Genomic DNA, 141,163 nt, shown 5'->3' on the forward strand with positions numbered 1-141,163 from the left:
CACGGCGACACACTGGGTCGGTTCCGGCAGTAATAAAAATACCGACGCGGGCATCTTTGTGTCAGACAGTATAACCAACACAGCGGCAAGATCCAACAAACTGAGAAGTCCAGCCTCTCTGTAATACACACACAACATCTCAGTGTTTGCTTTTGGCAGAAAAACATTTTGTCTCATCGCGCGATCAATCAATCTCTCGTAGCTCGCACACAATCTCTTCAACACACGTTTTCTTTTTCTTTTTTTCTTCCCTTTCACACTCGTACTAACTTTGCCAGGAGAACTAAAAGAGAGAGAGCCTCCCTCGCTGCCAACAGTAAACATTTCCTTTCATAAGCTCATGGTATATACAGTAAAACAGCTGCAAATGTTATAAATTATCTTCACAGAATGTACAAGGAACAGTACAATAGTGTGTGTTTCATGTCGTGTGTATGTGTGTGTGTGTGTGTGTGTAACACTGATGTGGAGTGTGTGTGTACTGTGCAGTTTTAGTGCTACAGTGTATAAGCACATAGTCGAGTTTACGATGAGAACGCCAACGCCCCCCCCCCGTGTGTGTCGTCAATGCTACATTTAGAGAAAAGTAATCACCTGGGACTTCAATGCAACTCCATACCGTCACAACAACAATACAACAGATAGCACACAGTAACACAAGCTGGAGAGGTGACTGATCTTTGGCTCAAAAATGTACGTTCCCATTCCATGTCCACACGTCTTTATGTATGGAAATTGTGTCGGGGTGAATGTGTCTTTGCTCTTGATTGTTCTTCCTCCACTTCTTCATATTTTCTTCCAAGGTTATCAACCAAAGAAGTTTATGTGTTTGGGAGACAGATGATTAAAAAAAAACCAAAAAAAAAACCACAGGAATCAAGGAGCTGGGTCTTTTCAAGAAAATAAAAATACTGTCAGCCTTTGAAAGATTTAACAAAGCGGACACACTTTGTCTCAAATGCTCCAAGAGTTGCTCAGCACAATTTGTGCAAGTGAGTCCGTCAAAAGTCTCCCTGTGTGGCCAGCACTGGTCTTTTTGAGTCAGTGGTTTCATCCCCCACGGACTGTCTTCATTGTAGTCCCTGAAATAAAAAATCATCTGCCAGCAGCAGTTGTTTATGAGTTCTCAGTGCAGCAACAGCAGTAACGAAAATGGGACAAGCAATGAGAGGATTGAGAGGGATGTAGTGGCCACTGCAGAGCTCGCCCGTACACTCTTCTGGACATCTGGTAGGATTACCACTGGGTCATCTGCTTGAAGATGGGAGATAAAGAAGACACATTATTACCACACATTTTACACCCTGACATAATCCCGATTTGCTCAGAGGTCAGGTGTAATTATCAAAGGAGGCAGAGCTTGGTCAACATACCTGCAGGCAATCTGTTGGACGGGTTGTGAACCCCACCCCCAGCTCCTACTCCAGCCCCACCTGTGCCTCCTTTAGCCACTCTGGCCTCTTGAGAGCCTGAGAGAAAAGAAAAGGTCATCAGTTAGTCTGCTTGGGTTGCTTGCAATAGCCTTACACAACAATTAGAGGTGACGGTGTTTACAGTCGGGTGGGTGGCTCTACTTACCGTCGGCGGCTACAACGTCCACCCTGAGCCTGAGGCACTCTTTTCCATGGTGGTGCAAAGGTTTGGCTGCAGGGAAGGAGGAACAAACAACACAAGTGTTAACATCCTAACTTGTGCACTTATCCTCCCCTGGCCTCTTAATCCACATGCATCCTTCATGCATGCGCACATACACACACATACACAGCAACACTTGGCAACAGACACAGGCAAAAAGCTTTAGGAAGCCATCTGTGACCAGACGGAGTGTGTCTCGTCCTGCCGTTTAGCTAATTACACTCGTGGTCAGGGTGAGAGCACGGCTTTCTCTTTGTTGTCACATTCTAGCAGGATCAGTATTTGTACATACCACCCTCCTTTATGTCAAAGTAAAGCTTCAGAGAAATGACCCAAAAAGTATAAATCAGTATACAAAACTAGTCCAATTAGTTCTGAAGACAAATATTTGTCGTGGCAATGATCAGTCAAACACACATTCAAAGTTATTGACTGAAATATCGTACAGTTTGGTACAGGCCCTTTTCCAAATCATAACTGATGTTCCTCTTTTTCCCTCTAGTGCCACAATGAGGTTGAGGTTTTGTGTGAAATGTCTTGGTGACTATTGCATGGACTGCCATGTCATTTTTGCACACAGACATTCAGACGGAGAGAAAGGGCAGAGTGACACTTACAGATATAATAGTAGCTTTCTCCTTGGCGAAACTCCTTTCCCAGAGTAAACGGAGTGAAGCGCTGGAACTTCTCGGAGAATTTCTCGGGGGCGTGGGGGGCAAACGGGTGCCCGCATTCCCAGCGCATCTGGTCATACGACTGGGGTTTGCAGGCGTCGTAGTCCTCGCGCTCCACCATGTAGAGCACATATCGCTCGGCATCCAGCAACGGCACCTCCCCCTCGGGGTAATGGGGGCAGACGATGTCCAGGTAGTCATTAAGCTTCACTTCCACAGCGTAGTCATTCCATAGGAACCTGCGTGGAGAAGGCAGAGAACAAGTTACGCCAGCGGCAGGAGACGGATGAGTGTGGTTATAGCATCGGAGCGGTAATAAATATAAGCCTCAAAACCTGTGATTATATATTGATCGGCTACACGCCAGAGTACAACAGGGAAATCAGAGGAAAGACTTAGACGTCTGAGAGTGAGATATAGAGAGAGAGTTTGTGTGAGAGGGATACATGTGTGTCAGAGAGAAAAATGAAGAGGGAAAACACAATAAGGGGAAGGGTGAGCAGGAGAAAACATGTGCATAAATATAGATGAGCGAGAGACCAGCGTAGCTGCTCTGTGTTGTGGTGAGTTAGCACTGAGCGCACATTGATCCATATGTCCCACAGGAGCTGAATGATGTTTACAGAGAAACATTAGCAGTCAGTTTGCCCCGTCAAGACGGCAGATGAGTATCGACATCTGCAGGGCTGCACACACACAGAGTGGGTGAGAGAGAGAGAGAGAGAGAGAGAGACAGGGGGCAGAATGCAGACGACAAACTCACCTCAGCAGGAGTAGAAACACAGCTGAGTTTCGTCCAGACAGACACACACACAGGTCACACACGCTTTAGCCCATTCATTAGGGTCAGAGACAAATACAACACGGGTCTGGTGACGACCTACAACTGTCTCCTACCAAACTCCCTTTCATTACAAATACAGAGAGACAGTCAGTCTGCCTCTCCTCTATTCCTCCCTGCATCCCTCCCTTCCCTCCTCCACCCTCTTTACGATGGTCTTTAAGTAAACCAGACACCCTCCCTGTTGCCTCTTGACCCAAGTAAAAGAGCACAGACAGAAAACATTCTGCCATCGACACCAGCCGCACTTGGGGCAGGTCAAATTGGCCTCGGCCCAACTGTCCATAATTCCTGAACCCTCCTTTCAGACAGTTTATCTCCGGGGAATCATTACTACAGGTATTCCAGCTTTGTCCCCTTCCCTCCTGACGGAGTGACTGCTCCAGGGGCGGCTCACATCTAATGCTCCCTTCTCAGCCAAAGCCATCTATCAGAAGCCTTGAGCGGTAGCAGGCCACCAACAAATCACACAAACACACACACACTTCCCAGTAATTCCCATCTATCAACAACCTAAAGCAGCAGCTACCTACTATTTACACCCACTGACGCCTTCAAACCCCCCACACACACACACACACACACACACCTCCTCCCCTGGCACTGTGTGCCCGAGTGATGCCTATCAGCTTACTATCTTCTACTGTTTTGGATCAGTGGGGGTTCCCTGAAGTGGATGAAATTTGACAGACCTAAATATTTTCACAACACATGAGAAGAATGTGAGTCTAATAAAGGGCTTGTTGCTTTTGCAATGAATACAAGCGTGGTTCAGCAGGCTCTCAGCAGCTCAAGATAGAGACAGCCACAGTCCCTGTGTTCAGTTACTGACAGCTATTTAATCAGATCTGCAGAGCTGAAGAAGTGAACTCTGTGTTGTGTTAAATCGAAACGCACAAAAAAAAAAAGGCACAAAAAAGGTCTGTCACCACTTGTACACGATGTGAAGAAAAAGGGAATTAGTTAGTCCGACTATAAAATATCTTTAATGTAGAAACTGTAAAATAATGTTGTGCACGTGCGTCACAGTTCCCACCTCTGGGCTTTTACACGCGGGGAGGAGAAGAAAAACACGACGGAATCCAGATGAGTGACTGATAAGAATAAATGGATGATAGAACGACAGAGACTGGCACCTGACATGCTGACGACTACCCGCTAATTAAAGACGTTTTCGCTGTGTGACGTAATCGGTCAACTGGAAAACGCCCCAATACTAAAGAGCAGAAAGGGAGCATATCACCATCTAGTGTTGTGGAGGCAGATACACTTCATTCAATAAAATGATTCCCTATTGTGCTTGTTAACAGGGACAAAGACAGTAGTGCAGTTAAATGTTTTCTCATAAAACCAACTAAATGCAACAGGCAGCATTGGGGGGTGGGGGGGCGGCGGCGGGGGGGTTTGAGCTCGTGTGACAAGGTCCACATGTGCGAGTAACGATCAAAGTGCATGAGCCACTGTTGCTCGTTAGCTGGTGTTGTTGTTTGTTGCCAGGGGTCTGCCTGGTTCCCTCTAGTAAAAGGACAGACGCTGTGGCTCCAAAACCCCGGACCCTGACTCCAGTTCTCCCCTCTGGCTCCCTCCCTCCCTCCCTCCCATCCCTTTACCCCCTCTCCGCCTGAATGCATTCCCTCAATACTGATGACCAGATTAGTTTGGCAACACAATTACAGCAACAACCCCGGTACCATTGGAAAACAAGCACCTTTTTTAAGTATACTGATGAAACCTACATCTCACGGTGCAGATAATAGTGCGCTCCAGCCAACATCTGGGGGGTAGAGAGTGATAATTCTAATTTCGGTGTGGTCTAGACAGCTTAGTGCTTATCTGCATTTTGCCTGCCACGCTCTGTTTACCAGATTGGCGCTAAAGTGTTTTTCCCCCTGCCACTTTCAATTCTAGTCAAATCAACAACACTATTGAACAAACACTGTTGTCTGCTTTCGCCTGACAGAGTTATCATCCCCTGCAAACTCGGAAAACACACACGCAAACACCCAATCCCTCCCTCGGCCAGATTACAAACGGGCTGCGGCATGGTCCCAATGTGTTCATCAAAAGGGGGTTGGGGGTTGGGGGGGGCTGGGACAATTAAAACACAAAAAAGGGTATTAAAGTTGCCCTGGAGGGGGGTAATTATGCCCTCCTGCTCCCCACTTCCCAACCCCTTTTAGCAGAGAGATTGAGGGGGAGACAGAGGGCATGAATAGGCATAGGAGGGGAGAGGTGGGGTTGGGGGAGTCAAAGGGCTTGAGTGGGGGAATGGCTTTTGAAGTTTCTCTCAGCGTTTCTGTTGAAGTGTTACAGTTGCTTCATCAATGCAACCATTTCATACAGTGTCTCTATTCACACAACGTGTCCCGGCTGATGGAATACCTCACTTAGCTGAGAGGACGGTGGTTGAATACTCACCCGAGGAGGCCGAGTAGCCCTTTTTTCATTATTATTATTATTAATGGCAAATAGTTTTAATTATCCTGCTGCCTTTTGTTCCCTGCTAACGCCTCAGCATTGAAAGCCTCCACATCAGCAGGCTAATTAACTGATCGGACTAATGCAGTTCAAAGAGAACTGGGGCCTCAGCGCGAAAAGGTTTAGCTAACAAAGTCAGATCATGCCACCTTCAGTTAAGCAGACAAAATCCGCTCCCCCCCCCAACTCCCCCAGTGTGTGTCCTTTGTCATTTTCCTCTAACAGACTGTTTCTCTGTGTGTGTCAATGGACTGTGTTGATTTATTACCATGGTTTATCCCAGGATGCTCTCTTTTAATGACAGCGATGCTTGGAGTCTCAAAGTTACAGCATTGAGGAGTTAAGGATGATTTGTGCAGCTATGGCAGATATGCAGAGAGGAGTGTGTGTGTGTGTGTGTGTGTGTGTCTGTTTTAGCCACAAATACATAAATGTGTGATTGTTTATGTTTCAGTGTGTGTGTGTGTGTGTGTGTGTGTGTGTCTGTAGAGCACTGAGGAATCTGGGAGTGTGTTTCAGTTGTGATAAGGAAAATAATGAATACAATCATGAAGAGCAATGATAGCAGTGAGGGAATGTCAAGTGGTCAAATGGTACATGCATGTGTGTGTGTGTGTGTGTGAGAGAGAGAGACAGAGACAGAGAGAGCACCATTTGTTGAAATGAAACTACAGACTGTACAAACTCTTTCTCCTCTCCTGGGAAGGAATTCCTGATTTATTGAAGCCTCTTCAGGAGCAAGAGTCTAATCTCTCTTCTTTAATCTCTCTGGCCAAGCATTTTGCTTTCTTCTCCACCTCTGGCCCCTCCTTTCATCCATCCATCACCCTCTCATCTCTGCACTCTATCGCCCTATGGAATGCTGGACCTCAGATGTGAAGAGGCCGTGATGTGGATCAAAGGTCGGACAATCGCCAAGTCAGCAGCACAGGAGAATTCTCTGTCAAAGAAGTGGCCTTGTGCATTTAAGCTTCGACAGACGGATACTCTGATGAGGACAGACTGCACATGTATGACCACTGAGTCAAAGACCAAGAGCCCTCAGAAGCCCACACTGTCGCCCTCCGCACGAAACACCTCTACGCGTGCAATTAACGTGACCCACAAAGGTGACCAGCCAGCATCACAGATGAGGTAAACCGGAATGTGGAGACCACCTAATCTGCACAACCAAGCCTGGATTATTGGTTTGACCAGAGGCTGAGCTTGGGTCCATTCATCAGCACTAGATCCTGCTTAATACAGGGGGCTTAGAGTGGACAGCAAGGCCCAGAGCATGGGCCGAGGGAGAGAGAGGGAGGGTGGAACTTTTTTTTTTCTATTGTTCTCACATAGAGACGGGGTATTACTCCTTTACACTTTTTTTAAAAAGTTAAAAAACAACATACTTTTACATGACAAATGAGTGTGTTTGAAAACACGCTATAGTTAGTTGAACTAAACTAGTTTTACTAAACTGAATTTCTCAAAGTTAGATGGACAGACTGGTCTTTGACCTAGAAGAAAAATACATCAGAGAGGAAACAATGGCAAAATCCAGGCTATTGACTAGCCACCAGCTAAAGTTGTTGTCCTCTGTGATGTAATGAGTCAACTGTTGAACTCTTAATACAAACAAGCTGAAAGGAGGCAGACACACTTAATAAATCAATTCCCCTTTTAGTGTTTGTATACCGAGACAAGGACAGATGACCAATTAAATGGCATGAGTGGCTACGACTGTATCTTTACTTAACCTTGCATGGAAACCTACTGACTACGACTGTCTAGGTGAAAGAGTGTCCACTGTAGCACAGGTGAAAGTGAAATGTGTGGACACAAGAACTAAATGCATCTGGCATCAGAGGCCTGTGTCTTCCACGGTGCATCTGTGAAAGATGCGTGACTCCGTGAGGGCGGTGGCAACCAGAGCACATCTGAGCGGCATCGTGAGTAAAGCGGGACTGTTTTTTGTTTCATCCGTCTGTCTGTTCATCCATCAGCGTCAACCGTCCCCTCCCACTCCCTGTCCACCTTTCATCGCTCAATAAGCAAACCAGATCCTCATGTCAACTCTGTCCCTCCCCCCCATCCCATGACTGGCTCAACCAATCACAACCTGACCTGGTGGCATTCCAAATATGCAAGTTTTCCGACCCACTGTTTGCGGATCCCTGCACAATGCGACGTGGGCACGCTGGGGTCGTCATAGAAACTAATATGGTCCAACTCTTTCAGCGCCTCCTTTTTTTTACATAATATTCCAGCTTCCATTCTTAGCACCGTGTGACTTTTTGTCATCCATCTCAATCAGCTTTCTCTCATGTGCCATTCAACCTTTGTCTGTGCGGATCATTGGTCATTCTGCCAGCGTTCCTGGCTGAACTCACTGGGCTCCCTTTGCCACCCAGCAAAATGACAAAGCTTTAAGTCCAGCAGAGAAATAATTGGCTGACTCCTCTGCACTGAGGAAGCTTAGATGAATACATATGCTCTTTCCAACTGTCCCACGCTGTCCCCTGAGCCATTTGTATCTTATAAAGGGGCCAGAGCAGAAAGGTCATCAATGACATCACATTTCTCCCAATGCAAAGATCTGTGCAGGGAAATCAATTTCTTCCGGATTCTGCTGTTGCGCTCGGTGTTCTGTTCTTTCTGCAAACATGGTCGAAACTCGTCGCGCTTAACGAACCCCGCGGGAAATTCACTCGGTGCGAGAAAAGGCCATAGCCATTAAATTGATCTCTAGAAGTGGCGGCGGCAGTTCTTGCTTACAGATATGTGGCCGTAAAAGAACACTATAAAACTGACCTCGAGCTGTGGCAGTATTTGCTCAATCCAGACTTTCAACAAACACCACAGAAAAAGGGAAAAACAAGGAGTTACACAATGACCCTCCATTAAACAACAATGGTTCATTTACAGAGATAGTATCTGACTCTTTCGTGGGCTAATTCTTCCTCGTCCAAACACACGAGCACTGTCGGGTTTACTGAGCGTCACTAAAACTTGATAAACAAGTCTGAAGGACAAACACAAACTCCGTCTATCTCCCTCTCTCACACACAACAGGAAAAAGAAAGTGAAGGCTCCCCTCACAATATCACCGTGATTATAAATCTGTGCACTCATGGAGCTTTTTCTTCCTCTCCTGATTTTTGTGTGGGAATAAGACAGCGGAGAGACGGAGAGGCCGAGAGGGAAGGAGCTGAGGAAGTCTGCGGCGTAGATAAGGACAAGCCGTGGGGATGGGTCGGACAAACTGCGGTGGGGTTGACTCGGGTGACACTGATCAGAGGAGAATCCAACACAGAGCCACAGTTCTGAAAAATGATTCTCACACTCCAGCACATCCTTCATAAAAAACAACTACTCACAAATGAATCACTTCCAATGTGCGTATCCCTCGAGTTCAAATGTACTTGTTTCTAAACTGAGGCTGGGAAATTGAATCAATGAGCCCCAAGACTTGTACGGTCTCGCGTGTGTTGCTGTGTGAGAACGGTATTGTTTATTGTGCAGACAGGATACGCAGTTTTCCCGGGAAAAGACGTGGCCCGGAAGAGCAGCACTTCACAGGGAAACACACAGCAGACAGTGTGCAGACTTTGCTAACACCAACAGCAGGCCTTCAGGAAGCTAAAACCTTTGGCCTGATTCACTATCTAGTGCAGTCCATAAAACAAGCTCTTTTCCCCGAGACACTGGAACAATATGCAGAAATATTGAAAAGGATGGAAATCCATGTTTCCAGGGAAAAAAAACAAAAACAAAAAACTTTTTTGTCAGCAATGAGGCAGACTTCTCACAGACATAAGAAAGATCATAAAGGTCAACCTACTTTAGTCATCATTAAGCCTATAAGAAAGGATTACCACCCGTTTGAAAATCTCTCCGAGTATTTTCTCCAGATTGAATTCACCAGACAGATTATAAAACCAGATTAAGAGTGTTGGGAGGAAAGAGGGGCAGATGATGCAAAAGAAACATGGACACAGACTCAGGAATTTACTGAAGAGAATGTTCGACAAGAAAGGGGGGAAGGGTCTGTGGTGGGTTTAGAGCAAAGGGTGGATTAGGAAGTGAAGAAGGAAACCTGGATATTTTTTCCAAGGAAAGTGGCGCCGGTTCAGATTACTTGGAAATGGAAGAAATCCTTTATCTATTGCAGCGACCTAATCATACTCACTGATGTGACTATCTAATCTTTCTTTCCCCCTCAAACTTACATAAGTACAAATCCTTGAAATTAAAAGAAACACTTTAACTTACTCCTGTGTGTGTGTGTGTGTGTGTATGTGTGTTTTTTTCCCTCTGAATTTCATTGCAGTCTTTTCATGCCCCGGGTTGTTTCACTGGGTGAACCTCCTCCATCGCTCCAGCAGAACACGTTCAAGAGTGCAGACGCACACTTGGACAACGGGCGGACAAGTGAAAAGACCATGAAGAGGGGAAAAGGTTTGCTGAGAACTAGAGTGGCCTTTCATATGAAGGAAGCTTAAGAGGAGAACGCTGAGCGGGAAGGAAAGCGTGAAGGAGAGGGCAAAGTGCCTTGTGACAGACTGCCATGGGTGCCAAGGAAGATAAAAAAAAAATCCACACCTCTTAGCATGTTTCTCTCCTTCCCCCTTTCCCCCCGAGAGCCCGAGTCGGAGGTAAAGAAATAATAGAGTGAAAAGGGACAGCTTGTAAAGTTGAGATAAAAAGCTGGTGCAGGAGTGAAGGCGACTGAAAAGACAGGAGGGTGAAGAAGGAGAGTTTCCCAGAGGCAAAGCCACGGCTGTGTGAAGAGGGAATGGTCTGAGTGGCAGCCAGTATTCAGGGACCACTGCTGTGACAGAATGACTGACAGATTGATAGAGGCTGTGCCACTTCATCACAGAGTGAACTCTGACCCCCCCAATCGGTCACACCAGTTACTATTCTCTTTCTCTAGCTCACTGCGAAGACCCTTCCCCAATTTGTATAGGAAGTGTCCTAAAACAGCCACACAGGCTGGATAAAAACATACCTTAAATAACTCTCTTGTTAGAGAACACAGCGTTAAAAAAAAGCATATTCACTCAAATTAAACTGCTGATTCAGGCACGGCGAGCTCAAACAACCTGGAAGGGAATTTTGCAGTTCTATCAAAATCTAAGAACTCATTAAAAGTCTTCAGACTTGAAAGTGTTATGATAACAGAGAGGGTGATCATGAAAGTGTTGTGGATGATGGTGTTATAATAAACTACAGGTTCAAACAGATGTGTGTGTGTGTGTGTGTGTGTGTGTGAGAGAGAGAGAGAGCCATGAAGCAGTTAATAGACTCACACAACGAGAGACCACAGAACCAAGTCGAAAAGGGAACCTGGCCAAGAAGAGGGGGAGGAGGGAGTTGGAGAGAGGGAGAGACAGGTACAAAGCAGAGGAGGAGGTGGTGGTGGTCGACTCATGCTCAGTCAGCAAGAAAGAAAAAAAGGAAAAGGGAGCGAGAAGGAGTGAAAGAGCAGATTATTGCCTCACATTAGAGTCCATAGGGCTCCTGGGACAATGTTAACATCAGTCTCAAGTGTGAGGCACATGTGTGTGTGTGTGTGTGTGTGTGTGTGTGAGAGCGACACCGGGTTAATGTGTATCAGGGCGAGTGAGTCACCAGAATCTGGTGATGTTGTACATGTGAGCGAGCCTCGGCGCGGACACTCCCTTCAGGAGAGACACGTACACACACTGGCACGCCGGGACCCCGGCTGACTGGGCACAGTGTCAGCCTCTTTCTGGGAACCGACCTGCACTGAGGTGTTAGCTAATGCTACTCACACACAAACAATGTGAGAGGTCAGAAAGTGCTGAAACACACACACACACACACACACTGTCATGTCAGGAATAGATTTCAGTCAGGCTGAAACAAAGCAGTCGTTAAAGTACAGGGAGATACGACCTTCGAAGTCTGCAGGCCCCGAGGCGTTCCTTACTCTCATGCTGAAATTAGTGGTGAGCTGGGGCAACTGTGCATGGATGTGCACGAGTGTGTATGTATGTGCTGCTAAATCCCTAAACCAACACAGGGAGAGAAAGGAAAGGAGTCTGCACCACATGGACCAAAGTGATCAATCGGAGATCAATGTGATGAACGACAGCTTCTTCTTTTGTTTGCGACCAGTGGGATGGAAGAACACACTGAGGCCATAAAAGAGGAATATCAGTAGGCAGCTCCTGAGGGGAAAAGATCGACATCAACACGGTGTGTCAAGGAACAGGTCAGAGGGGAGCACAGAGTGCTGAGGAAGATGAAAACAAGCACCAAATTACAGAAAAAGAAATCTCGGTGCTTTTTCTGAGAAGACGGGATTAAGAGGAGCCACAGGAGAGATTGAGCACAGTCATGTGGACAAAAAATAGCAAGTGCAAAAGACCGGATTACAAATATATATATACAGGAATGATTACTGTCCTTCTACAGAAGGGACACAAAACAACGCCTCTCCATCTGGGACTTCATTCTGATTTTCAGTGAAAGGCTTTGCTGCTGTAATTATGGCTTTTCTGAGAACAGTAAAGGCTGTCGCTCTAACTACAGGAAAGAACAGGAGGCTGGAATGGAATGGTGTTTGCATGTAAAAGCAAATCAAGAAGGAACATTTGAATAACTGGCTGTTTCAAACCAACACCAGACGTGTGTTTGTGCACGAGGGAGAGTGTGTGTGTGAGCACGGCACTCATTGATTTGGATGGTGTCAGTTTGTGTGATTGAGCGTCCTGGTTTGGGAGTGAGTGGTTGTCTGCCAGACATTTCTGTTTGTGCTTGCCCATCTTTGTGTTGGAGGGTGTGTTTATGTGGAAGTGCACATACTCGTTCATCTGTGGTGTGTAAATCTAACCCCTTTCCTCCCCCAAGACATCTCGCCCCAGCCATCATCAACCATAATTCTAATTGACCCCTACTTATACCGAATGGCCCCCTAACCCCAACAATTTCAGCTCCGATTTCTCCTCACTGAGCAATCCATCTCTCTCCCACAGCGTGACCTACTGGGCAGATCTCAAGTTACCTCCTCTGTCTCTGTCATGCACCATTATTGCTCGTCGTACTACCTGAAATATGAACGCCACTACGTCTCCCTGACAGCAATGCAAACCTCAAGAGGTATCGCTTGATTTAGGGGATACAGCAACCTCCCACTCCCACACTGAGGTTAAGACTCTCTGTCAGATGGAGAGGATATTGCAACAGATATTTCAACATGCTGCGGTGTGTGTGTGTGTGTGATTCAGGTGTGTAAAATCAACCCTTGCCAGGGGAAACATTTTAAATCCAATCCCTGTTGAATTTGATGAATAATAAGACAGCAGCAGCAGAATGAAGCAAGATGCAACACATTCAAAACAAACAAAGACTATTTCACGTCTAAGAGTCACTTACAAGGTACAAAACAAGCAAATAATGACTGCAGGAGTAAAGTGTCCACAGATCAATGCGGCTTCAAATGAAACAGTGGTCTCCACAGTAAAGTCCCTGCAAAATGAGCTGTTTCTCTCTCCTCACCGGGATAAACAGGTCACATGACCCCGTGTAAGTCATCCTGAGTGCACAGGTACACAGATTGCGAAACAGATCAAATCTGAACAGGTTAGACAAAGAATTACAGGTAAACTGCACCATAATAACAGGTTCCAGTCCTGAACTGAGGGAGGGAGGGGGAGAGAGAGAGAGACTTTAACTATCCTGCATTATCACAACAACAGCAGCCAGTTGCCTATGTCACAAAGTCATTGCTAAAAGACGCCTGAATATGCATGAACTGCGCGATTCCTTTGCACCTGAATATGCATGACAGGGATCTAATGTGCGCTGAGAACAAGTTCCAAAGTTGATCCATCTTGGTTTTGCAACGACAAATAAAGAAGAGCTCAAGAAAGATGTGTGAGAGCAACAGGGTTCGAATTCAAAATGTGAACGCAGACACTCACTTTGGATTCGTGCTGTTCCAGTAGACGCTGTGTCGCTCCGCTGACGCGAACCAGGCGCAGAAGTGCACAACGAAGCCCACAATCCAAACCAAATCCATGGTGGAGAGGAGTGCAGGCGCGCGGAGAGGAATCACAACTCAGGTAGGTTGTTAAAAAAACAAACAAAAAAAAAAACAGAATCAACAAAAAAGTGTTTAAATGAGAGAGAGAGAGAGAGATTATCCGCGCAGAAAAACAAAGTCTTTACGCATGCAGTGGATCAAGGTAAACCAAACGTGTGTGTTCGCAGAGAGTAAACTGCAGACAGCTCGTGTGATCTCCCCAAATCCGTAGTAGTGAGTGGAAGCCTGTGCTTGGACTGTGGTTTTGTGAAACGCCCACAGCAGTAAGCCCCGCCCCCGCGGCCTGAAGGAGACCAATCAGAGCGCTGTCCGTGAGACGCGAGCTCCACAGGTTTCTCCGGATAATCACATTTATTTCTTTGTTATTGTGCACATTGTAAATGAGTTCACAGCACATTTAAAATAAATTGTCTTGTTGTTTTTTTTCCAAATAAATCCATCCACAGTGACGACAATAATGAGATAATGTCAAATAAATAATCACACACATACCATAAATAATAATTGCATACATATCTATGTATACACACACACCTTGCTATGTTTATTGTTGTCATAATGATAAATTAATGATTAAGAAGGAAAAACAATTAAGTATAGTAAACACATACATCAACTAATATATACACATACAATAACAATAACAACAATAAAGATAATAATAATAATGAAAGAATAAAGGCACCAGCAGAGAGACCGTATCAACCACAGAGGAATATTATTGCGACAGTTTAATTGCCATAAATGTACTTTTTCTATAAATGGTAGGTTTTTATGGGAGAAAAAGAAAACATTTTGCCGTTTTCTCCTATCCTATGGATAAACCTATACTTTGTAAATGGATTTAATAAAGGCAGTAATTGTGCTTAAGTCATAAAACAATGAAACTACTCATCATTTATTCATGACATCATTGCTGTTTAATGTTATTTGCCCTTATACATACATACAAGACCCATACAGGAGATACAAACATGAGCAGAATCTCAAAACACACACGATACAAACAGCTAAAAAATACAGCTCACTGATGCATGACATGAACATTACACCTACAAGCTGACAAATATTTATATATATGTATATATATATATATATATATATATATATATATAATATCTGCAAGGTTGACATTATCCTGCAGTTCCAGTTTTTTTTTTCTGTCCACTTTTGCGTGAGTTTGCACTGTTAAGTTTTTCTCCACACTCCTTATCTGTCATGTAAGGGCACTGCCCTTGCTTGAGTACTGGTTGGGCAACATCTGGTGTGTTTGCACAGTGATTTCTTGCACTGATGGTAGATGGTGGTATGTGCCGACAGGTTTTCTATGCCACCACTGTCACCATATGCAAGTCTTACATTTATTCTAAGATTATTCATTGGCAACATCGACATGGAAATTTTAATTTCATTTGAAATGAAAGCCTTTGTGCCGCCAACACTGCGGGCCCAGAACCTCCACATGCTGTCCGATGAATTTGAAATCCTCATTTTCTGTTCCACTGACGTGAATAATCTGAACCTGGAGATGCTTGTTCAGCCTCGTGAGCCATGTTGCCGGAGGGGCTTTTCAAGCCGGCTCGTGCTCGACATGGCACCTCATTTGCTGTGCCTGCTTAGCAGCGCATCGACTTTCACAGGTATCGCAGCAAACACAGAGAGAAGAAGGGGAACCAATCTGGACGGTGAATTCAAGCGGGTGATCCCACCTTATCCAGTTCAGTCACATCCACTGATAGGCTTCAGAGATGTGATCAGATAAACTCCATATTTGAGAAATGCACTGTAGCTGTGCTGAATCCCCCCCGTGTAACAACAGTGTAATCTGAGAGGGTTAAGTAGAGTGAAATACAAAGAGCTTCCTGAGAATATATGAGGCTTTATGCAGCTAATGGAATCAATCACTTTAATTTCTGTTTAAATAAAACACGTCAAGATTGGATGATGCGTGGAAAAAAAAGAAAGAAATATTGATGGGATTAAAGTCTCCACAGTAGACGTGATACTTTCTCAGGATAATTAATCTGTCAGGTAGACGGTTGAATACTCATCAGCGGTTTATCTGACAGTTTAATTCTTGCAGTGCTTTGACTCCCACCACGAAGCTCAGAGCAGATAAAGCAACAACTGATATCTGCGTGCATCTCCTGTTAACCCAGGTCTGACTCCGATGTCCTTGTCTTTGACTAATCACTGCTCTTGAGACACCCACACTGCCATTGCATTTATTCAAATGCTTTATTTTCGGTATTTATTTTCTGCGGTGAACGATCTGAGCTCAAGAGCACGTAGCCTCTGATCTGAACCCAGGTGAAGCTGTCAAGAAAAAGGGTAGATTAACAACATTCCCATTACAAGTGGTTGTTCTGCCCTGTGGTGTTTCTATTTCCACCCCTGTGTCACCCGTGCATGAATTATGACATCAACAATGTACAGAAAACAAAATGGGAGAGGAAAAACATCATAGCCCCCAGTGATTTGCATCTCTTTTTTTCCAGTCTCCCTTTTTTAGACGATCTAATGGATGAAATAAACGATATTGAGTGCTGTCCTGAGTTTCAAAAAGTAAGGATCACGATAAACATTAATGCTAGTGGCTATGCCGATGGAGGGAAGATGAATGCATGTCGTAGCGTTGCACCAGAAATGGCTAATCTCTTGCAAATAGTTAATAGCTGCGTGCATCGGAGTCATTTGACCCTGAAGTGGATGCTGATTAATATATTCCCACAGGTTATTATTACAAACAGTGAGGTCTATGCAGTCTGTGTTTAACAAAATCTGTCAAAACTTACCAACCATATCGGTTCTGCCTGTGCAAATACAGGAATGCACAGTGATTAATTGTGTGCTATTCAGTGTCAAGCAGGTCATCCCAAGTGACGTGCTTTGTATTCATGAGGGGTGCTCATCCTGCTGGATTCAATTCTTGTATTGTCTGGTTGTTTTTCTGCCTCAGTGGGACGATAAGAAGAAGGTGACATAATTGCCATTTGCATTGCAATGTGGAAAAGCTTTCACCACGCCACTGACATTTATGTCAGAACTCTAGCAGCGACCGAATGAACGGACCTTTCATTTCTTACCAAACCTGAGACACAGCGCGAGCAAATGGCAAGAGGAAGTGGAACAAAACTGCAGCTCAGCCCTGATGTATTTGTATTTTGTTTGTTTTAAACCAGAGTATGACAGACAGGCACACAGACTCTTCTTTAAAGACACAAATATAGACTCAAACTTAAACACAACTCCATTCGCCTCAACTCCTGATGGAATTTGCAATGAGCCTGTCCTGTGGCATGGAAATAGGATATAGGAAAATGATAGGGAAAACCATCTAATGTAGGCATGGGAACTCGCCTGCCCATAATTTGTTTTCTTCAACCATTGCAACCAGAGTAATTAGATGATGTCATAGTTGCACTTTCTGTGATCCTGAAAAGACAAATCAAAACACAGGATCTTTTTTTTTTTTCTATGAAAATATCTACCTCTCTCTGGTGACAGCCTATATTTTAGTGCTCATGACTTTGTATAACATATTTCTGACCATAATCTGTGCAGGTTTGAACAGATATGCAGCGAGTTGCTTTTTCTTCTGCCCAATCCTGTTGCCACTTTCCCCTGTTTGGCTCTCAAACATGACCGCGAAAGGAGAAGTGTTGCTGCCCAGTGCTGTGAATACAAATACGAGGTTTAATGACTGACATGTCATCATGTTCCCATCCCCACACGAAAATAAATCACAGCGCAGAGCCCAGCAGTCATCCGCACTGTGTGACTCTAACTACATTGACCTCTTTGGTTTGTGTTCTCTTTTGTTAGTCGATGCAGCTCCACTGCAGGACTTTCTCCTCAGTCTATTCCGGCCCGTGGAAGTGAAGTGTTTCCTGTAATGAGCCATGCACGTGTCGTCGTCTTCTTCTTCTTCTTCTTATGAAACATTTTGTAGCCAGAGTTTGTCCGCGGCCTCGTTTTCGCCCGTGCTGGAGCAAATGTTGATTTTTCTTAGACTTTCCTGAGGCGGGAGGAAGCCGTGTTAATTATCAGGTGGAGCGATTTTTAAAGCAAAACAAAGTTAATCAGTGAGTGAGTGTAGCATTGCTGTGAAGAGACCAGGTGGTAAGTGCCGGGTCCTAATTAGCGGTGGTTGATTATCAGTGGTAAACAAAGAGGTGGTTGATTATGTGCAGCCACAGCCAAGGATCATTGTGTCATGTGACCGAGTGGAGGTAAGCTGCAGTGACTTTTATCAGAGAATGGCCTCGGTGATCGTCGAGCAGTCATTGTGCTTATAGACATTTGGGGAAGCACACACCCACACACACAGACACAATACTTACGCCTTCATACCCGCCACACAAGCCACACCGAGAGACAAAGAGCAGCTGAGAAAGAGGCGGATAAGGAAGAGGAGGACTGAGAAGAAATGCAAACACGGTGTTAGATAACAAGAGTGTAAAAAAACTAAGAATGAAAGCAAAAGTGAGGAGGCGTGCGAGAGGAGAGTGAAGAGCAGCGACAATATGCAAATCAAAAAAAAAAAGAAAAGATGCACGGGAAACGAAGCAGAGGTGAGGTACAATAAATCTGTTTCAACAGATTAATGATGCATGAAACCTCTGAGCCAATAATTAGCAAACGTTCTACCTTCACTGACCTGTAACTGTGGGTGAATTGAAATGATGGCGGTATGAAACATCGTTTCCAACCCAGTAAGCGGTGTCACAGATATCGCAGGTGACTCTAACGGGAAAAATGCACTGCACTCTCTGGGGGGGAAAAGTCATTTTGGAAAGGTTGTGTACAGCGCAGGTCCGCCTCATCCATCCCTTTCAGTTTTAAAGCAGTGCAAAATTTACTTGTGGGACAGAAAACCAGAGGAAGTTTAATAATGGAAAGGAGATATGAAGGAAGAAGGTTGGTTTTTTTTAAAGGTGAAAAGAGACACAGAGTCTAAACATGAATAAATTTGAGGCAAAAGTAAGTGTAGAGGATGAGCGGAAGAAGGGACGGGTGCCAAATGAATAGGAGGGGGCCGGTGGGAGAGTGAGAAAGATAGAAATAGACAGGAAATAAACAAGAAGGACTGTTGGAGAGTGGAGAGGCACAAGATGTAATAAGATACTGAGATGAGGCATAACATGCACGATTGGGAAACAGGACACGGTAGAGAGGCTGCAAAGATGGAGCAAAATAATAAAGAGGAAGTGAGAAGTGTGATTGGGGAAACAGAAATAGATTATTACTGCATTTATTGGAGGATCTTTCGAGCAGAGGAGTGACAGTCGAAGGAACATTGATGGGAGATCAGAGAGAAACATTCATTAAAAGATGTTGCTTTACAGACAGTGAGGAAAAACAGAAATACACGGCAATAAATGCTCCGAGTGGGGGGGAGGAGTTAAGGTAGGAAGGGTTTGAGTGATACAAAGAAGAGGGTTTTTTTTTAAACTACAAAACAAAAGCCAAAACAAATGCAGAGGAATATTTGGAGCTAAGTGGTGTGAGAAAGGGAGTGGGTCTGCATCAAAGTGGGCAGGTGGAGGATGGTGAGAGAAAAACAGGGATTGAATAGTGCAGAGGAAAAGTAGTTTGTAGAGAGATACAGACGGATGCGGGGAGAATAAGAGGGAGAGACTGACACTCAAATTTAAATAGTGAGAGGAGGATGAAAAAGCTGCATACTGTTGGATTCCTCAAAAGCCCCTTCAATATGTATGAGGGCAGCTCCATAGAGCAGCCACAAACAAGTGACAGAAGGAGAGGAGAGCAGGAACGCAAGGTTGTGCTGAAAAGAGAGGGGCTCTTCTCCTGTCAGCAGACTTTACAGTGTGTCCGGGGAGTTGGAGTCCAGAAAAAAAAAGGACCACCCAGAGGCTCTGTTTACCAGGACCTGCTTTCCCTGCTTTGACACAACAACACAACAGCCTGGGAGAGTCGAGGAGGGCTCAGTGTGAATAACCTGCCCACCAAAGTACAATGACATCATCACAACACATACAAGAGGGAGACCAAAATCATATCACTGCCCTGTATTATGTATTATAAAAGAGAAACCTCGAACAATGTCATCAAGCCCAGCGGAGCACGTCTCTCCAGGGGAAACGGGTAAAAGGTACACTGAATACTATTGACAGATTTTTTTATGCACCTGATCCCACTGACGACAGTCAACACGGCCGGATTACAAAGACAAACCTCGCTGTCAATCCCAACTAACGCTGAAGCCCTTTCGCATGCGCTCATTACCCACTGAAACATGTTAAACTGAAAGTGACATCCTCTGCGTCTGCCTTCCTATGAAGAACAACAATCTGTCCAAAGTGTCTCGACCTCCCCACCACTCACAGGCCCTGAGGAACACACACACACACACACACACACACAGCATCCAGACTGTCACAGTCACAGCAGCATCAACAACAGATGATAGCTCACATGCACAGTGACAGTGTTTACATTTATTGACTTGTTTATTTTATCCTTTATTTAGCCGGGGAAGGTTCACTTGATCTTGGTCAAGACAGCAACACAGACAGTACAAATAGTTACAGAGACGAGACAATTCCAGACTGAAAACTCACAACAGAAAATAAAAAGTAACTAACAGTGACTAACATGACATCGTGTCACCCACACTTTTAAAATGCATGTTAACGTGTTAGTTCATCTGGAATTGTACTTTGTCAGAATAACACACCAACATAATACAACTGGGTACAGTGCTTTACACATTTGTTAGACCATTAGACATATTTTATTTATTTATATGTTATTTATTTGGCCAATAAACTGAATTCACCAAATTTGAGCCTGTTCACTGGGCTTCTCAGAAATCTCTCTTTCAACCACTAAAACTCACTTTTCTGTTCAGGAATGCAAGTAAATCACTATAATTTGACATTTTAATCAAGAAATAATCATGTGCTTTACTATTTTTCAGAGTTTTTTTTGTGTGAAACAAAAAGCGATAACAATAATAACACTTTACACTTTTTTAAAAAAAATATATATATTTTGATAATAATTTAGGGCAGTTTTTAGTGGCTTTGTTTGGTGGTCTAATACATTTGTTAAGCACTGCAAATATGTTCAGTAGTACCCAAAACTAACCTGGGTGCTTCAGAGTGCCTGGAAAATAACTGGAAATAACTGAAAAAGAAAGCACAAAGTAGAAGAAACAAAAACATGGACTGACAGGGATACTGAATTTATGCTCTCCTTGCTTAAAGAATTGAATATTTTGAAGTACATGGTCAACATGGTGATGACGTAACAGGTCCACTGGGTAAAACCTGCTCACAGTGGGCACATCCCCACCTTGCAGAGACAAACACAGTCAATAAATGAATTCCCACTAGTGTTTGTGTACTAGGACAAGGACAGTAGTCCAATTAAATGATGCAGTCAAGCTAAGTGTGCGTGGAAAGTACTGATTGAGGTAAAACTGATGCAACTTCTCAACTCTGAGCTCGTATTCTGCGGTTTGTTTGACAGAGAGTGTGAACATGCACTGACGTGTGTATATAATTGAACACGGCTCGATCATTTGCAGTGGACGGCGTGAAATATATGCAGCGCAGAGGTCTGGATGTGTGCACACACGGACTGACGGCATGGCAAAGAGATGCCTCGGGGCTTTTCGGGCTAAAACAAAAATAGTGTGGAGAGAAGAAAGCTGCTCTATAGTCTGGAGGAGCACGGAGATAGCGGTGAATCCGCCTGTCACGAATGGCGCGCCCGTGTGCATGAAGATGTGTAAACAGACTAAATGTTTATGAATGAGCACGACTTTGCATGTGTGGTCTCTGCACGGCTCTCTGTGTCCCGTGCTCAAAATCTGCTTAATAGCAATTACTCCACCCTCCATTCAAACAGGCTCATGCTACCACTCTGCCTTATTACACAGGCAATAAGAGAAAGACTTTTACAGCCCCTGACCTGACTTCCTTTTTTCCATATGAACAGCCACGGCACACTCCGCTCTTTCAAACCTCCCTTTCTTAAGAAAGTATATGGAATGAGGACGAAGGAAATGAATTTTATTGCCCCATTTTCCCTCTCTTTGCTTATTGACAAAGGCACGATGCTCACCCTCAATGGCTTCTGCTCTCCCATTACCTAAAGAGAGGAAGGGAAAATGAATTTTACAGCCTTCGGTCCTATCTGTCTCTTCAAACATCCGCCGTCCTTCCATCTGAGGTGGCACACTTTGCCACTCTCCCTCTTTCTCATTACTTAACACAAAGATTGCAAATGAATTTTACAGCCCATGCCCTTTCTTCTCTCCACAGCATCACCCGACAGTTACTCATCTACATTGCCCATATAGTCTCTCTCCTTTGGAGCCTTAAAGAAGGAGAAAATCAATTTTACAGCACCCTCTCCTCCACAAAGTAGCACACTTCAGATTTTTCTTGTCTTCCCTTTTGAAATGTAAGGTCCAAAAATCAATTTTTGCCCTTTGCTTCAATTTTACAGCCCCTGGCTTTCTCCAAAGGAACGACACACTTCATCCTGCTGCGTGCTGAAAGCTCAGTGTTTTAGCATACAGGTGGTGTCTTTTGTCTCCCTGTGAGGCACACTTCTGCTCTGTGTGCTGCCCATGTGTCCAAAGCTCGTGGAGGCATTGTGAAAGGGTTGAGGGTACTAAAAGGTCACTTAAGATAACTGGCCCTTCTGTTGCCACACCTCCTCTGACACCTCCCCTAGATAAGGTGAAGTCATTAGTCTGGTGCTGAGCTGCCCTTTTCCCTGCAGCCTTATTTCTGTGTGCAGAGTTTATCTGGACTTCTAAATCTTGGTAATGCACGACTAAATGTTGGAGCTTAAAGCTACAGCATGTTTCTTTGTTTTGTTGTTGTTGTATGTTGTTATTCTGCCTCATTACATGACATTATTTGTATGCTGAAAATAGGCTCTGTCAAGCAATACTATCAGACCTGACTGAGGCAAAGGCACAGGGGCAGAGATTAATCACATCAAACTCTGGAACTCTGCTTTCTCGAGCAGTGGAAAACAAACCACTTCCTCCGTGGGAATGTTGCCGGGCAACACAAAATCTACTGTGTTTCTCTGCTACTCAGAGAATTGAATTGAATGAATTGAATGACTTTATTCCTCACACATTCACAACAGCTCAGTTAAGAAAATGAGAATAGAATAAAAAAATAAATAAATATAAAATTAAAAATAAAATAAAATAAAATAAAATAAAATAAAATAAAAATACAATACAATACAATACAATAGTAAGAAAATTTCAAAAAATAAAAAGTAAAAAAGATAAAATTACACTCTAATATAGAGTAGTATCAGGGGTAAGTAGGAAAGTGAGTGGACATTTACGAAGAGTTAAATATCCGAGAAATGTTTGTGAAACATGCCAGAAAAAACGAGAAAAAACAAGAAAAAGTAAGAAAGAAGGGAGAGTCGTTGTAAGCAGCAGCTGCTCGGGCAGCGGCATCTTGAAACACGGAGTTGTGTGGAGATGACAGGCGTAATCAACAATCAGCGTATTTACATACTAAGACAATCATTTGGTTTTCTTAATGTCACGCGAACACATTAGTCCGACTAAAATCGGGCCTTAGTCGGACTAACATACCTGGATAATGTGAGTCATAGTCCAATTACTCCTGCTTGTATCAGCTTAGTCGGACTAGAGTCAGACTTGTTGCAAGAAGTAGAAGGAGACGACGTATAAGATGCGGTACTGTTGCCGGAGACATACAGAAAGGTCAACTGATTCAATACACACTGGCTTATAGAGCGATACAGCGCCACCTACAGAGGCGGAGTCGGCCAATAAATGGATTTTCTTCTCCCCATGTATACTCGGATTCGGCAAGTTGTCCGATTGCCCGTCTTCGTCAGACTACGGCCTTAGCTCGATTAAACTGTTTGAATTCATCATAACACAATAGAATCTTTTACACATCCAGCAGGAAGGTCACACACAGCACTGGCTTCAAAACAGATCTTTTGATTCCTCCCCCAGAATGTGTATCCATACCACAACTTCTTTTACATGACTACACACATATCTGCTGCCCAGATGCTATCCACCCCCCTGTTCTCCCTTCCTCCACTACTCCTCCCTCCTCCCCGCTCCACTTGTGGCTGCTGCAGCAGCACCCTATTCATTAACAGCTTCTTAATGCTCCCAGATGGGATGGCTGTAATTTACGGTGGCCTCACTGCATTCACATTTGTGTGTATGCGTACATACGCGCTGGTAGGTGTGTTTATCCATAAAATCTATGCATAGCAAGCTGGTGTGTTTGTATGTGTTAGTGATTAGAACCAGTGGGGGAGAAAAAAAAAGTGTTATCTTAATTGGACTGCACCTACGATTATTTGTGTCTGTTTTCCATAAAACATTTGCACTTGCTCATGAGTAAACTGTTAGCATATGCAAATATGTTTGTGCTGATTTCCCTCTGTGTCCTTTATTTGACTCAGACAGGAGCACGTATCAGTGGAGAGCAGAGCAAGGATAGCGATTAAGGCACATATTTCAGGTTTTTACTTGCTCAAAATGGATTTTGTCTTCAAAAACTGACCTCAGCTGGAGCAAGACAGTTTTTCCACTCAGCTTTTTTTCCCCCTCCACTCTGTACCACTTTGCACTCGGTCTTGTTGAATTAAGATGTCATGAGCCTGTGTGGGAAGTCCCCACATCCACGCAAACTTTAACACGTGTGCGCGTGCACGTGCGTCGGTTTACATGGAACTGTTTGTGCGCTAGTGTGCGTGTGCGTCTCACTGCTGTTGCTTTGCCCAAACCTCAGTGTATGGATGCTGGCTCGCTCACTCTGTCAGATTGTGGAGTATCGATTCCCCGCTTCTCTCCTGGAGGGTGAGGGAGGGCAGAGATGGAGGTGGTGGTAGTGGCGGTGGTAGTGGGTGGGGGTTACAGGGGTTATAGCAGATTTGCTGGCGGCTGAGCCTCTTTCCTATAAACGGGGAGATAAACACCCACAATACTCATACAAGGACACAGATCTCTTGTGTTGCAGTGTCTGCATGAACCGTATAGCTACACATACACATTCAGCTTGTATACAGACATGACAAAGTGCTGTGTTAAGAGGGAAGTTTCCCTTCCTTGACTCTTTGACCATCGCATTTCCTCTCCTCTCTGCCAGTCCAAAGGAACTACACACATGGTTGAAACAATCCCTTTCGAGGGCCAGTCAGCACTCACTGGGGCCTGCTCTGAAAACACAGGGTGCCCACATCGCCTGTTAGCGGCACCATTTCTATTTACGGACACGTACGCATTGGGCAACCGTCGGGCTCCAGCAGTGGGAAAGACGGCCTCACAATGCGGCAAAGGATTGTGGGAAGAGATCTTTGGGAGGTTTTTCGGGGTCTAACAGTTGCACCTTTGAGCACTTATTCATAATTACTCCGTTTGTGCTCGATGCTGCTAATGGCTCGCAGACGTGACACACATGTCGGGACAGGGTGAGGAGGCTCAGATGATGGAGTGCTACACGGAGACACACTGCAAACCTATATGTGGAGCTGCAGGAGCTGCTGAGCAAGAAAAACAGATGGAAATGAGCACCAGCACACTCCAGCAGATATGTAAATACACACACACACACACACACAGACACACAGACATGTGCATACAGGTTCATGGACGTGATCACAAAGGCACAAAGGCTGGAAGATAAACAAACAGACTGGATTTTTGGTAGCATTCACACACTCTTCAGCACATTTCGTGGGGCCTGTCACATTCAAACAAGCTCAAACACACACACACACACACGCACACAAGCCAAGTATGTCCTCATCGCCAGCATGCGTCGATAAGTATATGTGAGCGCGAGTGTGTCCTCTCTGAGTTGACCACAACGCAAAGCTGGCAAGGAGTGAGAGACCTGAGTGTGTCAGTGTGGTCAGGTCAGGGGCCCCGTCTCTCCCTGCCCTCTCTTCCTCTGGTCCGTCTCTTGTTTTTAACGTCGCCTTCCTTTTCTCTCTGTCACACTTTGGCATGTTCGTCCGTCTGTCAGCTCCGTCTGTCCAGACGCAGGGCCCAGGTCCCAGGCTGCTTCCAAAGCAAATACGCAAACACGCGCAGATGGAAACGGAACAGTGAAAGCGAGAGAGAGCGAGTAAATCACATTCCCAGAACTGCGTGGACACATGCATTTAAACGCCTGAACACAAAATGCCGATATTTTTAATGCAGTATCTGCACAGTCGCACTCACGTGCTGACACACACAACCACGCACTAAGCATGTCTCTCGTGTGAGCGCTGACCACATAAGAAATGCTCAAACAAAACATTCACTGTGTAATACCAAACACAAAAGACCACAAACGGCTGAAAACCATCTTATTTAAATTCAGTCATGGGTCAGGACTAAATAGCTCATTTTATCTTTAACAACACTGAAGCCTTGGGGGTAAGTAAGTAAGAGGCAAACATCGACATCCACAAACATCGCTGCAGAGTCCATGTTCGGTTTCTTACTAAAAAAAAACTGCATGAAATAAAATCCTTCCCCCGCACAATCACAATCTATTGTTTTTCCACTTAGGCGACGCCAGGGTATGATTTGTACTTTGAACCCATTTTTTAAAACTTTATTGTGATGACAGAATATACAAATGACATCAAAACTACTCAGCACAGAGTCAGCGAAAGATAAATCATTGGAAAGTAGAGTCTGGGGGGGAAAAAACAACTGGCCCCATTCATCAATTCATTTGTCAATTTGGATTTAGTCTGAGTGTGTTGCGTGTGTTAGTTTGTGTGTGAGGTTGTGTGTGTGAGGTTGAGTGTGTGAGGTTGTGGTTGTGTGTGTGTGAGGTTGAGTGTGTGAGGTTGTGTGTGTGTGAGGTTGAGTGTGTGTAGGTTGTGTGTGTTAGGTTGTGTGTGTGAGGTTGAGTGTGTTAGGTTGTGTGTGTAGGTTGAGTGTGTTAGGTTGTGTGTGTAGGTTGTGTGTGAGGTTTTGTGTTTGTGTGTGTGAGGTGTGTGTGAGGTGAGTGTGTGAGGTTGTGTGTGTGAGGTTGTGTGTGAGGTTGAGTGTGTGGTGTGTGTGTGAGGTTGTGTGTGTCAGGTTGAGTGTGTTAGGTTGTGTGTGTGAGGTTGAGTGTGTTAGGTTGTGTGTGTGAGGTTGTGTGTGTCAGGTTGTGTGTGAGGTTGTGTGTGTGTGAGGTTGTGTGTGAGGTGTGTGAGGTTGTGTGTGTGAGGTTGTGTGTGTGTGAGGTTGAGTGTGTCAGGTTGTGTGTGTGAGGTTGAGTGTGTGAGGTGTGTGTGTGTCAGGTTGTGTGTGTGGTTGTGTGTGAGGTTGTGTGTGTCAGGTTGTGTGTGTGAGGTTGAGTGTGTGAGGTTGTGTGAGGTTGTGTGTGAGGTTGAGTGTGTCAGGGTTGTGTGTGAGGTGAGTGTGTCAGGTTGTGTGTGAGGTTGGAGTGTGTCAGGTTGTGTGTGAGGTTGTGTGAGGTTGTGTGTGAGGTTGTGTGTGAGGTTGTGTGTGTGAGGTTGTGTGTCAAGGTGTGTGTGTGTGCAGGTGTCAGGTTGTGTGTGTGTGTGTTGAGTGTGTGTGTGTGTGTGTGTGTGTGTGTGTGTGAGGTGTGTGTGTGTGTCAGGTTGTGTGTGTGAGGTTGTGTGTGTCAGGTTTAGTTTGAGGTGGTGGCTGCTGTCAGCAATCATGTGCTGCAGGATTTTTTTGGATGGTCTGAAAAGACAGACGTTTGTTTCATATATGACACATGACCCGCAGCAGCCTGCCTCTGCACATATTTACATGTGCTTTTTGTCTCAATCCTTTTTAGACTCCTTCATTTGGTTTTCTTTGCAGTTCAGGCAGTTGAGTCGCAATCTTTCAACCAAAAAGGAACCTGTGAGCACCAGCAGCTTTGTAGTTCAGTGCCCACAGTCTCTGTGAACTATAAACAGAGGAGGTGCAGTCGCCCGTTATTACTATTATTATTATAGACTAGAATCTATGTAGCACAATATGAAAATATACAAAAGGATTTAAAACTGTGTGTATTTGAAGAGGAGTGTCCCTGGATACAGTGTGCAGTGCAGCATTGGATTGACATTTCACTAAAAGGTTATTTTGGATCATTGCGAGTATCTTGTCTACCCCGGGGCGATGGTGGTTATACAGTTCAGCCAGTCAAGCAGTTTGTGGCAGAAGTGTCATCTGAACCTGTAAAGTAAATCTATTGATTAGTGTTTTGTTTTGTTTTTAAAAAGGCGTGGGAGGAGGGACAGATAATAAATCATGTGCCCATCTGTAATGAAGACAAAGAGTGATTGTGTACAGCAGTTTGTATGAATGAGAGCACATATCGTGTGATTAAATGCTACTTTGTCTGCACGCCAGCGTGTTTGATGGGTGTGTTAATGGCCCACGGCAACTTTACAGGCAGAATAAACACACCTGAGCACGTTTAGCTCGGCGATAACGATCTCACATTAAGACCTATTCTCAGTTTCTTTAAGGAGCAGAGGAAAAAGTTGTGATCAGGAGATTCCTATAGCTCAAATACAATTATCCCGCATGTTGACTGTCAGTGAGCACAAAAATACAAAAATGATTTATTCCCACCCAGGCGCGGTTAAGGCCTCGCCATAATGTCTTCATATCTGGACTTACAGGGGATAAGGACTTGGTGTGCTAAAATAATTGTTTGTGTATGGAGGATTGTATTAAGTGAAGTAGAAAATGTCACTGTGTCCATACACAGTAAAATGATGTGGTCAAATCTGCATGAAGAGGGGAAAAATGTTCCACATGGAAACAAAGAGGTTTCAGTGACAGTGTGGGCAGATGTCACCCCAATCAAATGTATAATTTGGTCTAAATGACAAACAGAAGGCCAACACAGGATTGAGCTTACCCACTTCACTGCATCCCGTTACCAGTCTTGGCATCGCGGCAAACGAGCAATCACCATAGAAATTCAGAACCAAACAAAGAGAAAAAAAATAACCACATATTGTGTTTTTTTGGTTTTTTTTCTTGGCAACATTTGGCCTGATGATGCCCAGAGCATCGAGCAAAACAATGCCATCAAACCCATCTCCATGACGTGTCATGACAACCGACGCGTTTTTTGTTTTTTTCTGCTTTTCCCCAGATGTCAAGTGTGCCCTCCAGCTTGTTTACAGCTCATAAGAAATTCAATCTCAAATCAAATCAAACCAAACAAGTAAAGCCATATCTGGCTCATCTGTGCGGTTTTGCCCCGACGCTCTATTGTTGCTTTATTTGCTTTACCTAATGAGCAATGAAAATCACAGATGTGTTCGATGCCTTTCAAAATGTGGAAACACCACGCGGACAGCTGCGGAGCTGCGACTGGGAACTTCAGGGACATTATAATGACACATGGTTGGTGGTGGTACTGGTTTTTCTCTGATGGGCTGACTCATTTCAACAGTGACTATCGCTCCCGAGGCTGTTTTTACACAAACCATAGAGAAGGAGAACATTGTGGTAATAACACACATTCAGAACCAGTAAAATCACAAATGCATTTAAGTGAGAGAATACTGTCCCACAGGAAGGACGGTTTTCCTCAGTGGTTGGATTATTTAAATGAGGACCTCGAGAACCTGTATAATACTGAGAAAATATTAAACTATTAGTGACATCAGAGACATAATATATCGTGTTGTATAATATCACAGCTTCATATGCATTATGTCATCCAAAAAGGGGGAGAAAAGTGTTGTTTGGACCTAATTTCACGAGCCACATGATCCTTGTTCGTGAAGTAGAATCAGAGGAGTGAAAAATATTGTCCATTAATGAGGGCGGTGTACACTTAAATGCCCTCGCTGCGTGACCCACTTCTAATCAACAGCTGACCTACTTCTGCTTGACCTGCTGAGGCAGAATGCCGAGCAGAGGGCCGACGGCATCGCCGCGGCGGTTTTTCTTCCGCGTCCAAACGAGCGCTTCGCCGATAATTAGAACACAATGAGGGAGACAAAGTGGAAATAAATAAAAAAAAGGTTGTTCTGGTAAAAGCACAGCAGGGTCTGTGTAAATATTGTGTTTTTGCCACGAGGCATGCGACGCCAACACATACAGGGACTATAGATAAGCAGGGTTTATTTAAATAACTGTGGTTTATGACATTTGTGGTATAAATGTGGAGATCGCAATCAAAAACACATTACTTTTCAGGGAAACTGCACTTTACTGTTACTATAACTGAATGTTTTGCAGAGATGAAGAGAAATATTTATGTGATGTAGAAAATGAACTGTATTTTTTTTAACAGGCGCTCAGAGAGTGTCATCCTGATTGTCCAGCATTAAAATGAAATAAAATGGGATTTGTTTAAACAGTGAATTCCTTTAGGTTAGTAAATACCAGCGTCTTCTTTTCTTGATGTTATTTTAGTTTCCACTCTAACCAGGACTTCTTGAATGTGTCTTCTGGAACAGATTCTTAGCACTACAATGACGATTTAAGGTTGTCACACATTTGTAAGTGGCTTTATTTAAAAAAGTATGTGCAAGTGTAAATGCAAATGTTCTTTGCTCTTATATATGCCTTTCATTTCTTGTATTTACCAATTACTGAAATAAAGTGAAACAAACTGGGCGACAAAAGCCTCTTTCCACTTACTTCTCCCTGCAGTTTGTCCACATTAAAAAAAAGACTTTCACTCTTTTAACAAAACTTGCCTCCTTTGAAACATGCAGCTGTGTTATTTACCCCAAACACGCCATCGTTAAAAGAATAATACTTTGCCCAACAGCACTTTCGCAGCAGCAGTTACTGAATTTACAGTGAGCTGTGTTTTTTTTATTTTTTTTTATTTAACAGATTATGTTCTTTGCTGTTATATTCTTCCAAGCAGGGTCAGAATTGAAACCAGCTATTTTCCAGTCCGGACGGTGCAATCATAATCTCCTCTTCCTACATGATAATCAAGTTAAGCTGCACGTAAAACAGATATTGAAAGGCTTTATGTATTAGAACAGATTTTTTTAAAGTTTCGCCAGCGCCCTGTGATGACTGACACTTTGTTTATACTGCTCTGCAATCCATACTGCTGTCGTTTTAGACAACATGTCAGATCCTGCCGCGCGCTCACAACATCTGTGTCCAGTTATGCCGAATGCATGTATATTTAAAACGATCGGCACGTTTGACAGACAGCACGTCTGCGCAGCTGAAAGCGTTTTGACAAGGACATAACCTCTGCAGAGATGGATATCGCGAGCTCACAGTGTGTGGTGCGTTGCAGGCCCCGTGAAGAAAGTGTGAAATGCAACGTCATAAATCTGCGGTGACATTACTGATACTGATGAGAATATTGGTTTCAGATGGTTTTTTAAAAGATGCACCGGAGGGATTCTCTTGCTCGCAGAAACAGATTTGTGTCCGTGTCACAAAAGAAAGAGAAAAAGTGGAAAATAAAAGCAAAGTCAAGAACGTATCAAGTGTGTTGTTAGCATTAAAACAGCGGGCGGTGGGAAGACTGAGGCGGGAATTATTGTTCTCTGAAAAAAAACATGTGATGCTGCGTAAACATGAGGCTGCCAAAGAAACATGAAACAACGCACCTAATATGTAAGGAATTTACATATGTAATGTTTATTTGTTGTCTTGATAGGAGCCTCATGTCTATCTCTTAACAAAGAAGCAAATACACATTTGTGTAATTATTATACAATGCAATAATTATCTTTTTTGTAGAATACATAACTAAGAGAAAACTAAATCGACCAACATCTTAAAAGGAAATTAGCGCATTAATTACTACAATTATAATAAATACTGAAATGTAAAAATTTTAATTTGAAGCGTTTTCATTGAATCAAGATGCTGCAAAATGGCTTTATTTATGCAGGGGATTAACTATATCCATCCATTTTATACTATACTTCCAATCTCAGCTGACACAGGGCGATAGGTGGGGTCACACCTTGGACACAGGGCCACACCTTGGACACAGGGTCACACCTGGACACAGGGTCAGGACACAGGGTCACACCTTGGACACAGGGTCACACATTGGACACAGGGCCACACACTTGGACACAGGACACACACCTTGGACACACACAGGGGTCACACATTGGACGGACACAGGGTCACACATTGGACACAGGGCCACACCTTGGACACAGGGTCACACACACCTTGGACACAGGGTCACACCTTGGACACAGGGCCACACCTTGGACACACAGACACAGGGCCACACCTTGGACACAGGGGCCACACCTTGGACACAGGGCCACACCTTGGACACAGGGCCACGTAGAGACAAACAACCACTGACTCTCACTTTCACACCTACAGAGAATTTACCTAATCCCCACATTGCATGTTTTTGGACTGTGGGAGGAAACTTGAGAACCCGGAGAAAACCCACATGCACAAACCTGTGTCTTCTTGCTGCAAAGGCAGCTAGTGCTAACTAATACACCGACTGTGTGGCCCCTTATTTAGAGTATTTATGTAACACTCAAATACTGTACTTTTGCACAGATTAATAAGGTCAGTGCATTCAGTGGATGATGACATTGTCAGGCTCGGTTTCATCTCTATGCTGCACTGCTAACCAACTAATGACTGATGCTTTATACTGTATGTCACACATATAAACACAAGAGTCGTATTGATCTTTAAATCAAACACTGCAAGAAAAAAAAGGCACGTTTTCTATAAACAATCTAAAAAGGTGAAGTATTTCTTTCAATCTTCAGCACATTAGTGTCGTGTTTTACCCTCCACACAAAAATGCTCGACAAACTTAAAGAAAAGTATTGAAATGAACACAGTATATGACTGAGCTCATTATTTTATAATCACTTTTTCTAAGTTTGTCATGTTTTTTTTCCCACATGCACCGTTTTGTTTCCGCTCACACACACGTGACTCTGTAATGCATGTTAGTGAGAGTGTATTTACAGGTACGGTGGTGCATTTGCAGCTGATGCCTCATATGTGTGTGTGTGTGTGTGTGTGTGTGTGTGTGTAGTAGGAGATATGAAGACCGTCTCGGGTAGTGTGTTGTTGTGTGTGTGTGTGTGTGTGTGTGTTGCGTGCTGCTAAAGAGTTTATGTTATTCTGTCCCTCCTCTCTCCCTCGTTTACTGGCTATTCTGGGAAAATCCAAATTACAGTCTTTCACCGTGTGGTTGGCTTGTGTGGTTCCAAATTTGTACTTAACCTAACCCTCCTTCTCCCTCCCTTTCCCTCAGCCTTCCTTCACTTCCCCCATCTTCCTATACGTCCCGTACTTGAATGACACTAATCTCTGTGCTTCTCACTCTTTTTTTCTGTATGTTTTTAAAATAATCTCAACTTACTGCTGAATATACACTTCAAACATATGGAATCCTAAATGTCAGAACGATACACCTCTTCCATGCTCTCCTCTTTCCCCCATCACACTCTATTTACTCTTGATTTTCTCTTCCCTCCACATATCTTGTCTTTTCCCCTTGTTGTTTTGTCACGGTGCCTGTTGCTGTGCGGACACAAGTCCTGAAAAACCTCCATGTCTCCTCTAAAAACATATCCTCCCTGCGGCTTTACGCACCACTCAGTTGCACCCCACCCCTATAATTACCACTTTAACCTATGGATCTGCACCCCCGCCCTCCCTCCTCCATTCACAAAACGCATATTTTTATCTCAGCGACAAGAGTTTTTCTTTTTTTTTTATGCAAATGCTCATTTTGTGGCTCTCTTTGCTTACACAATTGCACAGCTCTATTCCTGATACCTGTTAAATCTAGTCTGATCTAAGTCTGTGCCTTTGAATGACCCTGCTCGCGCACATGGGTCTGTGAAATATCAGACATGTAAAATGACAGAGTAGTGAATCAAACTCCGACACTGCACCTCTGAAATGGCTCGTCGCTCTGGTTTAATGTGCCCTCAGAGGCCTTTGACAGTACTTAAAATCATATCTGTGTATTTTTAACGTTTTAGTGAGTTCTGTTTTTATTTTGACCCTAAATGGTATGACATACAAGGCTGCCTCGAGCTGCCGCTAATGAGGAACTGCAAAGCCATTCGTTTCGTGTATTCTTACAGATGTGGTCAAACAGTCGAGCTTTAGAAAGCGCCGGAGTCGTCAAAGTGAGTCACCGCCGCGATCGCGTCTTCATCTCCTGTGTCAACACACAGCAGCTTCCCCCTCAGCAGACTCCCCCCACTTGCCCTTCCACCTATTTTACAGGTCACATAAAGTGTGTGTGTGTGTGTGTGTATGTTTTCGCGGCGTATGCATTAATGCATGATGACCCAGTTCAAGCCACTGCACTTTGATATGGAGCATCAGACTCTGTTATGATCACGTCAAGACACATAATCCAAAGATAGCACACAGAATCCGTATGACTCGTTCTCATGGTTCGGGGGCAACTACACAAGAGAGGTTATTATGTTTCAGGACAGATTAGTGAACTTTTTTTAGTAGGAAAACCTTGATGTGTGAAAGATTAAAGCTCAGGGACAAATCTGCTTTAATGTCTCTCTCGGCTCAAGTCTGTCATTTCCAGTCTCCTGCTTTTTCGGTCGGAGTAAAAGGCGACTGGATCATTAACCATCCGAAGCGACCAGCTGCCTCACTCGTCCCTTGTCCTTCCATGGCCCCGGTCCATGTCTTCCGGGTTGTGCTTGGCTACTGTTCACCACTTTTGTCTGCTTTCTGCTTGTGCATTCAGCCTGTGTATGCTCATGTTGCAGGCTGGCGGAGAACGCATGACTCCTGCTCACCGCTCACCCCTCTAATCCAGTGGAGGAGAAAAAGGGGAGAGGCTGCTTCAAGGCCAAGCCCTGTTGGTATGACCAAACGCTGTGTGACATTCTCAGCAGCATCTCTTCTGGCTCTGCATGACAACAACAGCGGTCAGTTTTTTTTTTTTCCCTTTCTTTTCTTCCCTTCCTCCTTTCCTTCCTTTCTGGGCAGAAAAATGACAAGTTTGGTTTCCGTCGCATGGTTACACACGATAAATAAATAACACACAATAAATAAAATCTGCATATTTACGTAAGCAGTGTTTTACTCCACAGCAGTGGGCAGAGTGGTGATGTGAGCTCTCATCAATGGTGGCACAGAGCTCGTCACAATAAGAAAAAGTGTGTCATCGTCAACTTCTATTTTTTCAGGCAATGCTGGGAAAAACATTTAGGGTCATGCATTGCACATTACAGTAGACGTGAGATGCACGGTTTCAACCGCACTGTGTGTGTTCAGCATGGAAACAACTGAAACAAGAGCTTCTGTTGGCTTGATGGATAATCTCAGATCAGGAAGTGAAACCCTGAAATGGTCAAATCCAGTCGTTCTTTTGTTCTTTTCTCTCTCTGATATTTTTTTAAACTAAAATTTCTACAACGCTCACTCGTTTTGCTTCCAGAAGTCTGTCTTCCATCTCAAGCCCCCCCCCACATACCTTTAACCCTGTCTGCTTCTTGTTAAAATTTGTCCATCCCATCCCCTTTGCCTTTCCACACTTCCATCACTGCCTTTCTCTCCCATTTCTCCCTCTCCTTCCCCTGCTTTGCTTTGGTGAATAGGGGCTTTATCAGCCGGCCTGAATGGTGCAGGTCCACTGGAAGCATGGACAATGGCTCCATCATCAGAGGGAAGCAGAGCCCATGAAAGAGGAACAAAGACCCCCAGCCCAAGAGGGGCCCAGCTCTGCACCTCACACCACCGCACTGAGAGACTCCACTGGCCCTGCATACTGTGTGTGTGTGTGTGAGTGCTGAGAGATGTGTGTATTCTTGTCTGTATAAGAAGGCAGGTGCTGCTCCTCAAGATTTCTGCATTATAGAAAGGACTTGGCTTTCAGGCTTCGTTTTCCTTCTGGAACTATGCATCCATTATCTTTCCAAATCTGTGTCTGCACGGCCTCCCGTGCGTTCACACCGCGGCGTATCAAGCACATGTGTTTGCTCGCATGTAAACGTCCTCACGTATTCATCCAGAGCACATGCCTGCTTGTCTTGCGTTTGTAACGTGATAATACATGCCCGTCATGAATATGCATGCACACTTATACGTACCGTCTCCTCGGGGAGAGTTGGAGTCTCTTTAAAAAACATGTTTGTACAGGGAACTCTGTTGTTGTGAGCGTGAGTGCAAGGCGAGTCCTATCTGCTGAGCAGGTTTTTCTCTTTAGAGCGACTGGACATGACAGACTTGATAAAGATCTCGTTTGATTCTTGATTTGTCTTCATGGTTGAAGTCGTGAATACGGTGAACTCTTACTCAGGATCTAATCATGATCTGAAAAAGTCAGTCTGATGGGAATGTTATTAGTTTTGCAGGTTTGGGCCAAAAACCAATGCATTGATGCTCGTTTTTTTAACCCAGTGCTTCCAGCTATAGAACATGATCCCACTATCTCAGGCAGGGCTCTGAATGATGGATGTATTTTTGTCAAAAATGAACTTTGATAGTTGAGCTGGGAGCCAACTTCAAATCATTATAAACACTGAGCATGAGCAAGCACGTCAACAAATATACCATTTTTACAAATAGATAAACTCCATTAGGATCGAGGAGCTACATTTAATAAGTTGACCTTTTTGGGAAGATATAATTTGACTCCACGGAGCACAGTAAAGATGTCCAATAAACAAACAAATGGCTGAATATTAATCAACAGGACATGTGTGGGCCAAGGCTTGTATTACATTGATGAACAGTTTGAACCAGTACAGGGGATTGAACATGATTCAACATGAATCAGTTAAGTTGTGGGATTATGAATGGTTATGTGATCTTTAATGACTGCGCCGGGCTTGACAAAAGTGATATCTGTCCGTGGACGCTGTGTGTTTAGATTCAGTCTTTCAATCTCACATCTATTTTGTTATGTTTTTTTTGTTATCGCCTTACATTCAGCTATGTTTGTGCCGCCATCTCCTTCAGTCTCATGGTCGGCTTGAGTACTTTGAGTTTCTTTCCCTTCACATCGCAGTTTATCCAGGCCACAATAGCATAGGTTCCATTTGTGTGAGTTGTGGTGCTGCACAACAGAAATCCTTGACAATAACATTTAAAATGTTCTGCTAACACTGAGACAACACTGAGATGATGTTGCAGCCAAGACAGCTTGAAATTAGATTGCACATTACACAATCTGCATTTACAGGGTTAGCATCTAACGTGCTTTGGGCCGTATGGTTTATTATGTCCAAGTCTATTATTGTGACATAGGTTGTGTCAGTCAAGCAGGACATGTCTTTCCCTGTGACAAATTCCTGCTTTCCAACATCAGCGATTGCTGTAGCCCTTTATGGCTTTAAAGTCCAAAGGTACATTATAGCTCTTTATGGATTTCTCTGCACTCATAAAAGAGGAATTTTACTATATATATCCAATAACTACAGCCCCTGCTGTTGCTGCAGTGAGGGATTATTCTTCCTGGTCTGTTGATACTATGCAATCATATTTAATATTTGAGGGGAGTTGAGGTCGTATTCATTAGCTGACCTTAATGGGCTGAGCACTACTCGTATATTGGAGCACATTAATGTCTATTATGCAACTAAAGACCTCTTGTGACCTTGTGTGAATTATACACTTTATTCAGAGGTTTAGAGGTCACTCAAGGCTTCTCCCTCGCTCGTATCATAACAGTAAAAGGTGCACATTATGTGCAGCATATTGCATATACAGAGTTACTTGTGCATGTGTTCTGCACCATAAATATTAAGTTGTTTTTTGGTTTCTTTTCATTTCTCTGCTCCCAAAATGTGCATTTGAGCCTAGACGTTGTGGTGTGGTGGAAAATGTTTGGGCACCAGCTCCAGCCAGAGGTCTTTCTATTTCTGAAGACAGACAGGATATTGGGCATATTATGCCGCCCACAGAACAGGACAGATGCAATCGACCTCTGACCTCAGGACATTTCGAGTCATTATCCCAGAGCTTAAGAGCAGGAGCTAATCCGTGCTGTGTTTACCTCACAACTGGAACAACAGCTGGATGGTCTGTTTGCAGCCTCTCCTGAACCTCTCTGTGGGCTCATACATATGGATACTATCTGGGATCATGTGCCCTCATTTGGTTTTCCACCAATAGGCTTCCAGCAGGCATTAGTGCACATATAGTGAGCTATGTTCATCTCAAGGGATATGGAGGGGCTCAGCCCAGACTCCTGCTCTAAATCATCCCGTTGCTATTGGCAAATTTCAGTATCCAGGGGAAAATACGTATTAGTGAAGGATTATTCGGCATCCATGTCAGCCACTGGGGGAGTGGACACTCCTGGTGCTGGTGATCTGCTATTAATGGGCTGCTGATCTTTGGACAGCAGAGGGTGTTACCTGAAGCAGTGGGTTACAGGCACGTAGAGAGCAGAGTAAAAACCATATGATGTTTCAAACTTCATTCACACATGATTCACAACAAAGTTAATGGTTAGCTAGTGGTAATGGTTAGTGGTGGTAATGTCCTGATTACTTAAAACATTTCTTAGACACTTCATCCCCTCTTTAGCGCGCATGATCAATGATACGTACACTATGTGTTGTTGGGTTAGATAAGGTTGACTCTCATCTGTATGCTAAAGCTAAAACTATTAGCTTTAGCATACAGCTACATTCAAACCATTGTCAAATGACTTCTCTGTGTTTCTTAGTATAACAGTGTTAAGGGGGGCCAATCTTAGCTGATATAAGGCGAGAGGCGGGGGTACACCCTGGACAGACATACATAGACAAACAACCACCCACTCCCACACACAGTGTCCAGTTTACCTAATCCCCATATTGCATGTTTTTGGACTGTGGGAGGAAGCCGGAGAACCCAGAGAAATCCCACACACACACGGGGAGAACATGATCCCGGGTCTTCTTGCTGCAAAGGCAAGCATACTAACCACAACACCACTGTATGGCCAGTTATTTTGGTGCTTACCTACTGAACCGTTCCACTTGGTGGAAACACATCAAAATGCTCCCTCAGTCAGGTCTGGTCTGATAGTATTGCTTGACAGAGGCAATTTTCATATGAAGAACGCAGCACACACAATAATCCATTCCATTGTTTCTGTTTATATAGACCAAACATAATAAAGCAGAATAAGAACATTGACAACCAAGTTCACCAAAAGTAGCACACTGCAGCTTTGAGTCAATCATTGTACACCTACGATCACCTGGACTCAAGCCACAATGTCAGTCTGCCTCCTGTGACACTGATGAGAGCGACAGTTTTGCAGACAAACCTGTACGTTCAGCCTTCAAACTCATCGGCGTGAACTAAGTAAGTTTAGTTTTTTTGCTCTGCTCTCGTGGAGTTCAAGACATAAACAGTGAGCAGTCGTAGAATTGTTTTGGAAGTCCTGCTTAACGCCGGTTTATCGTTTAAAATGTCTGTTGTGAGCCTGAGGATATTGGAAAATTTCCATTTAGCAAATTGTAAATGCGCGATGGTGAGTCACTGACATGCGAGTGAGTCCTCTCATATACACAATAAACACATGATCATGAGCTGCTCCCTCTGTGGGTGGGGGAAATCAGTATGACAAATTCACCTCAAAAACACAGTCGATGACACAGTGCAGGGCGAGGAGGGATGCTTTGAGATGTAAATCGAAGACACAGCGTTATTTTCCTTTCTTTGCCAAAACTAACTCTAATTAAGTGATAAAAATAAAAGTAAGAGGACTCATAAGTTGAGCGGTTGGGGGTTTATTTTTTGTTCCGTTTCACTGAGGTCTGACTTCAGCTGAGCGGGGATTGCGTAACATCTCGGCTACGACAGGTGAACCATGCAGCTCTGTTGCAACTTGTTTTTCGTTCTGTTGAATAACTACTGCCCTCAGCATGTATCCACATGTGCACACAGACACACACACACACACGCACTTACACAACTGCACTCAACAAATGAGTCCTCAGACCACATGTGTCACTTTTACTCATCCCGAGTCTTCTTCATTTAAAATTCCACTCACAGTTTTTCCACTTCACACATCACAAAGTGCAGCAGATGTAAGTTTCAGCTCCACTCGACATAATCACTGCTGTTGCATAATCATAACATATCGTGTTGGCCTTAGAGGGCGTTTTGTTACGAATATATATACATATATAACATACATGTATACGTATATGGGCAGAGATCACAACAGGAAATGTCCTTCTTACATTTGTAGTGGACAAAAGGCCAGCAAAGGTCTTTTTATGGCTCTCTACATCGAGGTTTACACTTGAACAATGTGCTCAAATTCTCGTTAATTGGGTGTGTCTGTGGATATGAGCATCAGTGTCATGGGGATAAACTGAGGCTATGCCTCCAGGTCATTAGTGTCCGTCTGCGCTGACTGTTATGTTCATTCTGGGACCTTGATGCCACAGCGGGAGTGAGCTTTGTTCTGGGTCATTTGAAGGGTAATGAACAAAATAGCCCCATGTTTTCTCTGAACGCTGTCTTTTGTTTAAATCACATTAGACAAATAATGAATGGGAAATACTTAAAGATCCTTGTCGAGCCTCACAAAAGTGAAATAAACTATGATGGGGTTAAAAGAGAAAAAAAGAGAGATGCATTAGAGATTGCCAGTTTCTTTTTAAGATCAATTCATCTTTAAAATGACTTTCTGAGAAGCCACTTTTTCCAGTATAATAGTTGCTTATGCTTTCAAGATGGAAAAACCAAAAAAACTTAATTGTTTTCAGTGAGATTAAAAATACCTGCATGCACAAATGACTGGATTTTCACATTCATTTTCTAAATGAAACCCTCGCTGTTCCTCATGAAATATGATTTGGGTTCTCCATCGCCTTATTTCCAGAACTGTTGCCATTGTTCTTTTGTACATTTACATTTCTGAAGTCATGAGGAAGGGGTTGGTGGTCAAGTGGTCAAGTGACAGACGACAGTTTAAGACCAAAAGTCTGAGGGTTTGTTTTTTAGGATTGTGGACGTGCTCTGATGACATTCTGGTGACTTTTTATGGAGAGTATACTGGGACACCAGGAAAACCTGGACCCAACATCAAGGCACTCTTGACAACTTCCAGGAAAACCACCCACATACACAACACAAACGATTGTAAAGGATTCCTAAACAACACAAAACAAAACAGGATATCTGTTGGCAGTGTGGCTGTGCATGACTCAAAAGCTATCATCGGAGCTGGTCAAAATCTGGCCTCTTATACTGGAACCTCCTGTACTGGACCAATCAGCTCCCAGGATCCACATGCACACACACACACACACACACAGTCAATCAAATAATCAGGCACACCTGCAATCCATCATACAATCACAAAAGCAGAGAGAGAGAGAGAGAGAGAGAGAGAGGTAGAAGGAGAGGAGAAGTAAGACTCTGGGGCAATAACAGACACTATGAAGGCAAACTGTGATCTGATTGTAGTTTTCTAACCAGGCTACTTTTTGTGTCTAAACCTTAGCGTTATCATCACCCTCATTTCTACTAAAAGTACTACAAGCATGAAAACACTATCATGTTGATATGCACATCTGTACACGTGAAAAAACAGTTACACTTTTGGTTAAAGGTGAGGCTGGAGATCCTGAAAAACCTCTTTGAGCAGGCTAAATTTTGAATTTAAAAGTCCACGCCCCTTTTTTTCAGACTTCCCTGCAAAGCGAGTAACATTCGGTACTTTTCGGTCACGCTAGGCTTTTTGGATACTTCAAAATGACAAAAAAAAGAGTTCAAATCACACCCTGATGATAAAAAACGAAAAAAACAAATAAAGCATAAAGTTAACATACCCGGTGTCCATGTGCCACCATGTCCTTTCTGCTTCTTTCAGTTGTCGCCACCGTTGAGGTCTTGGACCGCTCTGCATCAGATCAGCCTTTTTCTTGGCAGTAGCTTTCCCAAAAAAAACAAAACAAACGTCTTTCATTTGAAACCAACATCTGTTGTTGGCACCTTTTCTGCCATAACGTTGCCCCAACTGTCTGGTTGGATTTAGCAAGCTAGCATAGGCTCTGGCGTCGTCTTCTGAGCATGTGCGATTAGTGCACGTTCCATATGACTGGGTGGTGTTTTTACAATGCACTAATGAATCAGTGAAAAAGGATCTCCCAACCAACCTTTAATTAACATCTACCCCATCACACACAGAGAAAAAACAACCATTCACTCTCACACCTTTGGCAAGTGGGTGGTTATATTGCTGAAGCAGCTACTGTGTTCTGTTGGCAGGACATGTACAATAAAGATTTGTAACATACAGCATATACGTATACGTATTGAAAGAAAGGGTGAGGAAATATCTGACGCAGTTGTATCAATGCTCAGTGGAGAGGATTGGGGTTACAATGTCCTTTAATGGGTATTAATATGGATATGACACATAAAACATGCTGTGACTTGCAGCCAAGCAGAGAAACCAGGCCAAGAAAGCCACAGGCAGCCTTTACTGATAAGCTGGGTTGATCAGTGTTTGTGGAGCGTTTAATGTACCAAATGATGCCTGCGTCGCACACTCCAGTGAACATACTGTACACTGTGATGTGAGGCAGCAACCTACAACAGCACGTTGTTTTGCTTTAAAGGCCTGCAACCCACTGCATGCTATGTGCCCAGCTGCCCGAACACAATGGAGCGTTAAGCAGATGCAGAACCAGATATTCCCCCCACAAGAGTTAGTGGAGACGCCAAGCAAAGTCACTCGTATTTCTGGAGGAATTAGTGTTGTAGTGTTTGACCTGCCTGCATGAAACGAACATACTGCGTTCTAGGTTCACACGTCTTTGTTGTTATTCATAATTCAATGATTCTCAAGATAAAGAAGAAGAGGGAGAAGCAGTAAAGTACAAGACATCAGTGCCACCCACAGAAAAATGACTGGACAGATCAATAATGAAATCATTTGTGAAACTTACCACTGAAAAGTGAAACATTGGAGTTGATCCGTGATCAGAAAGTGCAGGTTTCTGGTTCACTGTGGCTCTGGTTCGGTTGTTTTTTTACCAGAAAAGTTTCTTTCAGTCCTTGTCTGACGCTGACTCTCACACACATGAAGGCGGGAGTTTGATTAGACACAGGTGCGGCTCTGCTGCTTTCCTCCCAACAGTCACACTGTGTTCACATCATACTGAATTCTCTGGAAATACAAGCAGCCAGTCAGGGAGCAAATATTCAATATTGAAATAATTGACACATGTAAAGAGTGCACACTCTGCAAATATATGCATATATACAGTAGCCACCAGATGTTGCCAGTCCACCTTTATACCCACTGTAAAAAACAACGAGTATTAACATCATTGTTTGTTATGTAATGTGCCGTGAGAAGACACTTGGCTGATTGTGATATTCATGCTCCAGAAGTATAAATAGATGTGTGTTATCAGTGGGAAAAACAATAGAGATACTGATAAGATATGAACACAGAAGTCATGAATACTCTTGAAACCGGTTTCAGTGTTTCCGTGTGTTCTCACGTGTCCTCCTGACTTTGCATCAAAGTCTGAAACCGAAACCTGGAAAAAAGACCAAGAAAAGATTTGTCGGCATTTATAAAAATGAAGACTTTGTCGATATGACATTTGAGGAAATATTCCCCCGGGTGAGTCATGATACCTGGTGACATCTGAAGTTAAGTGGATCTGGCACATGCTCACTCAAGGTACAAGATTGCAAACTTAACCTTAAAAAAAAAGAAAAGCAATAATAATAATAATAACAATAATAATACCCCGTCAGTTTAGCAGCTAAAATGTCCACGACTGCGTATGACACAACCAACGCGTGCATGACACATATTAGTCAACTTGTCTAACATCATATTACAGACAGACATTTTGAGTAATGCTAGCAACACAGATTTACAGGGATGACTCAGCACTTCTCATCAGATATTAAATGTATTGTCATAAATGTTTGGTCTCAGATGCCCAGAGTCTGTCTTATTCCACCATATGGCTCAAAAACGATTCATTGGCATGAAATTTGGCTCCGACATAAGTGTTTTTTTATGGCGACACTTTCATTTCCACCACCATCGTCAGGTTTATCAGATATCTGCAAAATAAATGGCATTTCAATCACTTCCTCACAGAATCCAAGCTGCACACTCTTATTCTACTTAGTATTTATTTGATGCTCACCTCCATTTGTTTGTGCATCAACATCAAAACAGAAAAACCAGACAAGACACCATGTCTCTGTAGCTTTCTAGTAAACTCTTAATACGGCTTTGATTCATGTTAGTCTGAAACATCCCGACTCGTCTAACCCGACAGAAATACTCCTGTCACAAGGTCTTTTTTTGGAGACAAGCATCAGCTATTCCTGGGCTTAAGTTTGACCAGATGCAGAAAATGTGGGCACATGTACACACACACACACACACACACACACACATGCCTGCTTGTATGTGTGTCCCCCAGCTGTTGAGTGCTGTGCAGATGTAGTTACCAGAAATGAGGGATTACAGCTAAATCTAGAGGAAAGGGTGGAAGAGGCGGAGGAGGAGGAGGAGGGAAGGGGGCGTGTGACTGGGCAACAGTGCAGAGACTGCAGGGATGGTGCGACGGTCTAACATGAAGACAAAGGTTAAGAGGCGATGGAGGAAATGCAGCCCGATGATAGGAAGACATCGATGATGAGAGGCCACGGGAACATGAGAGAACACGGGAGAAAGTAAAACAGAAACAAATTCACTGATTTCTTCGACTTCTTCTCAGGCCGAAGGAGGAGACACATTGGAAAGAGTCAGGAGGCGTTTGTGCACAGGAACAGTGAAGCTTACAGCAGGGTTTAAATGTAGAAGAATATTAAAGACTTAGAGCAGATTTGTTTACATTGCTGCAAAAAAAAAGGTAACCTGAGCGTATATTTGCTGATCTGTTTATGTAAATACCTCAACGAGGGAAATAAAAGCCGTGCCCTTTTGCATACTGATCCCTCCAGCCAAGTGTTACAGTCAAATCCTGCCCTCTTTAATACTGGAAATATTTCACACACACACACACACACTGTTGCTGCTATAGAGCGGAGCTGGTACAGATGGCAAATGTGGCCTGTTTGATATTCTGTGATAAGTTTCCTCCACATGTCAACACATTAGCCAACTGATCTGGAGAGGATTGGCAAGAGCCCAAATTAATGTGCGCAAAAGCAAAGCCCTCTCGGAAGCTTAACACTGTTCTAATTAAAATGCACATTCACATTTCCCTGCCTCTCTTAACAACATGTCCAAGAAAGTCCGTCTCATAAAACCTTGAATTAGTGGGCCGTCATTGTGAAACTCCAAGTTTTTATTCCATTTACGGCCATTATGAATATTCAGCATTTACAAGTTTCTGCCTATTTCAAGACAGCATTAGTGTTCTCGCTCTCAGACTCACATTTAGATTTTCAGACTACTTCTGTTGCTCTGAGGGTCAATTATCAGCACAAAGGAACTGTTAATGAGTTTGCAACGCCGACCTCCCTGATCCATCTCACCCCGAGTGCTGCACGAATCACATCAGCGACGCTGGAACGCAATAAACTACAAGCAGACGAATCACACTTCCTACCTCCCCTGATAGCTTGCTCGTTGGACCATCGTGTCATGATCTCCTGCCATGTCAGTGTCCTCCTGTTGCAGGAGCTGGCATCATAGGTGTCCTGGAGGATTATATGATTCCACAGCATCTCCTTCATTTCATCTCAGAGGAAAAACTCCACCACCTGGTTCAGTTTCCGACTGCAGAGGAGGAGAGCGAAGTCGCTGTGATATGAAAGCGGAGGGAAAACCAAGTCAAATGAAGAGGATGCTGTTAGGATGCATTCACAACAAGAGACAACTGAGGTCACGAGGGTTTACTTTGTTTGACTCAATCAACACACACACGTTTGTATAGCATTCGTAGTGAGGATATTCATAGACATAATAAATTCTCTAGTCCCTTACCATAACCTAAACCATCCTAACCTTTAACCTAATTCCAACCCTAACCCTAAAACCAGGTCCTAACCCTGAAAAAGCCCTACATTTTAGGGGCGTGAGAATGTGAGGATCAGCCAAATTGTCCTCACTGTCCCAAAATGTCCTCACTTCCTTTGGTATATAAGTTGTTTGGTCCTCACAAAGATACCCATACAAGAAGACACACACACACACACACACATGCACACACATTCTGCAGGCACTGCACCTCATGTACATATTTTGGGTTTGTGTAACTGTAATGTTTTTATATCTTTTTCTCTCATTTTATTCTTAAATGCAACGACACACACACATGCCTTGTATGTGTAAATGTACTTGTATAAATTCTGATTCTTATTCTTAACGTGTCAATTATTTAGTGTGACCTACTCATATACTTGAACAATAGCACGGCCCTGACTCTCTTAAACCTGGAGTGGAACCCAAATGAATGTTAGTGGCTTACTTGTGACTTATGCATACAAATCTCATATTTGTCTGTTTTATGTGAAACTTCGCCCACTAAAGCCTAATTTGTTAACTTATAGCCACTGACAGGCAGCAGATCTCACTATTGAACTCCTGCATTGATATATTTCATATACAAATCACATGCATTTAAAGCAGTGCAGTAAATACAGCAGGTGCAGTAGAGAAAAAACAACATTCTCTCTGAGCTCAGAGCCCAGGAGAGCAAACACATTAGCAAGCTGTTCACAGGTTAACACAGGAATAAACTCCACTTTTTATGTAAAACAGAAATAGTTTTTTTAATACAGTCATCAGCCCTGGACCAATAATCCTGAAAAGCCTGGAAAAAACGTTGGTACAGTAGGTCAGCTTATCCTTTCAAGCGTTACATAAGGCACAATATTCTATTTTTATGTGGCTCCTCGTGGCCTTAGATGCCTGTTGCCTCGTTGTTGTTATTAGTGACTGTCCCTGTGCTGCCTCACTGCTGCCGTTAAGCATGAATCAAACAAGGATGGCAACAATGCCTTGCTTAACTCCCCGAGAGGGCAGATATTACATGTTAGTCCTGTGGCACTTCAGCAGATTAAGCCACAATCAGTCCTGCGTAGACGAAACAAAATCGATATGAACCACATATGACATAAATCTTATATCTATCTTATATGCCGGCTTACTTACTTTGTACAAGTATTCATTTGTCTTTTTCACCAGCAAAGTCCCACAGTGAGCAAAAGCTTTGGCGACACCTATGGGTGGAAAAGAGACAGTGTTTGTACTGCAGATGTTTCCCATGCTGCCATGGTTTTGTCTTGAAAGAGTGAATAGAAAACTCTGTGAACACATCTGAAAACTGAAGCCTCACCTCTTTACACGTGACTCCATCTCCTGCGTGATTGCTCCTAATATAATAAGATATGCTGAGTCCTGGGACGCCTGGGAAGAGAGGACAGCGTGTGGAGAGAGGCTTCCAAAACATGCCAGCAGATAATACCGAGGAAAAACAAAGGGGAGATGTGGAATGCAGATAAGACATAATAAATATTAGAATTTTTAACTTTAAACAAAGCGAGCACAGATAGAGGCGGTGTGTGGATAAAGTAAAGACAGTCTCTGCACCAGTGGAAATGGATTGTGAAATAAGCCTTTGTGTGACAACAGCTGTGACACTATTTCAAATGTGGTTGTCATACTTCATGTTGCTCAGGTTGGCCATTAATCATATGGGTGGTGTTCCAATCCCTGTCTGTACGTCTGGGAAAATGGTTAAATTGCTTTGGTGATAAAAAAAATCTCTTTCGGATTACGCAAATTAGACACTTTTTAAATTGTTGGTATGAGTGTGAGTGGTTGTTTGTCTCTATGTGACCCTGGGATTGGCACCAGCGCCCCTGTGACCCTCATGTGGAGGATAAAGTGGTAGAAGATGGACAGATTGATGCACAAATTTGCTTTAATTCAAAGTAAAATATGAAGGAAGAAATGACTAAATGCACAATGATTATGAGATTGTTTCCTGGTCAGAGGCATTTTAATAAGGCACAAGTCATTTTTATGACTCCCAACCTGGTGTTGGGGATTTCCAAGGAACACTTGAAGGCAGCACTTGTCTCAGTGATTGTCTCGCTGATGTTGTGAGCTTTAACAAGTTCTCCAAGGAGGAAGCATCTGTTTTATTGTGCGGGCCAGACGGTGCAGCCTGTCAGGGGAATTCTTCTCGACGACACAGGCGTCCTCGTGCTACAGATGGCTTATCTCACAGTAAATGATTCAGAAAATCATAATTTGTCTCCAACCACAGAAGAGGTCATCTGCTTTGGTTAATGGAACGTCTTCCTTGGTTGCAGACCGGACTGAGCACTCGTTAGTTATCACTCCCCCCCCCCGGTAGCAACATGTGACACAGTGTCAGCGGCTCAGGAAGGAAGCCATGTCTAATCCACAAGCAACGTCGCTGCTGAGCTGCTCATTTAAATAGTAAACAGACCAATTAATGTTTCATTCAGGAACATAAGCCTTTCCAGGCAGGAATTTAATGTATAAAGCTGTTAATTCTCTTGCATGACGAAGCAGAGATGTCCTCCCTGCTGAAAAAGCTAAAAAAGAAAGCGGGCCCATTTCCTGCAAAATGATGGTTTAAGTTGTCAGCTCAGGCCTGGGAGCAGAAGTTAAAACCCCTCCACTGTTCCCTGGTGTCAAAACGCTTGAAACGTTTATGTGCAAGTCCAAACCTATAAGCAGGCAAGGCACTTTAAGCCAAGACCTAATGTAATGCTCAGCAATTATCTGTCAGTCAGCTTAACGCACAAATGTCAGCCCAAATCAGGAGCCGCTGCCTCAACAGCTGTGAAACACACATTAATGCACCTGATCACTTCATTGGCTGAGTGCAACTCACATTATGTCGAGGAAGTCGTCAGTCACGTCAAATGTATTTTATTCACTTTCAACATGTCTCTCCACACACACACACGCTATCTTTTTACTTTCTCAGACAATTTCACGTGTGACACCAAAGACAGGACCTCCTCTGCCCCGTCTGTCTCTCTCGACACAGAGGTTGGCGCATCAGAGACGCGTCCCTTCCCGTTGTCGGCCCCTTTCTGTGCTGCGTACGGAGATTAGCAAGAGGCTGACGGGGCAAAGGGGAAGGAGAGGGACGTGGAGAGACCGAGGCAGACAGATCAGACAGATTTGTGGAGACACGAATGGCTTGCAGGTGTTTTTTATGCCTCTTCTGTGGAGGGAAAGTGAGACGGATAGAGTGTGAGATGTGCAGCCGTGACTTTACCCCCATGCTGTCATTATGTTTTATAGCAGGAGGAGTGTTAGTGAATCCGCAGCGAAATGGTGATAGTTTTACACAAAGAATATGTGTATCATGATTACTGTCGACCTTTCTGCGCATGGGAGGGGTTTTCTCCAGGTTCACGGTCCAATCACAAGCAGATTTGGGGGATTAGGTCAACTGGAGACTCTAAATTGACCGTAGGTGTGAGAGTGAATGGTTGTTTGTGGCCCCACATTTACATTTACACTACATTTTCATTTAAGCATTTAGCAGACGCTTTTATCCAAAGTGACTTACAGAAGAGGAATAAGCGACATGGGAGAAGTCTTGGAAAGAAAACCACTCGAGAGTGCAGAAGTGGATCCAAGTGCAGAAGGAGATCGTGCAGGGCCGGTAAGTGCTAGGACAGAAGATGCTCTTGTTGAAGATAGACCGCTGTTCTGGTTTCGCTCGGTTGGTCAAAAAGAGTCTGGATTGTCTTGAGCAGGGTGTTCTTTGATCCTTTGATGACCGGAGTAGTCGAGGGGGTAACATGAGCCTTTATGAGAGCGTTTAAGTAGGTGGGAGCAGACCCATGAAGCACTTTGTAGGCTATCTTCAATGATCTGAACCTGACATGTGCCCTTTAAGGCTGACTGAAGACCAGACGTGCCGCCGCATCCAGGACCATCTGTAGTGGTTTCACAGCACAGGTCGGGGGGGCCTGTTAGCGGGAGATGACCACGCTCTATGTCAGCTGCGATTAACACCAGCGACCCTCATATGGAGGATACAGCGGTAGAAGATGCAAATGTAAAAGAACACACAAAAGTAAATTTGAAAAAAAGTTTTTAATCATTCTTGGATCAATTTACAGGTGTTGTCTTTTCTTTTCTTTTTTAAATCACTATTGTTCTTTCTAGTCAAAGGTAAACACATTTCTTGTGGTTGTCTTCAACGTCAGTAAATGCTTTTCATCCACTTCCCAAGAATTCCATAAGGTAAACTAACATTACAATATAGCACATTCTCTCAGACACACTTGCATATTCAGATCCTACAAACGACTCCTTTATGGGTCCAAAAATGTCTAAATGCCACATACTTGAAAAGCGCGGACAAACACATTCTACATACATACGCGCACAAATGTGCACACATATGTTTTATTCTCTCGCTCTCTGTCTCTCTCTCTCTCTCACACACACACTCACACACATACGTGCACACACACACACGCACATTCCATAAATGGCATGTATCATAAATATACATTACAAACGCCTTCATTTCACAAGTGCAGCGCTTCCATCGCCATCGCCTCTGCCTGCCTGTCTGCCTGCCTGTCTGTCTGTCTGTGCATTCACAGTTGGGTTATGACATGGTCGTCTGGTCAGCGGTATCCGCTTACATGAGCGCAGGGTAACCGAGCACATGTCCCCCACTGATTAGTCATAACCGATGACCCTCTCTCTTTGTCACGCTGACTCACATCTGAATATTTATCTACATAAGCAAGAATGCCGCAGTAAAAATCCCACTGTTAAAAAAAAAAAAGAATAAAAAATGGCACGACAGCTTTATTGAGCAAAGGCCTACAAATGCACACGGATAAATGAAGTAAATAAATATTTGAATTCCTTTTTAAAATAAATACATCTTATAAAGTAAACACATTTAAAAAGCACAACATTGTTAAATGATTAATGCCAGCCTACATTGTCCTGTATTACAATATAAAAAAAGTGAACTTGTCTTTATTTGCACATTCACACGTGTGGTGTTGTATTTCTTTTTTTGTATTTTTTTTTTTTTTTTTTTACCATTTCATTTTTATTTTAATAACCATTTTTTTTTTTTTTTCTTTTTTTTTTTTTTTTTTTTTTTTTTTTTCCCCTTTCATTTTTATTTTAATAACAAAATGGTGGCAGCGTTACTTTGAGACTCAAAGCTTTATTTCTCCTCAGGCACCTGCCGCACGCTGGCGACTGTATGGGGTCATTAACATCGTGACTGCAACTGCTGTAATGGCCGACAGCGATGACTGGCTGGGTGAAAAAAGGAAAAGTCTGGAATTAAAAGGGGTCTCGTTACCTCGGAGGTTTTTAACAATTGTGCCTACAATGACTGGTGACTGCTGCAAGGAGAGAAAGAGTTGACATCTGGAAAATCTATGTCATCAAGTGTTGAATGTAAATGCCTCAGAACGAATCACACTTCTACCACATCTATCACATCGAAGTGCCATCGAATTACCAGTCCAGGGTCAGTCCCTTGCTGGATGTTTGTGACGGCAAGAAGCGCAGACAAAGGACTCGTTCTCGGATGGCACTCGCTATCTTCTACGAAACACAGGCTTTGCATCTGCACCTATCACAAAGCCAGGGGTTACTTTTGATGTCTGGAGAAAATGGATTCTTGAAAGGCCTGTGGATATCTTCACAAAGTCTTTTTCTCTTTGCTTTAGAAACCACACCGGGCTCCCACGACCAACACCTCCATCGCTCTGACATGAAAACATTCCTCGGTGTCAAGGACGGCGACGGCAGTTTGTGTCGCTCACTGATTAAACGAACATCACGTATAGTCCTGGTGAGATCGTCAGTTCCAGGTTGTTCTTTTACTACATTATAGCTAAGTTTGAATCCATCAGCATTCAAGGCTTAAAAATCCATCCTTTTACGTCTTCACCTTCTGAGCCTCTTTGAGTGATTTAATATGAATGCTACGGAACAGTATGTAGTCTTTATCCAACTCAAAGTTCACTCTCTCTTGAGGCACAGCAGCAGCGTTGGAGTCTGTTTCTGAATATTGGTTGTGGCAAACGCACTTGCATGAAATGCTGTGCTATTCATATGATAACGATGTCCAACAACACACGGGTGTAAATATGACAGCAAGAAAGGCCTCTCCCTTTTTAAGGTCCATAAGTTGAATTCAAGGATTTTTTTGTTTGTTTGTTATTTATTTAAAGTTATGTTCCTTCTCTTGTGGTTGTGTTGTTGCTCTGCTTGATTCTCCTCCATGTTTCCTCCCACTTTCACACCAACACCAAAAAACTCGCATCGGGTGCATACAAAGCCCTTTGCACAAGGCGGTCCAGCTCTGCATGAAGTGTCACAGTGTCTGACCGTCGCTAGGACAAGAGCACAGCAGACATGAGCAGCATTGCCACTGTGAGAAGAAGGCGGTCGCGTGATGGGCTGCTGCCACTGACGCTTTTCTCCAGTTTGGGAGCTTCAGGGTTAAATTCATCTGAAGAGGAAGGAAGAGAGCGAAGTAAATACGAAAAGTGAGAAAACAAGAGAGCGTGAGTGAGTGAGTGAGTGAGTGTGAAAAAAGCCACAGAGACAGAAGGAAGTGAACCATTACTACATTATTAATTCATCAATCTAAAGGCTGTGCATGCAAATGGTGTTTTAACATATGCAGAGAAAGAGACATGATGCAATTATCAACAATCCACACGGCTGCATATGGCTACTTCCCCTGTGGGAGGCAAAATTAAAAACCCTTTTTTTTGGTTTCTGATGCGTCTCTTTTGTTGCACATGTATTCCTCTTATCGCGCTAACGATGTTTTCATCCTAGAGGGATTTCAATCAAACCAAATTACTGTGGCCGTACCATTGATTAGACACAACAGAGCGTTAGCTGCAGGGGAAAGATTGAGAAAAGGCTGGGGGAACACATTGTGTAATTTTCACTAAAAACTGGATTACACTGAGTCATTAGGCCTCGTCTGCACATAATGCTTCCCATTATTTCTAGAGCACTGTTACAAGCCAACATAAAGCAAAAAAAAACAAAAAAACAACCCAAACAGAGACGTGTTGCTTACAAATCCATCACAATTGTTTAGGGCCAGTCTGGGCAAGCTGCAGTGAGATGATGGTAGAACCTGTTTTCTGTTTTGTTTCCTATCAGGTAATCTTACTGAGTGCAGAAGAAAGACACAACTTCTTACTGATGCCAGTCACTGATGCCCACATAAGACGGGAGGGATTAAGAGCCTAAGATGGGACATGCTGATGTTGAATTATGGAAATATTTTGTTTTTTAAGTCTTAAAAAACTGCCAAAAATCCTATCATAGCTATGTTTTTGATCAATTATGATAAAGTATGTAAAATGTCTGGCCCACGTATCCCCTTTGTTTGTCTGTTCGCGCATTTTTTTGCAGTGACAGATAAAAAGGACATAAGGGAGAGAAAAGGGGAGGCAATGGCACGCAGTAAGTGGTCCAGACAGCCCGGAGTCAAACCAGGGACCTGCTGCTCACAGAACACCAGCCCACGTGGTGTCTGTCGCACCAGGCAGCCGTCAGGTCGCCCTAACCTCTTGCGATTTAATGGGAACAACACCCATAAAATGATATTCCATGCCTTGTCTGGTATTTACTGAATATTATAGAGAATAATTGGTAGTTGGAAGGTGATAAGAGATAACAGAGACGTGACCGCCTCGCAGCAAACCATCCAGTCAGTCTGGTTTCTCCTGTTCATGCGTCCTAAGACCCACGCGGCGCCTGTCAGTGACGATGACACAGCACAGACATCCACACCAGGTTGTCTGTGAAGGCGGGAGGGCCGCCCCACATTGGGCCTGCAAGTCACGGCGTCGCCGCCATCGCTTTTGTGTCTCCAAAAGGTTACATCGGCCATTACGGAGGTAAAATGTATAGTCCCTGACCCTCCTCGTCTTTACGTGAACAAATCTCTGCGGCAAAGACTTTGTGAACAGATTCTCTGCCAGTCACAGAGCTGCAGAATATGCACCTTTCCTAAGCCCTTGTTATTCAGAGAGGCCGCCCTTGGAAGATGAATACGGAGGACGCTGGGAGCCAGAGGCAATAACAAGTTACCAAGAGGTCCCCCTGTACAACCGTTAAAATCACAGCACAATTGCGGGATACAAGCAATCAATTTTCAAGTGCACAACTGGGTGCAGTCTTGTCTGTATGGCGTATAACTACAGACAAGCATGCTTGGGCAGCTCTCCTGTCCACGATAAACTGCCCCCGGCATTTACAGTGAGATAAAAAAGCCTCCGCACTAGACTCTCAATGAGGGGAAATGTGTTGTCTGCTCTGATAAAACCTTGCGACCCAATAATGGCAGACTTGCAGCAAGGGTGTAAACAACACAGGGGCGATGGAGCCATCATGTGTGATTACAGCCGCGCAGGTCAGCGAGAGCGGTGCAACAGTTTAGAGGACATTAGTACACTCTCTGCCCACTGCTCTGTAGATTGATGGCTTAATGCCCGAGCCCGCCTTTATAGTGCAGCAGCATGTTCATCCAATCATGACCGTCATCGAGCACCACTAAGATAAGACGTTTCTGCATCACGTTGTTCAAACTCTTTGTGAAATAGTGTAAGGAACATTAAGGGGAAATCATAATGCCCTGATATTGCAACCATGGGAATAAAAAGCGCTGAAAGGAGCATCCACTCATCAACCGCTGGTGATGTCTGATTATGTTGTAGCTTAAAGCTGCAGTGCATAACTTTGAATTGACCATTTTTGTTGTTATTTTGCTGCCTCTGGTTTTTCTGAACAGAAAACAATGCAACATTATATTTACGCTGCGTCCTTTTGTCAAGCAATACTATCAGACCTGACTATGAGAGCGTTTGTGTGTGTACAGCAGCAGCACAGCGGTGGGAGGGGCTAAGAAGCATTTATCTCATTCACCTGCTGAATGTCTGCGTTTTCTATTTCGACATTTGAAACGGTTAACAGCCGCCTTACTTTACTCGCACAGTGTTGCCGTTGCCTCCGTCTGTCTTGACATGAACCAGTCACTTCCTGTGTGCAGCGTGGAAATGACAGGAGAGCTAAATCCTGCTAAACTGAGAGCTGCGCAGCATTTTGTGATCTCCTCTGGTAACGGTTTGAACGGTTTACGGTTTAAAACTTTATGCACTCCAGTTTTAAACAATGGGGCCGACTAGGAATCAACAGACATCTGGTGTGTTCAGCCGTTTACAGATCTCATATCATGCTCATTGGTGAGGAGCAGCTGACCAATTCAAAATGTGTAAGTGTGTTGTAAAATCAGGATTTGGAATCCTTTTTTAGCATAAAAAATGTGATAGAACCTGTTGGCTCTATGATAATCTGATATTTTGTGGCTTCCCATGTATCCAGGCCAGAACTTTTCTATAAAATGTTCTACTCTGTTTATCTGACGAGCAACAGGAGACACAAGGCTGGAGGTTAAAAGACAGCAACTCAGATTTGTTTTCTTAAAACCTTTTTTGCTCTCCACAAATACTGTTTGCCTACATGAAACCAACCGTTTGAATAGAAGTCTATGGGAAAATGAGGCGTTCCTGCACTGGACACCAGTGTGACTGACAGCCTGGTGCCTGGTTGAATCCTGAGGCTTCCAAATGGGAGTTCAGACTTTTAAGGCTGATGTCACCACCAGTTGCCACCTGGTCAAAACCTGAAAGTAACCAGGAAGGTTCTGGCCCAATTATTTTGTCCCTCACCTACAGATTGTGCATATCCACAAGCAGAATCTGTTTATCGAGGTTACAGATGGACATTTTATAATAAGTCACACTAAAAACATGATTCAAGGACGTAAATGTACATCGCCGCATCCTGTTTCAAGCTGTATTTTCTGCTCCATGAGGGAAATAAGAGGGAAATGTTTCAGGGTAAATATGTCACAGATGGAAAAAAAAAACCACACACACAGTATACTAAGCTTTGCTGCAGGACTCTATGAAGTGATTATGTATTCAATCGAGAATTCGTCAATTCACACCTAAACACCAACAAACCTTTTTTTTTCCGAGTTTTATAAAAGTCACCAGCAATGCTCCTGTATCTAAGCCATGAACGTGATGAGTCCAACCATCATGTGGACCAGGAGATATTATTATGTGACGAGCGATGGAAACAAAGCCAGTAATAAAATCAACACGGATGACAGGAAGTCCAACCATGTGCAGTGGGGAAGAATGCTCTGTCTGTGGGCTGGTCTGGTCCTGGAGGTGAGTCATGAGTGGGTGTCCAGCGGTCAGCAGGGCCATCGGGGGTATGGATTGTTTTCAAGTGTGTGTGTGTAGATCTGTGTGTCCTGATTTTGTTATTCCACCAAATGTATTCAGCAAAATGCATCACAACGCCGGAGGCTATGTTTTTTTATGATGCTCTGCCAGTTTGTGTTTTTTTTATATTAAATTCCACATAAGCCCGAGCCAGAGTTAGTGCTGAGCAATTCGCCCACCACCGAGCTTTTCCTTTCTCCTCTGCCCCCTCTCTCTCCCCTTTTCTCTGCCTCCTTTCTAGTTTTCATGAGTTTCTCTCGCTCTCTTATCTGTCCCTGAACTTCTCTTTCACTGCATTTTTTTATCTGTCTGACTTCATCTCTCCCCCTCTTTCCTGCCACACACTGCCTACCTCTCTCCCCTCTGTCCCTCTCTTCTACTTCTCTCACCTTTCTGTATTCTCTCTCTCTCTCTCTGTGAAGCTACTTGTGGCTGATGGCTCGAGAGCTCTTGTCACTCTTACTCAGCTGGACTCGGTTCCCATCTTAGGCAGGTCACACTCTCTTAGCCCTGGTCACACGCTTCCTACAGCTCCCAGAAACAACCGTGCTAAATGATTCCCAGCGAGGGGCTTTTGTTTGAGAGGAGAACGAAATAAAGGGAAAGAAAAAATAGAGGCTTTATGTAACCAGTCAGCTGCACAATCGAGTCGCTCGCTGACAAGCTTTTTCCTTAAGTAAACACGCAGCTTTCATTCCGTACAAGACCTCTGCTGACCCTGCGGAGTTTGTGCAGAAGAAAAAAGTAAGACTTTCTCTGTGTGTGTGTGTGTGTGTGTGCACCTGAGGTACACTTTGTGGGTTATTGTATTTCAAAACATTAAGGGATAATTCTGCTTTGTTACGACTTAGTTTTGGCCATCCTTCTTATTGGCAACAATAAAACTTTACTCGCCTCACGTTAATAGCTGAGCTCCAGGAACGTGTCTGATGGGCTAATAAAAGCCATTTGATATACAGCAGCTCTTAAACACACCCACAGGTTCGCCAAACTCATTTGTAAGACAAACATTACATTTTTTCCCCAGACTGTCCTCGTATTTTTAGAGATCATCATCATCATCATCATCATCATCATCCAAGTATGTGCAACTCATGAAACAGTGACAGTGGATATTAATGTCTGTTTGTGTAACTATTAAGATCTAAATGGTGATAAAAATGTTGCATGACTGAATGTCATAGGAAGATGAATTTATATACACACATGGGTTTCTTTCTTACAATAATACTAATAATAAAAATAATAAATAAATAATCTTGGCATTTAATAAGGAGGTTTTTTTGGACCTGGTGGGGACTCCAACCCTCCGGTTACAAGCCAACTTCCCTTCCCACTTGGCCACAGGCTGCCCTCAGTTCTGTCTTACACTAATCCAGCACTGCTGAATCCCTGTATCTGCAGTGATCATGGTTTTCCCTCCTGTTGCAAAACTCTCATCAGCAAAAAATAAAGGTTCTGCTAATCAATCAGCTATGACCTGCTATGGATTTTCTTTTCTCTGCAACATATACATAATAATAATAATAACACAGTTTGTTCCCTGTAATGATTGCCTGACAAATCAAGCTCTGCAACCACGGCCAAATATTGACTATCGACTCTCGACTGGCTGCAACACAGAAACTAACGTCGAATCACTCACCAAGGTTGTGTATTTTGATGTTTGGCCTAACTGTGTAGTCGGTAGAAGTCTGACTGGAGTCGTCATCTGTCTGGGAAACTGAGAAACACACGACGACAGAGAGAGAGAGAGAGAGAGAGAGAGAAGAACAGGCAGAGCATAAATTCATCGAAAAAAGTGAAGAGTCAGACAGAGACAAAGAGAAAAGAGAAAACGTCCAATTAAAATGACAACACTTGGTAAAACGTACATTTCAGGCCTCATTAAATTGTGTACAGATACAGTGGAAAACAAAGAAGTAAGTACACGGGGGAAACCATGGAGAAATCCTGGACTGTGGACTGAATCCAGGCTTCCATCTGAAGATTGAAATCATTACTCCATTTGCTGTTCGTCTAGACACAGAATTACTTTCCGTCTGCCAAATTATCCATGAATAAATGATGTGTGGGTTCGCTGAAGGGCAAGACGTGTATACATCTCTGTGCTTTTTAAAAAACAAAATAAACCGGGCGACCGTGTGTGACTGTTGGCAGGAAGTTGGCCGCATGTGACGTGAACGTTGGCGTAAACGGCTGAGGAGGAAAATGGCGTGGAAGCAGCAGCGGTTTCTGATGGCACGCCGTAAAAGTGACCCTCGCTGAGCAGAGGTTGCGACGGACCAGATGCGCACGTAGCCATGCGTGCACACGCACACGCTCATTTTATGGCTAACAAACTACTACACTGTTGAGCTTGGACACGCGCGGCGCACACAAACACACACACACACACACACACAGAAAAGCAAATGGAGGCGTGGTGGATGCTTCGATAGATTAGTCGTGACACTGGCATGGGGGTGTTAAGGTGATGTGTACACAGGGGCTGACACTAGTTTAAGTGTGGGATGTATTAGTGCTGACAAGGTTAGAGGAGTGGGGGAGGCTTTCAGCACCGGGCTCTCTGATCAAAGGCCTGCAGGGGAGAGAGCAGGCTACCAGGGTAAAAATAACACACACACACACACACGATACAGAACAGCAGGCATCAAGAGGCAGAACGACAGAAGAGATAGACAGTGAGGGAGATGGAGGGAGACGTGGTCAAGATAGTGGAGGAAGACAAAGATGGAGAGTGACAGAGAGAGAGAGAGAGAGTCAGAGCTTTCAGCTTAATCTGTTTCTTTCTTTCGATCTTTTGTGTGCTCGCACAAGAGCGTGTCATTCACAGACAGAGATGGAGCTTTACTGTAATAGCAGTGAGACAGGGAATAACATTAAGCCATCACACTCAAAGCGCTGCTTCGAGGGAAAAAGACGCTATCATCAAACCCTTGCCAAGACAGCACGAGGCAGAAAATCCTCTCTCTGAGACACCACTGTCAGATCTTGTTTTGTTTTTTTTTTCCTTTCTTTCTTTCTCTTTGTCTGTATTTTTCTCCGTGTTTGTGTGCTTAGATGATACACAGAGATAGCAGAGGACAGTGGAGACAAAGTGACACAGAAATAGGAGAAATTGTATCAAATGAGTGTGTGTGTGTGTGTGTGTGTGTGTGGGTTATTAGGTCTCACCCGTGGAGCAGCAGACGTAAACCCTCAGTCTCAGGCAGCTGTGACCGTGGTGGTGGGTGGGTGTGGCTGAAACAGACAGACGCAGCCAACATGTTAACCTTGTGCCCTCTGCAGGCAACATCGCCCTAAACAGTTTAAGAGAACATGCAGAAGATCCAGTGTGCATCATTTATCTGCAGAGTAAACTGAAATGTTTAACCGCCTGATGTTTTTTTTTTGCAAATTTAGAATTAGCACTTTCACTCTCTCTACACCAGGAGTGAGATTGAACCCTTGTCACACTCGGAAAGGGGAGAGGGGAGAGCTGAGTGATAATCACTTAATCACTGCGATATACAAATTCACCACTGGATACCATATATAAATCCTTCACATTGATTTTTTATAAACTATTACATTTACTCTACCCTCAGGCTTTTTCTAATCCATCACAGTAAGTGGCCTTACTTACAGATGTAATAGTACTCCTGGCCCACGTTGAACTCGTAGCCCAGTGAGAAGGCGCTGTAGCGCTGGAACTTCTCAGAGAACTTGATGGGCGCGTGAGGTGCGTGGGGCCGGTTGCACTCCCAGCGTTTGAAGCCATGCTGAGGATCGCAGGTGCGGTAGCCGCGGTAGCTGACCATGTAGAGGACGTACTGCTCGGCCACGACGCGCTCTAGTGTCCCTCGCTGGCTGGTGTTGTAGTGTGGGCAGTAGATGTCCAGGTAGTCGTTGACGCTGACCTGCACCGTGTAGCCCTCCCTTCGTAGCCTAAAATAAAAACACAGGAAGAGCAGGAGGGATGAAATTAGAGGTGGGTTAAGAAAAAAGGTCCTACAATTTTTACAAGTTTATAGGTCACATATTGAGGCTTTAAAAAAAACGTGTATTTGTAGTATTTCATCATATTGCCTTTAGGTTATACTGAAAAAAAGGACATTCTCATACTCTCTGTACATACTGTATGTTTATACATAGTAATGGGAAAAAGCAGCCAAAATGCTCTGTGTTCTAAGAGTTAATATGATAACAAATGAACTTCAGTGACGCTCATACTCAAAGGTGGATTTCTGTACCTTTTTCATGCCGTGACAGCTGTTTTCCTTCTATTTTCATCTTTTGTTTGACTTGTAATTATGTTTAACACATCAAATTCATCATTGTATAATTAGTAATGCACGTGATAATCCAACACAATATAATACAATGATTCACACTGACCATAACAATTGACACCGGTGTTTGTATCGCGACCAAAGTCAATATCACCAGCTTCATATCAAACACCACAGCAACACTTCTTTGCCCTCTCTCAGAAGCACACAGTCTCACACATGCCTGCAATGTCCGGGATGATAATCTGCACCTTTGTCTTTCTCGTCTTTGAGTCAGCTACAGGCTCAAAGAAGGCTCGGTCACTGAGGCGGGAGGAGAGCCTGTCATTGGCGATGTATGCTCTGGCCACAGGGGAAGTGGCCTGCACGGGCTGCAGCATATGAAAGACCACGCTCCCTTGGAAACACACACCACTCTGAGTGTCAGCAGGTAAACTACTGCTGTGTGTGTGTGTGTGTGTGTGTGTGTGTGTGTGTGTACATGATGGCACTTCCAAAACTCTGCAGCTATGATGTATTTTGCATTCCGCCACCATGCTGTGAACTTGACTGTTTTTAATACTTAAGTACATTTATTGTGTTAATTACACCATATGTAATTAGGCAAAGTGTAAGTCATTAGAGGTGAGCTGATGAGGTGGGAATTGTCCATGGCTGCATTGAGGCGTAACCTGCACTAACTAGCTGTAAGGACACATTTGCACCAGTAGGTGGAAACATTGCGCTGCATTGTATTTAAACACCAAACCTCCCGTCTTTCTTGTCTGCACCCATTTATTTTCCCCTTCCCTGCGTGTCTCCTCTTTCTCCTACACACACACACACACACACACACACACCTGCCTCTCACTATACACACATTGTGCCAGCACATACTCAGAGCTGTGGACACGCTCTAACACACACACCTATACGTTACAATGCGTTACTAGGTCAGGCCTCCAGAGGGATTATTATTCAATTACAAAATGAGGATCAGAAATGTCATAACACTGCTCTCTCTTCCGCACTCTCCGTCGTTATCGCCGTGGTGTTAAAACTGTTCTCTCTCATCCTTTACTCCCATCCTCCCTTTCATCTCCACCTCCTCTCTTCATTTACACACGCTGAGGCAGATGAATATCACTTCTCTTAACCGAGATTCTTTTCGGGCCACCGGTCTTATCTATGCTTTCTATCCCCGCTGCTCAGATGTGGGATGACAAGACTTTTTGTCTCGCAGTGTTGCGAGAAGAGACAACACATGCAATGCTTCAAAGGGACTATATTTATAGGAAGGGGTAGGAAGTTTGGAATGGGGAGAGAGGTGAGGTAGAGCTGAGATAAAGAGGTACAATGCATGTGGAATAAAGAGAACAGTAAGGAGAAGATGAAGGTGCAGAAAAAAGAATATAAAACGTGAAAGAAATACAGCTGGGATGATGTGTGTGTGTGTGTGATGGGGGGGTTACAATGTGCAAGCTGGTGTGTTTAACATTTTGTCTAATTAATACAACCATAAAATGTCAGTTTAAGTGGGAAACAAAATGACCGCTTCAATCTCTCACAGAGCCAGTGCTAACGTTTGGACCTCTAAGAAACCGAACTACCATTTTCAAGCCTCCAGAATCCCATTTGGTCCGGCGCTGTGTCGCCGCGCCTGCAATCAGGCTCCTATTCGACGAAACCGGCCCATCAGTCCGCTCATACGTGTCATGACATATCACAATTCACAAAATCCACATCATGTGCTGGTGAAGGAAACCTGAAACTAGTGACGCAGACATTCCCAGAGAGACTTCCAAGATACTTTCACTTCCTGAAAGAATGACTTCATTAAACAGTCTACGGTCCAAACCCCTGTGCAGTACTTAATAAACAATTATATAAAACCAAAAAAAGTACTGTTGGACATAGTATTTTACATCATATACCAGAAAAAAAGAATCATTATATAATAATAATAATGACTGATTACTTTTTAAAAAAAAATGTTAATTCATTTCCTGCTCTTCTAATACTACTGTAGTTTCAGAGCTATTTGAACATGCAGCCCTGTTGTTTCATTGTTTTGGCTATCACTCACACACACTAGATGTTGCGACACAGCAGGGGGACCATTTCTTGCAAACATAATGTCAGCAATAGATGAAGCAGGAGAGTAAAAATAACTGTAGGAAAAGAGAAGAGGCAAGGTGCTGCAGAAGAGGAAAAACAGGGGAGACTAAAAGGGTGGGGTGAGAAGAAGAAGATGGTGGTTGAGAGGAGGCGGGGAGTCCCGCTAGGTGTATGCTGTTATATAAGCAGTCCACTTAGTGGGACAAGACAGAGCGGTTGCAGGGCACATAGGAATGCATGGAGTAGAGGAGAAGAAAAACAGAGGATGGTCGTGTGATGCGATTTAATAAGTTACAGTAGAGGGAAGAGGGGGAAGAAAACAAAGAACGGGACAGGAAGAGAGGCAGAGGCTGAGACAGAGACATAGTGTTCCCCAAGGGTTGAACATGTATGTGGTAAAAGTGCATGAAAAAGACTGATGGCTCTCCTTCTCTCATTGTCTCTCTTTTCCTGCAGCCTCCAACTCTCCTCCTCTCTCTGTGCTCGTGCATTGTCTTTTGCTGTCTCATCATTATTTTTCCTATGAGTGGGAGAGCGTAGCTAGTTAGTAAAGCCTGCACAACGCGGTGAAGGCTGCCAGGGGAGGCAGAAAACACGTGTGGGGTGGGGGAGAGAGAAAGAAAAAACGAGGAGAGACAGAGAGGAAGAAGCAGTGAGGAAGACTGAGACAAAGATAGCACCACTGCACCTTTCACATCTGCACTGAAAAGAGTCGGAATAGTGCCGCTGTCAATAAATAACAATGGTAACATAGCACTACAGCTTTGAATGGACAGAAAAAGCATCGTCTGCTACCATAGAACATCTATGACGCCTAAAACAACACAGTCCAACAAAATAGAAAGAAAGAAAAATATTTCCTCCTATTTGTGCACAGATAGAACCTATGTGGTGCTCATTATGGAACACAGCATTAATTCTCAGTTCCACGTGTGTTATGACGCCCCAAAATAGCCTTAAATTGTGTATGTAACTTTGGTTATTGGAATAAAATAAATCTGTCAGTCAGTAAGATTTGCCTCTATGATGTTCTTTCACAGTTATTATGAGGGATGCCGTTTTCACTTGAGCCGCTAAAATGTCTGTGACTTTGAATAACTATCTGATTGCAATTATTTTGACAGGAAGTGAGAAACGATTCATTCGGAAAAAAAACATACTTCAGATGATTACTGTGTGATATTTGTGCAGAAACAAAGATGTTCTCTTCAGTCTGTACAATAATAATAAGACAATAATTCATCTAAAATGATATTTTGACACAACAAATTGAAAATTTCGATATAGAATTTAGTCAGAAGTGAGTTGTGTTTCTTCTGTTGTGTCTTCACCACACTAAACTACCACAGACTATAAAAAAGAGGACGTTAACGCTCGTGGCAGAATTATCCTTTACAAATCTCTGTATCAGCAACTGTCAGAGTCCCACTTTTGTGGAATAACAAGTTGGAAATTCAAAAAAAATGTTACACTGTTTGCCAGCGTGTGCTTCATTTGTCTTTCCAGATTTAATTTCTTGCAAATAATATGTCCTACGATTCCCTTCCCACCGGCTTCATGTGTTTGAATATCTACAAGGCAATTAAGAACAGAGCTCTTCCGTGTCAGAAATAGCACTGCAGAGTCAGACGGATTCAACTGACAGAATCGACTTCTCCATAAATGCTCTTGTCACTTCTCAGACTTTCGCTCCTTTCAATACGCCCACAGGAAGTAATCCGCGTCTAATTAACAGTACAAGGTTGTTTTGTGTGTGCACCAAAATGCCATAAAAAAAAAGATTCTCTGCTGCTTAGACTTAGAGGGTCACAGGGGAACGAGGAGGAAATCCTAGCTGACCGTGGGCAAGAGGCCGGGTTCACTGTGGACAAGTCAGCAGCCAATCACAGGGTCCACATACAGAGTGGACTCAATGTTAATTTACTCTCCAATCAATATAAACCTTGAGACCATGGACAAAACCCAGGCATGCATGGAGGAAAATGCAAACTCCAGCTCGTGTTGAAGCAGCAATGTAACGTCTTAACCCTTTAACACCAGAGCCTCCAACTGTCCGTCTGGAGTTTTATTCTCATTTAAACCTTAAAAGGGCCAGAAAATGTCCTGTGAGTTATTTTTCCTGATTAACTTTCAATATCTGGCAGTTATTTACAATTTACTGCATTTACTGTTAAAAATAGTGCATTAACAATTTAAAATGGAGAAAAACACTGTCGTTGTCCACAATTTGAACAGTATAAAACATATTTAAAACAACGTTTGTTGGAGGCCAACAAAATGGAAACCAAGTATGACAAAGACACCGATTCTCCGGCTTCCTGCAACAAAACAATGAAATTACTGTAATAACCACATCTCTGGCTTTTGACGCGCAACTTCTCAGCTTTCAGAAACAGTTGGAATTATTCCATTACACTTTTACGTGAACGTAAAACCTTGCTATTTCACTTTCTTTAATTGTAGAAGCTTCTCTCAGTGCAGAAAAGGTCAGTGTGGCGTCGTCCTTAAAGCCGTGACCTTAAAGAAACATTCTCCTCGGGGTAATCAACATCCGGCTCATCAAGAGGTGAAGCCGCCAATCCAGGAATTCCCGCGTTCTAAACGCTATTTAATACCAATCTTCTGTTTACCACCGACAAGACTCATCCAATCAAGTCCCCCAGGCAGCGACAAGCTAAGCTAGGCTGTTTTTCTCTGTACCTCAGCACCAAACCTCAATACTCGTGCACACACACACACACACACCGTCAAACAAGTAGACAAACACACACACACACAATCTCCTGTGAGTCATCACTGATTGAGTTAACGGCGCAATTAACGGCCCAATTTATAACGTTTCGATCCAAAATGGAGGACTGAGGGTGAAACAAGTGCTGAGCCAGTCTGTGGGAGGAGCCAGACACTGCAGCTCTCCACGATGAGACCACTGGGAGTCATCCGCCGCTTCTGCTGCACCACCTCTGTCCTCTCTGGCCTCAGATATATTGAGGACGATTACCGTTTCATATTTACAGATCTCACAGTAAACCTCTCCACGCTTTATCCCTTGACCCTCCACCTTTACTTCCATGATTTAAAAAGTTCGGCCACGTTTCTTTTCTTCGCCTTCACGTATTTGCTGCAAGGTTTTAACTGTAACCCTTTGCACACGTTCCGATGTCGCCTGTAGGTCTATAGCGGCATCAGTTTCCTACAGTGAATAGTATACTGCGGGAGTAATTACACGTCTTGCTTGACAGCAATGGCCTTTTTAAAACCAATCACTGCTAACTGCACTTTATCAATTCAAAGTACTCACAGGTCAGTGCTCTGGTGTCCTCGGCGTAGCTAATGTGAACGCAGCGTGTGTTCAGCGCGGAGTCAACCAAACACACGCACGGCGCTGAGGCTCAACGTCGCCGATTGCGATGATGAGCGTCGAGATTAAATACCGAATAACATACGGACTCCACTCTGCTGCTGAGGAATATTGACACTCTCAGATGCGTTCAGCACTTCACTAATTAAAACATGCGCGTTGACGGTCGTCGTCGTGACATTTACAACGCAGTGAAGCAACTTTAACTCCAAGTGAAACTGTTTTCTGCTCCAAGTCACAACGTGAGTTCATGATTTGTTTCTTTGACTGAGAGCAGCTCAAAAAGTAAAGGATGTATTGATCCAGATTTTCTTCTTTCTTTTTTTTTTTTTAAAGCGACCGTTAACCTTACAAGATAGAGGAAAGTATTGACACTCATTGTGTTTCCATGCACAGGCCAACTTGAGACGTCTGGGTGTGATAGTCTGACTTTACTGAGCTCAATTTAATACAATATCAGCTTTGTTTACTTGTATTTCAGAAACAAGGTTTTAGTATATATTTAGTATATAATATTTTTGTTCTAATGTCATGCAAACATATTAACCCTGTGCCGTGTTACTAGGTCACATATTCAGGCTTTAAAAAATTCTTCTTATTTCCTATTGAGTCAAAGTTACGATTCATTTTATATTGCGTTTTTTGTAGTGATACAAAGTAGCAATAATTGTGCCAAAGTCACAAAATTAGACCGTTTTTCTTTTCTTTTCGTTCATAAAAATGAGCCAAGTGAACTTTGAACTGTGACGTTTTTCCAAATTTTACAATTTCAATCTGATTTTAAAGATTCTGAGTACTTTCTGATCAGATGTGTCTTTTTTTTCCATCAGATTGTCTATAGGTTGTGCTGAAAAAATGATATTAGACACTCTATATTGCACATTCTTATAGACTCTGTATATACTGTATGTTTGAATAAAAACAGACAAAATTCTCTCTGTTCTAAGGGTTAACTGTGAGAAACTGATCTGCCTCTCTCTGAGTGCTTTCTCTTTTTGGAACATGCAGAAAGTGACAAATGTGCGGTTTAAATTCATATTTTTTGACTGATCTTTTAGAATTAAAACGTTCTTGCCAACGCAGAGTTGAGAAATGGATCGCTGACTTAACGGATGGTCTGTGTGCTGTGGCCTACTGTCGTTGTTTGGTGTGTCTGTGTCCCCAGCCTCGCTCCAAGCATGGCTTCAGTGAATTGTCGTACGATGAAGTTGGAGGTAAATGTCCCGATGAGAGAGACAGATTTCAGGTTTCATCCCTGAGTTTCTAATGATCCCAGGGTGAGGAGGACAGAGCAGGCAAAGGAAAAAAAACAAACAATAACAACGCTATCAATGATTTTATGGCTGGTACAAGGGCTACCTGTCAGTTAGCCTGATGAATGCTATTGTTAACAAAACAGCAGAAAATTGTAAAGAGATCCCTATCATAGCCCAAGGGAACATCTTTAAATGGCTTGCTTTGTCTAACCAGCGGCTCAAAAATATTCAATTTATACGACACGGCACAGAAAAACAACACAAAACTCATGGGAAGCAGGGAAACGATAAACGAGTAATTGCTTTTCATTTTTAAAATCCATTTATCGACTTGCTGCCATTATACGTGAAATTAGTTTTTTGTTTGTCAAAAATTGTCTTTGATTTTGTTAAAAATAAATGAATACGTTGTGTAAAGCATTGAAGAAGTAAGCAAAAATAACCTGGGGTGAGATCCTCCTTTGGTGAAAACTGCTCATATATGCAACAATAAACAAACTCTCCAATAACCAATCTTGTTGGTTGTTCAAGTTCTTATTTAAAGTGTGGCAGTGAGGCAAATTAGACTGATCATGATTGACATATTAATGCCAATAATGTCAGCTCCAAATATGATTACATTTCCAGCAAAGCATTATGGGTACCCGCCAGGTTGTTCCGTAAATTTCACTGATTAATCCATGTGACTTAAGCTGCTCTTTACTTTCAAGACATCCACAGAGAATTGTTAAATATCAAACAGAAATATGGATGACAACGTTGAATATTCAACTGTGGCTCTCATCCAGAGACAGTCTTTGCATAAAATAAATATAAGAGAGGCCACCAGCAATCTTTTTTCTGAACTTTTATTACAGTGGTATCTTTCCAAGTGCCACTTGGGAAGGTTTTTCTGGTTATAATTGGCCCCTGGGCTTAAGGCTTTGCAACAGAGTGGCAGCAGTATGACTTACACTTAAGTGAGCACTCAAATCCAGCAATAAAAAGTCCTATTTTAATCACTTGTGCTCAGTTTTGTGCGTCTGAGATTTTGAAAATATCAGTGCTGTGGAGAAGTTGAAACGGTGAGGAAAGAGGCAGAAACTTGAGACGTGAAAACCACACAAACAACGTGAACTGAAGCAAATGAAGCAACAACACTGGGATAATCGAACACAGGTGAAGCACAAGCAGGTGGGACCGACAATCACGAGGGAAGACAGGACAGGAAGTGAAACGTGACAAGGAACGCACAAGGAAAAAAAATACACAACAAAACAGCAAACAAACATCAGAAAATCAGACACAACTAAAATCTATCAATCTTCTACAGGGGGGGGTGACAGGGTCGTTGGTGCCAACCCCAGCTGACATAGGGTGAAAGGTGGGTTACACCCTGGACAAGCAACCATCCACTCACACCTACGGTCAATTTACAGTGTCCAATTTGCCTAATCCCCAAATCTTCATGTATTTGGATGGAAAGAAACAAGAACCCACACACACACACACACACACACACGCACACACACACAACCCAATTTATTACAACCCAAGGTAAAGAGAATAGAAGGAACAACAAAGAGACCAAATGTGTATGAACTTTTGTTCATATTAAAGAGTGAAAATACAGTTTAAAACAAAAAGACAGAAACAGATTAGTGGATCAGACGTATTAAGAGTGAAGTTTAGATGTAGAAAATGACATAAAGATATAATGTGTGGTAGCTGTGAAAGACTGAATACTCGTAAAATACTACACTTTACTGAATTTAATATTGTATAAGTGTCCGTCTGATATCAGATATCATATAATCCAAAACAAGCAAAAAAGCCTACATATTGCATGCTTCAGCACAAATGTGTTGTTTACAGCTTCGTAGTTGATAAATGGTCTAAAATGACTGTATCGGTGGATACTGGAGTTTGTGATACCAGTATCGGACACACAACAGTGGTATCGTCGCATCCATAATTTACTCCACGGTGACTGTGTGACTGTGTGACGATTATATCCTGTGACAATCCTCAGTAACGCGTGTTCATCTCTCTCAAGGTGAGGTTCTAATTGTTTCTCACCATTAGAGGCCTGATCGCCCACATCTGTTCTCCTGCTCTATCCATGAGCCCACGTCTCACTGATGACTCTCAGTGTGTCTCCTCTGCGGACGCAGCTCCTGAGATAATGGAACGCACCGCTCACTCCCCTCGCTCCGTCATGTCGTGAAGCCACGGCTCCCGCAAAGGTCACACGTTAATGCGCGGAGATAAGTGGCCAACTCCTGCGGAAACTAAACGTGTTTGTGTGTTTTTGCTTAGGTAAGGGCACAAACAAGCTTGAAATGAATACGTTGGTTGAATGTGACACTGGGGGCAAATCAAAAGTTTGTGCCTTTCTTTATTTTACCTTTAGTAAACTGGTAGCTCTCCTGAGAAGCACGAGATAAATAAACAATGTGTCTCACACATATACATGAGTGAACGAGATGGCTATCAGAACAAAGTGGAGATTAAATCTGAAATAAAAACAACAAATCCGCTCTGCTGTGCTTGCTTTAAACCACAGAGCATTTGTCATTACTATGTTTAAACACACAGTATATGTATATAGAGTCTATAACAATGTGCAACATAGAGAGTCTTATATTCTTTTTTTCAGCACAAACTATAAGCAATCTGATGAAAAAAACAATTTTCACCAACTATATAAACACACCTGAGCAAAAAAAATTTTTAAAATGAGATTAAATTTGTGAAATTATAAAAAATGTCACAGTTCAAAGTTCTCTCGGCTCATTTTTAGGAACAAAAAAGAAAAGAAAAACTGTCTAATTTTGTGACTTCTGCACAATTACTGCTGCTTTATATCACTACTAAAAATGCAATGTAAAATGAATCATATAGAACAGATAAAACCAATGTTTTTTAAAGCCTGAATATGTGACCTGTAAACACCAGGATGTCCATATAAGGAGTGTATTATCTAGATAAGGTTTAAAGTAACAGATGAGATTGAAAATGCATGTGGTTTGTCTATTTCATTGCTTCCAAACTAAAAAAGACAAAGGCAACAGTTTTCAACAGAAATAAATAAACCACGACAACTTCTTGAAAAAAAGGCACAAAGGTATGGTATTTTTCTGTGAAACATCTGTCAGTTACTGACACAAAAACAAAGGTTGCACCACCGATCTGCTTCTTAAACCTGTGAAAACACATTTCTGGTCGAGCTGCTTCATCTACCCAAAGTGGAAATGATGGTGCCAGAAGTGTCTAAACCGGAGGTGAGGGCATATTGCAGCAATTGTCACAAACCTGAGATATTACCTGTGATGACAGGCCAATTTCGATTCTTCTGCTGTATATGTTACCACTTAACTGTAAAGGGTGCCGGGCTTAAAGGGTGAGCGCGGGGAGATAGCAGAGGGACAAGCTCATCATCAGGATGAATTCTCTACAGTACACATGCTCAGCGCTTATCTCGCCCACAGGCCACGCGCTCTCTGCTCTCACTGGTCAAACAAAATCCAGCTCCCAGTCCATGTTGTGTTTTTATTCGGTTTTGTTAACCACTGGGAATATGTTGAATTGGCATTTACTCCCAGGTCAAATGACTCTGTAATGCTTGAGGGGGTTTTAATCAACTTCTGCCACCGTCAACATCAGTGTTAGGAGAGTCCCGAGTCTCAAAATCCTTGATTCGATTTGATTCTCAAACTTTTTTTTCCTCTCTTTTAGCCCATATGGGTCTATTTTTAAACTTGTTTAGTGTAGGATCATTGGTTTTATGTCATGATAACTCATTGAACTCCCATTTGGATTGTCTACATGGTGCCATGACTGCTATAATGTCCATCATTTGTTTGCAATGAACCACACAAAGGCCTTATTGTCAAATTGAAACCATTCATTAACAGCATCACTAAACCTGCTCTGCTCAGACCTCCAGTGACTTTATCATACATGGAAGGTAACACCGTTGTAGTAAGACGTGAGCTGCTTGGCATTTCACAGCGTGGTTCCAGTAGGTTAATTAAGTGCTTAAATCCAAGGTTTTCCACCACTGAATAAGGTCGCACGTCTGATGCTACAAACACGTCCACAGCGCTAGTGATCACTTTAGCACGAGTTGAACTTTGTGGAGGAGTTACCAGTGTGAACGGAGCTGTTTTTGTAGTTGGGTTCAACCCCCGGTGACTTCAGAGGCGCGACAGGGGGTTCAAGTTTGGTCGATGTGTGGCTCAAATCAGCAGTTGCCGTGGTTACTATTATTTGGGAGCAGCTTCAGGTTAGAGGGAGGAGGTAACATGTAGTTCTGCTATTATGCTACGACCACGCCCCCAGTGTCACGTTGCAGGACGTGCCACTGGGGGCGTGGTAGAATACTTGATCCCAGCTTTGCTTTCGAAGGTTCGAGATTGTGACGTGGTTTCGATCAATGTTCAATTGAAAATGTAGATCGAGACACCGCTAACGCTAAAAACAGGTGAATACCCTCAGTTCCTCCTCATCTGCTTCACTTTTGGCAGAGATGCAAATTCCTGCATCATTTCCTGTGCAATGATGCAGGAAATGCACTCTTCGAGTGGTTAGCGTCGCTGTTTTTGGTCAACCTTACAACAGCTCTCAATATGTTAAATTTTGCCTCTGAGTTTAACCCTTAGTGCTCACACGGCACAGATCTGTGCCCGCAGGTGCACCCATGGTAAATTGCCGTGGGAATAATGCACAAGTCCATATATGGACATCCTGTTTACAGGTCACATATTCGGGGGTTTTTCATCTTCTTATGTGTTGTTGAGTCAAAGTTACATTTTTAGTAGTGATATAACTTTCACAAATTCAATCCGATTTTAAACATTTTGAGTACTTTTTGCGCGGGTATGTTTATATACACCTAGGTTGTCCTGAAAAAAAGGATATAAGACACACGATATAGCACATTCTTATAACCTCTGTATGTTTTAACATAGTAATGGAGAATAATGTATTCTAAGGGTATTATATTTCATGCATGGGTGAAAAAAACACCACAGGTCAGACCAACAACTGACAATGGGAATGGTGTTGAATAATAAATGGTTCATCCAAGTAAAGAAGAAGAAAAAAAATCTTGGGTATACTCAGCGAAAGACACAAGAGGGTTCACACACGTATCATCTTACACATCCTGAATCTTAAAAGTAAAGGGATAAATATGGCGTCCGATTTGCAGGTAAGACAGAAATCCACCTCCTGTAAAAAGAAATGTAAGTAAGAAACCCCAGAGAGGATCATGAACTTTCAGACAAAAGTGCCACTTTTATTATCTTAATAAAGTGCAGTATGCAAGCTTTGAAGCTCAGTATGTGAGGGACTCTCTTTTCTCGCAGGAAGTCAACCACAGTAGGGTGTTCACTTTAAAAAAAAAAAAAAAGCCTCCAGCTTTAAGCCTCTAGTCTGGGCTGGCACACATATCCCTCCCTCTGCAAGCAGGAAGGAGAGGAAGAAGAACAAAGACAGGAGAGAAAGAAAGATGAAGGAAAGTAGTCCTGGGTCAGATTAAGACGGGATGATATTAAGGCAGTGCCAGCCTAATGGATGCCAAGAAGAATGATTTGTTCTTTCATCTCTAAGCCGTGGAAATGGCATTAGTTTCATGAAGGTGTGCATCCAAACAAACTCAAATTCCCTTTTTAAAATCCTAAAAGAAAACCTCTTTGAGCAGCGAACACATCCCTAATTGCTGATGTCACTTACAAATTGTGATATCTCCAGATAAACAACATTTAGAGTCACACGTCCACAAACACTTCCTGGCAGGGACCCCACGATAAATAATTCACCCATTTTTCCTAAAATAACCCACGGACCTTTTAAAATCTATTCTCTTTTCTTTACGCAAACAGACCCCTCCAGCTGGCGCGGCAGAGTGGTCATGGAGTAATTATTTACACGTTCTTCCACAGGGCGCCGATAAGAGTCCGTATGGGACGAGAGAGCAGCGAGAGGCGGGTGAGAGGAGTGTGCTCAGGTAGCGTGTCAATCTGTGTCCCATTAGCAGGTGACGCGAGCAGGCATGTTCAAAGTAACACCCCAGGTACGATAGATGTTTCTCTTCTGAATAATTGACGCCGCTTTTTTTTTCATTCTTCTCCGTCTCCTCTGCATCACCTGCACAGTTCACCTCCTTCTATTATTCGTTTTCTCCCCCACTTCCTATCGCTCTGGTTTTCTTTCATACCTTCCTCGCCTACAGCTCTATCTCGCCTCTTCCCTTCCATCATTTTTTTGCTCCTTGCAAAGGCTATGGATTGTGAAGGATGCTGGTACATATAGGCACTTATGTAACCCGGTAGATAAAGACAGGAAAGCATTTCTGAAAGTGCTTTTTTTTTTTTGTGAGACACCCTTGGAGAGGCGATGCATCGCAGCATGTTTACTGTTTCGAACACCTCAGCTGCTGCTTGGTGATGCCTGCAGACGAGGACGGGTGAGTGAACCTGGGAGGACTGGGTGTAGGGGCCTGAAAATGACAAGTATGGACAGTGCTTCCTGTTAACTCTTAAGCACCTAGCCCTGAAATGTCCATATCCTTATTTTAGCCATAAAAGGGCCAGAAAATATCCTGCGAGTAAGTGCTTTCGCCCATTTTTCAGCTATTTACGATTTACAGCATGTTAAAATAGTGCATTAACCCTTAGAACCATTACTATGTTAAAACATACAGTAAATACAGAGGCTATAAGAATGTGTAATATAGAGTGTCTTATATCCTTTTTCTCATATAGGCAATCCTATAAAAAAAAAATATTATTTTCACCAACTATAAAAACACAGTACTCAAAAGCATTCAAATCGGATTGAGTTTGTGAAATTTGGAAATACGTCACAGTTCAAAGTTCACTAATTTTTATGAACAAAAGAAAAGAAAAACGCTCTAATTTTGTGACTTCTGCACAATTATTACTTTATATCACTACTGAAATTGTGATATGAAATAAATCATAAATTTGACTCCACAACACGTTTTTTTTAAAGCCTGAATATGTGACCTATAAACACACACCGCCAGGATGTCCATATAAGGAGTTGTGTATTATTCCCACAGCAAATTACCATGGGTGCACATGTGAGCACTAAGGGTTACCAATATAAAATAAAAAGAAAAACAAAACGTTTCATTTAGAAAAAAACATTGTAGTTGCACATGAACACCAGATTGTGCGTGTTCAATTTGGAATTTGAACAGTATAACACATACTTAAAATAACAATTGTCCAAAAACAGGCCAAAAAATGGAAACTATGTCCAGGCGTTTTTCCAACTCTCTCCTCTCTGGTGACAAAGACGCTGATTCACTGGCTTCCTGCAACGGCACGAGGGAAATAAACGTAATAACCACATGTTGACCTTGACGTGCAACTTCTCAGCTTAACCGTTGGACGTTTTCTGATAGCACAAGCGCAAACGTGTCGCCTTCGATACGCTCGGTGTTAAAGGGTCGAAACATTTACAGTGGATGGAGAGGTAGGTGGTACATGGTAGAGCCTTGAATACTGAACAGGCTCAGATGTAGAGATAAACACAGAGAGAGCAGTGTTGGATGAAGGTTGACACATGACAACATAACACCTGCTCCCTCAACACTCACAGTAGCCACGGCCGAACATGTAAAACCCCATTTCCAAAACGACCTTATGACGAGGCGCAATGTATTATCCCGGGGGAATCAAATCAGATTCATCCCTTCACTCAACGCCCCCCCATCAGTGTGTGGTGTAGCATCTGGCGTGGGCCTTTAATGAAAGCCACCTCATGAAATCTGCTAATGGAATTGCCTTTGCTTCTTGGAGTTCACTGCTGTGACACCAGCTCTGCAGTGGCACAAAGAAAAGAAAAAGGAAAAGATGGAACAAACCAGATACTTCGTATGACAAGCAACAAGGCCTGGAGATCACACATCAGATAATTGGTGTAAAAGAAGAAAAGAAAATGCCCATTCTCTGTGTTGCTTCTGCCTATTGGAGCAAAGCCTGTGTGGTGCATGTTACTGTCTGTGTAATAATAATAATAATAATAACAACATTGCATTTCTGTACACAGTGATTAACCTAAATCCAGTTGCATTGATAACAATTCTTCATGCAGGTAGATTTGGAAACAACGCAGCATCAACACACACACACACACACACACACACACACGTGCTATCAGTGACAAATTCACACAAAGAAACCACACGCACTTTCTTCTTCACTCCAAAACAAACACTCTCTCACTCCACTACACATGCATGCGTCATCCCCCTCTGTCATTGTTTCAGTTCATCTTTATCTTTTTCCCCCCCCCACTTTGCTTCCCTCCACACTATCTTTCTTTGCTATCGTGTAGTTATCTCTCCCTCTCTTCTTCCTTCTTTCCCTCTCAAGGCGGCCCGACGAAGGGCTTATGCCCTTTCATAATTCATGGAGTTGTTCTTATGGCTCAGGCAGCCATGTCGGATGTGGATCTGGGCGCCTCAAAGGCTCAGTCAGCCCACACCACCACAGCCAGGAGGGTTAGTGCTCGAGCTACTGTGTTCAGGTACCGTACAGCACAGAATCAACACGCTCCAGAACAGCAAACGCAAATCTGCTGCTTTTTGTTGCAACCCTTGCCGACAGCGCCGCCATGTCATAAGAGCAAAAATCAAATATCAGATATGATTTGACTACGTTTGATTATTTACCTTATTATTTTCTGCATGCTTTTTTGCAGAGATGGAAAGTAATGAATTACATTTACTCACGTTACTGTAATTGAGGGGTTTTATTTTTCATAAACTAATTTTAAATAAAAAATGCACATACTGGAAGCAGTGAAGGATGGGGACAGGTGAATTATGAGGACAGGTGAACGATGAGGACATGTGAATTATGAGGACAGGTGAACGATGAGGACATGTGAATTATGAGGACAGGTGAGCGATGAGGACATGTGAATTATGAGAACAGGTGATGAGGACATGTGAATTATGAGGACAGGTGATGAGGACAGGTGAATTATGAGGACATGTGAATTATGAGGACAGGTGAATGATGAGGACAGGTGAATTATGAGAACAGGTGAACGATGAGGACAGGTGAATTATGAGGACAGGTGAATTATGAGGACAGGTGATGAGGAGAGGTGAATTATGAGGACATGTGAATTATGAGGACAGGTGAACGATGAGGACAGGTGAATTATGAGAACAGGTGAACGATGAGGACAGGTGAATGATGGGGACAGGTGAACAATGAGGACAGGTGAACGATGAGGACAGGTGAACAATGAGGACAGGTGAATTGGCGTTAATTGAGGTCCCTGAGTGAGTGAGAAAGTTAAAGCATTTGTGACCTTTGACCCATTTTGACTGACACATTGTGTTTACATATTTTATTTTGTCAGCGCAGATTTATGTCCCCTTGTCCTTTTGGCACGACACAAGAAAGAACCCTAAACTTGTTCAAAAAGAAACTTTTACTCCAAGTACATTTTAAACAAGATACCATTTTACTTAAACTTGAGCACATTTTAGATCAGTACTTTTACTTGTACTTTAAGATAAAATGTAAACAAAAAATGAGAATGATGTAAAAATGTAACCTTATATTAGCATTAAACATGTCATTCATTTGTTCTATGCAAATCAAAATGTAATGTAATGATCTGACATTAGTAAAAAGAACTTTGATTCACACCAAATGCATCATTAAAAAACTAAATTCACTAATCAAACAGCATGACACACACAGTGTGCTATCAGTGTAAAGTGATAGATTTGTTTGGTCATTTGATTGGGAGCTGATTTAAGCTGCGGGACGCTGGGTTCTTATTGCTCGGATGTGTGAGTAATAAGGTCCATGTGGCGAGAAAACAAAGACTGAGAGTCTCTGCTCAACAGGCAGCTGAATTAGTGAGTAGGCAGACACTGCAGACAGACTGTACGCAACACACACACACACACACACACACACACACACACACACAGAGGCTGGTTACCATGGCTTCTGAGGACTTACACTGACTTGGAATAAGTCTGTAACCTTAACCATAACTACTACTGGCCGAACACTAACTCTAACCATACAACATGTTGTCGCCTTAACCCTTTATCACCTAAGCCTCAAAAGGACCAGAGAATGTCCTGAAACTAAATGCTTTTACTCATTTCTCAAGAATAACTCCAATATCTGGAAGTACAATTGACTGCATGTTAAAATGTATTATTTCTATTTATTTATAAATATAAATAATTATTTATATTAGCATTGTTATAAATCATTCATAAAAACACCAGATTCTGGATGTTAAATTTGAAATTTGAACATATTTAAAATAAAAACAATTTGTAGTAGTTTGCATTATGTGGACTTGCTTTTTGTCATGTGACAGTGTTGACAGATTTAAGTCCCCACAACACTAGTAATACCTGGACCACACACACACTCACACAAACACAATGTACAATCTTATTAAATACACAGGTTCCTCCGCTGCTACGCACTCACAGCTGGGCTTTTCTTTTCTCACACACTCAACGCAGATGAGTGACAGCTTTATGAACACATTCTGAACACAAAAACACACACACACACACACACAGAAGTGCATACACTAAACACACACCGTCACACCCACAACGTACGCACCATCACACACACACACAGAGAATAAAAAAGACACTCGTTAGCCACTTTAATCGATGTTAATCACTGCAAACCCGCGTCACTGTCACGGCCGTGACAATGTCTCTCTGACAAAAAAGGGGACTGGAAAGAAAGATGAAGGGAAAAAAGACAGTGGGGGAGAAGAACAGACAGACTGGGTGGAGCAGGGTGGAGAGAGCGCATGAATGCGAAATGGTATCCAAAAATATACACTGCCCATGGAGCGCTGATCCCATTGCAGTTTTGATGTACTTTATCTTGTTTTTCAAGGTCTGCTTCTTCGGTCCGTGCGGCTGAGCCTCAGTGGGAGATGTGGACGGGCCAGGCTCACACCGACAGGGTTTAATTTCAGCCGAGGGGCCCGGAGGATGGAGGCGGAGAGGGCACAGAGACAGAGGATGCAAAAGGTAGCTGGGCAGAAAGATAGAAAACGAGGATAGGAAAAGAGGGAGATGCAGGAATATAGAGCAGAAGATAAGAATTGTGTCGAATGGAGGAAGTGTGCCCCGGCATGCCGATAGTGCAGGGGTGATATCGTTTTAGCAAGAAGAAGAAGAAAGGGATGCAAAACGAGGGCAAGAAGAAGGGGGAATATTGAAAGATGTACGGAGAGATTGTTTGTGATGTGTAATGCATAAATAAGGTGTGGATCTGTTGGAAGCACAGTGAAAAATAACACACACAAATCACTGTTTTGAAGTTGGACCAGTGGACCAGCCGAGGCCAAGGTGAAGAGAGACCAGTGGAAAGAGCAGATTGGGCACAGAGAGTAAGAGACAGCTAGTCTTTATCAATATGTAATAGGCAACAAATGTGGGTGCTATGAAATGGGCTTTGGCCTTCATGGTTTAACCAAAACTTTAGTGCAAAGCTTCGCTGCTGTGCAGGCAGACGGCGGCAACACAGGCTGAATAGTAATGTCCATGCGAGTGGTGATTAGAATTTTAGATAGAGACGGGCGAGCTGCTTTGCCACGATTCCTGGGCCTAATGCTGGCGGCCCGTGTAGCGAGGCAAACAGCGGCTGTGAATGTGACCTTAGGTGTGTAAAGATAGAATACTCGAACAGCTCTATGTATCGAGCTGTCTCTGTGTGGACGTTAACTCTGTAAGACCTTCTCTGGACCAGTAGTCCTCATGCGGACCAAAACCTGGTCCGAACAAGGCACAACCTCGTGGTTAAGCTTAAGGCTAAGATTTGAATGTGGTTAGGTTAAGGTCAGTGTGTGTGTGTGTGTCTACATGACAAGGAAAGACGATGTAAACATACGTTAAATGCATATATCATCCTGTAAACACGCGCTGTTCACGGTGACAAAGCACACGCTGAATTGAACTGCTGACCTGTGCGCAGACTTCACATCACATGAAGCACAAACTCTCACGCTTCACATGCTGTTTCTGCGAAGTGTGTCCGTCTGTCTGAAAACTGACAGCTGTCAGTACGGAGGCATCACCAGCAAGAGGAGAAGGGAGGGAGAGGTGAGTGTTGTCAGGGTAGCAATGACAGGAAGACGCAGATGGAGGGGCAGAGATCAGGAGAGGACGAACAGAGCGCAGGAGAATGAGAGAAAGAGAAAGAAAAGGAGGAGGAGAAAGTGTAAGAGGATAACCTCCTAAGAGGATAACCTCCTCCTTTAGTGTCAGTCTTTATGATCGTCTGCTCCTCGTGTCCTCTCTATCAGTGACTCGGTAACCTTCAACACAAGACCCAGGTAGAGATGATGAATTGAGACAGAGAGCAGAGAAAGGACGGAGATTAGCAAACATGGACGGATGATGAAAAATGACAAACACAGGGACGGATGTGAGCGAGGAAGGGGTGGGAGAAGAGAAGAGAAGGGAGGAGGAGGAGGAGGAGGAGGAGGAGGAGGAGAAAGTAAAAAGTGCAGGTAAGAAAGGTGACATTGGTGGAAGAGTGCAGAGAACAAGCCGCTGGCTTTTAGCTGGAGGGCAGCCACAGGATGACATCGAGGAACGAACTTTGGCTGCTCCTGTGAGGAATGTCACACACACACACACACACACACACACGCAGTCTGGTTTCCATCACTTCAGAGGACATCACATTGACCTACATTCATTTCCTGGAGACTTAACGATAACCACAACTGACCCAACCCTAACCTCATCCTCACCATACGACATGTCTTCACCCTCAAATGTAAGCATTTACATTATGGGGACTTGCCTTTTGTCTCCATAAGGAAGACAAGTGTCAACAACATGAGTGATACCTGGAACACACACACACACACACACACACACACACACACACATAAAAACAAGCACCTGACTGGTGCTGCATACTTATGCTTCCTAACCTGTGGGGATAACCGCTCCACCTCCTTCCACCTCTAGTCTAGTTTGTGCACTGGCCTGATAACCTTCATGGCAACAGGGCTAGCACGCACGCCGCGCACGCACACACACACACACACACGCACACACACGGTGACAACAGCTCTGCAAACCTGCAAAAACAATGATAACTTTGTTTTGGGGGTTTGTGAGGCGGCTGCTGCTGCTGCCAGTTTATTACAATACTGATACGATTATTATATATTGCACCAAAAATGGATGATTTGACTTGTTGGAATTTCAGCCACATTAACACATTATCAGACTTGAAACACAGTTTTATTTTAGTGCTCATTTTATAACCGGGCTTGGAAAGGTAAATCAGTTTGCTAATATGTTTGACTGATACTGGCCTTTAATTAAGTATCAGGCGTCGGCTAGTCGCTATTATAAAATGAAATAGTGGAGCTTCAATCCCAACTCCAGTGACATTTATTTTACTTTCATTTATCCATGTAATATATTTTGTGAATGTATTATTCACTTAAAAAGCAGAGATGTATCGGGGGGGTTTTCCAGTGGTTCTGCAGGATCCTACTGATTCTCAATTCATTTCATTAGCGAGTGATTTTAATTTAGCAGCAGGACTGGAGCCATTGCAATAATTACATTACAGCTATGTGTCACCTTTTGCACACCTGTATTTCTTCTTGTATTTAATTATTACATGAGTAAATGTGTGGTGTACTTTTTCCCCCGCCATGAGATTATAGGCAAAGTTTAAATTGCCTAAAACTATTGAAACTGGATTTGTCGTCACAAATATTGAATGTAAATTTAAATCATCTTTCTTTTCCGTATACCTTAGTGTTTACTTCTGTTGTAGTCAAACTCATAAAGAACAAGACAACAAACAAGCTGAAACAACTGTTGAATAATTGATAAGTCGACTGACAGAAAAGTAATTGACGACAGTTGTGATAATTGGAGTCATTAATCAAGCTGGAATCAGCACATGTTTTATTAAAGATTTGCTTCTTTTGCAGGTTTTTATATAATTGAAAAGTGAATGGACACAGGTTTTGCTATTTGAAGACTTCTCTTCATTACCTCTGACCGTTAGTGGGCTAAAAAAAATGGAATAGATTAATAGAACAATAAATGAAAAAGTACATCATGAATCCAAACCACTGGGTATTCAAACCTCAACTCTGGTTGCCAAACACCAGGAAAAAAGGTAGAATAAAGGACAAGAAGCAATAACACAACCTGGAAGAACAGGGCAAGCGGTCCTAATGAGGCAAGAACACTGGAGGGAAGAGATGGAGAGAAAATGGTGGAGGAGAAAAGAAAGAAAAACAATCTAATGAAAGGAGGGGTGACTCATTCACTGATGAAAAGAGCGTGACACTCTTTTTCTGAATGACCTCCATTTTCACATGAAAAACACACAACTTCTGCTCTGGATGTGTCTGGCGCCCACACTACCCCGTTGTTTTAGAGCCGCCCCGAAAACAGAGACATTTAAAAAGCTGCTGGCTCCGTTTTCATTAGTGTGGACCGAGTGGTAACCGACGGCAACGTCTGCCATGAGATTTTTAACTCGTACGTTAAAGACTTGAGATTTTGCAATTTGAGCGAGCGCTCGTTCACAGACGTCACCTGCAACCAGGCTCCCATCGGATGACACCAGCTGTCAATCACACTGGTGTCCACTCACATGTGCTGTGTTTTACTCCAAATGGGAACACAAGTTACAAAGTTGACATGGTGCGTTATTGAAGACCTGAGACTCGTGATTGAGACCAGTAACTCCTCAGGAAAATGTTTACTGACAAATCTGACAAATCAATTATGTGTGTCGAAGAAGAAGTGTCGCCCCCTGGTGGTTGTTTAACCCTCTGTGCTCACGTAGCACGGATCAGTGCCGCAGGTGCACCCCTGGTAAATTGTTGTGGGAATAATACACAACTCCTTATATGGACATCCAGGGGGTTTGTGTTTATAGGTCACATATTCAGCCTTTAAAAAATGGGTTGTATTTGTTCATCTTCTTATGTGATGTTGAGTCAAAGTCATGATATAAAGGAGCAATAATAAAATTAGACCGTTTTTCATTTCTTTTTGTTCATAAAAACGAGCCAAGTGAACTTTGAACTGTGACCTATATCCAAATTTCACAAATTCAATCCGATTTAAAACATTTTGAGTACTTTTTGCTCAGGTGTGTTTATATAGTTTTTATATAGTTACATTTTTCTTTTTTTCCCATCAGATTGTCTATAAGTTGTACTGAAACAGACATTTTAAAACAGACTCTTATAGTCTCTGTATATACTGTACATTTGAAAAAAGCTTTTAATACTAAAACCAAGTCTTAGTCTGCTTACAAACCTGTATTTCATTCCGATTCAGCTTCATTTATACGTGAAGGTAGATTTGGTTTACAATGAAGTGAGTAGTCTTCCTCCACACACACACACACACACACGATGATAACATAAAGTGACAACAGTGCTTCATACTAAAAGACGGATAAAAAAACCATCAAAGCAAGATCAAAATACATTTGATTAATATGAGGGAGTGAGATTTTTCATTATCAGGTGAGATGACCAACGATGGAACCTCTGGAGTCAGTGATGAGTTATTTTATTGAAGACAGCTCAGATGTGAGGAGAACTGAGACCACGTCTGACATCTGAACAGCCATCACAGATCCAGTATGCCAGGTGTGATACATGTAGGTAGTAAGACTTGAGATAGTGTATCCAGTCCACATGCCTGACACCTCTGTATCTAAGACCGAGTTTGTGTCTTATCCTAAATTACAGCTGTTAATTATTGTGCACCAGGTCTAATTATATCAATATGTAAACACAGACCTCTCAAAGTCCCTTAATCGAAAATGCTTAACCACCAGCGAGTGTGGAGAATAGCATTTATTGTCGTTCTCTGGATGTTGATATAAGAACATTTTCAATCTGAGCGAGCGACTAGGCTACGCCAAGAAAACAATGCCATATATCTGACGGTGATAAGAAGACAGTGCGTCTTCTGCTGCGTCCAGACACGTCTGAAGGAGGAAGACGTGTCCTGGATGCGTAGATTGACCTGTTCACCCGACAGCTTGTGTCCGGAAGACGCATCAGATCATGGTCAGCTGTCTGGTTATGTAGCTTGGTTTGTGGGTAAATTATGTACACACTGCAGACGGCGCACCAGCGATCTCGGGGTGGAAACGCCGCCGGGTTTCAGAACAACACGAGCTACGAAAGCACCCTTAACCCTGAAATGGCCTTTTGACAATGTGTCACAAAGTCAGGACGGGTGATAGCGTCTTCACCCTGAAGCTTTAAATGTAAATACACACACACACACACACACACAAAACAACTGAGCGCCCTTTACCTCTCCCTAGGAGCGAAGCATAAATGAGCAGAGTGACAGACACAGAGAGCCGATGGGGCCCCTCCCCAGAGAGAGGGAACGCACTCATCTGTACTGATCTTAAAACAACAACACCCCTCCTCCACCTCCCCTTCCTCGCTCGCTTTTTTTTCCCTCTCCATCTTTCCCTTCATCTCTTTCACCCTGACTTTCAACCTGCCCTCTGGCACCTCTCCTCGCCGCCGCGCATCTCACGACCGCGTCCCCACTTCACCACCGCTCATTCCTTTTCATTTGCCTGCTTCTTCTTTGTTCGGATTTCTTATGATTTCTTGGTTTTCGACATGTTGTTTTCTTTTCACACCAGTCCTCTGCCGCTGCTTCATGTCCCGCTCTCGCTCATTTGATCGCGTTTTAATGTCACATTTATGTCTCATTAATATCCAACAAGCATCTCTGACCCTCCTCTAGTTTCAGTCTTTCCTTTTTCTTTTTTCTACTCCACTCTTCACTGGTGATGAACCAGGCTGATTATAAATTAAACATCAGCTGTGTATCTATGCTTAATGCAGATTCCTAATGTCTATTTGTATTAGGGCTACAACGATTAGTCAATTAATCTATTATTAATTTGGTTTGTGGTTGTTGTTGTGTTTTTTTTCCAAATTTCAACTTGTCGCATGTGAATATTTTCTGGTTTCTTTTTTTTGCTACAACAAAGAAATGATTAAAACTGAGTCATTTTGGTTTGTGGACATAACAAACTTTATTATTTCCAGGTTTGGGGTACACTAATCAACATTTGTCAACATTTTCTGACTTTTTACATGAGTAATCGAAAAAGAAACTGACAGATTCATCAATAAGTTTGTTTTATTTATATTAAACATTATCACCCACTTAGTATTTGTGTTTTGTTACACATTCATGTACTTGCTGTATCATTAAATGCAAATCCTGTCCCTGACAATTGGCATCAATATTTCCGTACAAACGTGATTTATATATGAATGAATTTATAGTATTTATTTAAGTTATTACATTACTATCATATTTGACAGCAATGGAACATGTTCAAATGTTTTAATAACATTTAACGGTGGTCTTATATCTGCTATAGCAGCTACAGTCAGCCAGTTATGTGCTAATATTTTCAAGCATCATAAGTTGGTGGTGATCGTGTTTTGATATGTGACTGACAAGCACTAATGGTGCTTCTGACAGGTCTGCACTGTTGTCGCTACATTAACTTCAGTCTCTGCTTAAAAATAGTCTACATGCTTCTTCTGAACCACTTAGAATAAATGTCGTGATTGCTAAAATATAAATGAGCTGGATCTTGACAGTTGCTATGACGATGCAGGCTCAAATAACAACATACTGTATAGAACAATGTAAACGCACCTCATAAATGGCACTTAGTAAAGCACAGACTAAACATGTCATATCTTTTAATGAACAGCAATCCTGAGAGAGTGATGAAAATGTTGCCTCATAAAATGATTAAAGATTCCTGGATCCAGCTCTTTAACTGGAGCAGTACAGCGTCATTAACCCGTGCCCTTTTCCTTCACCACATTTAGCACAAATCCCTTCTTTTCTCTTTTTTTTTGGTAGAATGTTTATTTCCTTGTATACAATTATGCTTCTTCCACTGCCAAAATGTCAAAAATGGGCCTTTAAATGGATTTTTTTACAAATACAATAACCAGCTGTGCACCAGTTACACACTTGAAGTCAGAAGCCAACACATGCCGGTCTGCAACTGATCGAGGCGATGTACTATGATCAGATTACATTATAGAATCAAACAGTCTGTTTTTCCCTAAATCTAATCAAAACAAAGTGGTGATTCATCGTCGACAGAGGCATGGTTGCACATGTGTACATCAGTATGCATAAAGCACATTAATCAGGCAACAGCCATCAAGCCATGAAGTCTAATATCATGTCGCTTCAGCTGAGTAAACAAACAATCCACCAGCAGTTGTCATGGTAGTTTAGGTTTTCAGTGGTCGCCAAGTAAAACTCACATCTCCATGAAACAGCAACGAATTATAGATTATGATTTACAAAGTGCACTTTTTATATGTCACAAATCTAATGTTAATCTATTACTTGTTCAGCGCTGGCCCTATCTACAGTATCCACAGTATCTACAGTATGTACTGTGTGTGTATTAGCTACAGTATCCACAGTATCTACAGTATGTACTGTGTGTGTAATAGCTACAGTATCCACAGTATCTACAGTATGTACTGTGTGTGTAAGCTACAGTATCCACAGTATCTACAGTATGTACTGTGTGTGTAATAGCTACAGTATCCACAGTATCTACAGTATGTACTGTATGTGTAATAGCTACAGTATCCACAGTATCTACAGTATGTACTGTATGTGTAATAGCTACAGTATCCACAGTATCTACAGTATGTACTGTATGTGCAGTATCTACAGTACTGTATGTGCAATAGCTACAGTATCCACAGTATCTACAGTATGTACTGTATGTGCAATAGCTACAGTATTTACAGTATGTACTGTATATGTAATAGCTACAGTATTTATAATATCTACAGTATGTACTGTATGTGTAATAGCTACAGTATCTATAGTATCTACTGTACAGCATCTAATAGTATCTTTAGTATAGAGCTGAAACAATTAATCAATGAATCGATTATTAATCGATTACTAAATTAATTGACAACTATTTGGATAATCGATTAATCGATTAAAACAAGATTTTCGATAGTTTAAGCTTCTTAAATGTGAGTATTTTCTTCATTTCTTTGCTCTGGATAACAAAGTAATCATTAAAAGTTCATCATCTTGGTTTGTGGACAAAACAAGACATTTGAGAACATCATCATTTCCAGGTTTGATGAACACCAATCAACATTTAAGGTTTTCTGATATTTTATCGACCAAACGATTAATCGAGAAAATATTCAACAGATTAATCGATTATGAAAATAATCGTTAGTTGCAGCTCTACTATAGTCTATATAGTATCTACAGTATATATAGTGTATATATAGTATCTACAGTATATATAGTGTATACGTAGTATCTACAGTATATAGTATAGATAGTATCTACAGTATATATAGTGTATATATATAGTATCTACAGTATATATATAGTGTATATACAGTATCTAAAGTATCTACAGTATATATAGTATCTACAGTATATATAGTGTATACGTAGTATCTAGAGTATATATAGTATAGATAGTATCTACAGTATCTACAGTATATATAGTGTATACGTAATATCTACAGTATATATAGTATCTACAGTATATATAGTGTATACGTAGTATCTAGAGTATATATAGTATAGATAGTATCTACAGTATATATAGTGTATACGTAGTATCTAGACTCTAGATACTACGTATACACTATATATACTCTATATTCTAGAGTATATATATAGTATAGATAGTATCTACAGTATCTACAGAATATATAGTGTATACGTAGTATCTACAGTATATATAGTATCTACAGTATATATAGTGTATACGTAGTATCTAGACTCTAGATACTACGTATACACTATATATACTCTATATTCTAGAGTATATATAGTATAGATAGTATCTACAGAATATATAGTGTATACGTAGTATCTACAGTATATATAGTATCTACAGTATATATAGTGTATACGTAGTATATAGACTCTAGATACTACGTATACACTATATATACTCTATATTCTAGAGTATATATAGTATATATAGTATCTACAGTATCTACAGTATCTACAGTATCTACAGAATATATAGTGTATACGTAGTATCTACAGTATATATAGTATCTACAGTATATATAGTGTATACGTAGTATCTAGACTAGATACTACGTATATATAGTATAGATAGTATCTACAGTATCTACAGAATATATAGTGTATACGTAGTATCTACAGTATATATAGTATCTACAGTATATATAGTGTATACGTAGTATCTAGAGTATAGATAGTATCTACAGTATCTACAGTATATATAGTGTATATGTAGTATCTAGAGTATATATAGTATAGATAGTATCTACAGTATATATAGTGTATCTGTAGTATCTACAGTATCTACAGTATCTACAGTATCTTCTGCCATCTTGTCCACTGTGTCACAGCGCCTCAGAAGCTTCTTCCTCTCACTTAACTCATGCTGGACTGTTTCACTTTAGAATCCATTTAGGACAGAGGCTCTCTCTCTCTCTCTCTCTCTCTCTCTCCCTCTCTCTCCTTACTCTCTCTCTCTCTCTCTCTCTCTCTCTCTCTCCCTCTCTCTCCCTTACTCTCTCTCTCTCCTCACTCTCTCTCTCTCTCTCCTCACTCTCCCTCTCTCTCTCTCTCCCTCACTCTCTCTCTCTCTGCCGGTGCCCTTCCATTGTTTTCCAGTCAACTTTTAAAATGGTGCTCAGGCAATCTCCACAAGCCCGATCCCCATCTCCACTCCAGCTGAGTGAGGGAGTTTTCCTCCGCACCGTGACACCACCGAGATGCCACTGACGCAGTCCAGCGTTTGACATATGAGGCAGCAAATTGACTTCGCTGCGCGTTCCGAAAAAAAAAACAAAAGGCAAAACAGAACAAATCTCACTCGACTAAACGCTGAATGAAATGGCGCAACAGAGCGCACCAGCTATTACAAATGATTCCACACGTGGACGCCACCTCATTGCTCACACAGTCCTTTCCTCCTCGTCTCCTCTCCTCTCTCCTCTAGAGGACTTTTCTCCTCCCGTTTTCCTGTTTCTTGTGGTTTGTGTCCCAGACCACATTGACCCACCAGCTCCGGACCCACTCGGGGGGCCTTGTTCCTCTGCCTCGCTTCGCTGCACATGACTGACGTTCTTTTAGAGGAGGAGGAGGAGGAGGAGGGAAAGAGTCGGTCAGTCAGTGGAAAACAACAAAGCAGTTAAGGGAGGAGGGAGACAAGGCTGAATGTGATTCATGATCAATGGTGCTTCTCCAATTACATTCCAATTAAAGGAGAGTCTCAGGAACGGCTCTACTACATCGTACCGCACCAGAGCTTTTGACAGCCTTGGATGCTGTCCCCATAACAATGGCCATTTATGCTGAGGCCTGCTCTCTCCCTCTCACAGCGATGCAGACAGACAGACAGACAGACAGACAGCCTCAACCAAGCATTATCTCCAACCTTAAATTTATATACATACATATATATATATACATACATATATATACATATATACATACATATATACATATATATACACATAGATATATATATATATAAATTAAAACAAGCTCTCAAAAAGGTGAATATTTTATTTTATTTTATTATAAAATGGAATAATTTTGGTTTGTGGACATAACAAACATTATTATTTCCAGGTTTGTGAAACATTTTTTGACATTTTACTCAAGAAAACAATCGACAGATGAATCGATTATGAAAATAATGGACATAGTTGCTGCTCTCATTTATATTAAACGTTATCATTATGTTTTGTTACACATTCAGTTCCTGTGTCGGTAAAAAAAAAAAAAACGCCCCCGCCACCAAAATAAATGTCCGTTTATTACAGTCACATTAAGAGCAGTTCAAAGGGCTAATGCCCACTATTACATCAATGCTGGTTTAACAGCGCCTCACACTCAACAGTCAATAAAGAGCGAGGGAGATGGAAGAAGAGCAGCGTACCAGAACCACTGGAGATCAAGACAGCGTAAGGAAGGGGAGAGAGGACGGAAGAGGACGACGAACACGGACTGGACTGTAACAATTGAAATGATTCCAATTACGCCCGCGTGGACGATTAGACGGTTACACTGGACGGATTAAGTCCGACAATGCAAATCACGGCGAGAGTCAATCTATTAGTGAAGTGAGATGAGTCATGTAACGTGATTTGTCTAAACGGAGGGACATGATAAAAGAGATGTGTAAAAACACAAAAGCATAAACTGTGGAATAAAGAGGAACTCTGTAGTACGATGACGCACGGTCAGTGCTGCAAATGCATCTGTAACACGGGGCAAAATATGTCAGTTATTCATACTGAAAATTAAAATGACAGCATTTGTAAAGAGGAAAAAAAAAAAAGATATTTAGAAATAATTGAATTCCACTTAAGAGCTCAGCCACACCTCAAGTTATTCTCCAGGGGAAGAAGAAGAAGAAGACTGAAGAAGCTATAAATAGATCTTATCGTAGAATATCCTCTCAACTGCAACTCATTGATAGTTTGTTTTCATTTCGTCCAATTGTTGATGAACCAACGATTGATAAGTCAATCAAATGTAATACGAGCAGTTAGAAGAGAACATGAGTTTGAAGAATATTATATTGATCCTTAATTATTTTAATCAATACCCACATCAGTGAAGTTGTTGATTACTTTCCCGGTGAACAAATGTTTGATTTAAAGGTCTTCTTTTAATAATCAAACATGATTTTCTGTTGTTACTCGTACAGAGCCTGTATGTAATAATACACACAAATAATAGTAATTTAGCATTTGAATACTGTCGGATGGAAGGCAAAGAAAAGTTCCGTCTGACTTGCAGCTGAGCTGCTGATTAATATCTAACCAATTGTGCCACTTGGATGGATTAATGACGAAATAAAATGCAAACCAAACAACAACAGCAATGGGAAAAGTGTAAAACCTATAATCATTCACAACAAAGACGGATGGCTTAGTCATCACGCGGCGCTTTCTCACTCTCAGAAAAACAGCGTCCTGGCAGAATGGCACTGCATGTGCACTGAGCTTGTATTTAGCAGCGCAGTTAATTATTCAGTGTTACATGCGACAATGCATTATTAACATGAGTCAGTGTTCTCTGGCCCACTGAGGCATTTGGCTCAAACGGCACAGTTATCACTGATGAGAAACATGGACCGAGCCCGAGTTGGGAGGATATTGCAGCCAGTTTCTGCCGGTTGGCTGCAGTCTGAGGCTCATATTGATTTGTGAGAAAGTTAGGAGAATTCTGACAGCCCCAGTGTAAAACCAGTTCGATCAGATTCCTTTCCTGCTGCCCCTGGACACCCCGTATGTGCTGGGCAAAAGGCCTTGAACCACCCAGAGCCACAGCTGAGAGCAAGCTGGACATGTTCCGCTCTATAGAGCCTTACAAGTCACAAAACAAGTGGCAATCTCCACGAAGCCCAGAAATAATCTATATTTAAAACTGCACAGTGTAACTTTGGGAGATTCTTGTTGTGGAATTTATTATTCTGCCTTTGTTTGGTTCTTTGTGAGCTGAATCAATGTCAGATTATTTGTATGCTGTGTCCTTCACCTGAAACCAGGCTCTGACAAGCAAAGCGATCAGACCTGAGTGGGGGAGCATTTGAACTGCTGAGTGACCAGGTTGTTTTGACGGCACGAGAATGTCACCGGGCGACACGAGATCTAAATGCAGCTGTACTCAGAACTAAGCGTGGGGAAAAAACATCGATTCTTAGATGCAGCGCGATTCAGACCCGGACGACGTTGAATCAATTCACACATTTCCAAATTCTGATTATTTAAATGTTAAGTAACGTAAAATAGACGCAACACGGAGATAAAGCGGCGCTATTTCACGGAAATAACCAAAACAGAAGTCTTGGCCTCACTGGTGAAAGAGGGTAGGATAGAAATGACATACGAAACAATTACTTGATTATGAATCGATCACAAAATGAATCGCCAACTATTATTTGACAGTTTTCTGATTAAAATTTTTCCACATTTGTTAAACATTATTGTCTTAAATATGTGAATTGTGATTTAAGACGCGACTTCTTTACAATGCAGTTGCAGCTTTGCAGTTTACACGCATTTCATTTAGTTTAATGAACGATAATGGAAATGAATTCAACTCTTGTTTCTCGTTAAAAAAATGCAGCGTTGTTAAAAAACAGCGGTGGGTAAGTGGTGAGTGATCCCACAGTGAGACCAATACTTTGAAAAGTGCACTTTTATAATCGAATCACGGCTGCTGGATCGTAATCTAACAGGTCTAATCAGCTCATTTCACAAGGAATGGAACAGAGATTTGTTGAAACCTAAACGTTACACACTACAGATTGAACCTGTGGGTTAGATAATCACATAACACGGGATGAACATGGGCTCACGCGTGTGCCGCTGTAAGCGATGGAGTTGCTTTGCTCTTACCATCTCCAGACGAATAGGCCCTGCCCGTTCCAAACTGATTCATGAATTAAAAACCAGCCTACTTAATATGCTAATTGTGTCCTTTTTAAATGAATAATCCATCATTTTCTGTCCATTGGTTAGAACTGTGTCCATGTAGCCTGAAATAATTATTAAACCGCATTCATTTTGCATCTGCTATTGCTTTATTTGTTTCCCGTGTCTGCAGGTGCCTCTTTATTCCCTCCCTTTCTCCTGCTCCCGCTCTTCCTCTATGCTCTCCTTAAATTAAATTAAATTCATTTGCCTTGAACACAAATTGCTTGGTTGGCATGACATACATTTGTGTAGCCAAAGTGTGAACACAAACAAAACAAATTGAGCAAGGAAACAATAAGTGTGAACAATGAGCGGTGATTATAAAGCAGAATTAAACCAGTAATCCTGTGAATGTGGATAGAACAATTAGAGTGAGAGGAGTTTTGACAAGCAGGTGGGCTTTTCTTTGGCCTCCCCTGCTGTTTTCGGGGTTATGACAGGTGGCGACAGGCTTTCTGCGCATCTCAGTGTCACTCTCCGGAGTTGTTTTGGAGTTATTGCTACACCCATGTTCCCGTTTACTGGCAGTTTTTTTTTTTTGCTCAGCCACTGTGGGGCAAATCATCCTCTCCTGACAGAGACAAACAACTACGCCCACGTTGACTATCCAACGGATGCATGTAAAAACAGCGACACTACAATTCACCACAGAGAACAATGGATGAGGTGCATGTAAACATGGCAGCCTCTTCAGTTTACACCTTTCAGTCCTGCCCGAGCCATCCCACAATGCAATTTGCACCCCACGCACTAACATTCTTTACAAATAATTACCTGTTGTACCGAAGCTGTCCAAGCATGTGTGTGTTCCAGGTGTTACTCACGTTGTGGGGACCTAACTCTGTAAGCAAGGCCCGAAAAAGTAAAAGATCTCATGTTAACCCTTTCCTTGACTGTGTTTAAACATACAGTATATACAGAGGCTGTAAGAATGTGCAATACAGAGTGTACTTATATTCTTTTTTTCAATCTGTTTTCCATTTTCGCAAACTATATAAACACACCTGAGCAAAAAGTGCTCAAAGATGAGTAGTTGTGCTATTCACCCACTCATTCGCTCACACCGTCATGCAGCGTAACTTAAAAAAACAAGGGTCACACTCTAATAGCCTTTCGCTGTGACATTGTTTCCATAAGCTTCTGCAATGTCACAAGATTTATTTCTGTCCAGTGTTGCGTTCAAGATCTTGTATTGATGATGGGAGAGTCAGACCACTGAGCGAAGCCTTCTCCAGCGCATCTCAAACATTCTCCATGGGGTTAAGCTCTGGACTCTGTGGTGGACAATCCACGTGTGAAAATGATGTCTCATGCTCCCTGAACCACTCTTTCACAATTTGAGCCCGATGAATCCTGGCATTGTCATGTTGGAATATGCCCGTGTGCCATCAGGGAAGAAAAAATCCATTGATGGGATAATTTGAGCACTCAGTATATTCAGGTAGTCAGCTGACCTCATTCTTTGGGCACTAGACCTAGACCTAGACCTAGACCTGACCAACTGCCAAGACTACCAACAATAAACAGCTACTGCAAAAAGGTTCCTATGTTTTCTATCCATCACTCATCTTCGCTGCCGGCGCAGGAGCAACGTCATGCCCAAGGACACGTCGGCATGTAGACTGGCAGAACTGGGAATTGATAGCTCAGTATCTCTCAGGAGGGAATCAAACCCACAACCTTCAAGTTCACAACCTTCGCTCTACCACTGAGCTACCGTTGCCCCATGAGGAAGTCTCCAGGAAGTCAATGTAAACCAGTGTGTGTGTGTATGCATAAAAAAAACAAAGCTCCCAGAAGCAGAGAGAGATGTGTAAGCACACTTCAGGCATAATGCTGAATGCAGCAAAAACAGAGGCGGAAAAAAGAAACTGCACACATAATGGGGGCAAACGGACATTTTTGAGTCATATGCAATCCTGCAATCTGTTCCACTCGCTGACAGTCCGCACAGCAGTCACTCACCACGCATTGTAGTCACTTCCCACTAACAAGGACCAGATATGTCCTTCTTTTCTGGGGGAGGATGAAGCTTCAAAAACGACATCGATCCGAGGTTTGCTTTTTATTACTCCTCAGACTATCGATTCCTTTGTCCACGCGGTGTTTCCTTGTGTCTCCGTCTTCGCCGGGCGTAGGTTAATTGGTGGCGCTACTTTGTTGAAGTGCACTCCTTCAATTCCCTCATAAAGGCAACACCTACTTCTCTCGAGCAAGAGCACAACATCGTATTCATGGTCACGAGAGACTCAGTCAGGCTGTCACACCACGTTCTCACCATTTCACCACACACACTCCTTTATTAAGGAGTGTCTGCAAACATTGTGAAACTACATTCACAGTTGAATGATTAAATTCTCTATTTGAAGTTCATTCAGGTGCTTTTGTGAAATGAAAATCAAACAAACATGAGACATTTCGGGGCGTCTGTATGTGATCGTTGTTACCTCGGACAAGGAGGTCGTGTTTTTGGCCACATCTGTCTGTTTTCTCGGGTCCATGGGGGAAGTTTGAGGATTTGGTAGTGATCCAGTTATGGATCTGGAGTCAGGATTTTTTTAAAACAATTGTTAACTTTGCACAACAGGGAAAAGTGTATCGACACGGTGTGAAAGTGAGCGGCCTTGGCAGAGCTTTGCACTCACCCAGTGTGTTTTCTCTGGTTGGTGTTAGTAATGTGTTCTGGAATGATGCCTTCAGGGACCTGATGAGAAGATAACGCTGTCGATGTCATCGTGATGCAATCACAGTTATCTTCGATTGAGCATGGGGGACGAAATAATTACATTCAGGAGCTTGTTTTACAAATTGGGGCGTTTGGTGTTTTGAAAAATGTATACGATTCTCCGGCTCCAGGGATGGTAACACCTATCAAGATGTATTATGGGAAATGTGCGACCCGACATTTAGTAGGTCCATACCAGCTTATTCAACTACTATATGTGATTTTGACATCACAGGAGGAAGTTTCAGTGAATGAAAACACAGATATCCTCTCACCATCTTTCCTGCACTGAACTTAATGTTGGCAGTGGCCGGCGTCGTGCGTTACAGACTATAAGAGCCGTTTCTTTCTAAACCGCTCGCCTCAGAGCCAAACAGGAAAATGAACCAAATATTAGGAGCGTTTATCATCATTTACAGCAGCGGACGGCCGCGGTGAATACAGATGTTATGTTTGAACATCTCGAGTCGCCGAAGCGTAGTTCTGCCGCTCCTGCGACGCTGAGTAAATGGATCAATTAAGCCCGTTGTGTGGCGAGTGGACAAACACGCGGCGTGGTTAAATATGTTCTGTTCCAGCTGAATGGACTCGCCGACGATGCGACGCGTCTGTACAGTACACAGCTTGTGCTCGTGTATGGTACAGAATGGCCTATAAAGTGTCAACTTGTGGCAAAGCAGCGTGTGAGGCCGACAACATGTTCCGTTGATTTCTCCCTCAGCCACCTTCAACTTCCTGAGGCACAGAGCACTTTTGAAGGCAGGGCTGAAAGAGGGCAGAGAAATGCAATTACTGGTAAATAGAGACTCCCTGCTACTGCAAATTTATCCGGGGTCCAGAAATGATTCCTCACAAGGCTGCTAGAGGTGTGTGTGTGTGCGTGCGTGTCACTGTGTGTGTGTGTGTCTCACAGGGTGTGAATCATTGTAGCGGTGCCATTAAAGCTTATCAGACTCCAATGGAGCTGCCAAGCTGTGGTCAGCTTTCTCCTCTCCGCCTTCCAGGGTGTCTCTGAGTGGCTGTGACTGCTGGCTGTTGCCCACTCACACACTCCTGCTGACCCTCGCTGGGAGTCATGCAGAAAGGCAGAAAAGGTTTTGGCAGCTTGGTCCTAGAAGCCTTTGCGGACAAGTCAGTCTAATCAAATTCTCCCTATTCTGTGACAGTTGCATGGGGTGGGGCTCCGATAATGGAACTGGTACATGTTGTGTCACGGTCACCTGCCACCTCCTCTAACCTTGTGGCCATTTCTGTCTTTTTTTTTTACCCTAAGTAACCACCTTTCTTTTAAACTCTCAAAAGAGAGTGGCTTATTATGATTCCTGGCAAAATGTACACTACAGTCTGTAACTGTGCTCTGTGACTCTGTGAAGAGAACAATAGCGGGGGAAGGAAACAGTAAAGACGTGTGACAGCAGTCAAGGGATTCCACGGTTATAATGCAATTGCAAATTTGCATTAAGATTCGAAGCAAAGCGTAGGGTTTTTCCCTCTGACGAATATTAATCAGCTGTCACATGATGACTTCTTATTTCCCACATGTATTCACTTACTGTACGCATTTATTCCATGGTAGAAAAAGATAGCATTGTTTCAATCTAAATTCTATTACAAAACACCTCAACATTGTCTAACGTAATACTTAGCTTCAGCCTGCAGGCTCATTCAAAAGTGTCCTCTCTTTTGTCCTTTCACGTTTACCTTTTTTCACAAAGTCCAATAAAGAGTCTCTGATTTATTTCAGTGGTATTGGTGCAGAAACATATCAACAGCAGCGGGTCCTGTCACACATGGCACAAAGGCAGCAATGAAATTGAAATTGTGATGAAAGTAACGTGGCTATCATGTCTTCATTCCATTTTCCCTCCCATTACCGGAATCTAACGGCACAACACAGCATGTCCAATGCAAACAAGCAGGTGTATCATAACTAAATATGTATTTATTAATTAAATGTGTTAATTATTAACCCTTAGTGATCACGCAGCACGGCGCTGTGCAACAGGAATAATACACAACGCCTTTTATGGACATCCTGGGGTGTTTACAGGTCACATATTCAGGCTTTAAAAATGCTTATGTGTTACTGAGTCAAGGTTATGATTCATTTTATATCACATTTTTAGTTGTGATATAAAGTAGCAATAATTGTGCAGAAGTCACAGAAATAGACTGTTTTTCTTTCTTTTTTCTTCATAAAAACAAGACATGTGAACTTTGAACTGTCCAAATTTCACATTTTGAGTACTGGTCAGGTGTGCTTATATAGTTGTTGAAAATGAAAACAAAAATATCATCAGATTGCCTAGGTTGTGCTGAAAAAAAGGATAGAAGCCACTCTATATTGCACATTCTCATATAGCCGCTGTATATACTGTACGTTTAAAATAGTAATGGGGAAAAAAGCAGCCGAAATGCTCTGTGTTAAGAGTTGAAAAAAATATATAATTTTCAACAATTTTGCAAAAAGTCTTAGTCCTTTTTAGTACATATAATTTAAATATTAAAATGGCAATTCAATATTATTGATATTAAAGATTGGACTTTATATATACAGTATACACATGTTACAAGTAGGGATAAGGGATTTAACAATCACTTATTCAGTCTGAGTAATGAGCAACAACAGTGAAGTTGCCAGTTCTGTTCATGAAAGCAGAAACTTGCCTTCAAGTGTGCAAAGACCATTTATTTCAGCTGCAAAAACAATCAGGGTTCCATCTGTTCTTAAAAGACTTCACGTTGACTAAAATAACAAACAGCTGCATGCGAAGCAATTTCTTTAAATGTGCACTGGGAATATTATTTTACTGTTGCTCAATCACGTTTGGCCAAAGAATAGCTACATTTAATTTTAGCAGCATTTATGATAATCACTAATCTATACAAGGAGATTGTGATGAAAGAGCTACTATACATACATATATATATATATATGTATATATATATATATGTATGTATATATGTATATATATATATATATATATATACACACACATATACATATATATGTATATATGGGTGAGTGCATATATATATATATATATATATAGAGAGAGAGAGGGAGAGAGAGAGATAGATATTAGTATACAAAAAAGTGATGTAAAAAATATCACATAGATTAAAAAGAATGATTCTGGGTAAATTCCCCTTCCTTTCATAAGCAGAGCTGCTCACTGAGCCTCCGTCAAAAATGATGCTTCCCCATTGGCTCCATACATTATTCATTTGTGAGCATTACTGTGTGTATGTGAGGGGGTTTTCCTCGTGTGCACACTTTATCACTAGTTCCACAATGTATTCATTCTATTCACCATGTGCATTTGGTTAAAGTTGCACAGTGTCAAACCGTAAATACTGAAGTAAATGGTGATGGTGAAACTAAAGTAAAAAGGAATTAAATAACACCGAGCATACTGCAGACGACACACACAAGAGCACTTTACATTACTGTAATGAACGGTTTGTGCTATCGGAAAGATTCCGACGGTTTCTGAAAGCTGCACGTCCAAGTCAACATGTGGTTATCAAAGTCATTTCACTCACGCTGTTTCAGGAAGCCGGCGAATCACAGTCTTAGTCACCACAGAGGAGAGAGTTAGAAAAAGACCAGTACATAGTTTGCATTTTTTTTGGCCTATTTTTGGACATTGAGACAAAGACTCAAACAAATGTTATTTTAAATATGTTTTATACTGTTCACAATCTGTCGATTAGTTTCCCGATTAATCGAGTAATCGCTCGGTCCATAAAATGTCAGACAACGCTAAAAGAATGTTGATCAGTGTTTGTCAAAATGATGGAAACGATGACGGTCTCGAATGTCTTGTTATAATCAAAAATGCTTCAAACTGATGAATCGATTATCAAAATAGTTGACGATTAATTTAGCAAATCGATTAACAGAGTGTTTCAGGTCTGGTAAATTGTAAATAACTGCCATAAATTAAAAGTTATTCTGGAAAAATGAGCAAAGACACTTAGTCACAGGACATTTTCTGGCCCTTTCTGGCTTAGGTGTTAAAGGGTTAAACTTCACATAAAATATGTATTATTCCTTTACGGTTTTCCATATGTCCAAGCTGGATGAATAAATTAAAGACCGATATAAAGACAGAAACATAACCACAGCAAATTTCTTGCTTGGCACGGCTGAAAACAGGCGTGATTTAGTTCACAACATCCATCGATCCATTGGTTCCTGTGATGAATTCATCTTTCTCATTCATTACTTGGAGCCGCACGAGCTGCTTTACTTACGTCTCAATCATGAATTAAATAAGAATGAATACATTAACCACCGTGTAGAGTCAACTCATGCTCAACGTTCACCCAAACTCAACATTACAGTCAGCTTTTCAATCCCTGTAATCAATACTTTAATTAGGTGAATTAAAAACAACGTTAGCCCTTTGATTGGCAACGTTATGGACAAAGCCGCTCTGAGAAGCCCATGTGAATGTGCTAATTTTTCATATTACCTTGACTGTCAGCATCCGGCCATACATGCCACACATCATTGATGGGGTCATGCATTTTTCATAAGGTTGTACATGTATTTTAATGAGCAGGGCTGATGAGGTGTGCAACACTGGCATGAAGGAAAGCCTTCAACACTCCCTCTCATTCACCACGTTGCTCGAAACCTGTCAGTCAACCAGTCCAAGGCCTCCAAACGTCTGTCTCTCGTAGTATCCGCGAATATCAATCACACCCAAAGCTTTGCATATTTTTCGCGGCATAATTAAGAGGAGATTGCAACGTGGTGCAGATGATCAATCTGCAAATCAGTGGACCAGATTAAATCCAAATTCCGACTCTGTTTTGCAGATGGCAATCCAAACAGTTTAAACTGACAGAGGCGCGTTCGGATGGCAAGCTGGGTACCCCCGCCGCCACGTGGAGGAGCCCATGTTAGTGCCTGTGTGTAATTTGAAATTAATGGGACGGTAAAACTTTTAATTCAAAATCCCAGCCTTGGGGACAAACACATTTGCATACAAATGAACACAATTTCCTGTTTGTTCCTTATGCAAATACAAAAGAAGGAACTTACGGAGGGGCTGCCAGAGATGAACAAGCACCATGACTCTTGCCCAAGTGCAGACAGAGCGGGCACCCGACCGAGCACTTCAAGCACAGCTCTGTTTGAGATAGCAGACGGCGGACGGCGGCACGGCTGAGCCAAGGCCACCCTGAAGGACTGAGGAACAGTCTTATGGGACTTGGGGTAACCTTTCTTTCCTCATCTCATTTACACCAGGAAATAACAAGTGAGGTAAGTCTTCACGCAAACACTAGAGGCAATTAAAGACTGCTGATCTGAGGTGGAAGAAGAGAGGAAGATGCACATCCCAGGGGCAGAATGTGGCTGAAATGCAAACAGCAAGAACCTGGAATCGTTTTGGTGTAATTAACAAATGATACCGCTTTAGACCTTTCATTATGAAACGCGGTGAGATCACGCAGGAATATTTTTTACAAACAAAAGCCTGAGATAAGCTTTTCTGACTAATGTGGAGAATTCAACAAATCTGCCCTCTGTGTTTTTTCAGAAGAGGTTGCAGGAATGCGTCGAATGCCAATGACACTCAGGATATGAGGCTTCCATCTGATAACGCGCAATTCATCACTGTAAATAATAAATGGACAGACAACGGAGGGCTTGTTCTGCACTAACATTAACAATGACTGGCGTGCTCAATGAGGAACAATCACCAATCAAGGTGATCTGCTTGCCAGCGTGGATTTGTTTTAGACACTAAACTGTGTCCCTAAAGGTGGAGGGAGGCAGCACATTTTTGTCATGATAAATGATCCCATAATAAACTCCCAGCAGAAGGTAAAACAAGTCATCTGAGAGGGAACTAGACTTCTGGAACTCTTCCAGGCTCTGTGTCCAGGCTTGAAGAAATCTGACCTGACCCGTTCTACTTAAACCTACACTGCATGCAGAACTCAAGGAGCCAATTACTTTGTGTTTACTTTCAATTACTTTGACAGAACTAGGGCCTGCATTGATGAGAATATACACAGACATAAAGAGGCTTTCCGTCAGCCTTTTCCGACACCTGAATGGAAACAGAACGCTCAAAAAAAGGCTTGAAATATTGCATTCAAGTTTTATATGCTTGACGGGGGTGGAGAGGTTGGTGAATGAGTGCAATTGAAAGAGTTTTACTGGAAAAAGAGTGGAAACAATGGCTAGAACACGTGAGAGGCGTTTTCTGTGGACTGATGAGAAAATAACAATGAAGGTAAAACCTCTTCAAACCGGACTTAAGCAAATCCAGTTGCCTACAGCAAACCAGTCTTGTATAAACTACCTTTTCTTACCAGAAAATGACCTTGGTGGAAGTTGAAGTCACTTTTTATTATATTACTTGATAATAAAAACTTGAACTATGGTTGCTCAGTGGTAGAGCGAGTTGTCTTTCAAATGGAAGGTTGTGGGTTCAATTCCTGACTCTGCTCGTCTATACATGTACAGTATGTGTTGCAGCGTGTGAATGGGTGAATGGCAAAACAGTAGCCTAAAGCAGCTCATCAAGACTAGAAAAGCTCTATACAAATACAGACCATAATACCAACTCTTCTTCTGATGTGAGGTAAGAGGCGTAAGAGTAAACGTTTCTTGAAAAATTTAAATAACAAAGTAAAGTACAGCTGTGTGAATCTGGTACTTAAGTACAATGACAAAGTATTTGTACTTTGTTATATTACAACACTGCAGCTAACTCCTGAAGATGACTATGACCTGGATGAATGAGTGAACACTCACACAATCAAACACATGTCAATATCAGCGCAGCATTATTAAAAGCCCAGTTGACAACCTTTAATGCCACGGTGTGTCATGTGTGCAGCATCATTATTTGCACATTTAATCCACAGCCAGAATCGTTCTTTTTTTCACAGCAACATCTCGTCACAGAGAGCCACACCACACCGCCATACGTTCAATTGCAGGATTTGTAATTAAGTCTTGGGTCATAACTGAAATGACCCCAGACACCAGCCTACGCTGAAAAACAACCAATTTCCAGATGAATTCTCATTAGTAGGCTCTGCAGCAGCTCCCCATCTACAACGCTCCCTTGGAACTCTGAAGGTGACACAGCAGTTACAGTGGACTTTGATGGGGCACTGGGGAGCTGTACTTCATATCACAGGACTGCTTCCTCGGCAGAGTAAAAGGTTTCAACAATCAGCAGCTGCAGCCTTTTGGGAGGGGAAGAAGGAAAATCTTCCTTCTCTGGCAGGGGAGACGTACTTTTTCCTCCGTGATTTCAACATGGCTGAGAGTCGATGGGCTCCGATTTTCTGCCAGTAAACGAAAGATTAACCTCCTCCACATCATCGCTGCCCACCACAGATATAATCCAGTCCTTAAATCATTAATTAATAGAGTTTTCATCAACAGTAAATTTTGCAGATCTTCCATAGGCACCTCTGTCATCACTGCCTCCGTGTCTCTCTCAAAGCAGCACTAAATCCCCGCTTTAACGAGTCTTTGGAGCAAGAGTTTAAGGACACTGCAGAGAGTTAAGGAACAGCTTCAGCATGCCACCAGCTTTATAGAAGTGAAATCTAAATCGGGGTCCACAGACATGTGGACGTGCTCAACTGACAGGCCAGATATGATCCCAGAACCTCCTCAGCCACTAAGCCTAGTGTCCGGCCTGGGGATGGGAATCAGTGTCCTCGCTGCTGGGGCTCTAGTTACCACCAGCCTGATCACATTTTGTATTCACTCACCGACTGTGCGGCTGATTAAATCTGTATTTAATTGGATCAGATCTAGTCATGATGGAGCCCTCCCCCCGGTGTTTAACCCACGGTCCTCTGTCAAGTGAGAGGGGGAGAAAAAATGCTGTGGGGAATTAAGAGCGGGAAATGAATACCAATGCTAGACGTGGACCACACCTGCAGGGCTTTACAGAGAAGAATCAGGGATAACTGCAGTGCATATGTTTGTGTCTGTGTGAGAGGACATCAAAAAACAGCCCAATGAATATATAATCATAATATTTCAATAAATAATAATGTAACTACTTCAAAAAGTATCATTTGACAATCCATGCAAAACAACATAGACAGATTTGTTCTACAGTAGAAATCATGGACAGTGCCCGTCCCCCGACCCCCATCCCTCCAGGTGGTTTATTCAATTGTGCATCACTCACTCCAGATTTTATTTATTTATTTTATTATTTATTAATAAAGTGCCCCCCCCCCAAACTCATCCTGCTCTCTGCTAACCACATGTTTCAGACTGTGACCGTGTTGATATTATACAGAGATGTTCATTTAAAGTCACAGTTTTTTTTACAGTTTCAAAAGCTATTGTGTGTGTGTGTGTGCGCGTGCATGTGTGTGTGTGTGTGTGTGTGTGCGCGCGCGCAGCCCCTTCCCGTCTTGATCAGTCAGATTTCTCAGATCATCCAAAGACTTTTTGTTTGACTACCTCTTTCATTAAAAACACATTAGTGGTAAATCAGCAGCATTCAAAAATGCCTCCCCAATCAAATCTTCAATCAATTTTAATGATCACTTTACATGTATCTGGAACAAGCACATCTGCATAATTTCTCTGCAGCCAAAACCATTTAAAAACATTGTGGTTGAAACAAAAGTGTCCTTACATGTGTGTGTGTGTGTGTGTGTGTCTGCTGGTGTGAGCATCCTCTTCCAATGGATTTGTTGTGTGTTGTGTGATAAATCACAGGGCTTAAGGGGGAAAGCAAAACATATCTGGCGTTTGTGTTTGAGAGTTAAGGTGTTAGGAGAAGTGTCCTCTCGCACAGATTGCTGCTCCATCACCTTACAAACTGTCCAGGTGTTGGAAGTGGATGCTGAGGTTGGTAAGCATAAGAAAAGTAAGCGTGTGACTCCTCCCTGCAGTTTCAGACCCACCATATTCACAGCTTCAGGTATCGAGGCTCGTTTAGAAAGAACATTTGGTTTTTTTTGTTTGTTTTTTCTTACAGCAATGACGAGGGAACTACATACACAGAGAAAACAGCTGGCCAAAGTTGCCTCACTAATTAAAAGTTTATTGCCTTGCTTAAAGGCACACTGATGCTGAAAGTGACCAAAATGCTTCTCTTCCAAGGCCTTTATTGATGGAACCGCTGCCTTTTATGCTGCGCTCCAGCTGTGCATGTGTGCAAATACACAATGGTTGAAGCATGAAAATAAATAAAGCTACGGGAAAATTGTTGTAATTTGAGCTCCAAGACAGGATCCTCCTGTGAAGAGGGAGTTTAGAGCGGGATAATGGTGGACAAAGCTACGTTCAACACATAGACTTTATTCTCTATGTTGTGAATAAACAGAGAAATCGTCCACAGACGTTTTCAGTCAGAAAGATATCGTGATGTATCGCTATACTATTGTCTTGCAATATATTGATTATCATCCCTGCTCATGATTCAGGTCTTACTTCACTTCACCTTCACATAAAGTCCACATGACTTCCTGCTTTGACAGCGGATGTTGGAATTTGAATGTAAATCACAGGGTTATGTTCAAATATTTGAATAGACAAGAAACCACACACACACGCACAGAGAAAGAGAGAGAGAGGGAGTGTAAGAGTCATCTCAAAGGACGTTGCATTTACAGTACGTAAATTCGTTTCCTTGACACTGGAGCTACATCCACATCATTTTTCATATTTTATCACAATCTAACAATGCCACATGACAACGCATTAGTGTGGATGTAACCTTGCTGCGCTCTGAACTACTACTTGCCTACTCATAACCTTCACACTCATCTCTACATAAAAATAACTATAAAACACAACCTCAGCTTACAATATTTGATGTATAATTGATAGATTTGTCCATGTGTGAAACAAGAGGGATTTTTCTTTGAACAGATTTCTTTTTTTTTCATTAGTTTTATCAATTGTTGGTTCAATTCTATAATGTTTGAACGCGTCAGAGCGCGTCAGTGTCGATGCACAACCATCAGCACCTTCACTTTAACACAACGTCAGGACAGTTAACTTTGAGTGACCTCTCTGCGTGTCATCCCTGTGAAGGCTGTGATCACCGAGTGATCACCGGGTGACCTTGGGGGTCAAAGGAATACTGGGTAAATTACCTCGCACAAGGGCATACTTATATTGAATGCTTAAGGTCGTCTTCACACCTAATAGTCCGCTAGACTCGGTACGATTGGGGTTTGCAACATTCAGCCGGTGCTAGGTTTTTTGGACTATGTTGGTTCAGCCTTTTTCAAACTGTGGGGCGGGCCCCCCTGGGGGGCGTGGAGACTTTCCGGGGGGGGCACAAGTCCTAACTGAAGTTTAGCAGGTGGAACTTTTGGTCTCGCTGTGACCCAGACTCATGTAAGTGACACTACACTGGTGACAAGGTTTGGATAATAGAGAAGTTTCTGACAGGGGCAAAAAGAAAACTGTGCAATGTTTCGGAAACTAACAACAAGCCAACGTCAGCCGAACGGAACAATGATTCACAACGACCAAAACCCAAGGCGAGAAAATGCCGCCGTAGACCTCACTGTGTGTTGGCAGGGGACAGCATTTGTATTGCATAAACAAAAAAAATGTTATTTGCACAGCATATTATTAATATTGGTAAAGTATTCTTATTATCCAAATGTATTTATTGTTTAAAGAATGACACTATTATCGTTATAATTGCACATTTCATATTTTAATTTGAAAATTGCTTTCTCACGTAGCAATATTGAGGTTATTTGTATTGCTAAAGCAAACATGTTATTTGCACAACAGATTATTGAAGAAAATGAAAACATTTCTTCTAATATTGATTCAATAAATGTTGTACTTGACACTGTTACAATTTTGTGAGAGTCACGGGGCCCAAAGGGGGGCCCAACAGAACCACTGTGTTGGTTAATACAGGACAACTTCTCTTTCCGTCACATAGCGCTGCATCAAATCCTATCGTTTTATGTCAACATACGACACATACACTGCAACAATGGGCTCAGCCATTTCTACATGTGCGTGTGTTTTGGTTGTGTTTACCCACAATGCCCTGCGTTGTAGTCTGCAAACCGAGACCTACGTTTGTTTGGTGATGTGAGAGGTGTTAAAGATGGAATAATAATTCATTTATAATAGATTGCTGATGAACTGTCTAATGAAGAGAGGGAGAAAGTGTGTGTGTGTGGGGGGGACAATGTTTTTGCTGACGAACAGCAGGGTTATTTATTTTTATAAATTTAAAAACTGAGACCTCACACACACACACACACACACAGTACTGCAGGAATGCTAATGTCCCTGGCATTTTTGAAACTGCTGTTATCTTCCTGCCACTGCACATTACCCAGAGATACAGTTTCCTTGGCACTAATTTACCTCTTTACAGCAGGCGCTGGAGGTGGGAATGAAAACATAATGGAACCGTTAATTTGACCAAAAGTTCATTTCCATTAGGAAAATTAAAGACCGATAATAACGGATTACAACCTGTATTAGGGATCGCAAATGCCAAGTCAGAACGTGGGGAAAGGCATTAGGAAAGTGTGACAATGCCAGTAAGATTTATGTTGCCGAGAAACAAGAGCTTGATGTTCAAATTGACATTACTACAGATCAAATAACAAGCCCAGTTCTGCACTCTCTCTTTTTTTTTTACCCCCAAGAACAACTTACAATGATTTTAATGCAGTCAGAGCTCCCAGGGAATAAGCCTCCTGGTATTAGAACAATTTCCACAGGAGGAATCCATCTTCTGCAGTCGCCATATGTCACACTCGCTTTCCCCATCATAAACACAACCTCAGGCTGTATATGTTATTCTCCTCTCTACATCATTTAACTCTCACCAATGTGCTTTCCTGTTGTTCACTGTGCCACCATACTCTAACGCCTATACCCACTCTGCATCTCTCTGTCATTCCCTGTATGAGGAATACCACATTCATTTCCCAGGATTCCTCCTGTCTTTGTTTCCCGTGTCAGTGACAGGCTGTGCTCCTGGCCCTGTCACTGAGTGTCACCTGTGACACAGGCTTCCACCGACGGCAGCGCACATCTTCCTCCCTTGCATCATGTGGCAAATGAGCATCACCTCTCTCTCTCTCTCTCTCTCTCTCTCTCTCTCTCTCTCTCTCTCTCTCTCTCTCTCTCTCTCTCTCTCTCTCTCACTCACACTCTGTTGAGGATCCCAGCACTGACAGGAGCAGGGAGGGAGTCCTGACACAGCAGCAACTCCAACATCACATAGTGCGTGAGTGTAAATGACAATTTATATAACATAGGATAGAATTATGTCTGTCTGTAATATTGTGATAGATAGATAGATAGATAGATAGATAGATAGATAGATAGATAGATAACCACCAACAGAAAGGTTAAGGTCTTTAAAGATACTCCACGTCCTGACACGCCATTAATATTCTCCATAAACACCACCCTCTTCCTCGCAAACACCCTTTTACACGTCTTTACTGCCTTATATCTCCTTTTTTGTAACGCTTCCCTCCCCCCAACCGTACTCTCTTCCTCCTCTTCTTCCTCCTCTGGTTACACTTTCTCTTCCCCTCCTGGGAAGTGGCACAGAAATCCCTTTAAGTGCTGCAAAAGCAAATCTATTTATCATAACCATCTATCTCCTACTGTACATAGCCTACACGTTATGCTGTAAGACACACTGAGACACGCAAACGCAGACTGCAGAGCAAAAAGGCAAAGGCTTTCACTTGTGTGTGCTCGCACGCTGGAGTAGAACAAGAACGGCACGAACAGAGAGTGAAACTATTTCTAAAAACTGATACAATACATGGAGTCATAAATTAGCGGGAGGGAAATGTGTGGTAGCGCCCACTCTCCTCCCACGCACAGCAATGCGCTTGTGCGAAGCCGTCTTCGGGGACTTCCCATTGACTCCACACAAGGTGAGAATGGAGCAGGAACAGACGGCTGAGCAGGAACACTTGAAATGACACGGCAGGAAGACAGAGAGGGGGCTGCTGCTCGGCGAGGTACGGCGAAAAAACACGGGGACGAGGGAGAGAGGCTGACCGAAAGAGACGGAGAGCGCCGAGACGAGGAGACAGAATCATTACCCTGCTTTCACCTGCAATCAATAAAACAAGCATGTATGCACAGACACAGACGCACAAGCAAGTAACCAAAACAATGAGACATGAAAACACCTTCAATGACACATAATGACTGCAACACACACACACACACACACACACACACACACACACAGAGCGAGCGAGTGTGCGCAGCGGGACATTGATATTCCATACACCCACACACACACCGCATGGTAAGGATCTGGGCTCATCTCTGTGTGTCTTTCAGTTACAATGTTGGTCTAGACACAGTCGCATGCAGCATTAAAGAGCTCGTTACTACGGGAAAACGCGCCGTTACCCATTTTCTGATGCAGAGTGAAAACAATACGAAGTACAAGTACCCACAGCTACTGGAAAGCAGCTGAACAAGCCAAATAAACACCACCGGAGTATAATAAGCCGGGAGACTTCTGACTCTTGCTGTGACTCTCCTCTTTAATCTGTCACTTACAATTAAGCATTCAAAATGTAGTCACAACAAACAGGGCACCACCTCCTCATCCCTCCTCAAATCACACGCAACTAAACGACTGCAACTGGAGAGATGTTTCTCAAAGTGATCCGGAGAGAGAAGAAAAGGAAAGGAAACCTCCCACTGATGGAGGATACCAGTATGAGTCACGATTCGGCCGTATCAATCAATGAGCGAGGATACTAGGGAGAGGAGAGAATGCATGTGTGAGTAGGCAGACATGATTATGCATGTGCCGTAGCTCATGTATAAACCATCGCTGAATTTACACATCAAGGCAGCAAATGAATTCCAAATAGATTTTTGATCCAGACCAACACGAGACCTGATTAAATGATGAGGTTGAAGACAAGGGAACAAGGACAGAGAGAAGAGAGTGCAGCTCAGCTCTGCCGGTGTAGTCTGATCTCACTCTGACATTTTACAACATGTTCAGTGTTGGAGCCGGAGCATGGACTGCCATTGTGGCAATGACCCCTTTAAGATATAAAATGTTCCATCGCCACGAGCTCCGAGCACCCGGGTTGTTTCCCATAAAATCAAGGGCAGAAATCAAAGCTGTCAAGAGGCTCCTCATTTCACCATTTTATGAGCTGTATCAACCTTTACTTGGTGAGTTGAGCAAAACTGCAAAATGAAGCCACATATGATTTTGTCGTGTCAAAGTCTCAAACAACGAGCACATGTCTTTTATACTCCTGTATACTGTAGTTACTTATTCGATTGATCGTCAGGTATTTTCATAATCAGTTATTCGAGTGTTTCAGCTTTCTTAAATGTCAACATTTTCTGGTTTCACTGCTCCATATAACAAACAAATGTTTCAAACTGAGACATTTGGGTTTGTGGACAAAACAAGACATTTGAGAACATCACCATTTCGACACCGATCAACATTTTTCGGACATTTTATGAACCAAACAACTGACGGATGACAGATGCAGCTCCGCACAGCAGCTGGACATTAACCAACAGCTCATTCTACCAGATATTGAATTTGAATCTCTCACTACACTTAAAAATACACCATATTAACATTTTAATTACCTTAATCAGTGTCATTGTGAGCTGAGCAGCAGCTTGTTCTGTCTACAATCAGTTTCTGCAGTATCTAACTGTCCGATGTGACCTCACTGCAATGTAACATGTACATCTTAGGTGTTTAGGTTAATGTGGGTATCATGTGTTTGCATGTTCTCCCCGTGTGCATGTGGGTTTTCTCCTGGTTTTTTTGTTGTCTCCTCCCACAAGTCCAAAGGTTAACTGTTGGATCTAAATGAACCATAAATGTGAATAATGTTTTTTTGGCCCCCCACGAACCTCATTTCCATTTACATTAAAGCATTTAGGAGACGCTTTTAACCAAAGCCACTTCCAAAAGAGGAATAAACTACATAGAAGAAGTCCAGGAAAAAACAGTGGACTCACAGCGGGTGAGAGTGCAGAAGTGGATCCAAGTGCCGAAGGAGATCATGCAGGGAGGGGGTAAAGGCAAGTGCAGGGACAGAAGATGCTGTTGGAAGAGCTGAGTCTTCAAGAGCTTCTTGAAGACCGAGAGGGACGCCCCTGTTCTGGTATCACGACACGCGCCAGCGCCAGACGACAATCCTTCGATGACCGGAGTAGTCGAGGGGGTAACATGAGCCTTTACGAGAGCATTCAAGTAGGTGGGAGCAGACCCATGAAGCACTTTGTAGGCTAGCATCCGTGATTTGAATTTGATGCGGGCGGCTAAGGGTAGCGAGTGGAGCTCAATGAACAGAAGGGTGACATGTGCCCTTTTAGGCTGATTGAAGACCAGATGTGCCGCCGCACTCTGGGCCATCTGTAGCTGTCTCACAGCACAGGTCGGGAGGCCTGTTAGCAGGGCAGTAGTCGAGGCAGGAGAGGACCAAAGCCTGCACTAGGATCTGGGTAGACGGTTTACTTGACTGTTAAAATACAGTGTCACAGATGAAAGGGGAAGTATAATGTGACACGGTTCCAAGAATGTCAAACTCAAATCACCTGAGCGGCACATGAGCGTCTCATCTGGTCAACAGAAAACATTTAACACATCGCAATAAAGATATTCATGATAATATTTCACAGAAATTCAAAGTAAAAGTGCTTGATTCTTGATATAGAATGAGATATGTTTCACAATGAAAACACATAAAAAAACAAGCTTATATTATGTGTCATTTAATGTTGAATTGAATACACTTAACGCAATAATTACAACCGAATGTCTTCTTATTGCTGTTGCTAGCAAATGTGTTATATTATATTCTGTCCATATTCCATCGCCTCACTGGCAGCTGCGTCTCAGTCACACACACTGTGTGTTTACAAGGAAGAGGAGGTCGCGGGCCATGTTTTCATTAGGACATGATATTAAGTGGGGGGGGCGGTGCATGTGCCCCGCGGGCTGCGAGGTTGACGCCTGTGCTCTGCAATTTGATTCTTCAATATGTCATTGTTCTATCTTCTGTGCAATTTAAAAATAAAAAGGAAAAAAAAAGGGAGTTCATATCTTTAAGATCTCGTCGTTGCTGTAGAATAAAGAGTAGTTCCCGTTTTAATGGTGTCATCATATTTTAAATCTGTGGATACTGAACTGAAATCAAATCAGAACTGCAATATCTAACGGACGACTCACAATTTTATATTTTCCCCAAAAAGTTCAACCGCAAAAGTCACAATATTGTATTTGCAGAGCACCAGGAACGTACTGTCATGTTGTGCGATACACAACAACAAGTTACTCTCCAAGAAACTCTTACATTTCATAATTCTATGTAGCTCCTCGCTGCCTCACCGGGGCCGAGGTTTTTAATCCCTGCAATGTAAAAGTCAAAGATGCACAGCACTCCAGCATCCTCACCAGAATATAACTCCTTCTTTTTCTGTCCAATCCAATTACATCTTAGTTTCAAGCTCTAAAGACTTTGCTATCATATTTGTAATAGAGCAGTTTCGCTTGAAGATGTACTGATTTAAATGTTCACTCTAACAATATAGGGGGGTGTACATTAAGCCACTGGAGGTGGCAGTCACCGCTGCTGAAGGGTCAAATTACTTTCAGTCATTCTGGATGCACAGAGCTCTTGAAAGAGATTTCAATTTTCTTCAAATATTCTCATTACAGAAAACGATGACTGCCAAAGGGTCTCAGACCTTCATATAATTACATCTTCAATAGGAAAAATCTCAATTATAACATAATACCTAATTATTAAGCCACTCGTATTTGAAATTGCCCTCGCATGAAAGGAAAACTGGAGCCATATCATCCGCTAAGCTGTGAGGACAGTTTGCACTCCTCGTAACGCTGCTGTTAAGCACCCAAGAGCATTAGAGGGGAGACCTGTCACGGCTCAGGACCTGTAGGGAATGAACAGAGAACAAGATATGACGGAGCACAAACCTGTGTCCTTACTCGCTGCCTTTTTTATGAGGGGACACTGATAACTCTGAGGGCGCCTGTTGGTGCAAAATACCACCTCAATTGCCATACCTCAGGAGTGGCCTTCTGCTTCAATAACAAAATGAATTATTTTGTCCAACTGCTGTGGCCGCTTTATCGTTTTACAGGCCTCGTGCGGCAACAAGGCCCGTTTGCCCAATAATCAAACTTCCACTACTGACTATCCAACTATCAATAGCTTTGATCTTCCTCCGACACGGCAGCCATTTCCATCATAGTAGCAATGTAATTTCCCAGTGGGTAACGGGTGCTGCAATGCAGACTCCCAGTGTAATGTACTGTGTAGCCGCCATTCAGAAGTCGGAAAGCCGTCTTTGTAGAAAGCATTTGCATTCAAATCATTAAGTCTGAAATTGGTTCTACCTGTCTGGGATGGGAACTATCTCCTGTGGGTTCCCACTGCCAGTTAAGAGCAGTTTTTATAACCTTGGAGCGCAAGGAATCCAAATGGCTTTTGATGGCATATGACGGGCCAAACTGTGTTTTTCTTTGGACTCCTCTGATGAAAGCGGCGCTCTCCCTCGCCTGGGGTAACGCTTAGATAAGTCCCGTCGCACCTTCCCATCAGAGCCCATGAACAGGTTATAATAGTCCACCAAACCTGCCAATTCCTCACCATAATGAAGTAGAGCAGGCTTTGGGAATTGGAGCTCCAGAGGGGACATAGAGGACAGTGAAGTTGAAACACCAAGATGGGAGATTTTATTTTGGGATAGAGTTTTAGTCAAAGTTTTCTCTATTTCCTTTCAGTTCACAACTGTTAACTTCCAGGTTGATAAAGTGCCTCCTCGTGGGGTTTCACCTACATCTCCACTCACCTTTTTTAATTGAGCTCATCACACTGTAGAATTTGATTTGTGTTCATCAAAACAAGAGTCTGGAAGAAACAATTATACCTCTGTGGACTGTGGGGTTGTGTGTATGTGTAGGAAATCCTTTACATATGGCCACATAATCTCTATAACCACATCCTGAATGCGAATATGCAGAATCTGTGGGCGAGAGGGGCCGCCAGCCTTCTGCTTTCTATTTCTAGAGGTACCAATTACACTCAAGCAGTCTTTGATTGAGGGAAAATACATCGGCTTTTTGATATTACCTACCTTCACATGCAGATGGCTAATAGAGATTACCCAAAAAACTTGACTTCAGGCAAGTTTTTCGGCATTAGTGAACTCAAATTTTCATATCAAATCAATTTAAATCAAAACATACTTCACTGTCCTCACAGGGAAATGTGTCTGGGGCAAAAGTGGTGCAGTTGCTGCAGATTAACCACAGACAGCCAACATAGACACACTACAAAGACTCATAGAATATAAGTGAATAAATAATAATAATAAAAAAAGATAATCAGCTTAAAAATAAGTAGACTGGATAAAAAAAAAAAGAATCTAAAACAAAGCAGATACCGCAATGGAAAATGTGCAAGAGTAAAGTGACAGTGTTCAGTGAGAACATGACAGGAATTAACCTGCGTCCTTGAGTAGAGTGACACGTGTTGGAATAAAAGTGAGCTGAAGACTGCTGTTTTTGCATAATGCTTGCTTTATAACATTCGCCTGCAGGTAGCAGATTATATTCAGAAAACAGGAGCTACAATCTTGGCCTGAATGTCCACTGATGAGAAAGCCGGTGGGTTCAGAGACTGATTGTAATAAAAACCCCTGTATATAACACTTGGCATCCGATAAACAAATCTCCACTGACGGGTTGCAAAAGATGGTATTTGACTAGGTTTTTATTTGATATGCAAATGAGCAGTGAGAAATTTGGCAAAACGAGTGCAGACTGAAGTATGCTCTAATGAAAAGCTCTTAGGTTTATCTTGTGGATTATTTGCAGTTTATGTTCCGTAGACATTTAACTGCATTTTGTTCTTTCGTTTGAATTTTTGAGGTGTTTTTGAGCTGTTGTTGTTGTTTTGTTTTTTTTGTGTTTTTTTTAAATCTGTGCATGCTCGTCGTGTTTTTGTAACCTTCGTCCTCTCTAAAGCTGCCTCTGCATCTACACCGGAGCGTTGGTAAATGTAGACTTAGTTAAAGCCTCCATGGTGCATGAACCCAAAGCAGTGACAGACAAGTCTGTAAAATCAATTCTCAAGCTCACTGTTCCAAGGCAATACTCAATCTGAGACCTGCTAAGCTGAGCTCCCAACACTTCATGGCAATTTACTGACACTGTGAAATCAAATTAAAAATGCATTTGGAGATTGATCATCTGATGCGCCCAGATTGATTGCTGCTCAGACAGCAACACTGTCGTGTTTTTGTTCAGCCAAGGTCCATTCACCTTCCCATACCATATAAAAGTATTGATCTGTGCACCCTCTCCTGGATCCATACGAACCATTAAACATCCTTTCAGTGGTTCTCTGTCCACTTATGCAACTCATAGCAGATTTGAATGAGCTAAAATTGGACACAGCACCACTTAGCAGACCAATGTGCTATGAGACAACACAGCAGATCAACAGCATTAATGAAGCCAGGTGATAAATCAATCAAGTGAACCATCCATTCAGCAGCGCTGTACATCAAAACCAATCTTCTCCATTTCAAAGGCAGGGAAAGAATATAAATCAGCAAAAATGGTTATATAATAGTTGCAAAGATACATATTTATTTTACGTTTAAATGACTGTGGATTACACATTCTCTGCAGCCAAAAAAAAAAACCCTTTCAATCTCGTGTGGGGCGCGATGAATATGAAAGAAGGAATTGAACGCGAGTGAATGAGATGCATTTGTATGCAAAATTGCCGAGGCAGCCCAGAGACAAGGCTGCAGGCAGACAGACACGCATGTAATCAGGTAGCAAATCTGCTTGTCTCCTGTACGCTCCGTTAGCATCGGGTGGCCCAGGGCGAAGGGGCAGGTGAGTGACAGTTGCTATTGTCTCTGAGCACTGGTCCACATGAATGACCCAGCCTATGTCCACATTAGCATGGATCAACTCCCAGGAGTATTATCTCCTCAGAAAACAGCAGCTATACCTATAGCACCGGCAAGAATCCATCCTCACTTTCAACCTTTCTGACTTTTCTAACTTTTTCAATATTTCTCTTTCTCCTCCTCAGAGACCGCTTCACACTTTTCCATCATGTTCTCCCTCCGTTAAGCCAAACTCTTCCCTACAGTTACATTTTTCTTCTCTTTCCTGCTGTCCATTTTCTAATTTATTCTTCCCAATAACCTTCTCCATCATTGACTATCTATTTTCTCCATTTCCCAGCAATGACTCCAATAACGGTGACTAAATATCTACAAACTTTTCCCTACAGGACATCTTGGTGCTCCGCAGGAAATCACCTCCAAGTCTCACACAGTCTGCACACACACCCACACAGACTGACCTGGCGGTTAATGAGCCTGTTGAGTAAGACTGCACCTCGACTCAACATTTGTCACCAGGCCTCTGTACCTCCAACTCTCGGAGAAGCTATTTGTCAAGCTGATAATTTATTTTGTAGCACATGATACGGTGTGCCAGGGATTGGCTTTTGTGTGTGTGTGTGTGTGTGTGGACTGACAGACACTTTCTCACATACTGTATAATTCAGGTTCATAACGCGCCATATGGAACATGCAGAACTGTGACTTCATATGAAACAAACGGTTTTGGTTCCGTGATATTTTCTTACCGCCGCTATAAATCGATGTATGGTTCTGGTGTCCTGTTAAATTACAAGCATTTGTAAAAAAAAAAAACATTCTTTAACTTATGAAATGAGTGGCAGCGCTGCACTGTTGTTTTGATCATGCGGACATAGGGTGCCCAATTATGGAGATGCAGGCTGCCTAAGCAGCGAGGCCAAACACCTGATGGGAAGAGGTGGCAAGAGCAGGGGAGGCTGCTTGTAGGTAGGCGAGGCTACTGCAGTGCACCGCTGCTCCCGCGTGCTCTCAAGATGTTCCGCATCTCCCCTCTCTAATTGGCAGATGGCCTCAGATGCAAGATGATTTAATGGCCTGCGTGTGTTTTTTCCTGCCTCAGTCAGCCATTAGCAGGGACATCTGTAACGAGTTGGCCAGGCGCACTGCTGAGAGAGGAAGCTGAGAGCAACACTTTCTAATGGGGCAGAGTGTGGTCATGACAGGCTTGGGCGGTAATCAAAGCACCCCAAGCTTTTTCTTTGGGTTATGATAATCAAGATTAACTTCTCTCACATTGTCTGAGGCGGAGAGAAATGCCGTCTGATGTTGTTGAACCTGAAGAAGAATCAGACTCTGCGCACCTCCGCCTTTGGTCTTTCAGTACAATCAGAGCAAGACATTTCTAGTGGAGCGTTATCATAAAAAGGGTCTTTTCATGGCTTTGGCACAAACAGCTTAGCGTCCAACTGATCTCATTTCTTGCAGCTGTGCCATAACCATCTGTGCTAAACGCTGAGCTCAAGGGTAAAACACTGAGGCCCCAACTCTAGTTTGGCCCAAAAGGCCTTTAGTTTCTGGCCCTGTCAATGCAGTCATCTCTTCCTGCTCCCTCCTGACTTTGTCTCTACGACCAGAGCGAGATACAGGGACGGAGCTGCTTCATTGACCATGTGCAGGCTTCAGTTTGTGGACATAGAGGTGGCAAAGTGGCCAGAAGCATAAGGCCTTTTAAAGCTAGGTGACCATCAGTATTCTTGCAATAGCCTCTGAGGATTTGTCTGCTACCTGCAAACTGGGTCAAATTTTGCATTATTTTAGAGATTTGTATCTCACTGTGGGGGAAGAAGGGCTTTTGCACACGCAGGCATGTAGACCCACACCTGCACTTTGTCTCACTCCATTTCCCTCCCTCTGTGCCTCTCACTCTATCTGTCTCTCTCCATCTCTCACTATCTGTCACACACACACACACTATGAAAGTGTTCTGAATTCATTAATATGAGGACATATTTGTCACTCTAACACATGAATGTCAATTTAAAGCCACAAAATGTGCTAACAGAGTAATGAATGACAGCACTAAGCTGCGAAATCCATGCTGTGAAAATAATTTCAGCACACACACACACACATTAAAACTGATAGATAGGACTAATAGTGACATGTGACATTCAAAAACCTGTGCACTTTTACAACACTTCAATGGGACTAAAGTCTCCATTTCTATTATATTCAAGTCACACTGATGGGATTAACTGCAGCCATAAATCTCCAATAGTTTTGGATGCGGCTGTGCCATTCACACATTAACATTAATGAGGAAGTGTCACCGTCTCAACCGATTCAGTCAGGTTTATAGCACGTTTATGGCTTTTTGACTCAAGGAAACCTTCAAATATTGGAAGCGTCCCACACTCGCGTACATTCAAATGACTCGTAATACATTTTCTAATTATCCACTGTATGTGTGCTCCCAGCTGAGTTCGGGGAAGTGAACGGCAGACCAGGAGCAGATGGAGGGGCCGGCAAATGAGATGCAGAAAAAAAAGAGAATTGAGGAGGACAGGCCTACTGGTGGGGAAACAGTTGGAAAATAAGAAAGGAAGGAAAATAAGCAAGTATGAGATAGAGAGAGGCGATAGGAGAGACCTGCATCTGAGGTGAATACAAATGGACAGAGGAGGAACACAGATAGGGGAGAAGGAGGAGTAGCGGGGGCGATGGAGGAGGTTGAGTGAAGAGAGGAGATAAAAGAAAGTGAAAAAGATGGATTCACTGTTGCCTAATGAGGAGACAAAGGCAGTAGAATCCACATTGATCTCTGCCCCACAGAAAGGCGGCTTTCTGTGGGGCAGAGAGGCAGCTTTCTCACAGGTGGAGGTGCAGGAGCATAGAAGAGCCTGGGGAAGCTTACCTGAGGTAGGCATCCTCACTGTGTGTGTGTGTGTGTGTCAGCCATACTTATTTATAGTGAGTGTACATGCTCATGCAGATCTATGGGACTTTGAGCTGTGCATATGAATTATGAAGGCTATCTGTGCTGCATAGCAGCAGGTTGGATGACAGAGAGCACACAAGCGAAAGTGGCTAGATGAAAACGATGATGGCCTAAAATGAGTCATTATTGTAAAGCAGTGTATGGACTCAAAGTGAGATAGAAATTAAATATTTATATAGCAACCACTCTGCGCGCAGGCCGGAGAGATGGAACACATCTCGACCTGGAGATGAATCACTGAATCACTGCAACTGGGTGAGATGACTTTCTAATTACAAAAGTGATGTCGTAAAGGAACATCATCACACTTTACTACCACGCACGCGCGCGCGCACGCACACACACACACGTCACCACGGATGCTTGGGTTACATTAGAACACTTGCAGCAACAGAAGGATAAATCAAGCATGTCATAAACTCAGTTATGCGACTATGTTTTGTTACATGTCGCAGCACACACTTGAGCACAGTCTTTAGCAAATCTAGTGTTGGGGAATAATTCAACAACAATAATTAGGATAGAATGTCATTTCCTTGTGCTGCAAACACACTTTACCAATGTTTACTGTCGTCTTTCAGCTTCAAGGTTGTGGGTTCGATTCCCGATTCTCTAGCTAGACTACATAGCAAGACAAGACACTTAACCCCACGTTGCTCCTCATGGCTGTGTGTGTGTGTGAATGGGTGTGAAAGATGAGTGATAGACATAGATGTGCTGTATGAAAGTGTGAGTGGTCATCATGACTAGAGAAGCGCCATGCAAATACAGACCATTTACCATTTTCTGCCCAAAAAGACGTTTTAAAACCACGTCCCTGTTTTACCATGACAACCATTCAGGGCACATTCAACGCCACGCTTTTATAATCATGACAAACTGCAGACTCATGGATGGGCTTCTACTGCAATGACAGAACGTGTCTGCCCTACACTCTGACACTTCAATACACTACAGAGGTCGTTTATTTGTAGTTCAAACTTGTGAATTTGCCCTCCATAATATGACTGATGCTAAAGGCCTCTATGTAAGGGCTGAACAATGAATCAAGATTTTAATCAAGATTCCAACATGTGTCCAAAAATCAGTTTAGATTGAACATTGTCCTGATCTGTACACGTCACATTCAGTCACACATCATAATGAAAATGAGAATAATGGAGTCAAATAATCACAATTAGATATGTTTTCAAAGTCGTTCAGTGCTCCTCTATATGTACATGTGCACCATCAACCGCAACATGAAGTAAAAACTGGCGACCGGTCGTAATGCTGTGGCTCATCATCTGGTCTATTCTGTGGGCTCAGTTCTCATCATCCACATCTTTATGGCTTGAAATGAGCAGATGTGTCTCAACAATAAAAGCAGTCACGGATCACACCTGTGTGGCTGATCAGTGAAAGTAACCTATTCATGTTACAAAAGAGAAAAAAGGCTCAAAGACCTCCAAACCACTTGAGTCTGTTACACCAGTAAAATACTGAAGTTAGTGAAAGATAATCTGATAAGAGAAGAACTGAAACGGAAACTGGCTCCTTCTAGTGGTCAGTAGAGTTTATCTGAGGGGCTTACCTGGAGGTGGAGGAGGGGTTTGTCTAAATGACTGCGAAACAAAGACATTTTAAGATTTAAGATAAAAACATGACACGAATGCATGAAATCAGTTTGATTGTCTCACGCCTCATCTTCACACTATGGCTATAAACTGTCTTTCTTTGTCTAATAGCGCTATCACATGTGTGGACGTGTGTGTCTCTCACTCATTCACTGGACTTGACTCAGTAAAAAATACAAAATAAAGATAGAAGCACGTCGCTGCAGAGACTGAGCGCTGTCTTGGAAACAAGTTATCAGCACAGGTGCGCAATATCAAGTTGATTTGCAGTGGACAGAGAGAACGCAGCGCTATCGCTGCAGAAAAAAAAACCCCACAAACACTCACAGTATGTTGGAGCTGTTCCAGTACACCGCATGCCGGTTGCTGGCTCTCGACAGGTGCAAGTTCGTAAGCGCCAGCGTGGTGAGGCTGAGAAAAAACGTTGCGAGAGCCATAATCCCCGTCCGGTGCGCGTCCAGTCCCGGTTCCCCTCTCTGCGCTCTGCGTCCCGGCTCTTTCTGTCCCACACACGCGTCGTTCACAACATCCCAGCGGCCAAAGACGCCGTTTCAACTTCCCGGTTACCTTAACGACGGGTTGAACCAGGGTGACAGCAGCGTGGTTACGTGTTCTTCAACTCAAAAGCCATCGCGACGAGACCCATTCGAGTTTGTGCACTTGTGCCAAATCTATGCGTACTTTCAAGTCTCTCCCTTTGTTGGACAAGTCTGCAACAGCAGCCAGGCTGCGAGGAGGAGAAGATAAGACCAGGCGGGTCGACTACATTCACAACTGACAGCTGCGCCTTTTGTCTTCTTTGCACTGCTTTAGAATCTCATCCAAGGCGCTGCGTCTCCGTATGAAGGTGTGTGTCTGTGCCGCTCCTCTCATCATCATCATCTTCATCACCACCATCACCAACAGCAGGAGCATGAGCAGCAGGAGGAGCAGGAGCAGGAGCGGGGTCCACACACAACCACCACACCACAAACCCGCCCTCTGATGGCAGAGATGCGCTCACATGTCCATCTCCTCAGCTGCCCCGCCCCCTCAAAACATGCTCAGTTTGAGGACTCAGGGTGTGTGTGTGTGTGTGTGTGTGTGTGTGTGTCTGTCTGGGGAGGAAAATATAAGCTCTTAATTAAAAGAGCAGAGAATGTTGCAATGATGTTTTTTTGAATGCACGTGTAGGATCGGTTTAAAGACACAGTTTAAACACAGTGAAGCACAACACTCACTTTTATAAACCATTAAATGCGCTAGGAACAAATATAGCACGATAATATCTACAAATGTGTTTTTTTTGTACTTCGACTAAAAGACTGAAATCCTCTCCGGAGTAACATCACACGTTTAATCATTATCACATCATTACGAGGACGCTATTCCAAATGTCTGCCAACAGCCATGAAACCCTGGAAACTGAGGTGACAAATTAAAGGGCAAACTGCCATGATGGTGGGACTGGACCAGTTTACTCAGCCAATATGTCCACATTTAGGCTGAATATATGGGTTTTGGGGACTTAGTGGGTAAATGCTTGAAGTGGGCAAATTTGGGCCACGCGGTTGGTGAAGTGGTTAGCCTGGGTTTGCGACCCAGTTGGAACAAGGGCTTTTCTGCATGGAGTTAGCATGTTCTCCCCGAGTGTGTGTGTGTGTGTTCTCTCCGGGTTCTCCGGTTTCCTCCCACAGTCCAAAAACATGTAATTTGGGGATTAGGTAAATTGGACACTCTAAATTGACCATGGATGTGAGAGTGGATGGTTGTTTGTCTCTATGTGGTCCTGTGATGGACTGGGGAACTGTCCAGGGTGTACCCCGCCTTTCACCCTATGTCAGCTGAGAGCCCCCTGCAACCCTCATGTGCAGGATGGATGGGCCCCACATGTCACGAGTGGGGCCACCATGGAAACCACAGGCAAATCTGCTTGGGACCCGAATGGCGCCCACATGGACATGCTGGCTGACACATTTGTGTAATATCGGTTATCATGTTATCCCAATGTGTCACATTTAATGCTGCATGTTTTCTCAGTGTACTCTGGATTCTCACCCATGTTGTGAATTGTCCGTTTTGTTGTGTTATTTGTGTTGTTTTTGTCGTGAGCTGCCAGGCACAACAGATGTAACGCAGCCTTTTCGGCTAATTCTGGCATATTTACATTGATATGCTCATCAGTATGCGTTGTCCCTTTTGAATAATTACATTTCAAAAGTGCAATCTGCATCAGATCATATTCAAGGTATAATGTAAGCAGCATTATACACATGGTATTTGATATTCTGCGCCCAGCATTATGTCAGTGCAGCGCTCCCCTGAGTTGTAATATCAGCAGCAAACGCATCTGCATTTATTATATTTCTCCACTTACTGACATTACTCCTCTTATTTGTCCCCACTGTTTCTGTGATTCTACAACTGGTGCGGCGCTGATAACTGAAACACGCCGTACAAAAGTACTGCAGCTGTGTTACTTCTTATGTTGCCTGCTTTTTAAATGAACAGTTCAATCTTTAGGGTCTTTGGAAGGAGTTTTTTTTGTGAAATATGATTAGACTAGATTCACAATGCAACATGGGTTGAGGGTTAAATTTATGATTAAAAATATAAAATGGAAACAGTCAGCAGAAAGCCACAGCAAGCATGTGTGTGTGTCTATGTTTGTGTGTGTCTCCATGAACCAAGGAGCAGCGTATGAAAAATTTGGAGACTTTTAATTAACCTGTTTAATTTCGCCCGTGGTGGTTTAACCACTCTATCTAGCAGACCAGCAGCTCGCTGCATTAATGGCTTCGTTAATTCTAAATTTTAGGCATTAGCCTCGGTTTGATTAACTCTGCCAATTTCATATCTCATAATAGCGTCCCCTCTATATTTTTTTTTTTGAGCTGATATCAGTGATATTCACACCCATAAACATGGCTGGCGTCGCTGCTGGTGAAACTTTAACTGGGGTATCCAAACATTAATCAAAATGACAAATGAGTGTTCATTAAACTTCTTAGCCAAGACCCTGAAGGTCAAACTCACACTTCTTTGACTGAGGAGACGTAACCAGAGTCGACCGGAGGGCTGTTTTTCTCTAGCTTCTAGTTTGCTCTCATTTGCTCTCGCTCACAAACTGCTTCTCTGTTGTTTTTGTCAGCGATGACGCCTCTCTTGAGCATCCTCCGGGCATGTTGCCGTGGCGACTGGAGTAAAGGGGCGGATAAAAAGAACAACTACCATCACTTTTTCCACTCCCCCAACTCTTCCCCTCGCTGTCCCACCACCGCTCCGTGGATCATTCTCCACTGGATCATTCACCTCCACTCACACAAACATCTGTCATCCTTTTTGTCAACTTGCACTCGGGAGGAAAGTGCTGCATATATGAGGAGCACATTCTTCCATTTCTCCATAAACTGATGATCTCTGGCTTCCTGTTGCACTTGCCAGCCACACAGTGCCAGTGAAAGAGAGATGAAAATATAGACGGTGACATTTAATATGTTCTCCGGACCTGTCTCAAGCAGCTGAGGTGCAAATGCATATTTATGAGTGTGTGTTTTAAACATGTGACTGAGAGAAGCTTCCCGGTGTCATAAGTTATTGAACATATTTGTTCTTTTGACTTTGCTCCACGTGATGTGCTGTTTATGCATGCATACTGCCTCTCGCAGCCTCTGCAGCCTCTGCAGCTGCACAGTTTGGATTTTCTACAGGCATCGGTACACATTAAAGTCACAGTAACTGAGGCTCATTACCTTGGCTCTGACTCCTTTTTGTTTGTTTGTTTGTTTTGTTGTGATTAATTCATGGATAGCAGCAATGGGCATATTGATTATTCAGATAACTTGTTATAATCAATCACCCTTAACACTTTCATGTATCCTTGTTGGCTTGATATTGATTTCCTAACCGACTTCATTCACAGTGTGAGTAATATTCCAGGAGAAAATGTGATGGTTTTCACTGGTCTCTGTCTATTTCTTAATTAAACCACGTCAAGTCAAGTCGACTTTATTTCGAGAGCACGTTTAAAAACAACCAAGGTTGACCAAGAACATAAAAGTAAAACAGTAAAATAATAAAATGGTAAAAGGTAGAAAGGGTCTGGGTTGACTATTCCCACCCTGAAGTGAAGGCCAAGAAGAAGAGGTGGGTCTTTAAAAGTGATTTAAAATGTCCACTGGTGAGGGAAGATTTAATTTCCATGGGTAAATCGTTCCAAAGTTAGTTGGGTTTTAGTCATTTAATCTAAAACTGACCTGTTATTAGACCTCAGAGCTCGGGATGGGGTGTGAAGAGAGGTAAGATGGTGCCAAACCATTAAGAGCTTTAAAAAAACCCACACTAACAATTCAAAATCAATCCTAAAACAAATTGGAAGCCAGTGGAGGGAGCGCGAAACAGGTGTGACGTGGCCTCTGGACCAGCTGGAGTTGTTGAACAGATGACTGGTCTAAGTCCACATACAGAGAATTACAATAATCCAGCCGAGGTGTTATGAAAGCCTGGTTCGGTGTCTCTAAAACTTTGACACGGAGATACTGTAGGCCGTCACCTTGGCGACGAGACCAGGCAGATACCGCTGCGATCGATTGTCCAAAGTGTCCTCTTTTCCCTGCGTCTCATTCTAAAATGGTCCGAGAACAAAACACAGGTCAATCAGCATCGCGTGAACTCATTTAATGACAGTATGAAGGTGACACAAAGTTAGTCACACACATGAGGTTGTCTTGATTGAGTTTACTGTCCAGTGTTGGTAAACAACGACTTTCCTTTCATGCAGCAGTTCATCTAATGAAACGCCAGACGCTGAATATAAAGGAACGGTGACAAAAATAACAACAGGAGCAATGAATCATTGTGAACTTGTAGAAAAAGAAAAATCTCTGAGTGTGTGTGTGTGTGTGTGTGTAAATGTGTCGCTGGCCAGCTGCCTGAGCTCAGCAGCGGCTCAGTCACCTCGCCAACCTCCGTCATCCTTCCTTTCCGTACTCCTTTCATTTAGTGGGAATGTGGATTTTGCACTCTGCTGGAGTTACGGAGGTACGGATAAAAAAAAGAAAAAAGAAAAAAGTTGCAGAGTAAAAGTTGCTGCGAGAGAGAAGAAAGGAAGACATATGGAAAGCCTCGGGGCACAGAAACATTGAGGAGGGAGGAAGAAATTTACAGGAATCGAGGGAGAGGCAGTGAAGGTTAAAGAAGACTTAGTGTTAGCATAAACGGACCAACACAGAGGTGTGTACTGGGAGGCGTTCGTTAAATGTCACAAAGGCCAAATGTGTTTTTGGTAATGGCACAGTGCTGCACAACGACCCGGTGTAATCCCCGGGTGGGCCTCCATCACTTTGTCCCCTCAGGTGCAGCGCTTAACCTGCCTTGCTTCGGTAAGTAACCAGCTGTGCAAATGGCTAATGTGATTGTGAAGATATAAGCTCTAGATAATGGCATCTGCCTTGCAATCAAGAGCAATGTTCCTCCGATTCTGGCAGTGATGAAAAGGGAGAACGGGGCGGGGGGAAATGGATGTGCGGATGAGAGCTGAGCCTTCAGGGAGGGGAGTGATGTGTTGGTAAATGGTCGTGAAAGACAGAGGGTTGGCGGAGCAAGGAGATGCGCTGTGAAGGCAATCAGTTCACAGGGAAAGATAGAAATGAAATTGCACAATAATTTTAGGAGAGGACCGCCATGGATTAAGGGCAAAATACTTATTAATAAATCAAAGCGTGGTCATCGTATGGCGGTGTGGAAAATAAGCAGAAAATAACCACAATGAAGCGGGACTTTTTTATTTTATTTTTCTTATTTCTTGAGCTTATTTGTAAACCACTGGTGTGCCGCCTGTGACGCCTATTCAACTGCAGCATATTATAGTGGCCAACGTGATGTTATATATTATATAATGCTATATAATGTACCTGTGTTTCCCAGTGTAGTAGTTCCCTGTTCAGCTGCAGGATGCATGATAAAAAAAAAAAGAGAGCAGATTTGACATTAAACACATTGTAACTTTGGGAAATGTCAACCAAATTTATCTAACTTACTATAGATAAACTATTGGTTAAAAAAAAATGTTGCACAGAGGAAGGACAGAGGATTTTATGCCCCCATCGATGATGCCTGAAAGTGCATTAAGGAGGGGATTTTAACAGCAGGAAAAGCACCGGTGTTACTGTTAACATTAATAAAGCCTCTGCTCAGTTTAAGGATCCTAGTAAGAATGTGTGACGGTGAGCCAGCATGTAAAATACCATGACCATGAAGTTGAGGCAGCGAAATAGAATTCAACCATCCTTCAATTTATTATGCACAACAATATTCTTCCTACATGTCAAAATGTGTCGACAGTGAAAAGGATTCATCATGTTGAGAGAGAATAAACTTCTCATGAAGAGCCTGACTACTATTATGTTTATCTTGTTTATTTATTTGGGTAACAATAGGCTCATTTATTCTAACCAAGATCGACCTAATGCACACAATCGCCGCAACTTGCAAGACCAAGAGGCAGAGGGAGGGCTGATAAGGTGGAGGGGTGTCGAATGATAGAAAATGATGTTTTGACAGGAGGTGGTGGGGCACGGGGATCGCTAAGAATAGATGCACTTCCATTGGCATGAAATATTGAGGAGAGGAGAGCGAAAACAACACACAGGCAGCATGTGTCTGATGAGCAAACAAAAAGAGGAGGAATTATTAGCGTGACTGCTACAGGGAAGAGTAATATTTACCCCCGCACACGCCGTCTGCAGGACGCTGAACCAGAACAACGTGAGGGACATCTGTGTTTCCACTGCACCTCCAGAGTCACTGAAGGAGGAGAGGATGGAGCATTGCTGCAAACAATGGATGATTAATGATATCGTGGCTTGTGTAACACATCAAAAACCCGAGGAATTTATACAAGCATTGTTTTCTTTTCTTTTGTTTTTTCACCCAGAAAACCTGAAATGTACACTCACCTGACACCTGTGTTGTCTCCGGCTGCTGCTGCTGGAGCTCGTGTGTTCAAGGTTTGACATGTTGTGCGTTCAGAGATGCTCTTCTGCATACCTTGTGCTTGTAACAAGTGTTTATTTGATTAACTACTGTCTTTCTATCTTTCTAAACCAGTCTGGTAATTCTCCTTTGACCTCCACCATCAATAGTACCTGGTGCTTTTTGAAGTACCTGCTCTGACGTGACGTTGTCAGACTGCCGGCCACTGATTGAGTCATACCGAACAATGCCGAACTGTAGATCAGTTAAAAAGCCTTAAAAATCCTAATAAATGTGTGTTAATCGCCATCATTTAACAAGGAAATGTCTAAAATCTCAACATTTCACAGAGGAGTCTGGTGTATTTAGCGATAGCACTGGTAAGAGGCTGTGATCACGAGCGAGTGTCAGATGGAGTCATGCAGGGAGTACTGAACGATTCTAATAGACACTATGACTCCGCCCACGTTGAGGAGGTACTATAATAACGGAAAACAAACTAAACCGCGCAGAGTCGAGCCAACGCCATAAATATTTCGTCCTTTAAGGAGCATTTCTCTATAAACACTGGAGATGCGTGTAAAACCCCACAACAATGCCATGATCATCATTTCATTATCCGATCTTCTGTTTGTACTAGCAGGTCATCTTCACTGTGTCTATATGTCTAAATGCACATGTGATTGCGATGATATTTGCATGAACAAGCCGTTGAACAGATGTTCCTAATGAAGTGGCTGTTGGGTGATAATTAAGTCGAAGATGAAAGAACTACTGTTGATTCTTGAACCCTTTTACAATAAATGTGTTCAGTATGCAGTGCAGACTATCCAATTAATACTGATATGTAGGTAGGTAGATGAATAGGTAGATACTTTCTTTTCTATTTCATTAAAGGGTTTGTTTCTCACTTATGTTTGTCCTTAGTTTTGTTCAACAAATAAAGAGCAGCTGAGTCAATAACCAGGCTTAAAACCACAGCCACATCTGACCACAGGAAGAGCATTGATTGAGGAAGCAATTAAGTGAGCCTCACAATGTATTCATAGTCAAATGTTTCTCTTCTAATCATTCCCCCTTCTTTCTTCATCTCTATTCATCCTCATTGCTGTCTCTCGGTAACAGAAGTGTCACTGAAATCCTTTAATGATCAGTAATTGGCTGGTGGGAGGGCGGCATCAGTAAACACGCCGTCTCTCATTGTCACTTTGCACACACGCTGAAATGGCAAAAACTTCACTTTGCATCTCATCACTGTCCCGGCTCACAGCTCTAATGAGAAGCTATGGAGGTAGAACTGTAAGTGCACTGACTGACAGAGTGAATCACAGTCAGAAAGGCGCTGTTAGTCATTTCCATCACAGCCACGGGGTCGGCTGTATCCTCCACGCACCGTTGTTATTATGGCACAGGAATCACTTGCAATATACTGTAACAGCTTGTACAGTGCACGTGGCCAGGACACTCAGATCAATGTTTGACCACTTAGCTCTCGCAGCCATGTCATCAGTTGTCTCTGTGTAAAGACTTCGGCCCATGCTGTCAAGTAATGCCAATCCTGACACGCCGCCTCCACTCACCTGTCCGTCTATCCTTCACCCTGAAATATACAGCCATAAACCTGCTGCGTCTTCACACCGACCGCTATTTCTTTCTCTTTTTTTTTGTGCCTCCTCTGTAAATGTTGGGTCGAAAGTTCACTTTGAAATAATGGAGCATGTGACCTTTTTCTCTGCGAGCAGAAGACAGTGCTCCAGAGGAATTGGAGCATTTTGGATGAGAGGGTGAACAGAGGCGGGGCGTTCAACAAACCCCCGAGGGAGGAGAAGAAATGTCACAATCACTAGTGGAGCAAGGTCTGGCGTGGACCAACCTTTCCGAGTGTGGAATGAAAAACCACAGCCGCAGGATTATGGCCTCAAATTAGGGAATGGGAGCATATTTTGAATGGAAATGAGGATGAAGACAAGGCCATTATGGAAAATTATGACACGGTTGAAACATCCAGCTCTGGCTGCAGAAAAGGTTTGGTTGTTATTACATCGTCAGGCAGAGAGCACAATGCACAGTCATCCTCAGTCCACATCGGCTGTGACTCAGAACCAGTCTCTGTCGTTTGCTGTCACACGTTACTGCAGCTTTTCTCATATTTCTATGCACACGATACAGTAAGTCCTCATTTTCATTTAGTGTTCATACGAGCACTAGAATGAAGTAACTGAGTGGGGCTTTTAAAAATTACGAGGAAGCTAAAATAAAATGTGATTTACCGCCGAATAGCTTCACAAAGGTTAAATAACAACATTACAGTATATATACACATATATGCAGCGGAGGCGTCAGTGAAATGCCTCTTATTCACTAATAATGGGTGCAGTGTCAAGCATTGTCGAACTGCATTGTGCGTCGTTGCATATGGCAGACGTTGAGAAATCATGCAAATACACCAACACAAGCACTGGCCAATGTATGTGTAAAAGTAGGACATGCTAAATAGTGTTAACATTTAGGAATGATTGTCACTCCTGTTTCACAATCACAAACAAACAAGTCTAGTAGAGTCGATCCTCAGTGTGGTGCAATACGCACGTGTATCTCAACCAGTAATTTTGTTTTCTGGATATGTTTTAATATATGCATAAAGATTGAATAGACACACACTCAGCAGTAGTTCCACGTAACATTTCTCCAACATGCAGCCAGTTGTTACGCATGATAACACGACGACACTATTTCCTTTGAAATGGAAAACAAAAGCCAGTCTATTGTTTTAATTGAACGCATTTTATTTCTCAGACAATGCAAAAACTAAGAAACATTCACGTTATTATTATTTTTTAACAATTGCACCATGGTGTGCAGGATAAACATCTGAACAGAAATCTGTGAATAGTGAATAGTGAATAGTCTGTGTTTATCCAATGAAATCAGATCAATTTTTCAGATTTTTAAAGTTAGAGTTAAAACCTGAACCGTCTCTTAGTTATGCTGCTATCGACTGCTGGAGGAAATTCTCTGGTGCACTCACACTCACATGTCATTAACCTTGTTCTTTCTCTCCCTAGTTTGTGTCTTTCCTTCCCGTCTCCTCTCTCTCTGTGTCCTCATCTTGGAGGCTGCAGGATCCAGATCCAGTTCCCAGGCTATTATCATTATTATTGTTATTATTATTATTATTATTATTAGCAGTAGTAGTATTGTCATCATCATTATGTTATGACTAAAATTGATATCAGTATAATTTATATCAACAATCTATGATACTGTGTGTATAAATGACATTGTCGTACTATCATAACTGATTCAGAACCTATAACTTGATACAACTGTTATTTATCTGCTCCTTGTCTCTCTCTTCTGTCTCTACGTCGCCTTCCTTTCCCCTTTTCTCTCGCCTTTCTGTGCTCTATTTTTCCTTTCACCCCAACCGGTCGACGCAGATGCTGCACATCTCTGAGTCTGGTTCTGTCAGAGATTCCCGTTTTTTTCTCTCCACTGTTTACTCGTTGTGTGAATTGTTGGGTTTCTCTTCCCCTTATAATATTGTTTCTGATGCTGTATGTTGTGAATTGGAGCTATACAGTTAAAATTGAATTGAAAAAAATGAATTGATTTCCAGTTTCAGTGAGAAATCTAACCTGATTCAATTGTACAGAGCAACTTTACTCCTTTCATCCATAGAGTACATAACCACAGTGACACATGGCAAGATGCCCAGATGGCCTGTGCTTGATGCTCAGGACTTCAATCATATGCCCAACTGATGGTCGGTTCACTCATCTCTTTGGCTTCGGACCAATCCTGTCTCATCCTGCCCAGGAAAGCCATCACGAGGTCACTGTGTCAGGCCGGACCATCTTGCACAACTCTCCCGCCTGCAGGGCTGAAGGAGCTGACTGACCTAATTAGCTCTTTGAATAATTGCCATACAGCCTGGCACGGAGCTGATTTGGATGTATAGGCTTGTGTGTGTGTGTGTGTGTTATAATGACTATGTCTGCATAATAGAGGGAGTGACAAGCAACACAGAGGGTCACTGGGCTAAAATCATTTTAGTACTTTGCAGTCATTACTACTGAACAATTAATGGCATGGCGTGAAATGGTCAGTATTTATATAGCGCTTTAAAATGCTATACACTACAGTATTGCCATTCACCCATTCATAGAAGGCATGTACTGTATATGCAGCGCTGTGTTCCATCCATCATCAAGAGTGTCTTACCCAGGAACGCTTCAGCATGCAGACTAGTAGAGCAAGGAATTGAACTGCCCGCCTGCTCTAACTCCTAACTCCTAATGCACAATGGCCCTTGACACCTTGATCGCAGGTTAGGTCACTAACCCCGCCCACTTAGCAGATGGGCACTTAGATGAGACTTAAGCCACAATAAATAAATAGTCTTGGTCACCATGCACCCTGCATCTCTTAATATAACATGTTTTCTGACTGACATTTCACAGGAAATGTTTCTAGGAAATGTATTACCTTTGATTACAATGTATTGTAATAACTTAAATCACATAGTGTGCCTTTATAGTGATTCAAATATGACCACATACAAAACGTTCAAAATCACGGCTGTCACTTTTTATCCCAAATTCACAAAACAATTGATCCATTTGGAATGCTCTCTTGGCTTGTGACGTAACCGGACATTTAACTGTGAAAATAAGAGACACCTCTGAGCAAGAACACACATTATTTTCTAAACGTATGGAGGTCTCATACTGTCTTGATCACATGTTGTGAGATTGCTCTCCCTGACATCATTCCCAGCTGAGAGTCGCAAAGTGATATCTTTCCCCATATGAATCCCCAGCCTTCACCCTCGCTACTCTTTCTTTTATGAACGTCACGATGAGCCACGGGGGGGGAGGATCAGCTGATGTTCAGAGAGCTTTTTCAGCAAACCACACAGTCCGCTCTTTAAGCACTCGTTTAAAGGCCAAGTGCATGTACAGTCTCACAGGAGTTTTGTTTGTTAGTCATCCAGTGAGGCGTAATGAGCCAAACAATCAGTGTTACGTGTTCATAGCCCAGTGACACACAGCTGACATGGTCTTGGGAGTTTGAGTATCTACTGTTCAAACCGGAGGAGGGACTTAAACTGGTGCTTCATCGCTCATGGTACATTGAACAATCGTGTTGGCTTCTGTGCAACACAGAGAAATTCAAATCAGCATTGTGTGAACTCATTTGACAATGGTTTGAATGTAACAGACATTCATTTTTAGTTAAAGGACACACAAACGCTTTAAGGCACTGGTGTACTTCCGTGCACACATGTCGCATATCGTGGACCCTGGTATACTCGCACGTCAGGGCACTGTAGTATCCCAATTCATCGGGTGGCGGTACAAGTCTGGATGCAGGGAGCAGGAGACATTCCAACCCAAGAAGAAGAAAGACGATGCTACAGCTCAGAGCTGAAAGGCCCGTCGTGCAGGGGAGTCGGGGTGTCAGCCGGTTCAAGGGTCGCTAGGTCGACGCTCGGATGACTATCCTTGGTGATTACTCCTTCTGTTGTCGAAATGTTTTTTTCTGCTCGGTGAGTGGGGCTTAATACTCCACCTACCAGTGAGGCAGAAATTCAGTTTGCACATGTGCTGTCCATGTGCACAGTTCCAAAATCTCATCCTGCCCAAAAGCCTTTAAGCTTCTCATGACATGATGTCTTTTTTCATATATATATATGTTAATTACTTTTACCAAAAAATGCCACTCAAAATGTCTCTTTAGAAGTGAAATGTAAATGACTGAGTGGGATTTGAAACCCTGGAGAGGTTTGAAAAGAAACTTGTTTAGCTACATTAATGTTGAATTTTGCCAAAGCAAGAGAGAGAGAGAGAGAAGGGGACAGAGAGCGCAAAAGAGAGAGAGAGAGAGAGAGAGAGAGAGAGAGGTGGAAAAGGTAATAGTGTTCTCTCAATTGAGGATGCCTCATTACTTGTGGTTATGTGAATTGCATCAAAGCAGCTTATTATGATCATCAGTGCTCGATAGTGCAGATGGAGGTGATCCACTCCTGGGCTGAGGGCTCAGCCATAGTGTGCTATTGATTTGGCTGTTAAGAGGTGCTTGTGTTACAAAGGGCATGCATCTCAGTCTTCCATTAAGATAATTATGCTTTCTGTTGCCTTTTGCGCATCCCTCTGCCCCACTGAATGAATGCATTTTCAGGTAATTAAGTTGCTCTTTATGTGTTTTTTGCAGGACTCAAAACTAAGCCATGTGCGTGTTTTGCCAGGTGCTACAAGGAGAGAGATTAATTCTGTGGACATATGTTGTGCAATTTTGTTTTGTGCATGAATTTAACTATTTAATGATGTGAAACTGGGGCGTTCAAGCGGGCATTACAATCCAAATTATTCGAATTAGTATTTCATAAGACTGAAACGTAGCTATACGCTTACAAGCAGTGATACACTGTTTGAATGTGGTTATGTCCCACTATCTGTTTTCCTAAACATTAAATCTATATCTAGGCTGAGATTAATAATGGCCATGTATCTCCGGCAAGTAGCAGAGAAAGAAAAGTGGAGAATAACATATGATGAAGCAACAATCAAGTATGAGACAGAGAGAGGCAGAGCTAACATTGCTGAGGCTCAATTGCCTACTTGTCCAGGAGAAAATGAATTATCCACACCAACATCTGTCTTCAAATTCTTCTCCCCTTTCAGCCATCTCCATTTTTCTCTCCAGTGCAGCTCTGCTCTCCTCTGGTTGAGATGTTTTTTAGAGGGGTCGCAGGGCCTTTTATGTAGATACAGTAAAGTTGCATTTCCGACTCATAGCTGCAGCTCAATGTGTTTGATAAACTTCAAATTTAAAGTTCCAAAATATAAACAACAATAAATGGACATAATTTAGGCTTTGCTTAAGAGTTGTCCTGCCTTAAAGAAACACAGGTCTTTAAAACCAACACTTGACTCAGTGCCCTCTGAACACACACTGCTTGTGGTCTCCCTCCACCCTTTTAATCGACACGCAGTGGGTCTTCTCGGAGGACCTGTTTTGTAGTGAACCATTTGGTATTAGCATTTTCAAAAGGGCAATCGAGTCAGTGCGTCAGAAAACAGGGAAAGGTCACCAGGTTTCCTGCCGTTTAAAACCTCCACACTCTATCAAGTTCTTGCCTTGCTGCCACAGACCGGCTCATGCCAAACTGAAGGATTGCCTTTTCTTTTCCCCGGTGACATTAAGGGGGTCATTGAGCACTCCAGCCTTCGAGGACCCTGATCAAGCTAAACAAGAGCCTTCACCCCCGACCTGCAGCAGCGAGGTCATTGTGGAATATGGTAGGGGGATCTCAGATGGTTTAGGGCTCACCAGTGACATGACTGGCACTGAATCTCTGAGGTAAAGCAAGCATGCTGGTTTGGGAAAAGGCTGAGAGCACAAGAGGGTGGCTGCAGGGGGATTCATCCAGGAACGTCTGTCTGGCTTCCAGTGAAACTGGCGAGGCATGCCTGGTGCATGCTGGGTGGCAAAACAAGCAAGGGTCCCTGCAGAGGCTGGTTCCAGCGGCGGGGGAGATGCATTTACACTGTTAGCTAAGCCCGTAGATCCAGAGGGGATGGAGAGGGTGGCATGGGGAGGAGAGGCAGAGCTCCAGGGAGCAGCGTGAGTCTTGGCTTTGGATAAAAGTGTTGCCTCACAGGCACCGGTATCTACCGTACCCCAGGGTTGACCTTGGCAAGCCTGCACTCCCTGCCACCTCGTCTGCTTTTATAGAGATGTAATGTTGCGGTGGTGGGGCAGTCGCCTTAGTACTGGTTTATCATATCAAGGTTTGTTAAATGCTGCGTGTACCAAAACAATGACATTCTCACAGCATGAAGAAAACAGATTAATGTCTATCTGTTATAATTTCACATTTGCATCTACATAATCTATCTCATTTGTTTTGTTTGTATGGTTTATTTTTTTCATCTGTTTTGCCAGATGTTTGCTCGACGTGCTTTCATATATATACATATATATATATATATGAAAGCACACAACAGATAACACATACAGATGGTGAACCAAAGTTGCATTAAGTATGAATGCTAGAAATTAATATAAATTTTACACCAGCGAGCCAATTAATTACATGCCATATGGATGTGACAGATATGTAAACAAATGTGTGGTCTGTGTTCAGGATAAACAATAACCTCTTTACACGGTGTAATGACTTTAACAGTGATATATGAAACAGTATGCTGGTATGTACAGTGTAAAAAGATGCATTAAAGAAATGAATGAGTCAAAGATCTTAGCTGTTCTTTGGAGCGCTACATAAATACATTCCTGTTAAATTACATCACATCACATCACAGGGTTTGGGCTCTGAGTCCCCCTACAGTTGGTAAACGGTATTGTTTGTTACAACTGTCAGAAAATATGTCGCAGTAACATGCAATGGTACTGATAAACTCTGAAGTGGGACTTCTGAGGAGGACTGTGACATAAAGTAGAACTTATCAGAACTTATCTGACATCAGAAGTTCCATATATTGCCATTACAGGCGATGTAGACCTGTTCAGGCTTTAACAGGAGTGCCATTCACACCAAACCAGCTAGCACGTGGTAGCGCATCGGCCTGTTACGCTATGATTTGTGGCTGACATGCAAAATTGAGGAGCGCTATGCTAAATTAAGCGTATTAGATTCCAAGAGCTAATCATGACATTAGCATACATTAACCTTATTTGGAAGGATGGGCCGTCTGGACTGCCGCTTGCTGAAGTGCATCATTTTCACCTTTAGAAGAATGCTTGGCCCCGTGCTCAACTTAAATGCATCAGTCGCCCCGCCGTAACTCCGCCGTAATAATTGCATTCTTTTTATCGAGGTAAAAGAAACAAACTTATGAGTGTTATCTGTTTTTGGGTTATCAAAGTCCTTTGTGAAGGTTACACACTGCCAAGATACAAAGGTATAAAATGACCCATCAAGAATAGATGGTGTTAAAAGAACAATGTTCCCCTTTGGGTACCCTTAGGATGGCCAATTTTCAACTTAGATTTTCAAAAGCTCCACACCAACTACCGCTTGGTTGCTGCACTCCCTCGCAATTACCCTGACACTAAAAGAAAATCCTGGCTAGAACCCTGTATCTGTTGTGAGCTGATGTACCATCAATAAAAAAATATCTTGGAGACATTATTTGAAGGTTGAAATACTACATTGTGTTGCTTTAAATGATAAATGGTTGGTTTGACAACTATCAAGATGAAACCGTGCTCTTGTGGTCCAGCTGAGGGTTTTAGTGTTCCGTTCTCGATCAATAATAGTTTCCTTTTGTCAACCTTAACTTTGATGATTTCACACTAGCGACAACCACATCAAATCAATCACTAACTTTCCAAGGCCGAAACTAACTTTTAATAAAACAAAGATGCAAAAAGGCAAAACCAAACTAAAGTAACAGGGAACAGGAACAGGGACCACAAGGAAAGTATAGAAACTAAAGTGCAGAAAATAGAACGAACAACAGTCCAATAAAAATCACCTGGAGAACCCAGTTGTCATGACAATATTACAGCTGCCAGCAAATAATAGAATTATAAATAACCAAATATTTCTTTTGAGGGTTTGGATTTGATCTACATTCAGATAAGAGCTGATAAAAACAATAAATCTGCATTTTCTATGTAATTGGATCATTATTGAGATCCGAAACACATCTACTATTGCTTAAAACAAACCTTTATCAGGCAATTTTAATCATTTATCATTTGTTGTTGTTTACTGTCGTACCTGACAAACAATATGAAACGTGGTTGAGATGTGGTGAAATGTCAATTTCTTCTCAAACGTGCCACTAAAAGGTAAATATCCAAACGTCATATTTATGCACACAAACAAACTGGTTGAGCACAGTGAGATTTCTTGGCATCATTTGTTCACTTCTCATTGGCTAATACCTTTTCTCTCCCAGCAGCTGGTGTCTCAGCTGCTGGGTGATGTCTTCTTAGGGATGATGGGGTCCGGGCTAACGCAAAGTGACGTCTTTACAGGTTTGCACAGATTTTATTTTCTTAAAATCAAATCTCCCAATTAGAACTCAGAGACGCACACAAGGCACTTTCGGGTTCGGTGAATCTCAGTCATGTCATTTTCATTTTCTCCTCCCTCCATTCGCCTGCCCCTTCATTGCCTCTGTCAGTCTGTAAACGACGGCTGAATGTGCGTCTCCACCTGCTCCTTTCATCGCAGACATGTTATCATCTCCCCAACACACTTTCTTCCTCATTGCCTCCTTTCTTTCACCCTCTCCCGCGCCCCTCATCACTTGTCCCTTCCCTCACTCGGTCTCTTTTTCCTCCATTTTCTCTCTCTGCGACTCTCCTCGTCCTTTTTGCCTGAGCGGCATTTGGTGAGCAGGTAAATAAATCACTAAGCAGCTCTGGAGAAGATAACGAGGCAACGGGGGATAGTGTGCACTCTGCAGATGTGTGCAGATGCTTCGCCTCGGGCCACATGGAAGAGGACCATACCACTTGATGTATACACCAGATATATCTGCCTGCCCCAAAGAAAAACACATGGACTCAGATCACGTTCTCTGAATAAACAGTTTTCAGGCCTAATATTTTGCTGTCCAGTCTCCAGCAGGCTGAGGGGCAATGAAGGGGTAGAAAAAGGGAGTGGTGCAAATTTCCCATTTTCATCCTTCTCCTTCATGCTGTCTGAATTTACCACTCTTCCAGAATCACTCATCGCCTCCCAACAGGGAGCCGCGGAAGCCAAAAGGGAGGTTAAGAGATGGTGAGAATATGCCTGGAGTGAAATTTCACTCTTCATGATTTTACACGTGGCAGATACAGAGAAAATCACCAACGCGCAAAAGGCCCAATTACACTTTCTGAAAAGCAGAAGAAGGGAACAAAATTGCGACATTAGGGTAATGAAGGGAAAACTTAGCTAATGAGAAAGAGAGACAGAGAGACTTTACTGCCATGCTGGTTTAGTGACAGACAAAGGAGCATAGTTCAAGAACAATGACAGACTCAGAAGAGGACTTTTAACTTGCAATTAAATCCCTGCGTTAGGGAAAATTATTATTCTAGCCCTGGGAGAAAGAACACTAGCTTTTCATCATTTAGAGGGAAAAGAGAAACTGTAAAGTGAGGAGGTGATGGGGGGAGAGGAAGAAGAGGAGCCAGGAGCAGAGTGAAGAGATACCCTCTTACCAGATGACACTAATAAGAAACACCGAGCACCGAGGAACACGGGGACAAATAGATCGATTGTCTAACCGCTGACCAAATGTTAGGCAAGGAAAAGGATAAATGAGTGAAAAAACAGAATCACGGCACATAATACATGCTTTGATTGCATTATTCTTTTATAAGTAATGTTGAGGTGGGACTCCAATATGAAAATGATGTAATTATTGCTGGGAAATTGCCAGGATGTGTGCGTGAGTGTGCATGTGTGTGTGTGTGTGTGTGACTGCTGCATGTACAAGTTTATGACACTGAAGAGTTTTCTTCTTGCTGATTAGGCAGGTGAAGTGCTACAGTATATTGGGATTTGCTCGGCTAAATGCTTCATGGCATCGAGACAATGGCTTATTTATTAACACTTCTGCCAACCACTGGCAAAGCAAGGGAAGCTCAATTAAGGCGAATAAATTAGGATTAACGCAGAAATGCAGCACATTTTCATTTTAATTAAATGTGTTTATTATTTATTTCCAGATTGGTTGCACAGGAAAGCAGGCGGGGAATCAGATGGCTCACTGCTTTCTTAAGGAGGACACAAACTGAAGGAGAGCTACCAGGTGAAGGTCTGGGTGACACACAATGTGCACTCACACATTTTATGACAAAATGATGTGGTCGCCATTAGCCCAGATAGGAATTCACAGAAAATCCTCATCCCACCGCCTGATTTTAAACACTTTTACGATGGCTGCAATGCGACAGAGGGAGCCGAATCAACACGGCCCTTCCATTTCATTCTTTTAAAGTTACGCTTGGTGAGGTTTTATGAGCTCCTACACAAATCATATTAGATGAGTTGCCACCAAGTCATTTCTTTTATATTACTGCACCTCATCACATCCCCAGAAGGAGAGAAGGCAAGAAATACAGCAAAGGCCACCACGCGGAGCACCACAACACTAAACGACAGCGACGGCACTGGGGGGTGACACACGTCGTGTCATCGATGTCATGGCTGCGCATCCCACTGTCTTGTACAGTATAATCTTTGCAGCCTGGGTGTTACACAGGCTTTTTATGCCATGCCAATATGGCGTCTTGGAATGGTGCATTGACAAGGCAGACTAAATCACAGACAAGCTGTGGGCAGATGCACAAACAGACAGACATAACTCCCCTGACACGCAGTTATATCCATCGCACATTGAATTACGGCTCCTTTGTTGAATGAGCAATTATGTACTTTTTGTGCTAAATTTTCCTTTTATTTGCAGATATACATGGAAAATGTGCATGAATTCACACCGGGGTAATCTAAGTTAGAACTTGGCAAACACTGGAGCTAATGACAGCTTGGCATGGATGAAAGTATGGCCTTTTATTTTTTAATTACATCTACCGTCGGAGGAAGTGCCAGTTATTCAGGGGAAAATACTGTTTGGATTTTAAGATCATGCACCAATTTTTCACAATTATCTAAATAAAGCAGGATACAATGCAGTCACGAAAGCTGTGGGGTTCGATTCAGACGACAGTCCCTCTCTTTTTGGTGAGGATTTTATTGCAGCCTTTACTTACTTTTATTTTTATTACCACATTTCCTTTAAAAACGCTGCCTTTCCCCTGCTACGTATAGCCTCGGAAAAACTAAATAAGAGACCATTAAGGGTAAATGTGCAATTAAACTCGGGGAAGTTCAATAAGAAACGTAAAAATCCAATCGATAATAATAAAGTGAAAGCGAAAAGTGAAGAAAAAGGCACATGGGTGGAAAACATATTCACCACTTAAGGTCTTATTAGGTTTTATTCAAATGATATTAAAAATCTAAACCTGCATTAAATAAATAAAATATGTAAAAGTGAAAAGTTTATGTGTGCTTACATTAACCAAAAACATTTCCAACACACTTTTAACCCTTTACAGGGCACTAAACATTTGTAGGATTGGGGATATAAAAGACTTTTTTCCAATAAATTGTTATTTTTCATGTCAAAAATCAAGGTCCACGCAGACAACATCGTCAAACCCTGGTCTTTTGATATTACTTTAATTGAGCGGCAGAAATGACATTTACCTCGGAGTTACTCTGCGGTTAAGTAAATACCTGTTTTTTGTTTGTTTTTTTTCCTTTTGATTGGAGTCGTAAGGTGACGGCTTAATGCACCAGGCTCGGTATGTATGCTTCACTGGTTTAGCCCCCGAGTGGCAGTGTGCAATCACGCCAGAATGAAAGGACTATTAGAGCTGGACAGACAGATGACAGAAGGAGGCATCTGCAAACTCCCCAGTCCGCGGAGAAGAGTGACGTCTCACTGAAATGACTGCAGCAGAGCCAGTCACTATCACTGAAAAACATCTGTCAGTCACATCAACAGCACCAAACAGTGGAGTAATACAGGTGTTATCCCCTCAGGTTAGCAGAGTTTAGCTTTATTGTCTGTTTTCATTGTCCTGCATATAAGAGTCGTTCTCACCATCACTGTTTTTACTAAGAGACGAGTGAGTGTTTCAGTTGGAGTCAGTGCAGGTAGGTTGGTTATTGCATAATTGCAGAAAGTGTAACCCTTTATTAGCATTAGCTCCCGTCCACACCTGAACTCCGTGGGAGTGAAAGTGTAGCCTCAGCAGCACTTTACGTTGAGTGGTATAAATACACCTATATGTTCATTGTCTTCTCGGATAGATACAAGAATGAATCAGCGCTCCATTAGACTTTCATGAGGGAGCAGAGGGACAACCCACAGCTTTTATTTCCTTTACATTATTTCTGTGGTCACAAAGGTACGAGGGCGCTTTGCAAACAATGATGTATGGATCACAGATGCATTATCATAAAGACGAGTCCTACGGTTTCTTATCATAAGACAAAAGCAGACAAAGATGCAAGCGCCGTGATATTGTAAACACCTAGATTTGGGAGCTGTTTGAATGCTGCTCATTTGAGTATTGAGGCTAAATTAGGTATTAATCCTGTGTATTGAGACTTGCATACCAATTCACGTTGGCTGTGGCTGGCAAAGAAATTAACAAAATAATGAGATTTGGCGAAGGAAAAGGAAAGAGGACAAAACGGCTTTGTGGAATGAAGAAAGAAAGAAAGAAAGAAGGAAAAAAGGAAAGAATGTCCTCTAAAATGAGGACGCCCGTTGAAGGAAATGAGGAGGTAAATGCAGTGAAAGAAAGGGCAGAAAGGGAGCCGTAAACTGCATTTATAAACACGTCTCTATAGTAACCAACTGGTAATTTCACTAGAGGGAGCGCGGGGGAGGAGGAACGGGGACAAACTGGGCCACCATTTACCAGCATCACCACAATCAGGCTAGTTGTTACAGTAAAGAAAGAGAGTGCCGCGATTGCTGGGAAAGGCCTGATTTTAAATTTTCTTTTTCTTTTTTTTAACTCAGAGGTTGTTTGAAATGACAAATTTGAGGCACATCTTAAGAAAGAAGACTGAGGGATGCTCACACACCACAGCGTTTCTGTTAACACAAGCAGAAAACAGGTCGTGCTCCCTGAGGCTCTGTAATTCTGTGATTGGTCCGTAGTTTTACTCTGCTGTGGGGGAAGTGATTCTATCCTTTCCGGTGACTGCGAGCAGCTTTCAGGGTGTTCTGAACCTCGCTGTGTAAAATAACAAACAGTTACAGCCCACATTTACTACAGTAGGTAGGTGATAATGATGGAAGAGCAAAGACGCAAAAAAAAAAAAAAGGTGAGAGCGAACAAGGAACGTAGAGGTCATTTTTCCTGTATCAGTACGTGCTTCACATACTGTACAGAGCTGCAGCACTTTTCTAGCATGTGCAATTACCCTTTAGCTGTGTGATTGCTTAGTGATTACTAAGTGTGCGTGTGTGTGTGCGTGTGACTGCTGTGCAAATGTGTCTGCGTGTCCTTTGCTGTTGTTCTTTCATCACTGAGGCTCTGATAACTGAACCGTAATGTATTCTAATGTACTGTAACAAACAGCTTTTTTATTAGCTTTATAACTGCGTCTCTCGTTTCTCCTCCTCAGTGGCTCGGGTCTGTGTCTTCCCAACAAACAAACATGCAAACGCACACATGCACAAACACCGCACTTTAGACTGTGTATGAAAATGGACACTGGTTTGAAGATTGAAATCCAGGAAGTATGACAGAAGTAACACTTAGCCAACGGGGGGGGGGCAACACTTCAGGGTGAAAGGACTCCATTTGATGTCCTACTTCTCTCTTGATTTATAACGTCAGTACAACATTTTCTGGAGGAGTTAATGCTCTCAATTGCTAGTTTAATCTCTTTTTCAATAGAACATGATGTCAACTTTGTAAATGATGTTCCCATTGAGAGGAAAATAAAGCCTTC

General features: G+C 42.6%; 2 protein-coding genes and 2 long non-coding RNA genes across 5 annotated transcripts in view; all 4 read right to left on the reverse strand.

The window, feature by feature from the left end:
- Positions 1-14,303, reverse strand: part of efna1a (ephrin-A1a) — a 14,519-nt gene extending 216 nt beyond the window's left edge. The window contains exons 1-5 of one of the 2 annotated variants that reach the window (XM_044052616.1): positions 13,560-14,303; positions 2,253-2,548; positions 1,579-1,644; positions 1,374-1,469; positions 1-1,251 (exon numbers count right to left, since the gene is read on the reverse strand). The exon at positions 1-1,251 is cut by the window's left edge and continues 216 nt beyond it. In XM_044052616.1, coding sequence (XP_043908551.1) covers positions 1,127-1,251; positions 1,374-1,469; positions 1,579-1,644; positions 2,253-2,548; positions 13,560-13,657 — 681 coding nt within the window. In that variant the 5' untranslated portion in view covers positions 13,658-14,303 and the 3' untranslated portion in view covers positions 1-1,126. Of the gene's footprint in view, positions 1,255-1,373; positions 1,470-1,578; positions 1,645-2,252; positions 2,549-13,559 lie in introns of both variants that reach the window. The other variant, XM_044052615.1, reaches the window with a different exon arrangement.
- A 24,345-nt stretch (positions 14,304-38,648) lies between these two features.
- On the reverse strand, positions 38,649-42,747 carry LOC122786360. The gene is made up of 3 exons (XR_006362437.1): positions 42,533-42,747; positions 41,411-41,513; positions 38,649-40,916 (listed from the first exon to the last, which is right to left on the reverse strand). It is a non-coding gene; the product is annotated as an uncharacterized LOC122786360 (long non-coding RNA).
- A 7,934-nt stretch (positions 42,748-50,681) lies between these two features.
- efna3a (ephrin-A3a) lies at positions 50,682-119,595 on the reverse strand. The gene is made up of 5 exons (XM_044053415.1): positions 119,026-119,595; positions 59,506-59,807; positions 59,055-59,120; positions 57,523-57,600; positions 50,682-52,066 (listed from the first exon to the last, which is right to left on the reverse strand). Exons 1-5 carry the CDS (start codon positions 119,133-119,135, stop codon positions 51,948-51,950), a joined length of 675 nt encoding a protein of 224 aa, XP_043909350.1. The 5' UTR covers positions 119,136-119,595; the 3' UTR covers positions 50,682-51,947.
- A 3,448-nt stretch (positions 119,596-123,043) lies between these two features.
- LOC122786913 lies at positions 123,044-125,832 on the reverse strand. Its single transcript, XR_006362501.1, has 3 exons — positions 125,403-125,832; positions 124,590-124,622; positions 123,044-123,301 (listed from the first exon to the last, which is right to left on the reverse strand). It is a non-coding gene; the product is annotated as an uncharacterized LOC122786913 (long non-coding RNA).
- Positions 125,833-141,163: the final 15,331 nt, after the last annotated feature.

Source organism: Solea senegalensis, linkage group LG20 (genome assembly GCF_019176455.1).
Source record: "Solea senegalensis isolate Sse05_10M linkage group LG20, IFAPA_SoseM_1, whole genome shotgun sequence".
NCBI lineage: Eukaryota > Metazoa > Chordata > Actinopteri > Pleuronectiformes > Soleidae > Solea > Solea senegalensis.

What these genes read in the sequence shown, in the direction of transcription:
- efna3a (XM_044053415.1), bottom strand. Translation starts at nt 119,135, where the DNA reads ATGGCTCTCGCAACGTTTTTTCTCAGCCTCACCACGCTGGCGCTTACG. An exon ending in TGGAACAGCTCCAACATACT is followed by an intron (nt 59,808 to 119,025) that starts GTGAGTGTTTGT and finishes TTTTTATTTTAG; the next exon opens with GCTACGAAGGGAGGGCTACA. An exon ending in TTACGTCTGCTGCTCCACGG is followed by an intron (nt 57,601 to 59,054) that starts GTGAGACCTAAT and finishes TGTGTTTCTCAG; the next exon opens with TTTCCCAGACAGATGACGAC.